Genomic DNA, 138999 nt, shown 5'->3' with positions numbered 1-138999 from the left:
TTAGAGTCTCATGTTTAATTATGTTACAATCGTTTCTATACATTAATAATCCCATTATTCTTAGTTATCCAGTAGTTATTAATTTGTAAATGAGTGCTTCCTGTCCAATTAAATCTGCAGCTGGGCGATATATATTTCCTTAATTTGTACTTACATATTAGTTTCTCTTTTGACTTGATCTATTAATTATTTAAATTGATATATTTTTGAAGAAAAATGTGGCTTGCTAGCTAGCTTGATGAATGTTCCTATGTATAACATCGTTGTGTACTCATCATGTAGCATGCCTTGTGATCAAAATGTGGCTATTGATCTAAAGTTATGGTAGAGCTTATATATTATTGGATTCGTTCATGCGCCAATCTTGCCTTGAAACGATTTCTATTAGGTAATCGGTACACACTGCATGCAGCTTGGTCCAATATTACATGAGCTGATCATGAACTTTACCTCGAGCCTAAGCTATAGCTAGCTCTAGCTTTACATTGAAACCTTATTTGCAAGCATTATTAGTCCCTAATTCAGGAGAATCAAAGATCTCATGTTTTAATCTTTTTACAGTACTGTGCATGAAGTGCCTCATGATGTACATCTCAAACAAGAGTGATATATATATAACCTGTAAGTTTGCTATTGCGGCAAAGCAAGAGTGATATATACATATATACAAGTACAGTGACTTTTAGGGAGATATCTTCATGATGTACAATACCTGAAGAGTGCATGAGGCTTTTCCTTTAATTATATATATATATATATATATATATATATATATATATATATTGTGGAGTAGTGCTATATAGCATCCACTGTAGTGGTGCACACAATGCACACACTACAATCTACTAATTTCTTCTCTCCAGATAGATGGCTGGGATGATGCCACATAGGGTGTGCAAAATGACTGCTCCCAAACAATGGTTTCTCCCAAGATTATTTCTATATTGTGATATCGTCCATGTTACCGCTAGCTTGTTAGATTTATGAATTATCCAAGTTATAAGTGGGTCCTAGGGTTTAAAAGCTGGAGAAACAGCTCTCTACCTCTTAGCCTAAAATATAAGGGAAAAAAAAAAGTGCACTGTTGATAAAAATACTTCCTAATATATTTCAATAGTGTAATGCTACTTATCATAATCATCATCATTTTATCATTTCATTATAGGAGGATAATTCATTGTTTCACATGTCTATATAGGAGGAGGATAAGCCATTGAATGATGAATAAATAGATGATATATAGCATTGTTTTAGAAATATCAAAATAAAATTGCTACATATTGCAACTAGATCTATTAATTCCACTGTGTTCATGTGGTACCGTATATTAACATTCAAATTTATTATTATTTTTAAAAACATCTACAAGTTGATAGTTAATATCAGAATAATATAGTGAGATATGAATAAGATGAATGTACAATTAAATCAAATTAGAGTTTGGTTATGCAAATAGTACTTGATTTTTTTTTTTTTATCAAGCAAATTATATATCATTCAGATAAAGAAAACGAGATACATGAAGAGGGGGTGTGGTTTCCCAACAAACACCCCATCACAACAACTACATCGAAAAGTGAAAAAAAGGGTTTTAGGACCAAATACTTGGTCTCTACCTATACCCTGCAAAGAGGGTGCCGTGTTAAATGATGGTTTTTGGCAGTTTGCATAACTGTGCGAACTGTGGAGCAACTACTAGAGGGGTGGAAGCTGAAAGTGTATTGCGGTTTGTTGTTTTGAGATGTTTCTTGAAGAGACATGTATTCCCTTCCTCAAGATCATCGGTTAGGAAAAACGAAAATATAGTAGGAAGAGTGGCATTGGATGGACTGGATTGCGGCAGGCAATGTTTCTTCACACGCACCTGTGGTACTGGTACGTGGAGACCATGTGTCAGTGATTGTGAGATGGGTGGGGTAGATTTGAAAGATCTTGAGATGGAAGATCTGCTGGTGTTGCAAGTGTAGTCGACATACGCTTTATGGTGCAATGGCGCGTGATAAACACGCACAAAACAAGCTGCGTGTGAGCATCAAGAGTCGAGATTTTTGCCGCAATTCTACTTCGTCTTAGTAAATCGGCAGTTGGAAAGTTGCATGGTGGGGGCGTGTCGATAATCGATCGTCGAAGTGTGGTAGATCCAAAGTTTTAAATATTGTGTAGGTATCGACCGATATTTACTGTGCTAGACTAGTAACTGGCATGGGGCATATAGATTCGTACCAGGTCAAATATTGGCCATTTCAGTGCGTTTCGGTCAATATTGGCCAGTTTTCAATGTATCGGCCAGTTTTCAGTGTATCAATCGAAATTTTATATTTTTAGTGTATTTTTATAATTTCCACTCTAATGTTCATATGTTAAGATTATTTTCTTAACTTTTTCTAATCTCATTTTCTCGAGAACTGAAAAATCAAATTCCTACTCTCATTTTCGTGATGAAGATGAGTGATTATTTTTTTTAATAGTTAGATTGAGAATTTAGAAGTATTATTGAGTTTTATAAATATGTTTTAATTTTTTAAGACTTGCATTGATATTATTTTGAAATGATACTCGAAACAGTATTAATATCAAAATATTTCATTCCAGTGCCTTAATCGAAACGGTATTCAAAACATTGGATAGATCTTATTAAAACTGAACCAATGGAAGAAGAGAAGGAACTCTAGCATGAAAACATATACACAGATAGGTATTGTAAAAGGAATGGAGAGGAGGTCCTCTCCGATGGAAATACTGAGAAAGGATGAGCATCTTTTCTAGAGAGAATGTGGAGCTTCTATTTCTGAAACGAATACGCGCAATGCAAATAGTACTCTAATAGTGCAGTCAGGTACTGTGCCCAATCAGATGGCCAGTCAGCTTACTATCAAATGAAAGAAACTTAAAGCCAAAACTAAATGCTTGAATTGGTCAACGAGGAAAGCAATTATTTGTGATTGCTGCTGTATATCAATGGCATCTATCTTTTCCTCTTAATTTGTAATGATTAAAGCTTGGGCAATGCATGGCTGCTGTTAGTGCGATATGGGTAGAAAGTACTGCATTGAGCGGTTCAAGTACTAATGGCTCGAGGCAAGAGTTCCCATGGAAGAACTTTTTGAGGGGGATCCTATGGATGAATGCTATGTTTTCATAGATTTTTTGTAAAAGAAATTGAGTCCCAGTTTCCAGCGGTACCAGCTAGCTAACTGGCCGTGCATGCAGCTGATCATCCATATCAACATGGTGATGGACCAAAACAAAGCAACCTCCAACCTATCAAGAAATCAGAAATGGCTTCCTTAATCAAAGGTTTGAACCAAACCAGCATGACCAATATCGTCTCGAGGAAACCCAAAATGAAGAGTGCGGCCAGCTTACAGAAGCCCAAATTAAAATAGCATGAAAACTTTGTAACTGCTCTTAGAAACTCTCTCGTTTAAAAACTCGGCGATATTGCACTGTGTGCACTCAAGATAATACCAGGTGCTCCAAATGATTCAAGCCAACCCGGAACCCTCCTCCTCCTCCTCCATTCCTCCCAATCAACAACTTCGTTGAAGAGATTTCTCAGTCCCCTGTAGCACACGATTTTTTCATTTTCAACTCACAAACCCTTCGGTGGAATCCTTCAAGATATGCATATCCGCTGTTCTTTCTTGGATTCCTATACAGTAGTATGTTCCACCGACATTGTACATCTGTTTCCAAAGCAAAGCCGCCAAATTTATGCAATTCAATAATATCATCGCCAAGGGCTACTGCGGCAAAGAAATGGGTATTCGGTGAGAGTGTGGCGATTAAAGTCATAAACAAGGACCAGGTGATGAAGAAAGAAGGCATGATCGATGGAAAAAACTGTTTGATCATGCACAAGATGTATAAGCTTAAATGCACAAGTCGCAATATTTTTATCAAAGAGTGAAAAAAATCATAGAAAAGCGTGAAAGATTCAAATATATATATATATATATATTTTATAGAGTCTACATTTTTATAAAAGACTTTATAAAATTTGTATATTTGACTTTTGAGACTGGTAACATTTCTGTGTAAAATAAAAACAAAAAAGGCTGGGCTTGTACAATTTCCGTTGAAATTCATTTGGGCTATTTCATTAGAGAAACATGGGCCACGAGCGGGGATGTTTGGTGGGGCCGCTGAAAAGCATCCAATCATTGTCCAGAAAAGGTTTGGGCTTGGGATCTCGTCATTCAGGCTGAGAAGGGGCTAGACCCAATGGGAAAAGTAGTCAAGAGAAATTAGGCTACACCTTTTGAAGGTCCAAGCTCATAAAATAGAGTCCATGACTCCATGTGCATGAAATAAAAAAGAACGTGTACTTTTATGCACGTCAAACAAACATTTTTTTTTTCAACCTAATAATTTTGCAAATACTTACAAATATATGCTTATATCAGTAGGGAGTGGCGGAACCAGCAATTTTTCTTAGGGGGCCAACTTTTTTTTTGCACGAGATGTTTATGTAAAATGAAAAAATATTACAAAATCATAATTTGCCAAATAACGTAAAATATTTAAAAATTGTTTTCTTTGTAGAAACTATCAAGTGATTTTTTAGAATTTCATCTTTCATTCTAATATCTAAACTAGTTTATCAAATTTAATATAAAATCTATCTATTTTGGTGTCACATTAAGTATAGAATACTACAATTGAGACCTTAAATAAACTTTTCCTTGCTCAATGAAGTTTAGAGGATAAATCATCTCCGCTATTTTTCATAAAAACCATCAATCTTAAATGAATTTTCTTGTATTTTCACTTTGGATTATATATTAAAAAACTTAATATTGTATGATAAAAAACTTTGAGGTCAATGTTAACAGTTTATTATTTCTCCTAATCTTAGTTTTAATTTAATTTTAGTGTGGCCACATTCAGCTTGAAAATAGATAATATATAGAAATTATACAAAATCTAGGGTTATAGGGGAAAAAAAAGATTAGAGAGAGACATTTCTATGTATAGTGAAATTTTACAAAATTTTTGAAAGCATATGGCCGGGAATAAGGAAATTATAAACCTTTTTTTTTTTTTGGAGGAGGGGCCGGGGCTAATTTCTATATACATGGAATTATGAATAAAGTTTAGGTGCTATTTTAAATTTTGAAAAACATTTTGGGGTGGCCATGGCCCCCTTAAGCTCTATGTAGATCCGGCACTGTCAATATAAGGTAACCTATAAAAAGCAAGAGAGTTGATTTTATCTACGTCAATTGAATAACGAAAATAGTATGAAATGAAGGGTAGTTTTGTAAAATGGAGAGTTTTTCTTTTTTAATGAAGTGGCGTGATTGCATTGATTGATTATAAAATGAGTTGTAAAAAAGTTATAGATGTACCATTACTCAAATACTATTATAAATTTCTTAAATTCTTTTTAAGAAGATAAACGGTACACCCAATTTTACCAATAACCCTTACTTTTGGTGGATAATTTCTTTCCTAGAATTTAATCTGATAAAAAAGAGTTCCAAACAAAACAATGTAAATGAAGCACTATAGTTTTACTATTTCTATATATATATATATATAAAATATAATTTATCTTTTAAAATTACAAAATGTAATGAAACCTCATGTCGGCCTACCGAGTTGAAGCTTCCATTTTTACCGTATAATTATATGATAAGATATTGTTGTTAGTGTTTGAGGCATCATTTTCATGTAAATTTTAGGGTATTGTATATTTATTATACCCATCATGTACTACGTATCCTTATGATCACAAAAAACATTAATTATATCTATCAATTATAATATTCATCGGTACCGTAATATTCAATGGTAAAAAAGAAATTAATTAAGAAAATGAAGATCAAGATCGGAGAGAGAAACGCATGATGACCAAAGCCAAAGTGAAAGAAGCAAAGATTCAAAATCTCTTGACTTGTATAGTTTTTGTGAAGTCATGATCGGTTTCACTACAACAAAAATTAGTTTTTGTGACGGTTTAAAAATTGTGACAGTGCCCAAATTGTTACAAAAAGCATTACTAAAGTCAGCTAAGAAACCATTACTGAAGTTAGCTGAGAAATTGCATTACGTTCGAACGTATATATATTCACGTTAGAACGTGCCCGGACATTCAAACGTGGAGGCTATTTATGTGCGAACGTGGAAATTTTTGGCGCCAACGTTCGAACGCGAGTTAGTGATTCATGTTCAAACGTTAATTGATTTAATATTAAAGTTGGATCAAATTAAAAAAAATTGAGAATTGGAGTGCAATGATTTAATATTAAAGTTGGATAAGCTAACATTAAAAAAGATTAAGAATTGAAATTAAAAAATAGTAGATATATCAAATAATATTGTTCATTACATATAATAACAATAAAGTATAAAATATAATAAAATTTTGTAAACAACACGATAAAAGTGAAAAATACTTAGTATGAGTTGTTTACATATTTTTTTAAAATTGTCAGTTAATGTGTTGACCTTTGCGTTTAGGATATCTATCCGATGGACAATATCGGTGACAAAATTGGTGATATTCTGTTCTACTAACACGATCTTTCGATCAATGTGTATAATAATATTTGAGACTATCGCATCAACTCAAGCAGGCTGAGAATCTCCCATAGATGTATTCGTCAGCAGTGAACTAGTATTCCAAATATGAAGAGCAACACGGGGCCCAGTCTGGGTCAGAAGAACAAACACGGCATTTGTTGTAGTTTGTAAAGTCATGATTAGTTAATTGTCAGCTAGCTTATAGCGCTATAGAATAAAAAAAAAAAGGAACAAATAATTAAAGAGGCCGTCCCGATGGACCATTTAGAAGAAGGAACGGCTAATAATTGTCCTGAATTCATGCAAATGATGTCATTTTCAATGTGAAACGAAGAGATTCTTACAAACTCAAAAGAAACGGCCTCTCAGAGAAGTAATTGGTCGAAGAAAGAAAATCACGTCCGTCCATGCCAACAAAAAGTACAAGATCAGGCGCTTATCCAAAGAGAGCCAAAGCTAGCTAGCTGCAGTACGCACGTACGTAAGAAGAAACGATCGAAATTCTCCAGCTATACTAGTACTGCATGCATGCCCTTACGACCGTTTCAACGTCTAATTATTTGGAAATCTTACTGCATCCATCTTTCTAATTTCATGTGGTCCGCGCGCGCGCAACCACGAAGTCGTTTATATATTTAATCATCGTGTAGTGTTATTTTCTCAACGTCCTGGCCGCGAGTGGCACCTAACTTCCATGGAATATTAATATTGAAAAGTCTTCGCGCTCGCGCAGCTAGCTTATGATCTAAAGTAGGTCTGATGATCTTGACCTAGCTAGCTATATATATATATATATATATATGATGATCATGACGCGAATATGATCTGCATGCAACGTCGATGCCACGCAACTAGCTAGTTCGACATATAATATATATATATATATATATATATATATATTAATATAATGATGATGATGATGGATGCAGGATGGATCGATGATGACGAAGGGTTCAAATATCTGCATGCGTGAGAGTAGAGTGCTCATCATGATATCATCGCTGGTGTATTATGAAGTTAAGGCTTGTAGTATTTTAAGTGGTAGGTATGATGACTTTTTAGAATATCATCCATTCATCATTTACTTGACCAAAAAGTTTTAGGCCGTCCATGTACGTAATTGAAGCCCGTGTGGTTCACAGCGAGCGAGCGCACTAGATAGATTCGTAGAAAACGTACCATTAATGGACCCCAATCATATAAGTTGGGTCTGCAGTTAGCTTTATTTTTTTCCTCAAGTACTATAGGACAGAAATAATTAGTGGGTAGTACTCATCGTGTTGCCATCTGCTTGCTCATATATATTATATAGTGGTAGCTAGCAAAAAGGTCTTGTCAACTAGTTGATCGTGATGATACAGGAAATTGATCTTTGTCAATCTCTTTTGGATTCTGTGGCAATAACTCTTCCTATATATATATATATTTGTTTTTTCTTTTGTCTATGGTGAGAGAGCCAAAATTAATGGTGGATCCCGACAAATTATGCATGTTCCGAATATATCATGCATCATGTTCGTGGTGGAAAAGCTAGCTAGGGGGCAAAAACTAGCTTCTGATTCTTTTTGTTTGCACGTTACTTGCGTACGTAATTATCATGTGTTCAATATATATATATATATATATATATATATATATCTTAGACTATTAATTATAATTAAGTTTCTCAAATAACTTATCAATTTGAAACAATTAAAATTAATGTTTATATTCAAAATTAAGTTATTAATGCACGAAGTGAATCATGAATAGGGACAGAATATGATTAATAAATAAATAAATTTGATAAAAATATCTCACCTAATCTATATTTGGACAATAGCTAGGGGATCATGATGATCGGTAGTCAAGATTTGATTCAAAGAAATAATCTTTTGAATCAGATCATAGCTAGTACTCTTCTTCTTGGATATTGGTCTAATTCGTTTAAGGCAGATTCATGGAAACGCATGCTCGCAGAATTGAATCATACCGGCCGTACTAGTACTCATGTTAAGTAACATGATTGAACATAGTTTTCCAGGTTATAATTTCCTCTATTATCATTTTATTTATATATTTTTATATATTTAGCTACTAGAGCAACGATCGATCGAGGACAACGACCTAGCTAGGTCAACTTGGAAGACGCGACAAGAATGTATGCATCCATCATCCATATATGCAAACGTATGCCTCTGACATCATCACAAACACATCATATACTTGACACGTGGATTTCTCATGGGATTGAGGTGTAACCTAATCATTTTTTTAGCACGATGGTATATTGACTTAAACGGGAATTGACTTAAAGTACGGGAATCTTTGTGTACGTACCTAATTTTAAAATTATTAAATTATATATAGCAAAATAGCCCATTGACTCGGGGGTGACTGCAAAGGTTCTTATATGAGAGAAAAAAAAGTGGATATATATCGACAAGCGGAGTCCTTTACAGTACTGAATAAAAATGGAGGATAAATTATTTATATTCTGTTCGACCGGATCAAGGTGAAATTAGTTACTATTTATGCACTAATTGGCAGTATATAAACAATATTATTAATTGATTTTGTTCTCTGTTTTTCTGTTCTTGTAAAGACCGGTTAAGGTTGTATTTTGTATACCTTTAGGTCCGGTTCCAACAACTTCAATTTAGACCTCTATACTTGCACACTCAGAAAAACAAGGGGGGGCTCGGTGGTGGCATGGAGCCTCTAATTCTTAAGTCAATAAATCTTCTTAGTAATTTATTCTAGAGTGCAAGAGCTTAGAGAGACCGTGGGTGATCATTGTCAGATTTCTCCATACTCTATGTTAGGAAATCGAGCGTTCTCCACATTTCTCGCCCGTTTGTCTTTACAAATTTTTGAGTGCTAGATGTCACTGAAAGTGTTAGGGAGGCGAATTTCATCTATCATTGTCATTCATCTTTTCCGCACGGGGTTTGCTTCATGAGTTTCTTTAGCTTGCGGGCCAGTATTTCGAAGGGGTGCAAGAACTCCCTTAGGGAAGGATCATTGGGCCGGGTTAGGCTCTCGTGGTTCCTCGTGGGCTTGGCACATGGGCCTAGAGGAGGGAAAATCACCTTACGGAGTCCATGTTCTTGTAAAGGAGTCCATGCATGGTTAATGTATCACGATTCTTATATATATGAGATCATGGCTTGATTCCATAACAAAGTAAACCGTAACAAGTTAATTAAAAGTATGATCTCAGCCAGCTGCTAATGGAATTAACAAGCTAGAAACAATGATTTACATTCAGCCATTTATAAAAGTGACTGTAAAATATTAATTAGTACGTGATTATCACTATTCTTACTTTTTTTTTGTTAAAATAAATAGACATCTTTCTCAATTAATTGCTAATTAATAATAGGTATCAGCTTGTTGATCTTAAGAGTTAGCTAGCTAGTATCCTTGAAGTTAACTTCTCGGTTTCAGATTGCTTATAATACCAGCTTTTATAATAATATTTCAGCAAAGTTTCAAAATTATAACTAGGAATATTGAACCATATATATATTATGGAAAATGTTCTATCTACCTAGGATTCCCACCGATAAAAGCTACCGATTTGTTATTTTCTTTTTTAAAAAAAAAAAATAGTTAAGGAAATATTTTTTTAATAACTTTAAAAAAAAATTACACATTCGGTAGCTAGCTACTACTCTCCGTGATATTATATATAACAAATAGATCAGGCATATACGTACGTACGAATGAAGCTTGAACAAAATTCAAAAGGCGCCCAATGTTGAACGAAATCAACTCACGTACACATTCATATTAATTGCTTCATAATAATATATATAATTAGCGAGATTTGTTAGGTACAAGCGGTTTAGCTCACTAAATCGTGTATCAATACTCATGTAACTTTTTTTATTACAAAAATAAATAAAAGAATACCTTACATTTAATATTGGTGCACAGTTTAGTACACAAAATCGTTTGCACAAAGATTTTTTCATAATTAGCGAGGTGGCGTGCGGGACTGTGATCAACGATCGAAAAAGAAATCACGTCTTGGGTACTGTATTAATATCTAATTAAAAGAATACGAATAGAAACCCAATTTCTTTATTATTTTTTTCATAATTCTGATTTAATAAGAAGAACAAATTTTATAAAATAAGTATTAAAAGTATCATATATATGAGTATAATCATTATTTTATAAAATTATAATCAATTAAAATAACATTGTAAATACAATATTTATGCAGTGATCTTCCATATGATCATTAATTTTTCTTATGTATAGAAGATCAGCCTTTTGTTTTTGTAAGGACAAATCAATTATCAATGCAGGCTTTAAATAAAGTCGATCACATTGTGCCCTAGCTATAGTACTGTCCGCTCGTGACCCACTGAAAATTACTACTACGTCTACTACAGTACGAAGACAGGCGTCGACATGATTTATATATACAGAAGTAGGGCTTAAACTGAAATGGAAGGACGTTGTTTCAAGATGAATCTTCTTCTTCCTAGCCTATTCTTCTCTGCAACTCTCTCTCTTTCTCTCTCTCAGTCTCTCTCATTATTCTCTCAATAGATAATTACGAGAACCGAAGCCGATCGAGAACCGCCTCGATCGGTTTCCTCCTCCCCATTGATCGGTTACAGTCGGTGCCTCCCCTATTTTTTCAGACGTCGGTCGGTGTTGATTTTGTCAAAAAACATCACATATTTTTAAAAAAAATTAAATAAATATGAGATTTAAATAAAAAAAAAATTTAATGATATTTCTCATTTAAAAATAAAAATAAAAATAAACGCTTACCTAAATCATAAGATATATATAGTATTATTTTTAAAATTAACTTGATGTTGATGAGCGGCCTCTCACGTCGTCTTCCACTATTATATATATATATCACCAATTTTATAAAAGTAGGTACATGTTGACTGGAATCGAAATGTTGCCCCCGTTTCACATTGTAATAATTTGTACGTACACGCGTCGGCCAAAGCTTCTAGATGGACGTCCGAGAGGCTAGCCAGTTGATCATCATCCGGATCACGTTTTTCCTGCCTGTTCGATCTTCAATTTATTGAGTTCACTTTCAGCTAGTAATTTATAAGTCCTACTGATCATGAATATCTCTAGCTATTTGCTTTGTAAAAAATAAATTTATTTTATCAAACGATTATTGAGTAATATTAGAGAGAAGCTATTATAGTAGTGTATATTTTATACTCACTGCATGACTACTTTTAGTTGATTGTTCTCAACACTCATTTGGAGAGATATGTGGTCTAGATGATGTCACATCATGTGTACAAAATGGATGCTCATAATAGTAGTTTTTATCTATATTTATTCTTTCTTGAAATGTAGTTAGTGCCCACCTATCCATGTGGTCAACTGGTCACAGGTCTTGGTCAAGCTGGGGACCGATTGATTAAAAATCAAATCAATGTGTATAGTTCCTATCTAAATATACTAACAGTAATTTATATATATATATGAATAATTTTTCTCATTAGTCACTATTCACTATGTACCTCACACCCCATACTGATCTATAAAAAAAAAATTATCAGGTGTGAGGTGTGAGAGTAAATAATGATTGATGTATACCAAAATCATATATGTCGACATCTGTTTTGAAGAAATATTTTTTGTGTCCAATACATATTCCAAAAGAAGCTGGTAAAAATAATTTATAAGCATGATTAATATCTAATTATAATATATGGCCGGCCTCTACCAACTTTGAAGAGACACATCTTATCTTTGGATTTTGAGATTAATTATCTCTATATCAAACTAATTATTGATGAGTCTTAATAATTTTTTATTTAAAAAAAAAATTAAAACATATTTTAATTTACTTCATACATTCAAACATATTTAAATAGACCCACAAAACCTGCTCAAACATCGATCATAATTAACTCACTAATATTGATCATAAATCAACTTAAATCAACAAAGATCACCTCAACACCTAATTAAACACGTACATGCAGTCTTAATTAAGAATTAGCTAGCTAGGATCGATGAAATATTACTGATCATGTCGAAGAAGCTTAGGATTAAGGATCAGTAGTAGGTTAATTTGAAGCTTGCATTTGATTAATTAGTTAATCTACCTACTTAAATATTCCCGAGAAATTAAGCCGCCAAAATTACTGCCCGGCCGGAACAAGCTGTAGCTAGCAGCTTGGGGCGCAGAGAAGGAAGAAATTGAGTGTCTAAAACGTACGTCATGGGTTAGTTGAAAAATGGGGGTATACACGAAGCTTCAAAACCGTGTTGCCAACCATATATTAAAGCCTGTGGCTAATTTTGAGTCAACAAGAAAGAGGACCAGGAAATTAGATATTTTCTGGAAATTACAGTACATATATTAATAGGCCACGCTTCCTTTTTATTTTATTCCTATAAATTTTTTCTCATATATGATCCAATCATTGTAATATATATATATATATATATATATATATATATAATGAAAAGGCATTGCATATGGAAGGCAATGGAAGCGCCGAAGCTAGAGAAGTCTACTTAGATATTATAAAGTCTTCAGTCAATTAAAAACTCGTTTCGATTCAAAAGCGACAAGCTAGGTGTGTCCCATATATTACTGTGTGAATTAGTTAATTGATTGATTGCAGTAGTCTTGACCTTGACAACTCGGAGAATTTCAATAATATTCTGGAAAAACCAACACATTTCCTTGAAACTTCCCCTGCAAACTAATCCCTCTCTCCCTTAATTTCCTTTCAATCTCTTCCTATATATTTCCCACTTCTTGTGGTTTCTTTCTCATTCACTTGACCACTTTCGAGACACGATTACTTGTCTACCGGCCATCATTATATATAATTTAATAACCTCTTTCTTGCCAGATTCCTCCAAACTACCTCTACAATGGAATCCAAATCCATGGTCGACAGTACTAGTACTTCTCTGGACCTCAATCTGAATCCTTTCCGGCCTATGGATCATGAAGAAGTTCCGGTTAGTACAACTTTGTTTGATCTATTTTGTGTGTGTATATATATATATAGCTTGTTGATCTATCATGTAATAATTGTAATTAAACTTAGAAATCTTCATCTTCAGGCTTGTGATCAGAAAGCAGCATCCATTCAAGAAGAGGTGAGTTCCCTATCGAATTAATTAAAGAAAACAGCTCATTCGTTCATCACTACTGCCATTAATCGGTGGCATAACTGGGGCTTATAATATTTCAATATATGACATTATATATATATATATATATATATATATATATATATATATATTCTCCTGTCCTTCACTACTGTATTTGCTATAGCTTTGTTCAATAAAAGATGGATAAATCATTCCCAAGTTTCAGTAACTTCACACAGTTCTTGCTTGGGGTTTCCTGGCCTATATATCTTCTCTTCTTCTTCTTGGCAGCTTTGACCAAAGATTCGTACGTATGATATTTCAACTTCTTATAACTTGATCTTAATTGTATCAATATATATAGTAGTAATATTACTGCCTTAAAATGTTAGACCCTTGATAATTTCACTACCCTTTATTACTATTGCTAATTTTAGTATTAAGAAAACTTTTTCGTATCCCCATGAATCGGATAGTACTGTGCTATTTCCTATGCTTGTATTAGGTATATTTACTTTGTTCGTTGGAGCCATAGGAATTCCTTTAAATCAACAAGGAATGGAGTTTGATATATTATCAAAATTGTTAACTCCAGCTAGCCAATTTCTAGCTACTAATTGACCTTGGAGTACCATCCTCTTAATTCTAATAAAAAGAAATTAAAGAAGTACATGTGCTCAGCATGAAGTACTAATTAATCGGAAAGCTGTTGATCTTATATATCCCAACCCTAATGTAATCAGGCTGGCCATTTGGCTGAGGAGTTGGATCGTATAAGCTCTGAGAACAAGAAGCTGAATGAAATGTTAGCTCGCATGCGTGAGAACTTCAATACTTTGCAAAGCCATTTGATAGATATCGAGAGCAAAAACTCCCCAAAGGAAATATTCATTAAATCGAGGAAGAGAAAGGCCGAGGAAGTGTATTTTGGAAATATGTTTAGCCACTCTAGCGATGAAGAGTCATATTGCAAAAAGCCAAAGACCGAGAACTTCAACACCAAGGTTTCAAGGGTTTGTGTACGGACGGATGCATCCAACACGAACCTAGTAAGTTCTTAGCTAGGGCTTCCATTTAAGATTGTTGAGAAACTAGAATATGCATCATATTGGGTTATATTTATCCCTGACATTGAGAAATATATGCAATATGGTATTAATTAAATAGAAAATCGGCTTTAAAATGTTGGAGATTTGTAGTATTACTTTGTGTGCTATATATATGGAAGTTAGCCTAGATTCCAAGTGTTAATTATGAAGCCTATACAATGCATTGCAGGCTGTGAAGGATGGATATCAGTGGAGAAAATATGGCCAAAAGGTCACTAGAGATAACCCATCTCCAAGAGCTTATTTTAGGTGCTCCTTTGCACCAAACTGCCCAGTCAAGAAGAAGGTAACCGAGAGCTTCTCTGCAGTCTCTCTTTCTTACAAACCTATGTACTCTCTTTTGTAAGTAATGGTTTTTTTTCATCTTTAATTAGGTGCAAAGAAGTGCTGAAGATCCATCTATTTTGGTAGCCACATATGAAGGAGAGCACAATCACGTGCACCCTTTTCGAGCTGATCAATTATCATCATCATCAGGAGGCTCGAGCCAATGTGCAAACCTTGGTTCTGTTCACTCATTCTCATCCATGAGATCTTCATCACGTCCTACGGTGACACTTGATTTGATCCAGTCTGGATTGTGCCAAAGTGCCAAAAACTCAATCCAACATGTTGATTCACCCGCTTTCCAGCAGTTTTTGGTCCAACAAATGGCTTCTTCCTTGACAAGAGATCCCAATTTCACAGAAACACTTACCGCGGCCATTTCCGGAAGAATTTTAGACTATACTCAGAATTGAAAAATCGGACATTAGCAGTACACTTATATAGACAGTTTATATATATTGTTGTTTTTTGGCTCCATGCACTCGGAAATAGCTAGCGTACGTAGGGCTAGCTGTAAATAGAATTCGAAAGTAATGGATCTTTTTCTTTTCTTTTCTTTTCTTTTTTTATTCTAAGTACCTCTTTGTATTGAGCTTCAAGGGCTCGTGAATATGGGTAGTTTTCTTTGTATATTTTTCAGCAATTTAGGCTATGACCTTAATAACTTTGTCGAGATTTTTGCTTTAAAACTTGGAATTTAATATTGTTGCCATGTTACCAACTACAAATTTTTTATTTTGTGGTTGAAACTTGGACTCATGGAAACCCATGAAAAAAAGACACATTCTCAACAACAATCCAAAAAAAATACACAACCTGCAACAAGACCATGCACACAAAAAAAAAAAAAAAAAAGACAAAAAATACAAAAAAATATACAAACTCAGATCTTACAAAAAATGCGAACCAACAATAAGAGGAAAACAATAACCACATAACAACCCAGAACATGTAAACAAAAAAAAAAAAAAAAATCTCAACCTTGCAGATAACAAACTCGAAGAGACTCCAACAGGCCACGAGAAAGATACAAAATCCACAACATGCAAACCCATAAAACACAAAAGACTCATGGGAACCCATGAAAAAAAGACATATTCTCAAAAATAATCCAAAAAAAAAAAATACACAACCAACAAGACCGTGTCAAAAAAAAAAAAAAGACCAAAAATCCAAAAAAAAAATATACAAACTCAGATCATACAAACCCATAAAAAAATATATATTTTCACAAAAAATGTGAACCAACGGCAGGAGGAAAAAAACCCATAGAACAACCCAGACAAAAACACAGAACAACCTGGAAAAAAAATTTGACAAAAAATGCAAAAAAAAATATACAAACTCAAATCATACAAAACCATAAAAAAATATATTTCCACAAAAAATGTGAACCAACAGCAGGAGGAAAAAAAACCCACAGAACAACCTAGACGAAAATACAGAACAACCCAGAACATGTAAACAAAGAAAAAAATCCCAATCTCACGGAGAACAAACCTGAAGAGACAGTACCACAGAATTTAAAACACAGAGAAAAGAGAAGACGAAGAGAAACGGCCAACAGAGAAACTGAGAGAAAGTGGAAGAAAAAATAAGAAAGAGAGATACGAAGAAAAGGTGAAGAAGAAAAGATAAAAGAAAGAGAGAGAAGATGGAAGGCAAATAAAAAGTCGGAAGGAAAAAAAAAAGACTGCAGTCCTTCTGACACCGCCACAGTAAAAAGACCAAATTATCCATATGTAAACAGACACAAAAGAAAAATATAAAAGGATAGAAAAGTCAAAACACCCAAAAAACGGAGGCAAATAAAAAGGCGAAAGAAAAAAAAAAAAAGAAAAATGGAAAACATGCAGTTCCTGACTCCCTCTGACACCGCCACATTAAAAAGACCAAAACAATCTCTATGTAAAAGGACACAAAAGAAAAATATAAAAAGATAGAAAAGTCAAAACACCCAAAAAATGGATGGGATCTACGGAGGACGATAATTTTACTGTTTTCCTATATCTCCACTTATTTATTCACTATGGATATAGACTTGATTTTTGACAAAGTGGCTAGCTACATGTTGCATGCGCATAACGATTCTTAATTTGTTTTAACCAGGAAACTGGGCCTCCGCTAATTAATACGTACACAACTAAAATTAATACACGTATTGAATATATAGCCGTATTAATTGACTATAAACAGTACACTACTTTCAATTCTAGATATATATAACAACCACAGGATCGTGTCTTTTGAAATCAAATATATATATATATATATATTTGATCCAGCTAGCTAGCTAGCTCGAGGTCCATTTGTTTTGGTCTTCTTTCTTTAATTATGAGAAACCAAGTCTTCAGTCTCCGCACGTGAATTAAAGCAGCCTCCTCCATGCATATATATACTTGTGCAGCTCTAAATAGGTTGCATGGATAAAATCATGCTTGATTAAGTTTAACCCAAATATTCGAGACATCATCATATTACTATTCTGTTAATTATAAATTTGTGTGTGTGTGTATTATAACTTGAATAGTACTTCATATCAAATTTGGTAGTTTTTCAGTATCGATCTTTTATGCATGCATGAGTCGGTGTGTATGTAAACAAATATATCACTTATTTTAAGATTTATTATAATTATTAAAAAAAAATCAAATACTAATATTTTTATCCTAATTGATCATGTACGTGGTGAGTGTATCAATTATTAGCAAATTTTGTAAATATATATATATATATATATATATATATTTTATGACAATACTTAAACCGTGTTGATCTATATTAATTGTCCTACCCACATGTATCATGAGAGCAAGGCAATTGATACAGGTGGGTAGGACATTAATATTCAACAAGTAAGGCAATTATATAATATATATATATATATATATAAGAAATGTTATTCTAAATTCTTTATAATATATACTATTGGCATGATATAATTTAATTTATAAAATTTAAAATTTAAAATTTATCTTTTAAATTAAATTATATCATGTATGTGATAAATTTCTTATAATAAAATTGTTCTTTATATAATTAGAAGTTTAGGTGATCGATTGTGTCTTTTTTTATTAATTCTCGTGTCAAGTGGGAGATTTCGTGCATGGATTGATGAGTGAGTTAAATCATAAACATTGTCTTTGTCCACTTGTTTACGTCATTGACTTACGATGACTATTGACCCGCTACTTTATACAAAGACTTGACTTTTGGCTGCCGTACGCCTTTTAACGAACTTTTTATATAATCAGTACTATAACTTAATATTATTTTTGTAACTTATTTTCTCAAAATTTCCTTTATCTAAAATAGAATCATGTAAAGAATTGTGAAAATGGTAATTATATGTGTATCATTTTCTTTTTTATTTACATTATTATTTATATATATATATATATATATTAACTAAAGAATAATGGTAGTTACGTATCCAGCTTACAACTCTCTTACAACCTATTTCACTATTTTAATCAATACAAGCTGCATGCCGCACTTTATTAATAAAAATAAACTTATATGTTATAAAATTAGAATGAATTCATTTAATATAGAATTGTAAAAGAGTTGTAAAAGTGGTAACTTAATCATTTTCCTTAAAATAAAGATATATAGCAATTAATACTATATATATTCATGAATATTACAAACATTTAGATAAGATAGATACTAAGATTCTAATCATAAATATAATTTAAATACTAGTCTAGCTCTCAAAAGGGAGATTGATGAAGCCCCCTGCATCAATTTATTGTGACGTGCTGTGGACTAGCAAATTAGTATATATATATATATATATATAGTTTCTGTCAAATTTGGGACGTTATCATGCTCAGAGGATATATAATTACCTCAAATTACTGACATATTAATTAATTTTCCTTTTTTTCTTTTCTTGAATTTGTAGTTTAAAATATAAAAGTTATATATATATATATATATATATATTGTTTCAGGGCTAGCTAGCAGCTTAATTGGTCATCAGCATGATGACTATGATGATCATAACATGATGATGATAAAAAAACGTTAATTGTATAAACATAAAGCATGACTAGTATCCCAAATCATAAACTGATCAGAGGAAAAACAAATTAATCCTAATTGTTTTATCATGCTAAGCGATCACCTAACATGACCTGATCCACCTGATCACTTGGTTCTTAGCGGAAGATAGTGGAAAAGTTTATATATGGCTTATTAGATATACCAATTTAATTAAGAATATGCATCGAATTGGGTACGTACGTACGTGCCGCTTGCTGCATATATATATATATATATATATATGGTGCATCCATGAACTTGAAACTTATTTCATCAACAGCTAAAAATCTTTGACATTAAATTCAGGAACATATATATATATATATATATATCAAGTATTGTTCATGTGGTTCGATCGTTTTTTATGATCTTTTTGGTTGAAATTAAAGTTGCGTGCGTGCACATGATCATTCATTCGGCCGCTGAGATCAGTATTACTAGGATTATTAATATTGGCGGCTAGCTAGGCTAATTAATATATATATATATATATATATATTATTGTTTTTACATTTTTGCATTTCTTAATTTCCTCATGGAATTAGATGGAAACGCTTAATTTACCAGCTTGTCCCTGCAGACATGACTCTTGATCTTCAATTGATGATCAGTGTGTGTATATATATATATATATATATATATATACTAGCTTTTGAAAATTACTAAATATTTCTCCGTGATATATATGTTAATTTACTTGTAATTAGGCCAATAATAATCACAGATAAAACAACTTGATCATCCCATTCAAACCATGACTTTGACCGCCTACATATATAATTAGATTCTCAACATTTTAACTGCATATTCGTCCAATTACATGTCAATAATTCTATTCTCAAATTAGTGTGTAGAGCACACAGTATGTTTAGTAAAACGCTTACATGTCATAATTTGATTTAGAAAATAAATTTTAAAATTTTAATCTTATAAATTAAATGATCTTACTATTTTAATGATGTGAATAATATGATGATACCGACTTGAGAATAGAATAACTCATCACATCTGATCTTTAGATCATATATGTATATATATATATATATAATTTTTGGATCATAAATCATAATTAATTATGGTCAAAAGATGAAGACAAATATTTCCTACTACTGTATTTTCCTTAATTACTGGTAAAAAGAAAGAATTGATTTGGCCACCAAATTAAGGGGTCCACCAAAATAAAAAGACTTGAAGTCTTTGGATTTACCTTTTTTATTTCTGCACGCTTCCAGTACGACCAAAGATCGAATTGTGAACTAGTACGTAGTACTTGTTGGAATGGAAAGCCATATAGCTTACGCCATTGATGGTGATGTAATGCAAGCAATGTGTGGATGTCGTCGTCATGATCATTCAAAGGTTCTTAAATACCATGAATTCTTTACTTTCTTTTTTCTAACACATGGATTTGATTTCCACCCCCCCGGCCTTCATTGCGAAGAACTAATTAGACCAAAACCAAGCTGGCTTACTAACCCTGGGATCAGAGAGCAGCCATCAAATTGGCCGTCTTCTTCGATCTTCTCCGCTTTATAAATTAATCCTTGAACGAAAGTACTGCCTTAAAAATACTACCAGAGCGACAGGACGGACGAGAATATATATTATTTTACATACGGATCGATCATGATCTTAATTTTTCTACCAACTGTCTAGCTAGCTAGCTAGCTATATCGTCGAAGTCCATCCAGTTTGTGATCGATCATGAACAACATGGAAGCTCACACCTCTTCATGTAATGAAAAGGTAGTCATTCTTATTTCAATTAATTGATCTCTTCTTGCTTCTTTTCTGTGGGCATGGAAGAAAAAATCGACAAGTTCGTGATCTTGATTTTCTTTCCAATATTAATTGATGCGCTTGTTCGTTCCATATATATAGATCCTGCTCGTCAAATAAAGAAAAGTAGTACCGACATGGCTGGGTTCTTCGTTTTACTTATTTTGTAACTTCATTAATTTTTGGCAGTTTTCAAACTCTAGACTGCAAATTCTAAAAATAAAATTAGGTGATCAATATTAGACATCGTATGTGTATGTATACATAGATTCTGAGAAAAAAGAGCTGTTCCGCGGCCAGGTGGAAACCCTCCGAGCAGACTTGGTGAGTTTGCGAAAAGAGAACGAGACTCTAAGATTGAAGCTTGAAGTTATGAACAGAAAATGCAACATTCTTCAAGCCCATCTTCAAGAAACAAAGGCACAACAATTGGGCATGATCGATTTAACTGAAAGCCGCTCGAACAGTGAAATTACAAGCTGCAAGAGAGCACGGATAATCGAGCATCAGGTTCCCACACCTAATAAGACATCACGAATTTTAGTGAGAACCGACTCTACGGACAATAGCCAAGTAAGTAGTCTTGTTGCTACATACAGACATACATACATATCTTAATTCAATGTAAAATATCTGTGGGCGCTAGCTTGGATCATGTAATGGATCCATGATTTCTTCTCATCATAATTTATATTTTCGTCGTGAATTTAGGTAGTGAAAGATGGCTATCAATGGAGGAAATATGGGCAGAAGGTTACTAAAGACAACCCATCACCTAGAGCTTATTTCAGGTGTTCCATGGCTCCGGCGGGATGCCCCGTCAAAAAGAAGGTATTATATATAATTAATCAGATTATTGCATAATCTCATGATCATTTGTTATTATGATCTCTTCGATCCATCTGGGAATGATTCGATTATAAAATTAACAAGTTAAACAAGTTGTATGTGGGGTAATTAATTCAAGCTCGTTCTAATTCCTCATGATGCTGGCGCTATTAATTGATCAGGTACAAAGATGCGTGGAAGATAAGTCTTTTCTTATGGCAACTTATGATGGAGAGCACAACCATGATGTTAATTCTCATGTTCCAGCTCTCAGGGACTCTTTATCTTCATCAGATGATGAAGTAGTACTACCCAAAGGCTCAGTGGCTAATATTATTTATCCTGATCCCTACCCGCTTGAGAATCACTCATTTCGAGTACCATCTATCGCCCTTGATCTTAGTCTTTCTGGGCCAAATGAAAAAAGTCCAAGAAATGATGATATTCATGTGGAGAATAAACTCCATAACAACAACTGCAACGACATTGAAGAATATGTGGCCTCTTTAACCAAGGATCCCAGCTTCACCGCAGCTTTAGCTGCAGCAGTCGCACGCTCCATGACCCACCTGCATGCAGCCTAAACTATCGAAGATTTGAAGATCGACATGATCATTGTACTTGATCTCTGCATCTTATCATGTAAAGAGAGGAAAATAGCCTAGAATCCAAGTCTAATTAGAATGATAAGTTTCTAATTTTAGGTGTTAGTTTTTAAGAAAATATGGTTCAAGTGCTTGAAGTTTCTTTCTTTAACTTTTCTATTTGTATGAATATTCAGTTTGGTTTATCTTTACAAAAATGGGATCAAAGGGAAAAGGCATTGTTATATGATCTCATGCATGCGTTTACTGTTCAACTGATTTTGTAGTATCAACATCAGAACAGATAAATAGTACATGAGGTTCTGCACGTATCCTCCCAAATTCCCAATGGTTATGCCTGACATATTAATATAATATGCTTAAAAAAATGGCTTTAATTATATATATATATATATATATATATTGCTCATACCCCAAATATATACATCCCTCAGTACTGATTGCTTTTCAGAAAGATGAAATATTGCCCTTAATTTCTAGTCATATATTCGTAACATTAATGATCTATCTATATATGTGTATATATATCGACATTTACATCCTAACATCCAAAAAATATACATGCAGATAAAATATTAATGATGGAATTAGAAACGAGCTAGCTAGGAAGGGGGATAAGATCAGGTGGGGTTGTCACAACTCTTAACGGAAAATTTCACTGCAAAATTTCCGAAGATCAGCATATGATCAGAAGGCCGGGCTCATTGAATAGGACTCCATATATGCATGCAGCTCCAGCATCACTGCTCCAAAGAAAATAAATCATTCAAAATATATACTATTGAAACCAACATAAATTTCAGAACGGGAAATAAAGGGTGGGCGAAGTATAGATAAGGCTTACCACTTAAAAATAAAAATAAAATCTCTCAGCTAGCTACACCATCTGCGTTGATCCATTAGCCGTTGAGTTATTGTCATCATGCAGTGCTAGCTAGCTGCTGATTATGCGTACGTCGTTTTGTACGTACACTCAGTCCTAATTGCATGTAAGGGATTTCTTTTTCATGCAGCAGTACTACTTATGTTAGGTTATGTTGTGTTGCTAACAAATAATTAGCTTGATCAATTCATGTTACCACTCTTGATGGTAGTCCGCATCAGGTTTACGGACTCCTTTTTGGAAGCACCCAACGCTACCTGCTTCTCATTTTCTTCCTCCTTCTGTGCTTTCTTCTTTTCGAGCTCAATGTATTTGCAGTTTTCTTCGTGTGCTCGTACAAACATCCTCACAAAGTTGAGCAGGGTAGATACGACTACGAGTACATATATACAACAAATCAAGGAAAAAAAAAAGTTTTAAAAGCCACTATATTTAGATCATAGCATGCATGCACCACACACAAGATTCAGAGATTAGTATAGCTTGGAGTACATAGTAAATGCAAAATATATCAAGCTAATAATAAGTATTCATGCTCACCGAATGATCGATGACCCATGTTAGAAAACATTGCTCGAACTGTTGCTATTTGAGTAATTGATCAATCACTGATGTATATAAATAACTGGTTCTCATTTTTTTTTTTTTTTTTTCATTTCTTTTTTCCTACTGCAGTTTAAACAGGAACACAGATTATTCGAAACCTTAAAAGACCAAATATACCTTGCTCAAATGGGCAACGGGCTGGATCTTCCCCAAAATAAAGAGCCAATGCATCTGCATTTCTACCCTGAAAATCCAAATTCAGAAATATGTCTAGTAATATCATCTTGCAAGCACCAAACTAATGTACTCTAAAACTAATTCCATCAAAATGAGCTAGATACATACCACACCAGAATAAAGTGAAGCCAAAGACCTCACTTCAGCTTCAGCATAGCTAAGAAACTCCTTTAAAATCTGAATGTTTCCCAATGAAAGAAGTAATATTAATAACTTGAATTAAATTTAATCAGAAAACCAATCCAAGTAAACTAATTTAAGTTTAAAAGCAGGTATTCGACAAAGGGGAAGTGTTTAAACGGGAAAAAGACCACGCCCTCTTCAAATGGTGTTAAATCAAGCAGAATTTTCCACCGTGTTAAAAAGCTCGGATATCACCTCTTCTTTCTACAAGAACAGGGTAAAGTGTGAGTTCAAGACCCACCAGGAGAGTAAGATCTGTTATCATGGCAGGACTTCGATGACTTCAAGCTTTATTTTATTACCATGTACGTATATACTGTAATATATATGATCACTGTTTGAGCTTTCTGTTATAATCAACACAGGTGACTGATTTTGAGTTAGGGAATTCAACTGGTACAAGTGAACACTTTTTGATTCCTCACTTTAAAATCAAAGGTGTGAAAATATAAAAATTATGTCCTACCCACTTCCCCTCCTTTTGGCCATATTAATGCTTTTAACTATCCAAGCCTAGGCAAAATATATCACTCTGAATGTGGAATAACTTTGATCGGGAGTCTGTATTGAAAGGGCACTTTAAAAGGCAAAGCTAGGCTAGTTGGAAGCAGTATATCGTGCTAACGTACTTCCTCTCATTTCACTCACTGGCCCTTCTTTCATTACAAGACCTCGTTAAGAAGTTGTTGGCAGTGACTCTTTCGACTAACTATTCACGTACCACGAGATAGATTGAAATGAAATTGGGCGCAAATCAGCTCAGGTACTTGTCATGATCTAGGAACAAGTCTCCTCCATAGGAAAATAGAGAGGCAGTTTAGGAGATAGCAGAAAAAGTTTATGGAGAATAATCGTTGCCACAAATTACACAGAATCAGACCCCTAGAGAAGTAAGGGATGCTATTGGCGGCATGGTCTATCGCAAGGGGTCCAGCGAATATAGGTTAAGTTAATGAAAGTATATCACATGCTTCAAATCAATGCATCCATCAGCTGTAGGAAAATAATGCAGTATCATTATGTAAAGAAACTTCATTCACACAATTGAACACATTTGGAGTCGAGGCACAGATTACCTTGCAAAATTCATTCGAAACACGACCGTCATTTTCTGAGGCAGACAATTCCTGTACAACTTTCTCCAGCCCCTTACTAACGGCCTGCATTTCCTCCGCCAAATATTTCAATTGTATCTGCATGGTAATGTGACTTTTAGCTACAAAGACAGAAATACAGGAAATTAACAGCTTCCACAAAGTGTATACCCAGAAAGAAAACAAAACCAAAAATCATACCTTTGTTGAAGCCTCCAAACTCTCAAGCTCTTTTGGAAAATCAAGAAGTTCTGGCAACTTTTCAGCAAGCACCTACAGCTTGCCAAGCAGAAATTTATTACTGAAAATTATAAATGATTGTTCCAAAGAGAAGTGTACAGAAATACAAATTTTAATGTTGACCGAGATGGAGAAGCAACACGATTAAAACGAAACCAAAATTAACCATTAACCAAGAGGGAAAAGAAATTCAAAAAAAACTCTTTTGTCTTAACATTAACCAAAAGAGTCATCTTGTTATATTAAATATTCTACCTTACAAAGATAATGCATGAGAGTCATCTTGTTATTCCGGGCTCGCGTATCAGTGAGTTTGAGGAGACTATCCAATCGAAATCCAATTGCAGAGCCTGCAGCAATAGTGTTACAAACTTATTGCAAGAAGAAAGCAAGATTGCTCCAAAATAAAATTGTACAGCACAGTTAAAGGCAAATGTTGACAGCTGATGCTTCAAGGGAAAAGGTACTCCACGATAGATAGATGAACATCAACAAACACGCTTGTACATAGACATTAACTTAGAGACGTCAGAAATTCCATTAAAAAAAATGTAAGCTATTCCAGAGTTGAGCTCATAGTTCTGGCACAAAGCAGTATCACTTGAAATGACCCATATATGGTCCAACTCCACCCTGCAACTGGAACAACTTGAAGATATCGGCACCTCGTTCAAGTAATAGATCCGATATGAAAATAAATATAGATGGGTCTCCCACTCAAAAGGCCAACAACTTGAAGATACTCTAATTCCCGAGGGTTTTTTCTTTCTTACTTGCATTCTCATCAGACCCAGAATATGATCAGATCAAGTTTAAGCTAGCACGGAACTTACAAGTGAGGGCAATCTGCAGGGAAAGATGATTCTTTCTTCTTCTTCTTCTTCTTCTTCTTTTTTTTTTTTTTTTTTTTTTTTTTTTTTTTTTTTTTTTTTTTTGGCTTGAAGTTCTACTTTTTCTCCTTGTCTTTACAAATGCCAAACCTATTATACTATTCTCATTTAAAAATCAGTTGGCTTTGTCACCACTGCAGTACATAAAGCGCGTATACGAGAAAAATACTTGATTTTTTACAATAATCTTTTTTGATATCTCATGTCTTGTATACAGGGTATCGTTGTATACCCAAAATTCATATACAATTCATATACCTTGGGATGATTCGCAAAAGTAAAAAAAATAAAAAATAAAAACACTTCCAAGGAAATTGGCTCACCTCTTGCAGTTCCATGGTTCAAAGCATTACCCAGGGAAAGAATGGTTTGCATGATTCTTTTCAACTTGGCCGAATTTCTGGTCTGATAAGCACAGTGGTGAAAATGGTGTTATAATTTTTTATTTTTTATTTTGGAAAATGGTGTTAGAGATTAAATTATTCAGAAAAACATTTTGAAGACGCAAGATAATGGTATATGACAATGTAACTTGCCTCTTCAGATGCAGAATTGACAATATTCAAATTATTTCTAAGGTCGGAAACCTGAAAGAAATATTACAGGACAAGGGCTAAAGCAACAAAAAGGACAACAACAGAAAGCATGTGGAAAAATGGTGAAATAGAAATCATATGACCTGAGAATGGAATTGTATCTTAAAGGAGAAAACTCTCAGCTTTGACTCCACCCGCGGCACTTTCATCAATTCTAAGAAAAACTATCAGAGGGGGCAAAAAAAAAATGATTCAGAACATCATGGAAAAAGACAGGATTGAGATCTTTATGAAATTCATGATGAAAAGTCAAATATTGATACAATAAATAGGACTCCAACTTGGATGATGAGCTAAAACATAATGAAATTGACAGCCCATAGATGATCATCTGTATATCTTCTTTCCTCGTCTGATACAATGGACTGAAAAATTGATTAATGTACATGTCTAGGCCAACGGCCGGCTTGTCTTTTCGATTGTAATGGTGGCATCAGCCATACTACTCAAAGTTACAAATCAAAAAGAGAAGAAAAATCCGGCCCATACCTGTTCACATTTCCCCAAGTTTTCCTTATCTCCACCATAACCCTGAACAATAAAGCTTGATTATAACACGAGAAAGAATAAAATAAAAATCTGGAGAATTGTACTCATGAATGGGATATAGAATACTCAGTGCCCAGTGGGTACGATATGCAGACACGGGGGGACTAGATCAAGATTTCAGTTGGAAGAAGATAGGATACCTTTAGCAAATCTATCTCTTCTTTCGTTGGACAGAACTTTATGAGATTCTCAACCTGATCAACATCTAGTGCTGATTCATCCAACGCAAGGACTGAACTCTAAAAGAAATGGGCAGGCAGGGAAGCAATTATGATGCCATAACTAACATTTATGTGCAAACAAATGCCACAAGGAGTACGCTCAGGAGAAAAAAAAAATGTCATGAGTACCATACCACCAATTCAGGCAAAGGGACTTTAACTTTAGTAAGCATAATTTCACAATTATATGCCCGCCTTAGCTCAATCTGCAGAAACCCATTAATTCCATACATATTGTAGATTAGAAGTGCTATCAATGTCTTTGGGAAGAACAAACATATTGAAATTGAATGTTACTTCGCTCAATAAAAAATCCTGGCTAAAGATATTTGTTCCATTTGTAAAGTCAGGAGAACAACTTGCAGACTTGTTTATAAAGTCTTTTGATCGTAACTACTTGAAGTTTATTTGAATATACATATTTTCCATTCTGAAGGGAAAGAATATCCTTGCAATGCATGTTTGAGGGAACCCATGAAATATATTTTGCCACAGAAGGATATACTAGTCAAGTTGTTTATTTGACCCTCTTTATACGTAATGGAATACTGAGAGGGAGAATCTATAATTTATCATTTATAACGCATATACCTAATATATATCTTTCTGAGAAATAAAAACTCGAGTGTTAACCCACAGGAATCACACGTAAGGGCCAGGAGACTGACCCAAACCCAATTCAATTTTTTTTTTTTTTTTTTTCGGAGAAAATTACCAGCCAGAATCAGGAAAGTATGAAAACAGAGTTTTGAGCGAATGAGAACTTAAAACACTAACCAGCTGAACTTTTTCAGACTTTGATCCAGAGCCGAGGCGATTCGATTTTCCACCTGTTCTTCCTTGTTGTGAATTTGGCGCAGCTGCTGAGAAAAGACTCTCAAGTTCTAACATGTCGAAATCTGGAGCCCTGGCACCAATAAGAGAGTATATGAAATAAAAGTTCACAAGAATCATATGAACTCATATGAACAAAATTAGTCGGACAAAGAAGAAGATGCTACTTGGAAGCTTCATCAGTTTTCTGCGCTTCAGCCCATAAACTTCCTTGCATCGCTCTTGTCAACTTTAACCAATGATACGGCTTAAGATTGGACTTTTTAGGAGGAGCCTGATTTCTGGGACTTGAACGTGATACGCCCATCCCTTTGAACTTAATGTAGCACCGGAAGGTGGTCCAGGAATTGGAGGCACATTTCCAGCACTAGCTCTAGAGTGAGACTGTGGAGAGGCACTGCCAGCTTTGGCAAAGGGAGCTGGAGGAGGAGGTACAGGAGGAGCATGGGCAGAATTCTTTGAGGAAGAATCCTTCATGGCAGAATTAGGAGGAAGGGAAGGTGGTGGCGGTGGTGGTGGGGATGGTGCTGAAGATATTTTAGTAGGACCTGAGGCAGGCCCAGAATGTGGAAGAGGTGGAGGCGGTGGGGAAGCAGATGTAACTGCTGCGTTCTTCACACACGGCGCAGAATCAACAGCACAAGCATTTGAAGATGGAATAGCAGGGGGTGGAGGAGGAGGAGGAGGGGAACCTGAAAGTGAGGTCTTGAGAAATGATGGTGGTGTTTCTGAAAGAGGAGGTGGAGGAGGGGGTGGGGGAGTTGAAAATGAGTTTTTTATTGTGGAAGTCAAGGGTGTTTCCGGCAAAGAAGAGGGTGGAGGCGGAGGAGGGGGAGCTGAAAATGAGTTCTTGATAGACGAAGATGGAGATACCTCAGAAAAAGGAGGAGAAGGGGGGATTGAACAAGAACTCTTGAGAGCATCGGATGGAGATGCCCCATAAAAAGGAGGGGGTGGAGGAGAGTAGGGAGGAGGTATTGATGACTGTATTGTGGTCCCAGGATGTTGAGTAGGTGAAGAATCTTTGGCACTTGAAATTGATAGAGGCTTCAACTGAGATGGAGAAGCTGCAGAAGTTTTTCCGTAATTTATAGGAACATTTGTTGAAGACTGTAATGAGAAAGAGGCATGTGAAGGTGTTAGCTTTGAAGGAGTGGGTTCTTTTGTAACATCAATTGAAGACTGTAATGAGAAAGGGGCATGTGAAGGTGTTAGCTTTGAAGGAGTGGGTTCTTTTGTAGCATCAATTGAAGACTGTAATGAGAAAGAGGCATGTGAAGTTGTTAGCTTTGAAGGAGTGGGTTCTTTTGTTGGCCGTACAGGTTTAGCTATATTTGAAATAGAATGAGCGGGAGAAGGTAAAGCCATTGTCACTGCATGCTTGACTACTTCACTATTAGACGCAGCATGATCTTGCAACAAAGCTGTAATGCCAAGGGCCGATGGCGCACTGTGGTATCTTGATATATTGACAGGTGAGCCTTGTGAAGAAGCCGGAGCTGATAGGGAAGTGGGACGTCCTCTTTGGGATATGATCTTAGATTGTGCAGGCCGTTGGAGTGCAACCTGTAACTCTTGAGGTTCAATCTTCTTCCTAACTGAATCAGAATCTAGACATGATTCAAAAGATTGCATAGGTTGTTTCCCCTGAGCCTTTGATGCCTTTGATTCTGATTTTTGATTTTCTGGAGTGGAATCCGGCAACGAAATACCTTCTGCAGTAGGCACAGAAATGTTTTTTGATGTTTCCTGAAGAAAATCTGATTCTTTGATTTGTTGCAGCACATTCAATGCTACATCTACCTTGGGATCAAGCCAATCTACATTATTGAAAATCTCTTGTACTTTAGCAAATGCTTCCACTGGAAGGCCTTCTTTCTCCTCGATTCCAGGGCAATCAATTGAAATAAGAGAATTTGCAGCATCCATCTCCGAAAAAAGAACCTTCACAAGTGGTCAGATCAGATAAAAGATTTAACAGAGTCCATACATGACGCAATTTGTCCCTCAACAATATAGTTGTTGTTGTAGTAAACATAATAAAGAACTACTGGGAGAGAGATCAATACCTCTGCTCTAAAATCCTTAGAAAACTTATCCTTGGCATTCCATAAGATGTCAATTTCGTCCCCGTTAAGAATCAAAATATTTGAGCGTATAAAGGCAGTATTAAACATAACTCGAAACATCATCTCTTCACGTTCCAGATCATTATCCAGGCTAATGCACTCAAGAACAACATCACCTTGGACATGGCAATGGATGTCGAATTTAACAAGTTCACAATCTGCCTGCATTATAAGGTAGTAAGGAGAAATATTACTAGGATGATATAAAATTAAATTGGGAAAATATGCATTAATAAGCTCCCTTTCATTAGCAATGCATAAAGATGGAGAGAAACAAAACATGCAGTAGGCAATAAACATTGAAAGTGAGAAGGCACCAACTTAGTCATTGCTGCCACTTTGAATTTGATTAAAATGGGCAGGTATGCCAGCTTAGCTATATTATATTAACTAGCCAGTTCAAAATCTTTTCTTTATTAATTAGAAAAATCCCAGAAGTATGAAGAATTAAGGCACTTAGGTGAAACATTTCTCAGTTGCCATGGAGTTCTTACGCCCTAACCTCCTCTGCTTAAACCAGAACTGACCTATCTATAAATTCTAACAAAGATATATTGTAATAATGACCAAAACAACAGTAACAACAATATAGCAAAATCATATGGTGAACCATCAGGGGCAAATTTTCTATTCAGTCACTGGTTGATTAAACTAATTAGCTGCCCATGATCAGAATGATCTCCACACACAGATCATTTTACACGACAGCCTTATGACACTTAAATGTACTCTGTCATGACACTTGAATGTATCATGATATTCACTTCGTTCCGAGAACCATGGCGGATTAAAAACTTATTAAGCATACATCATATGCATTACCCAAGCTACCATCCCAGGATCCTTCTTTGGGTGGATCGGCAATAGGTATGACATTTTCACATCATAAGCATCACCAGCATGAGACTGAAGATTTGTAAGCTCTAGTACTTTTGGTAGCAGGTATAAGCAGAGGAAGAGACAAGCATGAATAATTGTGAAGCACAATACAGACAAACAAAAATACGGCACATAAAGTAACTAGTTCTTCCAAGAGTGAGATAAATCATGGGAAGCACAGCCGATCCAAGTCAATAAGAAAGAAATTAAATGAAGAACGGTTCTTTTCCTAATCCGGAAAGAACCACAATTGAATTCGCAGATTAAAGAAAAAAGGAAATTTATATCCAATAGTTAAAGACCTAGCTAGGTTGACCTGCTGGTAGTGTCGAACAATTTTGCTCTTCTTTGGAGTTGAGAACAGAACTTTGGTTGTCCGATCAGCAGCCATAAAAGGATCCTGTCCGTATATCCTAAATATTGGACAACAACCACCTTCTCCATCCATATTAGGAAGGAATCTCATAATAATGCAGTCCAATGTAAGAGCCCTATCCAATGGAGGCCATTCTGAGCCGACATTTCGTCTGGAGACGTACTGAAGGTACCTCAGTTGTGAAGGCATTGGATTCAGTGGTGACATCAACTGCAGAAGTTCCCGAGGTGCTTGTTTGTAAATCATGTCCAGAGTTTTTTGTTCCCCGGTGTACTGCTTCCTGTAAATCAATAGAGAAGCCAACATGAAAGCCAAAACCGGCCATCCACCTCGTTCACAGTGCATTAAGAGCAAATTTTGTTGCCCAAGTGACAACCAGCTTTCACTTGATCTTAAAAAGTGGTGGATCATCTCCATTGTGAGCAACGGGCAGCCTTCATAGTGTCGTGGATAATCCATCACCGTCATATCATACTCGGACAATATGTTACTAATCTGGCTTTGGTTCTCTCCTTCTCGGAAGTTGAAGACCATGAATGAAGCATCAGGGAAGTGTTCACGGAGTTTACCAACTATTCCTCCTATGTAGACTTTATACTCATCTTCTTCCCAAACATCCGTAGTGAAACAGCTGTCAAAGACTACACGTACAACAGCATGATCACAGCATAACTATAATATTAGTCAAATCTTTTACAGCATGAAAACGAACAGTGTAATAATCTTCAGATCCAGGCCTAATACATGTGTTTACTCCAAAACATACAAAATAAGGAAACAAGCAAAGGTGTATGTGAGTTTTCTGAAAACCAATGATTTCCCTTTTTATATTTTCTGAAAACCAAAAATTGATATATTAGAGTTTTCGAGACTAAATGGTGATGGAAACAAGGATACATAGACCATTATATATATGTATTGTATTTGTAAAAGTACATACACGCATATGTGTATACATTTACACAAGCACACACCCACTTACATGCATACATATTGTACATAAACGCGCACACACTCCCATAATTCATCAATACAAACACACACACTTACATGCGTACATACATACTGTACAAACACGCGCACACACTCCACTAATTCATCAATGCATTTGTAATATATGAGCGTGTATGTGAGTGGCATTCATTGAAGTACAGTCCTTGGACAAATATAACAGGGTCCAAAACTTGTCAGCAGTCATAAGCAACTAATTAAGGACTTTGCCACAAATTGGCACAGAGGTTGCAATTCTAAATCGCTGACATTTTGGTGCTTCCAATACCTGACGTATGATTTACACACAAAATCTCCATCTCTAAGCATATGCAAAATGCTAATCACACATTGAGCAACTCCCAATTAGACTGATAATAATGTGTGTAAAATCATGAAAAAAGACCATTATGTATGTATAAAGAATGTCCAGAGGCACTACTATTGACACCAATGATGGAAATTCACAACACTGAAATGAAATAATAAAAATTCAACAGAACTCATTAATCTCCAATTAATCCCACTATTTTTTTTTTACCGACGCATTAATATGCAACCTCAAATGACCAAAATTTAAAAGAACTCAACCGAAAGAAACATACCGTAAACCCTTTCAGAGATCTCCAAGAGTCCATCCGGCGGCTTCCGGTAAAAGAACTTGCGGAACAATGCCATGGTCTTTCGAGATCCGACAGAATACCCAACCGGGGAAACCTAGAAATTAAACGGTCCAATGCAACACTCGTATATAGCACGAAAGCTCAACCCCGTCTCAGCTGAAATACCCAGATCAAAGGAACCGCAAAATACAAAATTTTGAGAATGGCTACGATGGTATTGAAGAGAATGAATATTCAGGAATTAACCAGAGGTATGGATTTTGCTGGCTCTTGAAGGAACACTTTCTGGGTATTATTGTTGTCGTTGTCTTCACATTCACACTTTGGTGTATGAGAGAGAGACTTGGCTTTCCATTCAATCAAGACATGAAGAACTGTAGAGAGAGGGGGGAGAAAAAGAGAGAGATCGAGAGGAGAGATTAGGCATATTCTTACGTTGTAGATTGGGGAACAAAAAGAGTGAGATATGGTGGTTGTTTTAAGGAGGAATTATTTATGTGATCCTATTCCCAGGATCTGAGGTTTGTCTCTGTCTTTCTCTGCCTGTGCGAGTGCGTGTCGTCCGTATCTGTTTATTTCGAAGCAAAGGAACGCCGATAAATTAATTGATAATGATGTGGCACGTGTGTGTGGCTCTCCCTGACGACTGTAAAAGGTCCTTTAACGGACCTATATATCCGACTAGAGTTGTTTTTTTTTTTTTTTTTTTGGGTTGGAAAATGATTTATATAAAATATTTTTTAAAACATATTTTATAATAATATATTAAATGAGGAGTAGTTTTATAAAATATTTTATTAAAAATAGTATTACTTTATCAAAATATCTTTATCTTACAATATTATTGTAAAATGTATTGTGTGTATTAATACTCTTTTATGTTTCGTATATTCATTTTTCAATTAAGTTTTGAATTAATAATATTTTTCTTAACAACATTCCAAGGACTGAGCAAGTTGTAGTAGTGATATGTTTATTTCCGATTAATTTAATAAAAGAACAAAGAAATGTGCCAATGTGGTAGCCATGTTACGTAGTTGGTTTAATTTAATAAAAAAAACATATGTATATATGTGTAGAAAAATATTAAATGGGGAGCTTGGCAAAGAACGTGGCCTCCGCTCTGATTGGTCCACGGGGACTCTTTATGCAATTCTCGCTTAGGAGTAAACGATTTGACGTGTTTGTTAAAAGTATATAATTAAGTCTTAATCAACGTCTCATCAATCATCACTTTCTTCAACCATTGCTTCATCATTACCTTATTTCTTCTTGTTATCATTGTCGTTTCGGTACGCAAATGGTTACTCGCAACCGTGCATGCCACTTCGCCACCACAATTAGTTAATTAATTAATCGACAACCTTGAAATTTTCAATTCATAAATTAATTCGTTTTCAATTCATACGTTAATTCGGGTAATAAATCATAATTCGAGTGTGATATGTATGATTGGATCTTTTGTCTCATTTCTCGACTTTCCCTTTTTCTTAGACAAAACCTGTTACTTTCTTAAAAAATTTAATTTTTGTGAAAGCTGCTGTAGGGAGGAGGGTGGAGCACACATTTCTGTATACACTTTTAAAATAATATTTTTTCCCTCCACAAGTTTGATTTTGGTTAGATTTGATGCTCTCCGGCCGCCTCCGCCTACACACGCCCCATCATCCCATCCTACAGCCACCGATCTATTGGGACAGAGCGAAGTCGCACCAAAAAGCTCGTCACGTGGCCCTCAGGCACGACTTGTTTTCGTTGTTCCTCACGTGCTGCCGTGCAACGACACTTCCGATGACTACACGAGTCGTACTAGCAGCTTCGTCTCACCGAGATCTTTCAAATCTAGACCACCCTGTCTCCATCCCACCGGCGCGTGGTTGCCATACGCCATCACAAGAGTGCGGGAATGCAGATGATCAGCAGATCAGTCCACCTAATGCTAGATTTTTTACTATTTACCGTTTTCCTTAACCCGTGATCTTGAAGAAGGGATTGCAGATCTCTCAAAAAATAATCTCAAAACAACAAATAACAGTACACCCACCACTCTCATCGCTTTTAACGGAGGTTACACTGCTACCAACAGTGGATACATTGTTCTCAATTTTTTACGAACATCTTATTTCCGTCTTTTAAGATAACGTCCTCTTTGTAGGATATGGGTAAATACCAATAAATTGATCGCAAAAACCTGCTTTTTTTCTTTTCTATCTATCACTTTGCACTGTCGTTATAGGTCTTGGGTATTTGTTGGGAACCCCACTCCCCCTCTTGTGTCATCTTTTCTAATAAAATATACTTGTTAAAAAAAAAAAAAAAAAAAAAGAGAGAAAGAAGAAGAAGATATGTATGTCTCTGACTCGAACAACTATTAAAACAAAGATGGATGGAGAAAAAGGCCAAGTCTTTTAATAAGAAGTGATCAGAAATCGTTATAATATTATTTATATCTCGGCAAAGATGGGCCAGGCCCAAGATAGAAAGAACATTGTCGTGTGGGCCGATACACACATGGTGTTCAATTAATGGTCTGAACGGTGGTGATTCTCGAAGTGAAAAGCTGTTTGTTTTTTAACTTTTACATGGCCCATGGGCTTGGTTTTGAGATTTCGTTATTGATTAGGGCTTAAGTTATATTTTATCTTATATTATAATCATATTTATCAATTATGTTAAAATATAACTAGATATGATTAAAAAAAAAAAAAAAGAATATAACCGAAAGCATTACGTGTACCGACCAAACAAACGGTCGGAACGGCCGCGTGGGCCCCTCCAAGTCCCACATCCCACGCAACTTCCGCATGTTAGGCCAACCATCACATACATACGCAAAAACATCCCATAAAAATAAAAAATGCTATTTTGGCCACTTATTTGTCCCTATTTTCACATATTTTTATTTTTTTTACTTGATAATTAAGAAAATTACTATTAGTATATTGTTATTTTTTTTAATATTTTTTAAAATTATTTTAAAATGATAAAAAAATATGAATAAAAATTAAGATCGTTGCGTGCGAATTACATCCCCCCACTTCGCTCCCATTAGCAAGCAAGCAGCTTTTTCTTGCTTGTTCTTTTCCTGTTTTCATCCAGGCAGCTCTGGGAATACCACCATAGTATCACCTCCTCCTTCCCTGCCTCTTCCCTCTCCACTACAGCCACAGCCACAGCCACAGGACCACCATTTTTCAGGTACTTTTTGCTTTCTTGACTTTTTCTTTATATCATCCACCGACAAACAACATGAACAGCATGATTCTTGATTGACTTTGTGGAATTGTCCTCTTGATGAAGATAACCATATTATGTGGTTGAGATTTTTTCTTTATTTTCTGCCTCTGACAAACGGAAAAAAAAAAAAAAAAACCCGCGTTAACATGTTGGTGTTAGTACTGATTCTTTTTGTGGTATCTCGTGGAGCTGTTAAACAGTATCATATTGCAATGGCACTCTGCGATTCTGATTCGGCGAATGCTCTGACGCTTGAATCGGTAAGAGACTCTTTGGTGAGACAAGAAGACACCATCATCTACGCTCTGATAGAGCGGGCCCGTTTCCCCATCAATTCTCCGGCGTACGATCATTCTTACGCTAAAATCCCGGGGTTTTCGGGCTCCTTGCTTCAGTTTCTTGTCAGGGAAACCGAGGCCCTCCAAGCTAAGGTATGTATGTATGTGCTATTCGTCCAACTACCAAAGGGAAAAAAATGCTTCATGTTGAACGTCATCATTGTAGCAGACTATACAGCATACTGGGAACTTTGAGGTTCTGTATTCTTTGATTTTGGCTAGAATCATTTGATCAGAAAAAAAAAAAAAAAAAAAAAAAATGTCGTCAAGTTTTACGTGCCTGGTTAAAACCTCTGAATTATGGCTTTTTTTCTGTTTCAATTTACATAAAAAATTACCAAAATTGGCAATAGGACCTGTCCCGACTCCTTTATGATGCTTAAGGCAACTGATACAGGTGCCCAAGCCCATACCATCCTTTCAGCATGGGATTTCAAGATCTTAGAACTGATTATTTTCTGTCTACTAAGTTGTGTCATGGATTTGTATATTTTCTGATTCATTGTGGGTGCCTAACATGAACATGGTAAAACCAGTACAATGAGTCGCAAATGACTTGTCTGGTTTAGGTCGCGCTGTCCTGAGTCTGATTTGCAATATGACCTGGAATGTTACAGGCTGGCAGATTTACAAACCCTGAAGAACATCCTTTTTTTCCAGATGATTTACTGCCCTCGCTGGTGCCTCCTTACAACTATACCCAGGTAATGATATGCTGCCCCCCCAACCCCCAAACAAAAAAAAAAAAACTCTCGCTTTTCTGTTCAAATTTGGAAAAAGTTCGATTTTTGTTGGATCTAATTCCAGCTATAGGTTTTGCATCCACCAGCCGCTTTCATTAACATGAACAAGTCCATATGGGAAATGTATTTTGATAAACTTGTCGCGTTGTTTGCTGCCCCGGGTGATGATGGCAATTATGCATCAACTGCTGCTAGTGATCTTGTCTGTTTACAGGTAAAGATGGTTGTAAACCTCTTCTTTTTGTAAATTTTAGTTGACATGCATGGTGAGTTCAGGATTTGAAGAACTCTGGATAAAAAATGAGTGTCTTGATCATTTGATTGACCTAGCTCTCATTTTGATAAGGAATGATATGACTCTTATTACCCGCAGGCCCTCTCCAGAAGGATTCATTATGGAAAGTTAGTAGCTGAGGTAAAATTCAGAGAATCCCCTCAAGATTATGAGCCAGCAATTCGCGCCCAGGTATAATGAGTGCATCATTACACTAAAGTAGACAAAGTTTTCGTAGTTATATCTGCTTTGTTGTGATCAACGAACTGAGGAAGCAGTGAATCCTGATCCATTAGACTGCAATTACTTACGATAACGAGTTCATCGAAAGGCATTTGAGAGAAACGAGAACATATATTGAAGGACCTTTATAGTACTTAGAATGGGACTTCCTTTATTGGATTTGAAAATAAAAATTACTAAGGTCCTGCGATGGTCCAGTCCACCATTGGGTTTTGTCAAGTTGAACATTGATGGGTGTAGTTTGGGGAATCCTGGGGAATGTGGTGGTGCAGGGGTAGTTCGGGATTATAGAGGGAACCTTGGGTGGTTTTATGGCTTACTATGGAAATGGTACAAACACAATGGCTGAGACTAAGGCTTTGCTTGATGGTCTGCGAATATTAATTATGCTGATGCAGTCTAATGTCGAGGTTGAAACTGATTCCCAAGTGTTGGTTAACTGGTGGAATGGATAGGGTGATGTTCATTGGGCTGTGCAAGAAGACTGGGAGAGAATTGCTTACTCTGCCAAGGAGTTGAACATAGTAGTTAGACACATATATAGGGAAATAAATCAAGTAGCTGATTTTCTTGCTAAAGAAGGTGCCAAAGGAAATACGACGGATTTTGAGCAGGCCCCAAAGGAGATAACAGGCCTGTTGAGATTGGATAGAATAGGATTGATGTTGCAAGTAATAGGGTTTTTTTTTTTTTGTGCAATGGAGGTTGTTTGCACGGTTTTTCTCCGCAATAAATGAGGGTTTTCAATAAAAATACTTATTTATTTTATTTTATTTTAAAAAAAAAAGGACCTTTATATAAGAATGCTTTAGCACCTAATTTTTATAGGCGCCAACTCTTGAAGAGGTATATAAAGGTCATGCATTTGACAACAATTGCGTTGTTTCAGGATAGGGATGCTCTGATGAAATTGCTGACATTTGAGAGTGTGGAGGAGAAAGTGAAGAAGAGAGTTGCGAAGAAGGCCATGGTGTTTGGGGAAGATGTGACCCTGGACAATAAGGAAGCAAAAAAAGGAAAGTACAAGGTTGATCCCTCTGCAGTTTCTCGACTCTATGCGGAGTGGGTGATGCCTCTTACCAAGCTTGTCGAAGTTGAGTACCTCCTACACCGCCTTGATTGAAGCCTACTTCTCCTTCATATTCAAATCATCAATGCGATGGAGTTTCAAAATCGACCCGGTTTCAGCAATGTAAGTTATAATAGAGGACAATCATATTCCAACTGAGATTTGAGGACTTGATGCTTAACAACGCATCAATGATTTCCTCTTAACAGTATCATGACTGAAACATTTATCAATGGTGTCAATCCTGAGTCAACATCAAAACAGGAGAGCGTTTAAATTAACTCTGGAAACATTTGGATCAGTGCTGCTGCATATATTTCTCAAACAGGCCATCATCAAAAGTTAAATCCTGTATTTCGGGAATGCAGAATTACAAGAACAGAGAAATGTATAATATACAGAAAAGGCCATCACCATCAATTAATGATAGTTTTGACCTTCAATTTTCATCTATCAAATTTAAAACAATTTTATCCTTTGAAAAATCTAAATAATAGGTAATTGTTGTCCTTCCATCCATCATTGTGAATGCCACATTAGATTATAAACTTGCCACTTCAGCCTTCCGTTAGTAACGTATGCAATTCAACTCTCATTTGATGGATGTGGGATTTTACGGAAGAAGCTTAGGACTACTAAAATTTGAAAAACAAATTTTAATTTTCTACATAAGTATATGATGGGCATGACAAAAATTCTGCAGAACTAAGATATGCTTGACAGAACATTACTTGTGAAGAACACTGCTCCTTTCTGGATAAACAAGGTCACCACCATATTGTGCAAGGCAAGTTTCTATAACAGAAGGATCATCTGTGATCAATTTACCCAGGCGTTCTTCAATAAAAGCAAGTCTCTGTCAAAGAGAATGGTTAGTAAAAGCTACCGATAATGAAGAACTAAACACACACAACAACGACATAAATGAAGTGAAAACAAAGCGCATTTAGTGAATAGTGTGTAGCAAGGCAATATTAAGCTTGTCTCCTGTAAGAGCTAAGAATTCCCCGCGAGAAAAAAGGAAAACAAAGAAACCAAACATTTGCAATCAGGATAGGGTTTTACATGAGAAATTGTTACCAATTCAAAACAGTTAAATACTTGATCTTAGTGTTTTACAATCTCTTATGGCCTCTCGTCCTCACTGTACAATGGAGATCTGAGTTCTATTCTATGGTTTTTCATCCTCTCGCTCGAGTTTCTATGGTGAGATTGAAGAAGGTGAAGTCTCTAAGAAGCTTAGCCAAAAGTCCCTGAAGTTGTATGTGTCCGTGCCTTTTATCTCATGCACCTCTTTGCTTTATATCACTTCCATTTGCTTTATGTTACATGACTCATTTTCCCTCCTGACACTCTTTCCTCCCTCATCTCTTTGTCCCCTCTTTTCCTCTATCTTTCATCCCTCTTGATGAGTCTCCCTCCATTGGGCTGGACCTAGAAAACACCATAGGCCGATTATATTTTATCCCTTACACATAGCTTAGAAAATTTTAATGTAAGCATCTACCTCGGCAAAAGCTTGCGGTTATTCAATTGTAAATAAAGCACAAAGAAAGTTTTATTCCGGAAAAAATGCCGGCAGAGATGGCCTTTGCTTCTAGAGGACATATCAATGACTGAATAGAGATCAATGTTTCCATAACTTGTATTCTACAGGCAAAGGGAAATCAAAAAATGATCCTCATCACCCTCATAAAACCAAAGCTGCAACGGAACAGAGAAAAAATTCTCTTACACTCAAGAATATGCCTTTTCGTCTCATCAATTGGTTAAGGCTATAGGCTTACCTTATTGGTCGAGATTATAGGGTAAAATCCAAACGAAGTACTTCACTTCGAGGAACTCTTAACACTTCATATAAATGGACGATACAAATGATTCCAAAAACAAGTTAGCAGTAATAATTCATGTCAGCAGGGCATTTTTATTTTTTATAAGTAAAAGAAACAATTCAAATCAACAGTGCATTGCAGCTGTTGCGTACAGTTTTATCGGCTACCAAACGGAACAGCTGGAAGGCACCTCCTCCCATAGTGATACAAGATAGCCAACAGTAAGGATGTGAATTAAGAGAGAAAAGTCTTCTTGCAAACGATTTGGAATACCAAATTGCACACCAATATTAAATGTAAAGTATTCGTTTAATAAAATAATATAAATTAAAGATAAAAATAATTTTTATGAGACAGAAGTCCTTATTTTTCTCTCAATTTTCTTTTTCTTTTATTTTTTTATAATAAAAAAGATTATATGAATATTAATATACAATTTAATACGTTAAACCGTTTATACTTAACAAGTCCTATTAAAAAATCATCAATGGTCCACTCCCAAATGTTAAAAACTAGGATAAGGCCATTTTTTATTTGCTTTTTTAAGCCCAAGGAAAACTTTGTTCGACTTGTTTGTGTGAAGCCTGCATTCTATTTTTGTGCGATCCGATAAAAATTTATTGCGGTTTTTTTGGTGGATCTTCGATGAGGAAAAACTTTACCTGTTTTAAGCTCTTGATCTGACTTGACACGATCCCTAATTAGGTTTCTTTCGTTAGCTAAGGTTTTGCTACAGGGATTTATTATGCATCAATCACTATTTATTCTCACACTTTACACTTATATCTTTTTCATAAGGTATGAAAGTGTTTTTCAAAGAATATGAGTATTTTTTATAAAATGTGAAGTAGTGAATAGTGACTGATGAGAAGAATTTTTCTTTGTTTTATATATATATATATATATATAGTACTATTTCATGCGATTGCCATACCGGCGCACTGTCTATTCAACTTTTATATGAATAAAATTATTTGCAGTTTCGTAGACATAGATACGTTATCAAACCACATAAATCTTATATTATGTGTGATTGATTTTTTTTACTTTACTTTTTCTCTTCTTGTTACACAAGCATGCTATCCTCTTAATATTTCCACAAGGAAGGTGCTAGCGGGCCGTCCACCATTTACCACTGGACATACTGCTAGTTGAATTTTGGTGTTCTTTTTTCATTCATTTTTTTCAATATTTTTTTAACAGTGTTAGGTATTAAGAAATTTTTTTTTTAAAAATATACAATTTCACTAATAATCATTTTCTTAATCGTTAAATAAAAAAATAAAAAAAAAAACAAATAAAATACTCGAACAATAACTTTAAACGATAAGATTGAGGGACTAAGTAGCAGCATTTCCTATTCCACAAACAGTAAAAGATTGATTAAACATGGCCCTATTCCCAAGTAAAAAACAGATATCTTAGATGGGATGGGTCATTCACCAAAATTTTTTAAACTTCAAAAGGGCTTCTCACATGTGGCTTCCAATATATTGCTCGAAGATATATAAACATATATAATGACTGAAAAAACTGTTTACACTCCTCAATTTTTTAGGCGCATTTACACTAACCGTTGTAAATGCAGACCATCTTCAGAAACATATTAAAGCAGCTTAATAAGCATTTATATCTACATTCTATTAAGTTAGAAAATAAAGACGGCAATATGTTCTCAAAATTCCAGACCATCTACATTCCCAAGTCATCCCAACGTAAAGATTGCGTTTTTGTTGCTATTGCTATTTCCCTTCTCGTGTTTAGTCAGAGTTCGAAGAACCAGCTGGACCTCTTGGGTAACGGATAACAACGCAATACCTTCACCAAGAAATAGCCGATATCTGATTTTTCTTCCCATGATTTATACAATCTGTTAAGCCGAGCAGCCTACGAAAGAAACGAACACCAATTCACGGTTTTACCAAATGGGTATGACCTGAAAAGACAAAATGAACAAACAGCGACGAGGAAAGAACTCTGGAAACTTTGACGGTAAGAGCATTGGGAGAGCAGAAGGTCTGTTGAGAATGGTAGTTCTTGGCTTAGCTCTTCCTTCAACTAAAACCTGAAACCACGGGCAAATTTGGAAGCTTTGACAGTAATAAAACAGACCCGCAAATGGGGTCGCATCTTAGAATGAACTACAAACATGAACAAAGATTATAGAGAAAGAGAGAGCGTAGGCACAGAACTTTCTAAAAACTGACAAAGTTTTGAGTACTAAGAATCCCTTATTCTCAAAATATCTCACTACTAATTATTATTTTATCATTACTATTCAATATTTTATCATTACTATTCACTGCTATTCAATTTTCTATCATTATTATTCACAAATACCTGAAAATATCTCAATATCCAAACACAAGTTTTCTAATAGAGAGAGAAATCCGACACTCCGAAATGAAGACCTCCTTCTCAATGCCTCCGAAGCTTTCAACTCTCTCTCTCTCGCTGCAGTGCTCTTTGGTGTCTCTTCGCTACAGTCTCATCAGCTAACTCAGACTTTTGGGTGACCGGCGACCGCGGCCAAACCACGTTTACTGGTGTGTTTATTTGGAGGGGAACATCTTCCCTCGGAAAACACTTGCATGCGTATTCTGATTTCTCTCTGGGCCGGACGGGCCTACAGTGGGTGGGGGCCGCCCCTTCGTTGAGGGCCCATGATTTGTCTCCTGCTCCGTTACATACTTACAATTTGGATTTTTATATGATAGGGTTACAGCCCGAGCTCGGCAAGCCAATGGCCTACATCGATGGACTTTTATATGATAAAACAAAGTAACAATTTGGAACCAACAGATGTTAGAAATAAAAAGGCACTCAAAAGGCTCACATTACATTTCTTTTCTTTTGGGTGAAGTAACCCTTTTCAAACTAACAATTTGCACTCTGCAGCTAAACAGTTAAAACCCTTCAGCAGCTATAACAAAACCTACCATTTTTTACACTTGAAAAGCGGTTCGAGTCTCCCTCTCCTTCTGAAGTCTGAATGAACCCTCCTCAAAACTCAAAGTCCTCTACGAGATTGAATGCCTCCTGTGTCTTGAAGATGAACCTGAGGATTTGGTGTCTACAGGAACCATTGAAGTTGGGCTCTGCGAACTCACAGACGTCTCAGGGCTCCTGTTATCTCCATGCACTTTACCCACAGCCCACAGTTTATCGAATATTCTCCTTGACCGGGATGGCAGCAACTGCATGCTGCTTCTGCTGTTTTTGCTGCTCTTCTTAGCAAGTTTCCCGTCCATTTGACTCATCTGCTTCTCGAGGGTTCTGCAGCTTTCAGCTGTATTCTCACATTCTTCGTCTGTATTTTGCGTGGAAAGTGAAGCATCCCGGGAATTGTTGTTAACGGATCTAAAAACAGCAGATGCTCTAACCTGCTCAAAATAGAGAACTTGGACAACAACCCGAAGTGGGAGGCGCTCATTCTGAGCAGCATGCATGGATGCATCCATAGTCAGTTTCTTGACAACCATAAGTCCACATATCCTCTTCCTTTCAACTTTTGTCAAACTCGGATGTTCCTGAAACATAATAATACATCAGATCTTCATAAAAGAAATGTGTTCATGCTTCAAACCACAAAAGGCCGCATCTTCTAAATCACAATCACATTCACAAGAGTATAAGATAAAATACGTAAAATATCATTAATATAAAGCAACAGTGCCGCTCAGTAAGCAAGGGCATTGGAACACTACAGGATTGATTTGAGTGGCTCTTCCACTTGAAATCAGGGCACCTCAGTCAGCATTGGACCAAGTTTAAACTTGAATGCAACCCGTTGCGGTGGCCGCTTAGGTATTAACCTCACAAGATTTCCTAATGTTAGTCTCTAAGATTGTTTATGTTGTAAACATGATGGGCAAAGCAGTGAAACTGGTCCCTAGGATGCCAGAAGCTATGAGAAAAAATTAATCAGCATTTCAGACGACAGCGGATATAAATCAACATAGCACAGCTCCACACTTTCTGGCTCATCTGCCAGAGCCCAAAGAATTGGAAAAACTTGTGAAATAGTGGCTTCAGTCACCTGCTTTGTCTCATACAAAATCAACAGATGTCCATTCACTAATTTTTTTCTATTTTTTTATTGGTAAATAACTTTATTGATGAGCATAAAAATGGCACTTCAATATTAAGAAAGCATCCTGAAAAAATTGGAAAGATGCACAATATTGGAATACATGGCATAATAAGATCCTACCTTCAGGTAGATGTCAATGGCCTTGTACAATCTGTCATGAGTAGGTCTAGCTAATTCAGGTACCGTCCGTGCCAAGTCAATGAAACTAGAGAGAGCGAGATTTCGATCACGTGCAATTTCCGCTAGATATCCATCAATCAATTTACCAACATTCAACAAGGACCCAAGTTTCAAGACAAAGTTCTCGGTCTCCTTCTCATTCTTCTCAACATCCATATCCCAGTTGGACTTCTCATGCATCAAGAATCGATTTAAAATGCACTGCACCAACTCAGCATTGTATATAGTAATTTGGGGAGACCGAGCTGGGATCAATAGATCTTTAACAGAAGCTTCATGCAACTTCAGACTGATCCTATTCACCAAATCTTCCCTTGATGACTCATCTGCTCCAACCAAAATTGCAACTTTCAACAGTTTCAGCAAGAAACTACAAGAACAACCCACACCTTTGTCAGATGGCAATAAGCAAATGATTGTTTCTACCAAAGATTTGTTCCTCTGGGCATGAGCATCAGAAACCAAACCATCAACAGAATCTGGCAACCATCTAACTGCGTACATTTTTAGTGCCTCTCCAATCACAGTAGCATCCATTCTTCCCTTGGATTTTACGGCAATCATTACTCGCTTGTAAAGATCAATGTCCAGCTCACATATATCTTCAACCCACCAATCCTTTGGAACAGATTCCACTATCACTGGGAGCTTTACTCTATCCTCAACAATTCTATCAGGCCCCGCTAATTTCCGATTATATGTGTAGGACCAAGTAACATTTGCAGGGTCTACAGAAGTTTTAGAAGCAATGGAATCTATGCATCTTCCAACAATTTTCAGATCCTCAGACCATGGCAGAAGAGATTTGGCCGTTTGGAGAACAATAATGGAATCTTTCCAGCTGCGGAAGATACTAGAGTTGAGAAATACCTCAATCTTAAATATTAGGTTTCCTCGATCAATATCCTCGGTCATCTCTAGGTACTCAGCTGCACAACGAGCAGCCACAACATTGTATGGATTGAGCGTAACAGTCATTCCATAGCAGAATTTTGCACAAATTTCAAAGGCTTTTGGCCCACCAGGAAAATCAACCATACAAATTTCGTTATCATTCTCCTCAGTAGCCTTCAACACTAGTTTCTGCAGCCAATTGCTCTTGGACAAGAGAGGGAACTGAAAAGACGGTCACAGTATTAAAAAAAACCAGCAAAAATCCCAATCTGGGGAAAAAAGCAATCATTTATGCTTTTCTTAATGGATTTTTTTGGGAGGTTTTTCTTCAGCAAAACATGACCAATTTCAATTCACTAGAGGCCAAAGTATAACAATTCAATCACCCAAGAATGCAGGCATTCAACTCACTAGAGGAAAAAGTAGAAAAAGGAGATCATACCTTGTGAAGGAAAAACTTCACCTCACCCACATTTATGATGACATCCGTTGCCAATTCAGACGATACATACCTGCATGAACGGAACATTGATATGCTACTCCAATAATGAGAAAACTATGAAGCTGAACATGCAATGGAAGATATGCATGCAGATGACTATCTCATGGCTTATAAACTGGAATTTTGTTTTTATAAGAAAAAGTTTACAGAACTGGTTATCTTGGTGCTGTTGATAGTTCTATACACAATGTCTATGCTATTTTTGAAAATCAAGCATATTTCTCCATATAAATGCTTTGTATCTCCAAAGACCATAGAACCCGGCTTCAATCCCTAAAGCATAGCCATATGGAATATTATAAGGTACCAGTACCAGAAGGGTTGGATGCAAGAACTTAATCTTGATCTCACACAATGTCAATATTTTTTATCAAAACAGTTACAGTCATAGTGCACTATAATTTTCCTCCACTCTTAAATCAAAAGAGCATGACAACTTAAATGCAGAACGAAGGCCCTAGTCTTAGAAGGATACAGACTCGAGTATTGAGTACCAAGACACCCTAATCCAATTAACAAGTCCAATGTGCGCTATACGATTTTTCTGCTAAGCTCTATACAACAAACTGAGCTCAATGCTTAAGTAGATGAACAGAACAGATTTATCTTGTGTTTGGATACAAACGTCAAGAAAACCCCTCCAGAGTCTGAAAGCCAAAATCACAATCAAAATCAATGTCCAAGGCAGACAAAATTGGGCCAGATGACTTTCATGAAAGGTGAAATCATTTCTATCAGGATTTGTATGTGATAGGAACATACAGATATGAAACCACATTTTACAGGCACCAGAACTATCTAAATCTCAACTAATCTATGACAGCATCATGATCTGCAAACCTGGGTGTACGTTGAACATAACCATAATTATCACAATAATACCGCCAAAGAAACATGCAAATTGCACTATGATCACATGATCACGTAATTAAATAAGGTAATAACTACCAATCCAGTTTTGTAGTTGCCTGATTTTTCAGTATGCAACCAGACATTGCACATGCAAGAAGTTCTAAAATCGTACTATCAAACATTATCTTACAGCAAGAGAGCTAGATTGGTCGTAGCCAAACCATCCATCTACGGGTTAAACCTTTCCCCTGACCTGTTTGAGGCATAATTAGACAAATCCAAATTTACAAGCAGTGTCCACATGTAGACGTTCTGCGGAAGGTAGAAATCATAAAGGTGGGTAGAATAACGTCCCTCTCACTCCGTACAGTAAGAACTTACTCGAATTGGTGATTAGAAAACTCGGGTACCGCATATGGATTTTCCACGTGGACCACAACTTCTTCAAAAGGACAGTTCAATGGCTGGACCACATCCTGGATGGACACATACATAACGGCGACACCTCCTTCCTATTCTCTCTTCTTAAAGTAGTTGTATTCGTAATTTCAATACCCGCATTCTTTTTGTTTTTGCCTGTATCTTTTTGTATAGCTAAAGGATATTATCAAAAGTTTGTGACTTTATTTTTTCCCAAAATCTGAAAAGGCATAGTTAATTTAGGTTTTTCACTTCACATATTAATCTGAACGTTAAACAAAGCCTACACTTGTCCTAAAATTGCCAGAGCATGCCATGACAAAGAAACAGAACCAAATACACAATCCCCAGAAACAGAAATATAACCCAGGAACAAAACCATGCTTAAATATTATGTATAACTTTAACCTTAAAATCAGAACAGAATAAATAAAAACGATCAGAAAAATTCACAAGAAAAGAGGACCTGGCCTGCATGGATTCGAAAATTTGCCAATGGCAAGACAAAAAAAACCCTCACCTGACAGCTTTCCCTTCCGCTTGAAATGCATCAGGCTTTGAACCCAACTTCATAAACTTCATTTTTGTTGACCCTAAATACTCCGCGACAAGTACCACAAATCACAAACAAATCTTTGGGCAAGAACACTCAAAACCACGCCCCTGTTATGCAGTGGAGCTGTCCACACGCCACCTCCAACTTGTCTCTCTGAAATGACCGATTCAGAGACAAACCCAGGAACAAAAAACAAAAACCCAGTCCAGAAATGGCGGTTCTTCAGTGACTTCCTCCTCTGTCTACAAACTTACACGCTGCCACTGGACCATGCTGAAGCAGCTGAACACCGGACCGAGACAGTCTCCGACCTTATACTACCGCCTCGATCTTGGAGCTGTTGCCATCGATTCGGAGGCTCTATGATGACGATGATGACGCTCGAGGAGAGAGAATACGATAGAATGAAATGAATATCCTAGACCTCGAAAAATCCTACAGAGATGGTTCTTCAGAGAAACGCAAAAAGGAAACCAAGCGTCAGAGAAAAATATGAGTGCTTGTAAGCTGAGACCGAGAGAGAAATTGTTGTCGTTAGAGAGGGATCTCTCCGCTTCTCTCTCTCTCGCTCATAAATTATCGCCGCCTTTGCTTTAAATCATCGTGATCCGCTCAAGATCTTCCCATCTCTCTTTTTGGCGCAAATCTCAATGGCTCTCCCTCTGACGCAGTTGTCTCTCGTAGCCCCCGAGTTCTGCAGTATGCAAAGAAAGGAGAAAACAGAAGAAACACAAACGGGGTTTGTGCGTGCGTGCGTGCGTGCGTGGTATATATGCGTGGGCGTAGTTCTGTAGTTTGGAGGGGAAGACTGGGTTTTACAGAGTGGCCGAGACTGAATAGAGTCAGTCTGTCAGAGAAGCACACCCTCTTAAAAAAAGGAAGCTTTTTTCTGTGCCGTTAAAGCACGCCACCCTCACTTTTCTCACCCCTCTGCCCCTCCTTTCCTTCTCTATTTTCATGTCTACCATTTCCTTCCCAACGAAAGTAGGTAATTCGGTTCTCATTACTCCCATAAATTGGATTGGACCACAACCAAAAATAAAGCCGAGAATTGTTTCATTTTAATCCCCTCTTCATAGTTCATAATGGGGCATTGAATAGATTTAGGTTTGTGTAGATTTGAGAACCCAAAGACCAATCCTGCTGACAAATCATCTTAGAAGCATGTGGTCGAAATGATACCTACAGATATGGATGTATTCCCACGATTTCTCCTTATGATATATTAAAGGACGTAGCTTGGGTCCTTTTCTTTCTGCCTTGTACAAAAGAAGAAATAAATATACTCTTACCAAGAACTTTACGACAAAGAATCATCTGGGTCCAGTATACAGATTGGTTCCATTCTATGTATATTGCACCTAACAAGCCAAACTGACCAGCCTTGTGCAGTCATAACAGGTTGAAGTGTGTCTACGAAAGAATTAGACACTATCAATCGCATATTGAAAATTCTTTGACTGGTCTCCTATACCGCTCAAGTGCAAGATTGAGCCATAAATATTAAATACTTAAAGAGTCTGGTCATTGTTTCAGGATTAATTCACTCAAATTTGGATCAACAATGTGAAACGCATTCTCAGTGACAGCTAATGACTTTCTTTAAAAAAAAAACAGAGATCGAGAATGATAATATGAATCCAGAGACAAATCATTAAAACAAACAGTGGCAAATCAGAACAAACTGGGGAATTGACGAGTCCTCTAAAAGTAAAGATTTTTGTCTCGGATATTGTTTCCTTATGTTGAGAGTTGTCAGGGGAGAAGGAGAAGCTGGTTTAGTTTAGAAGGGGGCGCATCCATGGGCCATAATTCAGAGAGAGAGAGAGAGAGAGATGTCTTCCATGGTCACAGAGAGGTTGGCCGTCGATTGGATTGGTAGAGCCGCGACGCTTCCACGTAGAGAATAGACTGCTATCTCATTGATTATTATTACTGCCACAATGTAATTATAACTCTGTCCAACATTATATTCATTCATATATGCAATGCAAATCGATTACTCTGCTCCTCTCTTCCCTCTGCCTATCTTTTCACTAGCTCGGGCCTACTTACAAATTTTATTTCTTTTGTACTTGCGCACATGCATATATGCAATCACTCCTTATATTTTAAAATTTGTACATTATATCCATTATAAAAATAAAAATAAATAAATTACTCTTACAAACTTTAAGATTATACGTGTCCCGTAATTAATAAAAAAAAAGACAGATTATTACACTAAGAACAGGGAAAAAAATATGTCTGATTCATTTTCCGATCATTATTTTTTATAGTTTTTAATCCAAATAACTATTATAATTAGAAGAGGAATATATACAATAAGTAGACTTTATTATATATTTAATATTGAAGTCCACGTTACTTACAACAACATTTAATATTGTGAAATCGTTTAACCGTTGATTACAGCCGTTATTGTCTTAAATCAGATGAATTTTTCAAAAACAAAAAAGTTAATTTGCAGTGATTAATCAAATTGACTAACCTTGACTTTGAGGGATTACATGTGTTTATCTTTCCTGGGAGGAGCCCGCTTGCCTTTTACATGATAAATCTGTCGGTAGCCTGTAGTAATGTCCTTAAAAAGACTTGGAAGAGACTGTAATTGTGGTCAGATTGGTCAACGGGATTTATTTTCCTCGTAGTTTCCTTTTCCTTCTAACTATTATTGAATTTTAAGATTTCTTTGGATAGATATTACACGTATGTGTTTCTGTTTTCCAACTTTAAAATTCAGTATACGTACGAAGGGCTGGCCTCTTTGTGTAATTAAAATATGTGTGGATATGGTATCATGCATGTTCATGATTTTATAGGCAGTTATCATGTTGATAATTAATGGTTCAACTATATGGTTTAATAAGTTAGGACCACGAGCTAAAAAGGTCATGGTCTGGTTTTGCAAAAGATCGTATTCAACAGCTAGCTAGCAGCAATGCGAAATTAGCTGTACATATGATAGACATCGTAATTTATAATATTTGTAAATTTTATTTGCATGCATGCATGAATGAATGGATGGATGGTCCCAAAAGCTAGACATGAGAGTAGATTAGAGTAAAGTAGGGGACCTTAGGCAGTATATGCAATAGTCTATAATTTAATGGGCTGCCTAATTTATTGGACCAATTTCCTTTTCACATTCAGAGGCCACAGCTGCCTAATAATAATAATAATAATAATAATCCTCTCCGATCTATCTTTTTTTTTTTTTTCTTTAGATATTGAAACTATGATGACAAAAAGGCAATTGCTCGTCAAATGATCACCACGCGTGGCTTTATAATTGCTGGTGAAATTAGGCGTGAGGATAAAAGCATCATAAATGAATGATAATGGAAAAGAAGTGGAGGGGTAGGGGTCCCCCAATGTAATAATGGTTGGGGTGTTGGATTGGCCTTTCATTGGGTAAAGGCCGATGATGTAAATATAGGACTGCCCTTAAATGCCGCCTGCCCTACCTCTTTTGTTGTTGCTGACTCGTAGTAGCTAGGCGTAGTAGATTCTTTCTCTCCAGGTTTTATCTTCTCTATAGTCTGTATAGCCTTGCATCATTGTACTACTTACTCACCCGTATGTATCTAACTCTGCATCCCCCTTTTGTTTTTTTTTTTTTTTGGCATATTTATTTTCTGGATGGTAACGGACAAAACCCAGAAAATAAACAAGGAAGATAGATTGGGTTCATTACTTCAATTCGGTCCATACTGGCAGGATTCGGTGCACCCTTGTCCAATAAGCTCCATCCACAAAACCAGTCTTCTAGCTTTCTTTTGGGCTTGGGCTTTTTTTACTTTCTGTTCATCCGCTACCTTTGCAGTAATAAAAATATTTTAAAGATAGAGACAAATTATAAATCTTAAATTGTATTTAGATGTTGAGTTGAGATGATAAAATATTATTAGAATATTATTTTTTAATATTATTATTATTTTAGAATTTGAAAAAATTGAATTATTTATTATATTTTATGTTAGAATTTGAAAAAGTTATAATGATGAGTAAATATGAATTGAGATGATTTTAATTACCAAACGAAACCAACTTAGAAAAAAGGCTATGCAGGAATTAATTAATTAAAATAAGTATTTGTCATGAGTAATATTATATATAGAGCACATAGGCATTACGCAATTACTTTTAAAAAAATAATATTTACTATTAAAAAGTTAATTTTTTTATATAAATCTTATATTTATTCACATTCTTTAAAATAATTATACGGTTGTTACGCATTATTTATCATTTGTCATATATTGTAATAAGAGTTATAGTAATTAGGCCTGATAGGTACACGTGTCACGTACCAAGCATTTTTTTGATATATTATGATCTTCATTGCGACTGTCTACTCTGTGCTCTCTATTCTATGTGAATGGTCGTCTTTGCCAGACTCGTTCTCCTTTCTGACCGTTGCTTTTCTCTGTATTCATTTTTCTTTTTCATGCTATTTTGACCGTTCAAACATATATCGCTTTATTTTTTAACCTTTACAGTCTTTTGATCTGTAGATTTATTTGGTTTAAGTTAACGCAAGGATGAATGGTAACGGACAAAACCCAGAAAGCTCTAAAGGTCCAACGGCTACTTTTCTCTCCCTTTCTCCTCTATAAATATACATGGAGCACCTGAATTACCCCCATCAATAATCTCTCTCTCTTCATCTGAAAGAAAACACACACACACCCATACAAACTTACTCCTCCGGTGCTCTCACAGCTCCTTCCTTTTTTGCTGGTCGTGCCCCTCGATCTCTCTCAATGGCAGTTATTCCAAGAGCAATTCCAGCTTTTATGCTTCTGTTACTCTTCAGCTTCTCTGAAGCCAGAGAGATCGTGGTTGGAGGCAGTGCGGATGCATGGAAGACCCCGTCCTCTCAATCTGAATCCCTCAATAAATGGGCCGAAAGTTTTCGTTTCCGCGTCGGTGACTCTCTCGGTAAATTCCCATCCGAATTGGGATATTATCAGATTAGTCTTTTTGTTTTTTGTTCAATCATTTTATTGAGTTTTTCGAACATTACCTACCTCGTTTCATGCTTGTCTCTCGTAGTGTGGAAATACGACGGCGGGAAAGACTCGGTATTGCAAGTTAACAAGGAAGATTATCTTAGTTGCAATACTTCTAAACCCATTGAAGAGTACAAAGATGGGAACACTAAGGTAATGCTCGATCGATCTGGGCCATTCTACTTCATCAGCGGGGCCGACGGACACTGCGAGAAGGGTCAGAAGTTGGTTGTGGTGGTCCTTTCTCCAAGACACAGGTACACTGGCATTTCTCCAGCGCCCTCTCCGGTGGAGTTAGAGGGTCCGGCTGTTGCTCCGACTAGCAGTGCTACAAGGTTGCAGGGTGGTTTGATGGTTGCACTGTGGGTTTTTGCTTTCGGTTTGTTTTGATGCGACTCCAAAAGAAGAAAGGGGCATTCATTTGATTACTGGCTTTTGAGATTATTTTTTGTGGGGGATTCTTTATATTTTTTAATCTATAAGGCGGGTTGGATATTGATGATATATGTATTCAAAATTCAGATTATAAAACAATAAATTTGCATTTGTTATACGATCAATGACCCTTCTCAAGAGAACTACTGACAATTCCTTTTTGGGAGAGCAACCCAGAGATTTGGCCTGAGAGAGATATGACAAGTAGTTTCACAATTCAATCGAAATATCCAAGAATGATATTAATTACAGCAAGGCTCACATGGAAACTCATCTGAGTCGCTCTCAAACTTGCACTTTTCGGATGTGCAGAACCAATAGCGTTTCTGGAGATGGGAAATACAAACAATAAAATATTGTTAAGAGTAACTTTACATCCAGAAAGCAGATATGCAGGCTGGCTATATGAAACGAACGACTCCCGAGTTAAAAGACTATATATCCATTGAGACAAAACACCAAAGGGAGAGGATCTTTTTCCTTCCATGCAGATTTCTCTCTGTCATTTTTTTCTACAGATGGATTCTGTGTCATTTTCCTAGAACTAGGCAGCTTCACTTATAACTTCAAGAATCCATTCCTTGAGAAAGCCATTCGTCATATCCATTATGGTTGCTTAGAAGTAAAATCCCTCAAGCATTTTGAACCAGAGGTGTGTGTCATCTTGACAAAATTACATGTGGGATCAAAGTAAGGACCCACTAGAAAATTGATATTAATGATGAAAGAATGACATAGTTAAAAAAATGAGTTTTGCTACTCATCATCTTCATACACTTCACACCACACTTATTTTTATTTTTTCTTGGTTTTATTCTTCTTAAACTAATTGAATTCTTCTACTCATCATCCATACACTATACATTTGGCAAGAGAAAAAAAATAAAAAATATAAAAATAAGTGTGATGTGTGGTGATGAATATAATCTTTCTAAGATAATACGACGAATACCTTTTCTTTCTACTGGATCTAATTTAAAATTCGGTATTATTGACAACGTCAAACAGCACAACCAAAACTCAAATATTGTGAACTTCCAAGTTTGTGTCTCCAAATGAACTATCGGCACAGGGGGTAGGTAGACGGAGAGATCGGGAAATTGAACATTTAGAAAGAAGAATAATAATTAAAGAAGATGACAGGCATGATAAAAACAGAAAACTAATAAAATGTTTTGCACTATAACAGTAGGAAGCAGAGGATATAGAGAGAAAGCAGAGGATAACCTTCACACACTTTCATTGATAAACAAACAGCCTATAAATAGGCTAATACATAACAGAAAGTAACATGAAAATAGGCACTATCCCACGTTAAAAACAAACACCTATGACTAGGTAAACAAGCTCACTAAAAACTAGGACAACACAAACAAACTTACTAACAATCCTAAAGACTAGGACAACCCACGATCAAATTATTAAATTTCATCAACAATCCCTCCCTTAAACTGATGTTTCAAACATAACATCCAGTTTAATAAGAGTTAAACTTTGAAGCTCCATCCCTCAAATTGAAACATTTGAAGTACAAACACCAAGTAGCTTCCTGAGCTTATGAAATGAAGGAAACTTGAGAGGCTTGGTTAGAATATCAGCTATCTGGTCTTCACTTCTGCAGTAAATAAGATTAATGACTCCATTATTCGTGAGATCCCTCAAGAAATGATACTTCACATCTATATGTTTGCTTCGACCATGTAAAACTGGATTTTTTGAAAGCTTTATTGTTGAACTGCTGTCACAATAAATCTGAGTAGGTCCATCCTCCTTGAAATGCAGCTCTTTAAGGATTTTCTTTAGCCAAATAGCTTGACAAGCACAAGCTGTTGCAGCAACAAATTCAGCTTCAATGGATGATAATGTCACAATAGGTTGCTTCTTTGATGACCATGAAACAACTCATGTCCCCATCATGAAAACATACCCAGATGTGCTTTTTGATCATCTGAATCTCCTACATAATCACTATCTGTAAACCCAAACAGATCTGATTTTTCTCCATTCTTGTAGAACAGCCCAAACTCCTTAGTACCTTGCAAGTACATGAAAATTCTTTTTCAAGAGATGAATCTCTGTAGGACATTCCATGTACTTGCTAATCATACTTACAGCATGCATTACATCAGGTCTTGTTGCCGTCAAATATATTAAACTCCCCACAATTTGTTTGTAAAGAGTGTCATCAACCTTCTTTCCTCCATTATCCTTTTTTAGCTTCATACCAAACTTAGATGGAGTATTTACAGGATTACAATCCTTCATCTGAAACCTGTCCAAGATTTCTCGCAGATACTTCTTTTAAGAAATAAAAATTCTGATAGAAGACTGTACCACTTCAATGCCAAGAAAATAATGCATCATGCCAAGATCAGACATCTAAAATTCAGCCATCATGGATTTCTTAAAACTTCCAAACATTGTTGTATTATTTCCAGTGTAGATTAAATCATCTACATATAAGCAAACAATGAGTATTTTTCCTCCATCTTCAATCTTTATAAAAAGTGTATGTTCATAAGGACATTCTTGAAATCCTTCCTTCAAAAAATAAGTTTCTATACGATTATACCAAGCCCGTAGAGCTTGTTTTAATCCATATAGAGCTTTCTTTAACTTATACACTTTATGCTCATCGCCAAGTTTTACATAACCAGGAGGTTGATCGATAAATACCTCTTCTTTCAAATCTCCATGGAGGAATGTTGATTTACGTCCAACTTGAAGATAGGTCATGAATTTTGAGCTGCAATCGCAATCACCAATCTGATTGTATCATGCCTTGCAACTGGAGCAAAGACTTCTTTATAATCAACACCAAATTCTTGCTTGTAGCCCTTAGCTACCAAGCGTGCCTTGTGTTTGTCAACCTCACCATTCTCCTTCAGCTTTGTCTTGTAAACCCACTTTACACCAATTGTTTTCTGCCCTTTTGGAAGATCACATAGCTCCCATGTATCATTTCTTTCAATGGCTATAATTTCAGCATCCATAGTCTTTCTCCATTTTGGTTCTTTGACATCCACTTCAAAAATAGTAGGATCACAATCCGAAAACAGAGCAAAATGTGTAAGTGGGTCATCACCTTGGTCAACTCCAGTTACCTCATAATTAGTCATCCATGCTGGTCTTCTTCGAACACGTTGAGGCCTTTGTGATTCAGCTGCAAGTGGGCTTTGATCAGCTATTGGAACATTTTGAGTGACTTCCTCTTCTTGCTCATTCTCCATAGGCTGTTGCCCTTTCTCATCATCATCAAAATCTGCTGGAATATTTTCTTTAACACCATTTTGATTCCATGACCAGGTGCTTTTTTCATCAAATACCACATCACGGCTAATGACAATTTTCATGGTGCTAGGATTGCATAGTTTATAAGCTTTTGACTTATTACTAACACTAAGAAAAATGCATTTTTCTCCCTTGTTATCTAGCTTCCTCCTCTTCTTATATGGAATATGGGCATAGGCAATACACCCAAAAATCCGAAAATGATCTACAGTAGGTTTCCTTCCGCTGCATGCTTCCTCCGGTGTCATATTTTGAACAGCAAGTGTGGGACTTCTGTTCAATATATGAATGCTCCAATTAACTGCTTCAGGCCAGAAACTTTTTAGAATGCCACTTGTTGTCAAAAGGCTTTGCACCATATTCATAATAGTGTAGTTCTTCCTCTCACATACACCATTCTGCTGGGGTGTATAAGCTACTGTAAGTTGTCTCTTGATTCCATGATTCTCACAAAAAATTGCAAATTCATGTGAGTTATATTCTCTACCGCGATCCGTGCGAAGAACTTTTATTGGGTTGCCAACTTCTTTTTCAACAAGCACTTCATAGCTTTTAAAAGCTACAAAGGCTTCAGATTTTTCTTGCAAAAAATATACCCATATCTTACGACTATAATCATCAATAAAGGTAATTATATATCTTTTATCTCCATTAGAATGTGGTGTTATTGGCCCACAAATGTCGGAATGAACAAGCTCCAATGCCTTCTTCGCTCTCCAAGATTTTCCTTGTGGGAATTGATTACGGTGTTGTTTGCTAACAGCACATTCTTCACAAACTTGAGAAGAAGCTGTAATTTGAGGAAGCCTTGTCACCATGTTCTTCTGCTGTAGTGTTTTCAATCTGCCAAAATTCAAATGACCATAGTGAAAGTGCCATAGCCATGCCTCATCTTTTAATTTTGCTGAGAAGCACGAATGAGCAGTGTTGTGGAGATGAAGTGGGAACATACGATTCGCCGTCATGTTAACTTGAGCAATTAAGCCCAACTTTGCGTCTTGAATCTGACATACTCCATCTTTGATAAAAATCTTGTATCCTTTTTCTTGTAACTGACCCACACTAAGCAAGTTGGTCTTTAAATCTAGCACAAAAAAAACATTAGCGATAGTGTGGGTGGAATTTCCTTTGGTTTGGATTGCTACCTTTCCTTTTCCCATAACAGAAATTTTAGAGTTGTCACCAAACTTAACAGAGCTGCGAAAGGATTCATCCAAGTCAGAGAATGCCTCCTCCTCTCCACACGTGGTTGCTGCAGCCAGTGTCTAAATACCACATGTTTTGTTGAGTTTCTTCCTTCACGTGACACACCATCAAAAGAGATACCTCTTCTTCCTTTTCTGCAAAGTTATTTGATCTCCACTTTGTTTATTCAAATCAATTTGACATTCTGATTTATAATGGCCATACGTATGACATCTGTAACATTCAACATTGGGCTTGTCTACTAACTTTGATCTATAAGTTGTTGAGTGGTGGCCTCCACGTCCTCTACCTCGTCCTTGAAATTGACTCTCTTGACGATGATGATTTTGTTGTTGGTTCCCACGATCATTGTTGTTTCTGCCTCCTCTACCTCGACCTCTGCCTCTGCCTCTTCCTCATCCTCTATCAGCTCTACTGGGTGTAGAATGATTTTCTGTTAAGACCTTCAATGCTTGTTCCTCTTTTTCCTGCTGGTTAATTTTTTGCTCATGAACCAACAAAGAACTTTGTAATTCATCCAATTGAAAGTTCATCAACATCATTAGCTTCTTCTATAGAACAGACAACAAATTAAAGTTTGGTGTCAAGGATCGAAGAATCTTCTCGACAATGGTAACATCCTCTGCCTTGTCGCCATGGATCCACATCTTGTTAACGATTGCCATCGTTCTTGAAAAATAGTCTGTAACTGACTCTCTTGATTTCATTTGAAGCATTTCGAACTCCGAACGAAGTGCTTGAAGCTGCTGCCTCTTAGCCCTTGCTGTACCTTGGTACTTCTTCATGGAATCCCAAATATGCTTGGCTGTGTTCTTGCAAAGAATGGTTTCCAAGATTGAGCAATCAATAGCTTGGAAGAGATAATTCTTTGCTTTAAGATCCTTCAACTTCATCCTTCAAGCTCCGTCTTTTGCGCATCTGTCTGCACAGCACCTGTTGCTGGTTCTGCTACTCCAGAAACAACAACCGTCCAATATTCTTTGGACCTCAAGAAGTTCTCCATGAGCATGAGCATGAGCATGAGCATGCTCCAATGGTCATAGTGACCATCAAAGCGTGGAATAGCTGGCTGTACAAAACTTTCAAAAGCCATCAAATTGCACTTTTTTTTTTTTTTCAAACAACCCCGCTCTGGTACCACTGATAAAAACAGAAAACTAATAAAATGTTTTGCACTATAACAGTAGGAAGCAGCGGATATAGAGAAAGCAGAGGATAAACTTCACACACTTTCATTGATAAACAAACAGCCTATAAATAGGCTAATACATAACAGAAAGCAACATGAAAATAGGCACTATCCCACGTTAAAAACAAACACCTATGACTAGGTAAACAAACTCACAAAAAACTAGGACAAAACAAACAAACTTACTGACAATCCTAAAGACTAGGACAACCCACGATCAAATTATTAAATTTCATCAACAAGGCAACTAAAAATTGAAATATGCACTCGCTTGAAGACAATTACAGATATGAGCAATCTGGTCCCGCAATCCTGTGGAGATACAAGAAAAAAGAAAGACTGAGACGGTCAATCCAATAAGCATAAACCCAATTCCCATAAACAACACCACATCAAGTCTGCACTTTGAAAGGAATAAGCTCAGGAGACACAAATCATACACCTAGTGCGTCCTACAAATTTATCCCTACACATTGGGATTGCGACAAGTAAACGACGTACATGTGTGTAATAAAATAATGATAAAATATCAAACTAGAGTGACATTACATGAAGCTATTTGAAAAAGGCAGACTACTTTCTCATCAATAATCAGTGAAAAAATATCACACTTGTACTAATCATTAAATAAAATAGTTATTCATATAAAGTTACTACAATTATAACAATCAATTAGCAACTATATTGTCAACAAAAGCATGAGTGTTGGAACTTCCTTTTTAGTTTCTTGGATAGGCAAGGAAAATAAAAGCTCCAAATGAAGCTCGCATAAGATCCCCATAAAACTGATATGAGGGCCTACAACAAAATTTTTCAAAGTAATTTTGAAATTAGGATTGTTCTTTTTGTTGGGGGGGGGGGGGGGGGGTGGGGTTGAGATTACAAGTAGATTATAAGTTAAATGTTATAAAGAACAAATAAACAAATTGTAAATATCAAGGGAAATTAAAAGATGACATAAATTTGAGCATCATGCTAAAACTCTACCTGGATAAATCAGGAAACTCAGCCCATAGGGGCATCTTCTTCTTCCGAAGCTTCAGCTTGTAGAGGTCCCCTAAAACCACCTTTATTATCACCAAGAAGTTCACGGGCTGCCTTCTCAAGAAATTCCTTGGCAGCTGTTTGAACCGATTGTTTTTCAGATGATTGATACTTCCGCTTCTTTTGGACGCTCCTCTCTAGATACTTCATCTTTGGCCCCTCTCCTCTACTAATATTTCTCATACTTTGCTTCTGGTCTACAAAAAATGAGCAATCTCTCAATGCAAAGAGCTAAAAATGGTTAAAGATTCATGAACATAACAATTAGAAAATAACGATTTACCTGGGGTCAGGTCAGGCAAAGAATGCTCAATAAAACGTGTTGCGGCCTGATAATTCAAGGTAGTAGAAGGTCGAAGTGGTGCTTCAAGAACAAATTCAAAATCATGCAATCAGTTAAGAGGAAAATGAACTACAGCCAACACAAGAATATTGTCATTAGAAAATGAGATTCTAAAAAAATATTCAAATTTGAGCATATGATAGTATGCTCTGCATATTAAATGACCCAGTCCAGTCACTTTCATCTTAAAATAAAGTAAAATCATCATAGTAAGATTAGGAGTGCCCTTGAAGCACCATTCACGATGACATTTTAAGATGAGAAATTTACAACAGATGTCAAAATTTCAAAGAAACAAATGTACCTTTACTCAAGTCTATGAACCTCTCTAGTTTGTCCTGATACAAGCTTAATCTTTCCTACATCACATGGGCAGGGGAAAAAACAGTTTAGCAAGACCTAACGTCAAAACTTCAAAATAGTTAGAATCAAACAATCAAATCCAAAAGGCAAATTATACTAGTGCAAATAATGAGCCCTTTTATCTCCCAAATGTATAGACCAACAGAGAAAAGACCGATATGATAACCATACTCAAACATCAAATACAAATATAAAAATTATCATATACTGAAGCAAAGAATCAAACACAAATCCACGGTATGAGAATACTTACAAGCTCTGATTTGACTGGATGGTCATCTGGGTGAACCCCAGAGCACCTCAACCTCACTGTAAAAGAACAAAACCCAGCAATTAAACCATGCAGAACCAACATTCAGAATCATCGATATTACATTAATTGACAACATTACATGTGAAGAGGGTTGAGGTGGTCCTAGCGAGTAAGAGCAGAGACTGAGCACGTTGTAGAGGCTGCATCTGGGAGAGGACATCCGGGTCGGAGAGAGACAAGAACTGGAGCAAGTGGGCCTCGACTTCTCCTACGTTGGCCAAGGTACGGTTCACAGAGTCCAAGACCGAGTCTGGTACCACCGAGCTTTCTCTTGCCCCTCCTTCCATGGATACCCCGAATCACGAATCACCGTATTAATTACGATGCTATTAGAGAGGAAGGAAGAGTTTCGTCTGCTGGGTTAGGGCTCTGGCCTATGGGTTTAGAGATGAGAGTGAGAGCTTGCGCGCGCTTTAATAAGGTATTGGTGCTCCAAGTCGTACTCCTAATAGTCGTCGGGGCCAAGAGGGTATTCGGTTTGAATAAATATAAATAGAAGTTATTATTATGGGTAATTATTTTGTATATATGATGTAGTATTATTTAAACTATATATTTTCTAAATTTAAAATAAAAAAGTAGAGAATTAAAAGTAATTATGTAGTGAGTGTAAAATGTGTATTACTACAGTAACTTCTCTCTAATATTACTCTTTATAATATTTTCAAGAAATATGTAAATTTAAAATAATACAGTAGAAAAGAGCAGGAGTGAAATGCATTGCAACTTTCAAATCAAAAGTATTGTTATGATAATATTTCTTTAATTATTTTATAAAAATATCCTCCGCTTAAAATAGAATTGTAGAAAAGTTGTAAAACACTCTATTTCTGTCAATAGATAAAATATGTTCTCTTTCAAGACCTATTAGAACCTTCTTTTTTGTTTTCTCGACAAGTTGATATTGATATATATTGGAATGTAGTCAATAAAATATAGAGTTTATAAGTTCAGGAAGCTTAGGGAATTATACAGATTTATGAGGTGGATATTTTCTACTATGAAATTGCAGCAATGATGGTGGAATTTGGATTAATGAGATGTTACTAAAGGATTGCATCTCTGCTGCTTATTGCGCCAAGTTGTGCACGCATAGATTTTATAGTTGATGAATTTTTCTCATTGTCCATTCTTTTTTTTTTTTTTTATAGAAAATAGATATAATTTCATTCATGAAATTGAAGTTACATCTGTAACTGGTCAATATAAAAAAAAAACTCAGATTACAAGCCAAACTACTTATCTATGGAAAGCTTCCTCGCACACAAATTTCTTTGCGACAAACATTATCTTGACTTCTAAGAACTCCCTATTGACAAAACTGATTTGTCTGAGAGTACTAAAAAAAAAAAAAAGAATCATTTCCCTCCAAAGGAGAAGGACACAACCACTCTCATCCTATAGAGGAGAAGAAGGACTAGACGACCCTCATCCTAAAAAAGAGATGGGGATTTTCCTGCTATGAACCAAAGCCCAATAGTCTATTTCTTTTATTTATTAACACAAATAAAGACCAAAACTACATACACTTAAAAACATTATAAAAAAGTAAAAAAACACTAGCCAAGGCGGCTAAAGTGGCGCGTGAAGGACACACGCCACTCTAGGAGGATGTTGGACAGTCGATCTTGAGAATACCGGAGTTGCTAGCCCATAAACGTCGCGTGTGGCGATAGCGCAAGCCTTTCCGAAGTGGTGAGTGGAAGCCATACGTCCATGATGACCTGCGTGTGTGTGTTAAGTGCCACTCCTTTTGGCGCTATATTCGGTGGTCTGAAAGATTGACGACTGAGGAAATCCATGGTGGGGCGCGTGTGGTACATTGGCCACTGGAAAACCAAGGGTCAGCGTTTCTCCTTTATTTGACCTGAAAGAAAAAAAAGATAGAGGTAACAAACATGAAAAGAGGAAGGGGGAAGAAACACTGGGCTGGAAGAGAACCGGTTCTCTCTCTAGAAGAATGCTAGGGCCGGCTCATATTCACTGTCCATTTCTATTAGAATTTACTATGGCGATAATAGGAATGATATGTGGCTGTAATTATATCAATACTAGTGGTGAAGTTACGTGCGAGGCACGTTTGTCTTGTATTAAATTGTTTTAAAAGATAAACATCTAGTGTAGAAGAAGAGAATTTAATGATAAGGTCCATGAGAATAATATAGATCATTCTAATTAGAAACTACTAATTCAAATAGTAATAAGTTTAAACAAACTATAAGTTCAAGCAAGTTTGGAAAGTAAAGGATTATGTTTCGAATTCATATTACAGTTTGTTTTTGAAACGACTAAATATTACATAATTGTTTTTTTCGTTACTGAAAGTAAAGTTTGGGGGTTATGTATTCAGAGGTGGCGTGTTCTCCTCATTCACAGTATTTATGGAGAGAACATTGAAGTTTTTGTGGCGCTGTTTTTGAAGTTAATCTAAATCTGCACCCAATTGTATAAGTATATTTGTGTCTTTTTGGTTTACAAATATAGTTATACTAAATCACTATAACTAATACTAATAGTCTAATATAGACGAGAGTTATAGTTATACTAAATCCCTATAACTAATATTTATAGTCTAATATTAATACTATTATATGGTTATACTAATCCTTATAACTAAATTACTATAGTCTATAACTGTATATATTTAGTATCAATATATTATTATAGTGATACTAATCACTACAACTAAATCACTATAGTCTATAACTATGTATTACAAATATATACAAATATAATTATCAACCAATGGGATGATGATAACAGACTTTACAAATATAAATGCTGATAAAGTAGTAAACTTTTTCCTGCTTTTGTTGCTTTAATGTATTGTTTATTCTGATCAGTTTATACATTATTATTTAACATTCCAATATATAGAGTATGAATATCATATACTTTATTATATATACGAGTCATGAACTGGCCAAGAACATTAGATGCTTGATTAGGAGTGGTCCCCTAGTACTACTTGGTAATTAGGCACGACAAAAGTTCCGTTTTATAAGTGCATGCGCGACCATAGCAATTTGGTTTCAAATTAATACATTGAGCGAAATAATTGAAAAATACTTACTGTACAGTGAATTAATTATATATCAAGAGACTTTTCGTTGCCCCAAGACATCCTATCAAGTGGATCTTCATAATATGGGTCAATAATTTCAACAATCCCATAATTAAATAAAGCAGAATTTCACAGGCAATAAAAATCTCTACTTACTTAAATGCATATAAACACCAAGTTTTAGTATCGATGTTTATAATATTTAGAACAACAGAGAATAGAATTTGGCAATGTTAAGGCTGTAATTAATCTTAATGGACTCATCAAATGGATTCCATAATTTACATTCCCAAAGCTTGAGAACCATTTCCCAAAAATCATATGTTTGGTATTCCAAAACATATAATATTTTTTTACTTGTTATTCTATTCAGTTTTACCCCGCAAAAAAAGGAATTTACTATTATTTAATCTTTTCCAGATGAGAAATTGGAAAATATAGGAACATATATTTTGTTTTTTAGTGATTTTATAGTAATTTTTAAAATTTTTTTTCCTTAATTTTTCTCTCTCCTCTGCCCGATTCTTCCCCACGGCCCGTTCTCCTTCAGTCCAACCCGGCGCCGTCGTGCGCCGGCCACCCTCACCGCCACCACCGGCGAGTCTCCCTCACGCCGACGACCAACACAGCCACCACCAATGTCCCCCACGCGCAGCCCTCCCTCTCCTCCACGGAAACCCAATCAAAATGGGATTCTCCCATTTCTGTCAACCTACGCCGCCGTACTCGGCCACCCAACCTCACGACCGCCACCGGCGAGTCCCCTCACGCCGGCGACCAACCCAGCCACCACCGATATCCCCCGCGCGCAGCCCTCCCTCTCCCCCGTGGAAACCCAACCGAAATGGGTTTCACCCATTTGTGTCCAGTTCCGCAGCCGTACACAGCCACCCAGGCCACCGCACCTCCACCACTTCACACCGACGAGAACCTCTAGCAGATCCAACCACCACGAACCTCCGTTTCCTTCTCTGTCGCACACTGCCATCCTCACGGCAACTCTCTCTCTCTCTCTCTCTCTCTCTTCAAATCAAAAAGAAACGAAGAAGAAAGAAAACAAAGATGCGAAAATAAATTGAAGAATGAACCGATTTCTGTTGTTGAGCCGCAAAAAGAAAAAAAAATGTGAGAAAGAGAAAAAGAAAACAAGACATAAGTGAAATTAGAAGAATAACGCGTACCAACGGTCAGAAGAAGAATTCTCAAACAGCACGGGAGAATTTTTTTCTTCCTCCAGTTGAGTCTGAAAGTTCTGCAGATACTAGAAAACCACGGAATGCCTCTGCATTCCATCCCTTCTATCAATAGGCCAGATATTTTGACTGTCACACCATAATACATTAATGCTAACTAGATATTTGAGACTCAACAAAGGAGTAAAATTGTGACTGAATGGAAAAAAATTTCGTACAAAGTAACGAGATATCAAAAGAAAGACGCTGGACGCTGGTGAATATTTAGAATTATTCATTACTGTTCATCTTATAGACGCATTTAAGATATAGGAAGATATTTTTGAAACGAATATCTTATTTTTCTTTTTCCTGTTATGAAAACGTTAATTAACAGCTGCAGTTGTAATAAGATATTATCGTAATTATAATCCAATGAATCGATTAATTTTTTTAATGATGGACTATATTTCTTTTAAAAAATTATACGACACTTGTACCATTCATAGACATTACCCTCAACTTGTAGAAATGAGATAGAAATACTCTTTATTTCATTTAAATTAGAATATTTTATCGTAATTTAATTAGTCTGCGTACTGTGCGTATCATATCTGACGACCGGCAAAAACGAAGTTGCAAACTTACAAAGCCAACTTTTACCGTGCGTACGATTACGGATTTCCTGCATGACGATTTGACGAGCTTGGAAAAAATATCCATAGGTACCCAGCAACCCAGCCACAGAAACTCAAAGTCCGTGGCCACGGAGTTCCTAGCTAATCCCCACTCTTACCATAGCCAATCTCATCTTCTACCTAGCATCTCTCTCTCTCTCTCTCTCTCTCTCTCGCCTTAAGTGATACAGGTCAGTACAAGCCACCTCGTATATCTCCATGTAATTTCGCTCTCACAAGCAATTCAGCAGTCATAAAAAATGCACAGACCAGTTCATTTCTAATTTCTAGGATCTACTTGCTTATGTTCTTTCATTTTTTTTATATGTTAATAATCTCTTCATGGCTGTGGTAATCCTCTGCTCTTCAAGTATTTTCTGTACGGGTATCGCTTATGCTTGTGCTTTTACTGATAGTAAGATATATGGTTTAAGCCACAATGGGTCAGTAGGAGGTAGAAGTAGTAGACATTTGAAGGCTTTGCCTAGTGGCTCTACGGTGAACTGGAAGAAGCATAGGAGAAAGCTTGTGGGTTTTTGTGGGTTTGTGATGAAGAGTCCAGATGGGGTGGTGGTGGCTAAGGGGAAGCCCAACAAAGCAGTGTCTTCTGAGGAATTTATTGGGGTTTTAAAATCGATTTCGGACCCAAAATGTGCTTTTTCCTACTTTAACTATGTTGCCCAGCTGCCTAGTGTTGTGCACACCACTGAAACGTGCAATTTCATGCTTGAGGTTTTGAGGATTCATAGGAGGGTAGGGGATATGGCTCTTGTGTTTGATTTGATGCAAAAGCAAATCATTAACAGGAACATGAAGACCTATTTGACTATTTTTAAAGGCCTTTACATAAGAGGGGGAATTCGGCAAGCACCAAGTGCACTTGTAAAGATGCGAAAAGCTGGGTTTGTTTTGAATGCATATTCATATAATGGGTTGATCCATTTGCTCCTTCAATCTGGGTTTTGTAGGGAGGCTTTGGAGGTTTATAGAGGTATGGTTTCCGAAGGGATTAAGCCCAGCCTAAAGACTTACTCGGCGCTTATGGTGGCATTGGGGAAGAGAAGGGATACTGAAACTGTAATGGATTTATTGAAAGAGATGGAAACTTTGGGGTTGAGGCCTAATATATACACGTTCACTATATGCATTAGGGCACTTGGGAGAGCTGGGAAAATTGATGAAGCAAATGCAATTCTGAAGAGAATGGAGGATGAGGGATGTGGGCCTGATGTTATTACTTATACGGTTATCATAGATGCTCTTTGTAATGCAGGGAAACTTGATAATGCGAAAGAATTATTTGCAAAGATGAAAGCTTCCAGTCATAAACCTGATCGTGTAACCTACATTACTTTGCTGGACAAGCTTAGTGACTGTGGAGACTTGGATACATTGAAAGAAATTTGGAGTGAAATGGAAGTTGATGGTTATGCTCCTGATGTGGTTACTTTTACCATTCTTGTTAATGCCTTATGCAAAGCTGGGAATTTCGACGAGGCATTTGGCATGTTGGATGTTATGGATAAGCAAGGGATCTCACCAAATCTTCACACATACAATGTATTGATTTGTGGACTTTTGAGGGTAAGTAGGTTGGATGAAGCGTTGAAACTTTTCAATGATATGGGAGCTCTGGGTGTTGAACCTACTGCTTTTACATATATCCTATTCATTGACTACTACGGAAAGTCTGGCAATCCCAGCGAAGCTCTTCAGATGTTTAAGCAAATGAAAATTAGAGGAATTGTTCCTAATCTTGTTGCCTGTAACACATCTTTGTATAGCCTTGCTGAAATGGGTAGGCTTGAAGAGGCGAAAGATATTTTTAATGGGCTTAAAATTAGTGGGCTTGTTCCAGATTCAATAACTTACAACATGATGATGAAGTGCTACAGTAAGGTGGGTCAAGTAGATGAAGCCATTAAATTACTATTTGATATGATGGAAAATGGGTGTGAACCTGATGTTATTATAATTAATTCTTTGATCGACACACTTTACAAGGCTAATCGAGTAGATGAAGCGTGGCAAATGTTTTGCAGAATGAAGGACATGAAGCTTGCTCCTACAGTCGTGACCTACAACACAATACTATCTGGACTAGGGAAGAACGGTCAAGTCGAGAAAGCTATTGAGTTGTTTGAGAGCATGACTGTGCTGGGGTGTCCTCCAAATACGGTAACTTTCAACACACTCATGGACTGTCTTTGCAAGAACGAAGAGGTTCATTTGGCCTTGAAAACACTTTCTAAAATGACGACAACTAATTGTCGTCCTGACGTTTTGACTTACAACACTATAATTGATGGATTAGTTAAAGAAAACAGAGTTGGTGATGCGTTCTGGTTCTTCCATCAGATGAAGAAATTGTTGTATCCAGATCGTGTGACCTTGTGCACCCTCCTTCCTGGTGTTGTAAAGGATGGTCGGATCGAAGATGCTTTAAAGATTGCCGAGGACTTTGTATGTCGAGTTGGGGTTAAAATAGATGGGCCTTTTTGGGGAGATTTAGTGGGAGGGATTTTGACTGAAGCCAAAATAGATGCAGCCACATTATTTGCTGAAAGACTGGTGTGCAATGGGATTTGTCAAGATGGGTCAGTATTGATACCTTTGATTGTCTTTTTGTGTGAGCGTAAGAAAGCTCTTGATGCACATAATTTATTTGTGAAGTTCATGAAAAATCTGGGAATTAATCCAACACTAGAAGTATATAATTGCTTGATTGATGGGCTTCTTGAAATCCAGAGTACTGGAAAAGCCTGGGATCTTTTTAAGGAGATGAAGACAATTGGTTGTGCCCCAGATGTTTTCACATACAATTTGTTTCTTGATGCCCATGGGAAAGCTGGGAAGACCAATGAACTTCTTGGCCTTTACAAAGAGATGCATTGCTTGGGTTGCGAGCCTAACACCATAACTCATAATATAGTGATTTCTGGTCTTGTAAAAACAGGTTGTTTAGAAAAGGCTATGGATTTATACTATGATCTCATAAGTGGTGATTTTTCTCCCACACCTTGTACATATGGCCCTCTCCTAGACGGACTTTTGAAGTCAGGAAGACTGGAGGAAGCAATGCAGTTCTTTGAAGAGATGCTCAGCTATGGATGCAAGCCCAACTGTGCTATTTACAATATTCTCATTAATGGTTTTGGGAAAGCTGGTGACCTGGAAACTGCTTGCGAGTTGTTTAAGAGGATGGTCAAAGAAGGAATAAGACCGGACTTGAAGTCTTACACCATTCTCGTGGATAGCTTGTGCCTGGCAGGGAGAGTTGACGAAGCTTTGCATTACTTTGAGGAACTTAAGGTGACCGGCATTGATCCTGACCTGGTCTCTTACAATCTTATCATTAGTGGACTTGGAAGATCACGGAGAGTAGAAGAAGCTCTCTCTCTTTTCAATGAAATGCGGCATAAAGGCATTACTCCTGATCTTTACACTTACAATTCATTAATCCTCAATCTTGGGATTGTTGGAATGGTGGAGCAAGCTGGGAAGATGTATGAAGAACTACAGCTTTTAGGTCTTGAGCCCGATGTGTTCACCTATAATGCCCTCATTAGAGGATATAGTACGTCAGGAACTCCAGACCATGCTTACACAGTCTACAAAAAGATGATGGCAGGTGGTTGCAGCCCCAACATGGGAACAATTGCGCAGCTTCCTAATCAGTCCTGACTTCATTGTGCTCGGAATTATACATGCCTGCAGTTCACAGTTCTTGAGGTATGCAAGGTACTACTTTTTTTAACTCTCCTCGTAAAACTGAAATGCACTGTTGAAAATCATCTTTAGAAGATACTTGTACATTTTATCCATCATTTTCTGATTAAATTAAGGTGTTGGGGTTCATTTTATATTTATGTATGCTTAAATTGGCTTTTCACCGATGTTTTTTTTTATCCTAACTGCAGTAGATGGATGTGGGGTGTGATCATCCATGTTCAAATTGAATGGTATGGGAATCACATCATTCGTATCGACGCTAATGTATATAAAGGTTGGTAGTAAGATATCCGCCCCTGTTCGGAACTTTTAATCATTGAATATGTCAATTTGAAAAATAAGAATTGATCTTGTGGTTGACAGGTACCGCCGTGTATCAGCATAGTAGGACGGAAGTGGGATGAGAACATAGTATAGTATATAGCATAACTCACTTCATTTTATGTAATACAATTATTTAAAGTGTAAATGCTATTGCAATTCCCCGGCTAGTAAAGACTGGGCTAGTTAATACTGTGGGTTCGAAGACGCTAAGAATTATATAAGAAACCCAAAACATGGTTAAAATATTATAATAAATTTCATTAATTTTGTATTGGAGGTGTAAAATGTTAATTCAAAGATCCCAGTTGATAAACATGTTCTTCCTATTGACTATGTACTACAATACCGCTTTCTAAGAAAATTATTAATTAAAACTTAGAAACTTTTATCTTAAATCTTCTCCTTCAAGCTCTTCGCATTACAGCTCCCAACTCATTTGCATCAAAATTTGTGGAGAGGAAAACGAAATCAGATGGGCCGAAAATTCAGTAAAAAAAATATATGCAAGGATTGCTATTACAGACGGTGTTTAGAGATGTGGTTGGTTGTTGATAAACTGTACATGTTGTTTACGCTGTGGCATTTTCAAACTCTCAAATCTAAACACGCACATCAACAAGAAAGATTTTTCTTAGTACTCGATCCGAATATTTTCTTACAAGACCATCTACAGTTAAAGATCCAAGAAGATAGAAAGTAGTACGGTACAGGATCTGATTTGTGGATGCATTGCAGCAACTACTTTGATCCGCTGTCCTCCAGATTTGATTCAGGATCAGCTGGTTTGGATGGTGAGGATTGTTTGTTAGGAGATGCTATGGACATAATGGGTTTCTTGAACTGCACCAAGAGCATGGTCATGTTGTCGCATCCCTCACCACCAGCTGTTGGTGCCAAACACCTATCAAGCACTCTCTCACAAACCAGTGAAAGCTTGTTTTCCTGCATCTTCACAACGTTTACTGTCAAACAGGTTGCAGTATTTAGACCTTCAAGGCTTGGAATATGTATATATGTAAGTAAAAACCAAACACGGTTCATTACTTCTTCACAACCAACGTACAAACACAATAAATCTTAACTAGATGTTCATGTTATTAAACAGGTATCAAGAGACCTATGCACTCACCGAGGTTAGTTGTTCGTGAATAAAATCTACCAGTTGCTGGCTTGACATGCAATCCCTGAAAGAAATTTACAGAGACAGTAATCCACATATAAAGATCACACATCAAATGCCCTGGAGTTATAAAGTTATATCGACAGCTAATTATATTAAGAAACTCACTAGCAGGACAAATCTATCAATAAATAGTTTATATGAATTAATAAGCCATACAATTCCTTAAATTGATGTAGGCCCTTCTACAAGGTACCCTTGTGCAACAAATAAATAAATAAAGGCTCTACAGGTATCTCTGTCACCCATTAGTCTCATCAACCTTTCCCTGCGCAAAATGATATATTCAGTTCACCATCTCCACAGTTCCATTTCATACACCTCATTACAAGATGCTCCATTTTTAATACCATTACCAATTGAAAACAAGAGGAGCATAAATATATTTTCAGTAGCTTTCATGTTTCAAGGATTTGGAAGCAGTACGTCTGACTCCTCCCCATTAGACATTAACAAATTTAAATGGCTATACTCAGAAGAAAAAAGCATAAGATGTGTACCAGATGCCATCGCATGCCAACACAATAAAATCGTCATCGTCACAAAGCTCAACCTTGAGAGAAAACAATTGATTTCATATCAATGTTTAATAAATTCAATCTTGACAAAAAAATATTAAAGCATTTATACAGAATGTGAGGTACATATTACTACGAGAATATACATACTGCATTTATATCTGGATTAGAAGTTACGATTTGCTTTTCAACAGGCAAATATTTATTCTGCTTGAATTCCATGTCACCTGCAGCAAATGGAACTGAATCAAATTATGGAAACTACACCAACAAACTCTCTCTCTCTCCCCATCAAACATGTGAAATTTAGACAGATGCATTTGTGCATATATATTCAATCCACAAAAAGAGTAGCACGGGGCTTCTACTAATGGTATCTAACTGCCTCCACGGAGGAAGCCCCAGAGGCCATGTCCAAAAGTTTCATATTTTCAATTGAGCCTAAGTTATGCAATTGGAGCACAGGGAACTTGGATATAAAAAAATTGATTAAATTTTCAGGGCCAGGGTTTCAGAGGTGCAGACAAGATACCTATAGCCCGAGCAAGATTTAAACTGCCATTGACACGCCCTGCATGTATAAAACCACCAGCCTTTAAAATCCTTTCCTTCTCAACCTCAAGATCGGGTTTGTGATCCCTAGACAAATTATATGCCTGAAAGAGAGAAGCCCAATGAGAGAGAGAGAGAGAGAGAGAGAGAGAGAGAGAGAGAGAGAGGCCACTATACATCCAGTAACGAAGTTTAAATCTAGAATTTTTTTCTGGGATATGCTCCAGCATAAACACAGGGAATATGTCCACGATTTTGAATACAAAAGTTTTTGGGCAAACTACAAATTACCTCCCCGTGATTATGAGTGATCACAAATTAACTATACCTTCGGAAACTGTCAATAGATTTCCCGTGGTTTTTACTAGTAAAAAAATATATTTCCTGTGGTTTTTGAGAAAAATGAAATTGTAATATTTTTTGTCGACAGATTCTTTTACATGATGTGTATGAAACACAAAATTTGGTAAGAACTCTAGCAGATTAAAAAGTTACCTGACCCTTCCTAGATATCACACAACGAGAATCACCAGCATTTGCAACAAGAAGTTCGTTGTTTCTAATGATTGCAACACAGGCTGTGCTCCCAGAAGTTGGTCCAGCAAAATCAGAATGAGGTCCCTGGTAACAATGGATGCATTTAAACCCAAGGAATATGGTTAAATCAGATTCTTTTAATCTCAAATCCCATACACTGAGAAACCAAGTTACAGATTGATCCAATAATTTTTCTGATTTTAAAACCCGTTTCCTAAAAAATCAGTAAACAGATTTCTGCAATTGTTTGATTAAGATGATTGCCCCAGAGAATTTCCACTTTTCTTCCAAAAAAAAAAAATGATTTTCAAGTTGAGATGAAAGGAAAGATGAAATATTCTGCACCAATTAGTCTCAAATGAAATTAATAAATTTCATAAGCCTGTTTAAGTTCTACATACTAAATGCACGCACACATGCAAACTTTTGAGGCTCAAAGGTGTACGTGGAACTCATACGGTGCTCAATTTTAAATTCTATTGTGATTTATATTTATGTTTCGAAAACTGTTGCCACTATTATGAACCAGTATCCTTATATGTAACTCCTTATTCATAGCTAAGTGTGATGAATTCTGTATGCATGCTATATGCACTCGTGAATTTATGAGATGGCATCTATACTTTTAGCCTCAAATGATTTTCAAGTGAAAAAGAACGTGTTTCAACCTTCAAAGCTTCCGTTGAGTAATTTCACTTTTATGTTGGCCAGCTTTATGCAGTGATCTAAGTAGGAAACTCGTATACAATGCCCAACAGATGTTTCCCTCAACCTTACATGATCTAGTTCCACTCACTTATTGAATGACCCTTTGACTTAACATGGAAACAAAAATGGAACAAAAAGATCACTGTTGACAGTATATAAGGACAAGAACTTCAACAAACTAACTGGTTTTCATCTTACCTCCTCAAAAGCCCAATCATCAACCAGTTCATTGCTATCACTGCTCCTTGGAGACCAAATCAACCCTTCTATCATGCCAGTAAACTTGTTTATCTTATCGCCTAAAACAGCTAATTCTCTCCAACCCCTTTGTCCACGCATCATTTCATCCATTCTGCATAACCAAAACATCACCGGTTCAAACCACAAAAGGACAGGTGTAAACTCAGCACCATTAACAATGGAGACAAAAACCCACAAAAGGGTTGAAAGCGACTGGTAAGCCGGTAAATAATGAGGTATAATATCCTATCACTTAATCCAAGAAGCTAAAACTCCCCGTCACAAAAGAGACAATAATATACCCTTCTTAAAGCACATGTGCATGCATAACACAAATATATGCAGACAATGCATATATATAAGTTTCTTTTTTGCAAGAAAAAACAATTCCACCAACAGTCTTACCAATTTATTTTCCCAATCAATTATATATATATAAATATCTGGAGCAGATTTTTGGGTATGATTACTATGAAGCAGAACAGTGGCCTTTTGAAACAGCATCCTGATTATTAGAAAGTGATGAAAAAGAACTGAATTCTCAAGAATATAATATGAAACCTGAAAAAAGCTTTCTTAACAGAAGTTCCTATGTCTCCAGCAGCATATGCGTCATTTTTTAGCACCTGTTGGTGAAGATACTTGGCACAGAACTTTGCAACAACCTTGCCTGAAAAGCAATTGGATTTACATGAGTACAATTTTCTCAGTTACTACACCAAGATGAGATGTAGATTGGATCAAGAAGCAGAAGGGGTTCAGACTTTGAATCAGATAGTTTTCCAACAAGGAATACAATTAGAAATAGAACTGAATTCTTTCCAAACATCAAATACATAAGAGCTTTATGGGGTCTTGTCCTCTATATAAAAAAAAAGTACATAAGAGCCATTTCCTTAAGCCTGAATTAAAAATCTGTTCTCTGCAGGCCCCCATAACAAAATGTCAATAAAAAGAAACCCCACCCATATCTACACACAGAATAGGAACACTAATTTAAGTTTTCCAATATTGGATTTTGCATGATCTTCCCCCCCCCCCCCCCCCCCCCCCCCCCCCCCCCCCCTCCCCCTCCTTTCGGCAAGAGATTTGATGTTTTAGGACAATGGAATGGACACTTGCAAACACAGAATTTGATTACTACATAGACCGGAACATGCAGATTAACCATTGGAGATTAACAAAAAAACCAAATAGAATCTATAGAACCTCAAAGGTTTTGGGTTTTGAAATATTAAAATATTTTGAGATATTAAATATATCTGTGAAAATATCAAGTTGCACCATAACAACCAATCTGCCTAATGCATACAACAAAGTTAGTCCTTTTATAAGCATGTAAATAGTTGATCGTATACAATAACCCAAATAGAGGCAGATCAGATCTGGCAGAATACCCTTCACATAATATTGGAACATGCAATCACCCCAAAGATTGATCTATGAAGTCATTATAAGTCCAGAGGACAGTATGAGCAATGACTGGAAATCTACACAAATATTAAGCAACAATGATTCCGAACAAAACAATCCCCATTTCATGAGTTGAAATAGCCATCTGACATAGATATCATACAAGCATCTGAAGATTCTGAACCTGACAGTTCTTACCTCCATGGCCATCATAAACACCAAAGAATGAAGTGGATGAATCAAGATCAGGATATGCAGCATGCTGACAAAAGCAACAATCATATCAGCAAACAACATATTAATATTTTATAAAAAGTAAATAGAAAATCAAATAAGTCCAGAAAAGGCTAAATCACCAGAACGAACACTAGATTTATTTGTGAAGTTCCACATTCCTAAAGAATTAAGGTTTTACTTCCCAAACAGAAAGCAGAAAGCAGTTTACAAGACTCCAGGAAAATCATGCAACATGCGTACTAAGTAAATCAAAATATAAATTCAAATAGAGGAAAGAAAAAATAATTTATGCTAAATGCTTGAATCAGTCTCATAACCAGCTGTTGCAATTCTCTAAATCCCATCCGATAAAGGATTCAAGTGAGGAGGAAAATTAAAAAGAAAATGAAAAAGAAAAAACCCTTGGGGGTTTACTAGATGCACCATTTTGCATGAAGTAAAACAAACGTGGAACTACTACAGAATCAATACAGAGAATCAGACAGGTTACGATTATATTATCAAAGTCAAACGAGTTGTCAAAGTCCTAACTGAATTCTTCACGTCTGCAAGAGAGTGAAATCTAACAAACCATCAGTAGAATTTGTAACCAAACTAACTGTGGAAGCTAGTAGAAATGAGGAGACAAACCCAATGCTAAAGTGTACCACCATATGTCGTATAATTACTTAATTGCTATTGATCCCTGGAGACTGCATTACAATTGATAGCAGTTGACATAATGCAGTCAGTTCACACACCCGAGTCACTTGATTGTGGACCCAATCCCACTTACATCAGTGAAGCAAAATGGGGGAAAATAAAAGAATTTGCAAAGGTTTCCTTTTATTTACTCACAGCATCTTCCATGGTTGCCCGCCAACCTTGCATGGATGATAAACCATATCTAAGCCGATCGTTCTCCCCATCTTCAGAGAACTTTTCGGTTTTGGGAGTGCTGAGGTATGTACCCATATCTATCTGAAACCACATACAACCCAATAAAAAACCTTTGTTCTGCTTGTGGTTAGCAACGATTAACTAAACAAAAATTTTATGTATAGTCACTTTTGCATACTCCTTACGCACTTTATTAATATGATTGGCTATATCACTTTTTTTACTATAAAATAACAGCTTTAACCAATCACATCAGTAGAGTGCTCAAGGAATACGCAAAAATGACTGTACGTAGCAGAACTCTTAACTAAAACATGGATCAAACAACATCTTGATAAAATGGGCCATTTTAATTCCGTGCCACAAATCCACAACATGTATTCCTCTAAATTACGTGCAGTTGCCGAGAAAATGCAGGGGAAACAATGAAAACAAAAAGTAAAAATTCATAACGTATTTCCATTCTTATTAGTTGGTACCGAGTATAGGAAGAATCTCCCCTGGACTTGGCTTAACACAACCACTTGTCACTTTTTAGAAATGGTAAATCGATGAAACAGAGATCAACTTCCTTTGCAGTTCTTTACTTTGTTTTCTCGGTTTCCTTATCAACCAAACCGAGAAATTTAGTCATCCATACATCGAATTCAAACTGCAAGATCAATGGAATAAGATCACACCCACATCTTTAATCTCAATCCAGCACGGACCTGCGTATTCAAACTAAGAATCACAAAATCAACTCTGAATCGGAGTTTGAAAGAACCTCGTATACCAATCAGAAACAAATGATTACAGGAAAAAAAAAAAAAGACAATTTCGAAGTACAGACAACTATAACCAAGATTAAAATATATATAGATATATATGTATGTATGTATGTGCAAGGCCGGAAGCTAATTTCACTCAGAGATAACGATAGATCATCACTGGAGATAACGTGATTAAAATGGAGCAAAGGATGGCTAAAAAAAATGCTCAGGTGCCTAGGATTTGAAGTTACACTATATGATGCATGAAAGGGGCGTCTGTTCAGAGTTGGAGAAGAGGGCCTATCAAGGAGGCTTCTTTTGAAGAATTCAAAACATCCCACGAGAACTATTAGGGAATCTAAGGAGAAAAGCACAGAATTTGGACGATAGAAACAATGAATTATGAGATCTAAGGAGAAAAGCACAGAATTTGGACGATAGAAACAATGAATTATGAGAGAGAGAGATATATATATATTACTTTGTGAAGCTTAGGGAATTCTGGTGACTAATGGTGGACTGCGCCAATGTTCTCGAGCGCCTCTCTCTGTCTCTCTCACTCTCTTCCTACCTGTCGTGTATCATCCTTTATCTTCATTCATTTGTTTCCTCTCTCTCCCTCGAACTTCCATTATTTTTAAGTCGAAGAGACACATCTCTATTGTCCTTCTACCTAATAAAATTTTTCATTATTGCTGTCTTTAATTAGTTAATAACAACTAAATAGTTAACTGGGTTAAAACTAGGAAGATTTTTGTTGAGGATTTTGGTAATCCTTTATATGTAAATAATGTTAAGGATGTCATTATATATATAATATATCTATTTGAAAGACTGTCGGTGCTCCTCTCTTCCCAACTTCCAAATTGATATGATATGTTGGCCTCCATTTTTGGTTTACGTCTGATGATGATTGCGTCGACAGTAACGATGAAGACATCGACATATCGGAGAAACCTGCAGTAGATCACTCAACTCTTACATTCTAAACTTTATGACAATATTATTTTAAGGCCTGGTTATTCATGTTGTGTTCTATTATCAAGAGGCCATTGTTTTTTTTTTTTTCATCTTTTAACACAAAATTAATCCCTTTGATTTTCTTAAAAGTTCAATTGGTGTTTGTGGTTTTATTTTATTGTTTTTTTTTTTTTTTTTTTAATGAAACTGATTCATCCATAATAATTTCGTCAATAAACTGTAAAAAAACATAAATGTTGGTGCTAATATCACTCATGGCAAACCACTGCCATGGCAGACGTTCATCGTTTATGCTATTTATACCAATAAGGTAGCCAGCGGGCTTGAGGATACCCTCCCAAATATCTGGGAAAAAAAAAAAAACGAAAAGAAAAGAAAGAATTCTGCACGAGTTTTTTTTTATTACTTTTTCAGTAAATTTTGGTCCCCTCATATATTTTCTATTTCCGGCTAGCCTTGCAGTTTTATTTCCAATAAGAGTTACAACTTTTATTTATATTTTTATTTACAAAATTATTTTATCAGTTTTGCTTTAAAATTTAAAATTTATAATTTTTAATATATCAATAACTGACACGTAAATAAGTAAATTTTTTTTATAAATTTTTCTTAAATACGTATATCATTTTTCTTTCCTATAAACAAGTCAGAGGGGGGGCAGTTTTATCATTTTATTGTCATCTAGAATTACTATTTATTGTGCAGTAAATACGAGGCTTATCATCATCAGCCATGTCTTACGCCAACGATACTAAAAATTCAGAATTATGAAATGAACAGTCTTAATAGCTTCTGAAAATGACTTTGTAACGTCAACAACATAAATAATTTCCATTCGGATGGCATCAAAATGCCTCTTTCTTTCACCACCTAGAAAAGAAAAACAAAGTCAGAAGAAAAAAAATAAAAAAATAAAAGATTAATTTATGAATACAATTGGGATTGGGCTCTGCAACGTGCCCAACCAGTTTTTCTTCCCTTTCTTCGACGCGCAGACGCACGTATTATAAGGAAAAGAAAATTTCTTACATCATATTTTTATTTAAATACATACATATTAAAGTATAAATAAATATCTTTAAATATAATAATAATAATAATAATAATGAATAGCATTTTTCAATTCATAATATTGTTTTATTTTGTTAGAAATCTTTCTTTGGGTGGCTTGTATAGCTAGAAAAATAGAAACTCACAGATGTCGCGGTGGAGGTGATGATAACGCGCGACAACATTAGAATAGTTTGGAAAATTGGTAATTCTACGGGACGTGGAAGCTTGTCAGCCTTTAAAATAAGCTTAACAAATTTTAAAAAATTATTAATTAATTTATATTTTCTCCTATAAATTATAATGGGTGTTTGAAATTAATTTGTTAAGATCTACTTTAAAGGCTGCATATCCAGAGCAGAGCACTTTCTCCTTTTCTCTTTCTTGTTTAGTATTAGAGTGCAAGTGCTTATATGATGATAAAATGTGACCTAACTCGGCTGCAGTTGCAAGGAATCTGTGTGTATACGAGTGCGTGGGCATGTGGGTTTAAAAAATTTTAGTCAAAGTAGCAAATCTTCCTGTACATTGAATCCAAATCTTGAGAATGAATATTTAAAAGGAAGGTGCATAAAAAATATATATTCCATATCGGATTAACTCTTTCAAAATGTTTATTGCAGAATCAGGAGATCTTTATTCTAATTGGTTAACTAAATTTAGCTGTCTGCTAACAAAATTGAAAATGCAGACCTTAGATACAGCTGGTTCGCAATATTTTTTAAAGGTAGGCATTGAAGTAAAAAGACATTTCTCACCTTCTATCCTTCGGCTTTTATTTGTTGTATTTTTATTTTTTTAATAAGGAAGCGGTGGATTTTTTTTTTTTTTTTTTTTTTTTTATGAAGATTTCGAACTCCAAACTTCTATTTTGAAGATTAGAAATTATGCCAATCAGATCTAAAATTAAGGACTTTTGAGATATATATACCTTAGGAGTAGAGAGTTCAACCCAACATACCATGTAAATCAATCCAATCACAAAAATAATATATGCTCAAGACCAGCTACTCTAGAGGATGTGAAACACTGGTTAAGGCCACTTTCCCCGGCCAAAAACTTATGAAACTTCCCATTAACCTCGATTATACTGCACCCAGCAGTCTTAGCAATGCCTGAGTCATTCATCTTGCCTCTCCATCTCTCTGCTTCCTCCCATTTACCAAATGCTGCATACAAGTTAGCAAACATCATGAACTCCCCGTCACTCAAGAGGCTCGTCCTTTCAGAATACAGCTTCATTAGTTTCTCTCCGGTATCAAAGTCACGATGAATGACACAGGCACTAAGCAAAGCACCCAAGATGGACTCCCCCGGTTCAAATGGCATGGCTTCTATGAGTTGAAATGCACGGTTAAGAAGCTTGGCTCTACTCAGAAGATCAACCATGCAGCTGTAGTGCTCTCTCTTGGGAGTGATTCCAAAGTCCCTTTCCATCCTTTCGAACAATTGGCATCCATCTTCCACCAAACCTGAATGGCTACAAGCACTGAGTATGCCAATGAAGGTGATGTCATCAGGCATTATGCAGTTCTCTCTCATTTTATGAAAAAATTTGAGAGCAGCATCGCCAAGGCCATGGAGAGCGAGTCCAGAGATGATGGCATTCCAACAATAAATATCCTTAACCTGGGACTTATAGAACACCTCCAAGGCATTCCTTAGGCTTCCACACTTGGCATACATGACTATTAGGGCTGTTGTGACATGAGGACTCGAGTCTAGCCCGTGATCTTTAGCATGCGTGTGTGTTTTAGTGCCTCTTTCAAGCGATCCCAGATGAGCACAGGCAGTTAAAACACCAGTTACCGTTAGAAAATCAGGCTCCACATGATTTCCGGCCTGCATTTTATCAAAATAATCAACCGCCTCGGAGTAGAGTTGATTGCGTATATAGCCTCTTACCATTATATTCCATGATATGATATTCTTTGCTGGCATCTCCTTGAATAACGTTTGTGCTTCAACCATGTCTCCAGCATTGGTACATGCCAATATCATAGAGTTCCACGATACAGTATCTTTTGCAGGGATGTCACTGAAGATACGCCTAGCAGATATTATTCTTCCCGTGCTGGCATATCCGGAGACCATGATATTGAAAGATGAAAGATCCTTCAAAGGCATCGAATCAAAAAGTTCAGTTGCGTTATCCATCTGCCCACTGGATACGTATGCATCTAGCATCGAATTCCAAGCAACCACATCTTTGACAGGCATATTCTCAAACACTTTACAAGCATCACCAATGAATCCCAGAGAAGAATACATGTTCAGTAAGGCAGTTTGGACAAAAACATGGACACAGAAAACAGTTTTTATAGTCTGGCCGTGGAGTGCAAACCCAACACGAGAACTAGGAAGGTCTCCTGCTGCTTTAAGTAAAATGGGAAATGTATAATTATCGGCATGAAATCCAAGTTCCTGCATACGTAAATATGTTAGAATTGCTTTCTTTGGATGACCTTTGAGCACTTGCTCCTTAATATTCTCATTCCAACTTCGTGGGTTGTCAGGCAGTTTCGACAGGCATAGGATGTTGCAGGCCAAGATTGTCATACTTCCTAATATGGCCAGCCTGAAACAAAATACTACTTCACTTGAGAATTGAAATATATTCAGATGTTTTGGATTTCCTAGTTCTTAGAATTTAGAATGATAATACGATGTACATCCACACACAAACACACACACACATGGAAAATGATATTTGGCCTCATGATTTTGTCCCACTCAAAATTATTGTTCGGGTATTTTAACTTTTTTTGATTCATTTGGGAAGGGGGTTTTGAACCCAAGACTTTTATTTTGGAGACTAGGGATTTATGCCAATCAGTCACAAGCTTTTGACAATTTTTTTTTTTTTAATAGTTAAGAAAGTAACTATTAATAAAATGGTTAATTTTTTTAGAATTAGTCTACATACAGTTCCCAAATGGGAATTACTAATGCAAGTCCATACAGTTATATTTAAAAAAAAATTAAAATTACAATAATATCATTTTTAAAATGATTAATTTTTTTCTTTTACCATCATTCATTAATGAGACTGCACGCGCAATTCCCTACTCAAGAATACAAATAGAATTTTTTAAAATTTTTTAAAAATATTTGAAAGAAGGAGCAAAATCAAAACAGAGTAATAGAACCATTGAAAAGAGAAATGATATTTACAGTCATAGGTATTACAAACATCAGCACTCTATTTGAAAAAAGTGGGTAAATATAAGACTCGCATGAAAAAATTATATTTTTAATAGTAGACCCCACTATTTTTTAAAGAAAGTGTGCAAAGCTTGTACATCCTAAAACTTTATCCAATATTATTTATTAAAAATAAGTTGTTTACATGAGTTTTAAATTTATCTACTTTTTCCAAAATGAATACGCGGCACATCTTAGAACTATACAAATTATTTCTCTAATATTTAAAATAAAAATTAAGTAGTATTACTCATCTATAAAATCAATCTCAGCACCACATGATTTATAAAAATTGTGTGATATGTGAGACTAATTTTATGACTTAAAATGTGTATATCCATCTCATGATTTTAGGTGTGATAAATAAATAAAATTATATATAATCTTCATCTTCATTAAATATTATAAAAAGCGACATCACTTTACTATTATAATCGTTATCAATATATGCAAAGTGCATCGAAGACATAGGGTGGACATCCGTCGGGATTAAACGACAAAATGATAACGTTTATCCATAGCGAAAATTTGTCAGCCGAAAAAAACGAAGTACTTTGTACATAATTTATAAATAAAACAATTAAATTCTTAAGGCGACAACTGTCACACAAGATAAGAAGTAAGAATCTCTTCAAACAACATTCGGATAACATCAGCAACGTCATTGGCTAACTTCTCGCAAGTCTACTCTCTTTTTGAATTTTCGTCGGAAAGTTATAGTCCTTTTGGAAAAGATGTAACAGAATGGAAAAATACTTGGAAAATCTACTTGGTGAGCACTGAAAACGAAATCGAGCGAAACACATAACGAAGTAGCAGACAAAAATACCACGTGTAAACATGAGTTCCACTAAAGTAGCTGTTTAGAGAAACAAGGATGGAGAGAGACAGAGCGTCCACGATTAAACTTCAACTAGTTTCAACTGGTTCAACAAAGCTTGAACTTGCTGTGCAACTCTCAAGCCACCAAAGTTCCTAAAGCAACCAAAAATGGCTACCATGCCGTTCTCTGCTTCTTTAAATGGCCTTTCTCGAACAAAAATGTATCCAACTTCTTATCCTCTATGGCCTTCAATGTATTTATCGATCCCATCCTTCAAAACCTCGATGGGGTCCTCCAAATCAGACATTTTCCAGAACGGGCTCTCTCTGCAACAACCAACTTTTGCTGGGTTCCTTGTGAAATGTCGTTCTTTGGCAGTTAACGCCAGATCGGCTACGGATAAGACAATCTATGATTTCACTGTCAAAGTTAAGTGTTTCAGGGAAGAACTCCTTAATTTTTGTCTTGTTTAAATGTAACTTTTTTTGGGAATTGTGACTCTTCTATGAGGTCTTCTGAGTTCTGGTTAGTGGCTCTGGTCTTAGTTGAATAATGAATTATTGTCACATATACGTGCATCATGTGTGTGTGTGGAGAATTTTACAGCCTTTAAATTTTAATTTGTACGTGACAGTGGAAAAGAACCGAACATTATGAACTGGTATGTGCCAGCTCTGTCCTCTGTCAGTATTAGAGGGAGTTCAGGACGGCTGAATTTGGGAAAGAGCGTGTAAATATGCATGCGTGTGTGTGTATATATATATATTGTGCTTATGCGTGGAGGTTGTTGATGCAGGATATTGACGAGAAGGATGTTTCTCTTAGCAAGTTTAAGAAGAAGGTTCTCTTAATTGTTAATGTTGCCTCAAAATGGTATTCACACCTGAATGATGATTTGCAGCAATGATTACTTGTGTTTAAGCTGAAGTTTATCTTCTTTTTTACTATTTAAAATGCCGGTTGCTGCATCAATACTCGTTTCAATTTGTCACAACGTTTTTTTTTTTTTTTCAAATCACAGTGGTTTGACGACTGCAAATTACTCAGAACTGTCTCACATATATGAAAAGTACAAAACTCAAGGTATGCTATGGTTAGTGGAGGATAGTGTCTACATTTTATTTATTTCATTTTTCAGATCTTTGACACTTGCACCCAAGTGAACCGTGATTAATGTGTCTGGCTATGTACTTTTCAGAAATGTGTAACGTTCATGGATGTAGGGATTAGTCAAACTTGGTAGTTCGTTTCTGTATCTCTTAGTCCTAGAAATATGGTAACAGCCCATCAACACTCACTGTTCATTTTGTAGAAGTCCTGGAAAAAAGAATGAGACTTACTATTGGTTTTATATCCCATTGATGTTTCTTTCACACACTTGGAGATTTATAAACTTGTGGAAGAAATTGCTTTCTCATTAATAATGATTAGTCCTAAATTGTTTCTGAATGCAGGATTTGAGATTCTGGCTTTCCCTTGCAATCAGTTTGGCGGGCAAGAGCCAGGATCAAACCCAGACATCAAGCAGTTTGCATGTACGAGGTTTAAAGCAGAATTTCCGATTTTCGATAAGGTGTGTTTAATATATTTTTTTTCTTCTTCTGTACAAAACATGAATGGACGAGAGTTTTACTGAAGCAGTAAGATCGTGCACAACAGGTTGATGTCAATGGGCCAAATACAGCTCCAGTCTACCAGTTCCTGAAATCAAGTGCTGGAGGATTTTTGGGTGATCTTGTCAAGTGGAATTTTGAGAAGTTCTTGGTTGACAAAAAGGGTAAAGTTGTCGAAAGATACCCACCTACAATATCACCTTTTCAAATTGAGGTAATTTTTCCTTTTCCTTTTTTCACATTCAGTTCTAGAGTTAGTTCCATGATATTAGATACTGGTTGAAATCAATTATTTCAACAACTACAAACTACTAGCAATGTCAATAAAACTGTTTACCCTACTCGAAATATTTCAGGACTCAATTATTATGAAGTGCAAGATTTTCGAACTAGGTCATATTCAGAAGCTAACATGAGTGCACTAGACCATCTGTTTTGCATCTTAATTTTTGACACTTGGAGCTCTAACATGGACAGAACTAATTTAGATAAATAGATATGAAGTCAGTTTAATCTGATGGTTTCCCAGATTTATTGGTGGAGAGAAACATATTAGTATCCCTTGCTTATATAAAGGTGTCACGGGTTTGAATGTGTTGTCGATTGCAATCTTCTTGAAATATATGGATGTCATTTTCCTAAGCTAAACTACTAATAGGTACAAACTTAAGAAGAATCATATCTAAATTTGAGCACATACTACCAACATTTGTGGGAGATCTCTGGCTATCTACCATTGTATTGCTCACACCAATAGACATCCTGTGGATATTAAAAAAACAGGAACTGGAATGCAAAGATGAATAAATCATCGGTATCATTTGGTGATGCATTTTCTGTGTGTCTGAGACAAAGTGGCATGGAAACTTGAACTTCAATTGTTTTACATGTAAAGAGCGTTGGAAGAAATTGTGCTCTGCTTCTCTGATCTATTGCACAAATGATTTCAGAAGGATATCCAACGGCTCCTTGCTGCATGAACATAGAGCTGCAGAGGCACGCATTGAACATCAGCTATGCTAGGGGGAAGAGGAATGTATGGAGTATACATGATACACAGTTTTAGCTTCCATGTAAAGTTATTCGTGATTAATAATTATAATATTGCGTTCTTCCTTTACCCTCCCCACCTTTTGATCTGCTTTTTGTTCTTAATAAATAGCTCTAATACATATCTACAACGACCCCCCCCCCCCCCCCCCCCCCTCCCTCCCTCTCTCTTCTCTCTCTCTCTCTCAATGTATCAGTTGATTATGACTATCGAAAAAGACAAAAATGAAATAATAAAAAGAATATATAATACAAATATTAAAAAAAAAAAAGACCACCCACGATGGATAACCCAAATAGGAGACCTTTTGAACTTTTCTAAGTCGGGTTAGGATGATACCACGTTAAGAAGAGTTTCTCAACGAAGACTCTTCTAGATGTTAAGCGTATCCTTGTACAGAGTTTATTAGAAGAGTCACTATTCTAGATGGATTACACTTTTGAGATGTAGTGTTGGGTTTGAGATGCACCACAAGTTTTACTTGTGTTTCTATAAATGGGAGTGATCTTGAGCCAAATGACATTTGAGTCCATATATTCAGGCAAGATTCAAAATCAAGGATCAAGATGTTTTTGAAGTATGTATACAAACATTAAGACCTAAAATGAGATAATCGTAAACAAATGAAGTTAATTATACAATATTTATAGATGAGACGAGATGAGACGAGACACAAGAAAGATTGGGGGGCTTCATTCAATAATTTGGGGCATGTCTAATTCTCCACAAAAGAGCATAGACCACACATCAGGTTGTATTAACACGTAACCTGAAGCAATTTAGAACTTACTCATGGATCACTGTTAAAAAAGTTCGAAATACATCTCATCTAAAATATAATTTAACAAAAAACCACTCTTGGGTTTATTACAGGAAATGGAAGGAAGCTTCTTTTCATAGCAATGGGACACCTTCTTTTTATGCAGTCTCTCTGGCCCAATTACATGGGCATCTGAGCATCTCTTCATTCCAAAACATTCCATCTTAATTCTTCCCCCAGGAATAACTCACTTTGGCCGTCTCCTCCTATCTCTGTCTCTTTCTCTGCCTCTATCCCTTTCATGGTCATCCCTCTCTCTGCTTCCACTCTTCTCACGGTCCCACTCCCTCCCTCTCTCATTTTCAAAGTCATGAGTTCTATCTCTATCCCTGTGCCTTTCCCTGTCCCTCTCTAATGCATTTTCCCTTTCCTTGTCTCGGTTTAAGGATTTCCATGGTGGGCTCTCACTTTGGCTTTGGCTGCGGTGCCGCTTTCTTGAAGTGTCTCGGGCATCATTCCGTCTGTCCCTCCTTTCAGAAGATGTTCTTGCTGCAGCTTCAAAGTAAAACGAAAAATATTTTATTAAAATAGCCCTGAGCATGAAACATTAGGAGTTTTAGCCTGAATATGTGCTGTTCAATTTTTAAGAAAACAGATTACAATGCTTACAACTAAGCCCAGATCAAATCAAATGACATTAAGTTAAAAAACATATTTAACAGTCATTTAATTTATAACAGAAACTGCATAATCAGCAGGAGCATCACAAAGAATAGGCTGCTTTCACTGGAACATGTTAAACACCAAATCCAATCCAGTCTTGCAATTTGCAAAGAACCATTCACACAGAAGCTAAACAAGGACTAAAATAAAAACTCATCAAAATCCAATTTGTTTTTCTTAGCAACTTGTCGAAATGGTTCTCATCCCAATTCTTACATCATGATAGAATTAAAAGGCATGGAAAGCAGTAGATAAACCTATATATAGCACAGAATAGTAAACAAAACAATGCGAGTGGACAGATATTCACAAATTCAACCATGTTAAATCTTTGCCTGCTTACAAAATGAGAGCACTTACTGTTCCCTGAAGAATTGCCATTAGAATCTAATAACCCATATTCAGATTGTAACTGTTGCCGACGGATAGCAACCTTCTTCTCAATTTCATCCAAACTTTTGATTCCCCGCTCTTCAAGGGATTCACGATATTCTATCAAGGCTACCTCTAGACGTCTCAGCTTTTGTCTGTAGCAACATAAGAACAGTCGAGAACTCTAAAAATAAATAGACCACCAAAAAAAAAAGAAGCAATCTACATAATTCACGGCAAGCGGGGAGCATTAGACGGTTGATGTAAATGAACTCATTTACACCTTTTCTGCACAGCATTCAAAAATTGGAATATTTAAACTCCATCACACCTTGAAGGAAAAGAAGACCAAAGGGAAATTCAAAATAATTTTGGACAGGTGCAAGATCTTATCAGAATTTTTTGATAAATCATCTTTTCTTGAAAGAATGAAACTATGACTGCACGTTACAGTGGAAGTATGAACTTGCCTTAGCTCTTCATTCATTCCAGTGTCAGGTTGTGTTGGGATGCTCGTACCAACTGCAAACTCCATCTCATCAGCCTTACCAGGATCATCACCAGCATTCTCACTTCCAGAAGATGAGTAGCTCAACCCCAGACCCTTAGCACTACCTTTTTCTTCATCATCACTTTCATCATCCTCTCGAGCCCATTTAGATGCTGGCAGGATGGGTTCAATTTTCTCTTTCTTCGAGAAAGCCTTTAGTTCAGGCTGCGGAATGGGAAGGGTTGGAGCCAAAGGAACAGACTCTTCGCCTTGTGATTGCAAATCATCCTCCCATGACGACTCCATCCAGACAGACCCACTTGCTCTGCTTCGACAGTCATGTCTCTACGGCTATGGGAATATCCGCCAGAACTTGAATGGCTCTGTGCATATTTCAACTCATCATCAATTTCATAGACCCTTTGTTTTTCAGCCTCTTCCAGACTTAGCAACCGTGCAACCACCATTTCTCTACCACCAACAAGACACAATCCATTATGTCTGCAACGTCTCTCCAGCTCAGCGAGGGGAAGATTCATTAGCTCCTTCATTGCTGCTCCTTTGTCCATTGCCAATGCAGTGTCTTGGTTGACCTTAGCCCCGTCACCTGTATCTTCAGATTTGTTCTTTTTTTCTAGTTCAGGTGCATCACCACATATGGAATGATATGGAATGACACCAGAGCTCCCAGGTCGGAGAAATGTAGCTCGTAAGCCATTAACATATGCATCCGAAAACAAAAACCAGTCTGACCATACTTGCAACACTTTGAGCACCCGTTCCTTTGGAATTTCAGACAGGTTTTTTGTAAGTTATAAATCCTCATTAAAAAGCACGAAAGGCACAATCCAAGTACACATGATGTATACAATAAAGATGCCTATCTCGAAGGAGAAAGGACAAGAATTTTCAAACAGACTTTTCAACAAAATCAGAAACAAACAAAATAAATTAGGAAAGACTGTAAGCCCAAAAACCAACAAATATATACAGCCCACCTTAAGAGCCTCAGCAGTAATCCTTCCAGTAATGCTACGAAACAAATCATTAAAACTCTCCATAATGTCAGGTAAAGTTGCTTCAAATCTGGTGCGGTATGCAGATGCATTCTTTACAGGAGCACTACTATTGTGAAGAACATCAGAAACAAGCATAAGCCTAGCAACTTTGGTTGGAATGGGAGTTTCCTTAAGTGTCAAAGATTCCGTCAGAACTTCAACTATCTGCAGTACAGAATATATCAATAAGAAATTGAATCACTGCACATTTTTTAACAGTTCAGAAGTTTCATAAGCTGATCACAGCTGGGTCTTCCTCTCTCTTTTTCTATTATTTTGTGTTAACGAAAAAGCTAAATTAAAAGCTAACTAATCTCTGCTTGCATAAGCTTGTCACTAGCCAAACTGTGGTAGTGTGTGGAAACTATCGATAGTAGAGTAAATGAAATCAACACACCATGTGATTAACATCCATGAAAAAAACCATCGATAACAGGTGCATAATTAAGCACCATTTGATACGGTTTGAAATTGGGGGTACAATTCCTTTGTGCCATCCACAAAGTAACTGTGGTATGGGTAGCTTTTTTTTTTTTTTTTTTAATGTCGGAGAACCTCTCCAAGGCAGGGCCCTTCGGAACCACCCCTGCAGAGTAAACCCCGATCCCGTGCACCGCACTCTCGAAAGTTTCCCTACACGGAACTGGTTAAATCGCTGGCTTTTCACCACGGGGTGTGGCCCCAAAGGATTGTTTGCACTCATGAGGTATTGAACCTTAGACCTTGAAGGGAGTGATACCCCAAAACCAAGACCTTCACCACTTGGGCCAACCCCTTGGGGTTTGGGTAGCTAAATTAAGTGACCCAAATTAAAAAAATAGTATTACCTCTCCAGCTGCATCAGCATTATCCAGGGCAAACCCCATAGCTTCCTTTATCTGACTCCTCTCTAATGTTAAAGCACGCAGCATATCCTCGAACTCATCCCTCTGTGCATCAGTAAGTGTTCTTTCCAGTTCCACCCGCTTTAAGCATTAATGAAATAAAGGGAGAGTCAAAGCATGAAGCAATGTTGAGAAAACAAACTAATTCTGCTCATGGATTTAACACTGAAAAATACCCTGCTTCTTCCTGCAGCAAATGTGGAGCCAGACTCCTTTTCGTGCTCTGGGCTTTTTACTGTTGGCAAAGGTGGTGGAATCCATCTAGCAAATATAATAAATCAATGTATCACATCATTCTTGTAGTCACTGAAATAGGAAACAATGGGTGACAGTACCTTCCGCTTCCAGTTATCATGATAAAAGGCTCTGTTCGCCATCTTTGAAGGGTATCACCCTGCATTCATGCCAATATATCAAAAGATCAATACCTCCAAACCAATATGCGTACGGAAAAGAATACACCTTTACTTTTCAATATAAAGACCAATATATTTTAAGAACAAGGAAATCACTCTTAAGATCAAAAGTTAATTTTATTCATATAAAAAATGTTTGAAAGCATTATAAAATCTACAAGGAGAGTGACACATTTCGATCCAGGCAAAAAAAGAGGATATGCCTCTTATTTTGGTGGCTGAAATGAAAGATGATAGGATGTACCTGAACAAAGGAATAGAGCCGCCAGACATAGTAAGTATGTTCCTTTGAGCCAAGATCAAACAAGAAGTTGAAGAGATGACTCCCACGACCTCTCTCCATAATAGCTTGTTCAAAGGCACATCCTCCATCCAGAACATAGAGAGCCATTGTGTCAATTACATGGCGGAGATGATCATCATTGGGTTTAATAACCATTATATCGGGAACATTTGGGGTAAGAACCTGATTACCATAAGAAACAATTAGCAGGACATAGGAAAAAAATTAACCCAAACCACTGGCTTAAAATTAAGTATAAATTATAAGAATAAAGCACCCCCAAATTCCATCTGGAATGCCAAACTAAAGTGAAGACAACGTTAATCCAGAATGAAGCAAAGACATGATAATAAACTCGCAAAAAGTCTCTTAGAACCCTTTAAGATAACCTCAAGTCCGCAGCAAATGACAGAATCTTCAGGACTTCAACCAGTGCGCTAAAAGATTCAGATAGTACACAAACCCCGCAAAAAAGTCACCAAGCCATAAAACCCAATTCTCCAATATCAATGAACAGAATTTTCCTTCATTAGAAGAAAGCCAGGTCATGTTCTGGAAAATATCCTTTTGTAAAACTTTCCATTGATTTCCTGCAAATGGCCTTTTGAGAATGCTGATCACCCAATAGTTCAAAAGCTCATGGAACTGGTCATGGAAATATACTTTACTTTTTCAACAAATAATTGATGGAAATTTTTCCAACGGATGTTATGGTTTTTGTTTTTCCCAATAGTAATATAAATGTGAGGATCTAACATAAGTGGAGGGCATGAAGACTGAGGATAGAGATCATATTCAGGGTCATACAGCCCTGTTACACAAGCTGAAATTGACTCACAAACTGGGACAAATAAATGTGTTTAACTTCAACAACCACAGCTGTGGAGTTTTAGTATATCATTATCACGTCCATAAGTAATACTTAGCCAATCGAAAATGAAAAGAGAAAACCTCACAAGAGAGTGAAAAAATGCACAAACAATAAAACTCTCTCTAGCTCCCGTGGTGGCCCAAAACAAAGATCAGATTTTTAGTAAAAAGGGAAATGAGCAATAATTCAAAAAGGAAAATCCTATCGTCAATATTGTAGCATAACTATGGAATTATAATATAAAAACGAAACAATATAGACTTAACCAACCTACCAGTTCAGAATTCTGACTTGGAACAGAAGTTACTGGTGGACCTGATGGACCAGACAAAATTACAGTGCTACCCTGTCAACCAAAAATGTAAATTAGGTATCAGTCATTTCATTTATATTTAACAAGTAGAAAATCATAGTATCAGCCCTTTTGAATTCTTCATTTGATGAAGAGAATGGTGAATGAAGAAGCAGTGTTGGCATTCTTGCAGGTGTGGAATTGGGCCCAAATCAAATACAAAAAAGAAAAAAGAAAAAAACCTTTTACCCAATAAGCCAACGTCATTACACCATAGGGATACTTTGAATAAACTAGAGTACATATAGGTTACACCAGTGCTAAAAACCTTTTCTCTAGAAAAGAAGTAAATATATGCATGCACACACTCATTTCATCAGAGCATTGTTTAACAGACCTCCTTACTCCTGATCGCCATATGTCCTGGTGGAGGAGCAGGTAGCGCTTGCGAAGGTAGAGCGACCGACTTACCCCATCCAATCTTCAACTCATATTCATAAACAACAACTCCTGCACATAAAATATTTTTCTTCAATCCCTTAACATCATTCCCTCAGACATAGTTTATATATTATAAAAGGAGATATTATTTCAAGTAAACAACAAAAATCAATCATAGATTCATGAGTAATGACTCAGAAAATAATTTTTTTTTATAGGTGTAATGACTCAGAAAATAATGACTAACACAAGTATAAAAAAAACTTTGGTATCCCAAGTATGATGGAAGATGTTATTTGTTAGAAGGGTAAAGTTGTGCTTTTTAGCCGCAAACAACACTATAAACATAGGAGGCAACTCAACTATAGATATCACAAGCAATATAATTTGAGAGCAATCATCCAAATTATGGCAAAGATGAACACATTTGAAAAAACCAGACCTTGCATTTCATCCTTTGCAGCCTGTCCATCAGCTCTATTCATGAAAGCTACAAAGCCACAATTTCTTTGCCGCCTACGCTCCTCTTCAGTCCTAGGCCACATTATCTTCACACTCGCAATGGGTCCAAATCTTCCAAAAGTCCGCAGAAGAAAATTTTCATCAACCTTGAATTATTAAGAAAATAGGAAAAAGTGAACTTGACCTGTCAATATTCTCAGAGGCAACAGGTCATAAGAAAGTAAAGAGACAAACATATTTAAAAACAATGATCTTACCTGGGGTGAGAGATTTCCAACATAGAGATTAGTAGTTTGCGGATCGCCGTCATCAAATGATCCAGGAAGCTTTCCACTTGGGTCAAAATCATCAGGCAGTTCGTCAAAACGACTAGATGGCTGAAAACATTAACCTTATAAGCTTCAACTATGTTTGAATAAAAATGAAAGATGAGAAATTGATGCAAACAGTTCAGCACATGAAATAAAGTACTGACGAATTGGTGTAGTGCAAAAGAATCCTAAAGGGAAACTTCTGTGCTGAGATCACAATGTATAATCAATGTGTAAATTAAAGGGAGTGTGACGCATGACACCTATTTGCATAAGTTTCCAGAATATACCTGAGAGTCTTGCTTGACAGCTATATAAATACAGGAAGAGAAAAATATATAGATTGATGAAACAGTGATGAAAGTATATATAAATCGTCAAATCAACACTTACGGCAGAATTTTCGTTGTGGCGCCCATCACGCCAATGATCACGCTCTTGATTTCGCCTCTCCCTCATCTCCTGCTCATGCTTCAGTTCCTCCATGAAATGATCTATATTCCGAGACTTCCCTTTTTCTTTTTCCTTTGGCTTGTCATCCTCCTTCTACATGTTTGAACGCATTTAGGATTAGAGATACTAGAAAATTACTTATAAAGGCTAAAACATAAAAATCATAACTTCCCATCTATTACTAACTTTCTTTTCAGATTCTTTCCCTTTAGTTGCCAAGGGAGGTGGTATGAAGGATGGAACATACCTGCAAAAAGAAAATTAGAGGAAAAGTTTCATACTACAAAGATGTTTTCACAATAATAATAAAAAAAAGGACAAAAGAAAAGACAGATCTGAAAAGCTTTTAACTTCCTAGTGTTACGACCAGGCAAACAACCATGCCTTCTACACGGCTAGTCCAAATCCTAGAGAGGGGAGATTAAACACAAAAGGGTCATCCTCCAAGCGACTACCACTGAGTGATCTCCCAATTGACCTCTCCAACAATCTAATGACACTCTATCACCTTCTAAGCATAACCCACTCTACTTTGAAAAGGCTTGAAATCACAGTCTACAATGCCCTTGACACTTCACAATGGAAAATAAGGTTCTTTTAGCCATTGCTATAACTTACATTGTTTACACTGTAAACAAATCATGCACAATTATATCAGTGAATTGCATTAAAAATGTACCTAAAAGTTTCTATAGCTATATTAACTAAGCAAAACTGAGTTCAGAAGATATAAATGATAACAAATGCATAGGGAGAAGAAACATTAACTTAGAACATCACCCAATGGACACCAACCAAAATTGACAAAGATATGGCAATAAAGGAAGCAGTTAAAATAGGGAGAAAATATACTTACAGCTGCTTTCATTATTCATAAACAATCCATAGAAGCAAGCAGGTAAAGTCCCAGTGACTTTTACACTCTTCTTAACTATATGATTGTAATTCCCAAGAATCGCATAACCAAAATTGGAGTTGCTCTTCATATTTATCACAAGTAAAATTCCATAACAGAGGGTACATGAATGAATTTTGAAAGGAAAAATCTTTTTTTTAATAAGTAACAAATTTTATTAAAAGCGCAGAGGGCGCAACCCAAGTATACAGGAAATATACAAAAGGATTCCACCAACTAGCAATAAGGAGAAAAAGAGAAAAATTCCTTAGTCTAGAAGGCTGTAGAATAGGAAGTTGTAATGAGCAGCAACATAGAGATTGCTGAAAATAATGGCTTTTAATTCTGTCATCATCCTCTCACAGTCTTCAAAGGTTCAAGCATTGCATTTTTGACAAATGCACCACATTAAGCACAAAGGGACCATCCTCCAAAATTCTGAATTTATGCGATCATCACAAGGATTACGCCAACATGTCAACAAATGCGCCGTTTTCTGAGGCATAAATGCTCCGTTGTCTGGGGCATAACCACCTCAAAACCAAAAATGCTAAATACCATTGCCATAAGCACCATTGGGAAACACTTATCTACATTTAGGAGGCAGCAATAACATGGTAGATAACAAATTATCAATTGCACGTTTCACCTCGAATACATTCTTCACTAACAAAAAAACTGCTCATATTTTTCCATAATCTAGCACTAATGGATGAAAACCAAAATAGAATAGTACACAACACGGAGTACAAAGTTTCCCTGCCATTCATTAAAAAAATAACTTTTTCTTGAGTCATTATTTTTGATTGGTAACTTTTTCTGTGAATCGTTATGGTCAAAGTTCATAACATTCTTTGACCTAAAAGGATAGAAATCTCAGAATCTCACAATATAAGGGTAGATGATTACCATATAACTTACATGCTGCCTCAATCAGATGTTACATACATAAACTGAATGAAAGTAAGAATAAGTGAAGAAAACTGCGACTTTGCAAATACTGAAATTTCAGCTTGTTTTCTCAATCATATTTATTGGTTTTTCTCTATAAAAACTAGAATCAGAACATCTCAAATAATTCTTGAGGCAGTATAAGGTTGAAGCTGTGGCTATTATGACCAAATATTTATCCTATTTATGATGCCTAATAAAAATAGTATTGCAACATGGTTAATCAAAAGCATTATTTACCTACTTCCCTTCTTTGGAACAGATACCCCATCTTTGGACTTTTCACCTGCCATCCGCGAATGAATAAAAAGGCCCATGCTTTTATTAATTTGTCCCCATAACAATAGAAAAACTATTTATTTATCCGTTTTTGAAACAAAACAAGAATAAACATATAATTGAAGACTGAAACTATCGGAAATTAATACAAGGCAAGATATAGTTTTAATGTGACACTAACCTTCAGAAACTGCCTTCAGTTTCTCATTTGGGTTTATTGTTCCTCCTCGAACAAAAGTCTTTGACCCAGGCGTAATATCCCCTTGAAATGATTCCACAAACTCTTGGTATAGTCGAGCCGTTTCATCTTCTGCTCTCTGCAAAACAAATTGCAAATAACATATCAGTAAGCCGCTTATAAGTGAAAATCTAGCGGCTCAGCAAGTTTAGTAATAATAATGTAAAAGAATCCATACCTTTTTCCTTGCCTCTTCTTCCTCTCTGTGCTTCTGGAAAGGCGTCTTCTTTCGCGTAATGGAGAAAGAACTCATCTTTGCATCCACTTCTGAAAACCAATTTTAAAAAAGAATGCGCCAAAAATCATGCACTCGACTCCAAACTATTGCAAAATTATGCATTCAAGCTAAAACGCCAAAGTCATAAATATCCAAATTTGAGAACCATGCCGCAATCATTAATGTTTAAAAAACTCGTCCAAATTTCATAAATCCATACTACGTAAATGCATCAAAAAAAGATATACGATTCTTATAGAATGAAAAAGGATATACGACCAACATCAGGCAGCTAAAAATCCCCCATAGTTTCCATTTAGAAAAGGAAAGAAAAAACAAGCTGATATACTTATTTTCGAGCAAGAAATCAGTTAATTCAACTAGAATTTTGGACAAAGAAAAACTTGAATAAAAACCCAGAAACTCGTCGAACTCAACCCACAAAAAGTGTAATTTGGAAATCGAAAGCAAAGTAAGGTAATGATAAAATAACGAACCGAGTCGTACGGAGCGGAACGATTCGAATCAGTGTTCGTTTCTAGGGTTACAGAAGAAGACGGCTTGCGCGAGTTCGGAGAGAGCTACCAAGCCGAGGAGGACGTGGCGGATCGGAACGGAAGACCGGAAATGGCAGGAACAACCAAATTAAGACAGGTCTTAACAGGGGACCGCCCCGCCAGTCCTGGATTAGGCTTTAGTGGAGATAAGTAAAGCACTCAAAAGACTATTAAGTGGCCCACTTCTGGCCCATATTATAGGGTCTTTGGGCCACTTCACCACATTTGTTAAGCCCATCTCTGCCTGTAACTTCCTTTTTCTTTTTCCTGAATCGAACCTGCGTTGTGAGGTAGACAACAGCGTATATTTTTTGAGGCACACGTTGGCTTGCAATGACACGACTCAGAAATTGTTCCTACGTTTTCCGGCAATGAATAGACTATTTACTGATTTAGTACGATCGCCATCGAAAATGTGGCCTATCAATGATTAGAGAATGGTTTCCGCAATACAATTATTTAAATTTTAAAATTTATTTTTCATATCAAATTATATCATATCATCAGAACTATAGCTATGAAGCTTCATAGAATCACATGAACGATTACCCGCGAGAAAGATACCTCCGAGGATAACTGTTTTGTTACAAAAGAAGCGAAATTGCACGGCTGGATGCGAGCTGCCCGTGGCTCCCCACGCATTTTAAGTAACTTAAAATTATTTATTATATTAAAAATTTAATATTTTTTTAACTATTTATCAAACATATTAAGACCTAATCTCAAACTCATCTTACAACTATCCACAAATACATTTTTCTCAGCAAGTAAGAAAAACAACTTTATTAAATCGAATGAAATAGGCAATGCCCATGTAGACAAAAAGAAGTGTATAAAAGAAAACACATAAATACATTCTAAGAAGTGGAAAACGACGACAAAAAATATGAGCAGCAGCTCAGTTAATCACTATAGCGGAAAACCAAAGCAATAGAGAGTGCAAAAATAAAAATCGAAGTTCCTCCAAAGTATGCTCCTTATCACACTATCCACAAACATTTCTGACATACTTTCATCTCATCTTACATTTAAACAAATATAGAAAAGCTTATAATTGAAATTCCATAACATTACAAATGCGATGCTCTATCCTCTGATCTAAGTGGCCTCATCTAACAAAGATTACATTTATAGGAATTTAGTAAACGCAACAGAAAGGAGAAAAATCGAAAATTAGAGAGAAAATAAGTAAAATAACAAGCACATCTAGATAGAGCATAATCTAGAAAGGATGCTCCCTCCACATACCAGGGGGTAGCGACAGTTTATTAAAGACAGGGCTCACTTGGTTTAACATGGTGAATTGCAATTTTGTAAATAACATTCAGCAGCCTCCAAATACTCAATAGAACGTAATCGACATGGGTAGGCACCACATAATACTCAATATCATTGTATGTGCTGATTCCCAAAACAGATGAAAATTACTCTTCAGATTTAAGCAAGACCACTGCTTCTCTCGAAGTTATTGAGTAGAAACACGGATTACTCGTACCCAGGATACCCCCTCCCTCTAAGAAAGTATCAAAGAAACAAAAATAAGATGTTAAAAATTGCAATGAAGAGTTTCATGAGGTACTTGCACCGTCTTCACTATTTTTATCTTGGTCTTTTGGCTGGTCAGCATTAGCTGGCTTCTCCAGAGTCAAGATGCGACCAGTCATAGGATCGACATGACGTGTATCACGTGGTCCACCTTTCCGTCCCATTGCCATCATTGGTGGTGGAGGCAGTAACCCTGATCTGAAAAGAACCCGTTGCACAGGTTCTGAGGGTTGAGCACCAACAGAGAGCCAATATCTGCAGACCATGAGGACAAAATTAGCAGAACAGAATTACAATGGAGGGTCAATTTTCAAATCAGAGTGAAAAGCACATAAAGTGGCAAAGACTTGTAGGCGGCTAGGAAGTGATGGTCTTCTTGAAAGCAGCTCAGCAACCAGATAAAACCCATCTTAGCATCTAGAACGGAGAGAAATGGCCCCTACCTACAATTTCTGAAAAACCAATCCACAAGACCTGAAAAATGGCTATAAAATCAAGACAGCCTATGGACTGTATGGAGCATCTTTAACATCTGAAGCATGATTTCCAAGAGCATGGTTCAGGTTGAAGAATATCCTCAGCTCAAGCTTACTCCAGATTGCTCTTGAAACTTAAAAAACATACCATCTTAGAACCCTCAGCCATACTGCATTGCCTTCTTGGTCCTTCATACTCTAAATTTAAGTGTCTTCCTCTACTCCTTCCCTTTACGGCAATGACTATGGAATTTCCCATGAAAGTTCATCTCCTCAATCCTTCGGTGGTCTGACTGTGCAGACCAGGTTCACCTCCCAACCATGCTGTTACCTTGACCTATTTCTGCCTTTTTTCTCTGCCTCCCATCCACTCTTTTCTTCTATGTGCACTATTTGGTCTTTTGTTTATCCAACAACAAACCTATAACAAATAAGTCGACAGACAACCATACAGATATTTCTAAGGGCGTATATTATTTAGTGTACATGTTTCTTCCTCTATTTGAGGTCCAAACTCTAGACACTTGGATCACCAGGTAGCCGCACCAACTGCTTCATTATTTTCAAAACCTGACCTTTGCAGTATGAGGAAAATGATAGCAAACGAATGACGTGTGTGTAGAGAGAGAGAGAGAGAGAGAGAGAGAGAGAGATAGATTATACGGTTATAATGTACAGCTACCTCACAACTAATTTTCAATAATGAAAAACAAAGAGGAATGACATGTACGTTTACAGCTCTGAAAAATTAAGTTATGCTTATTTTAGCCGAGTATTCAAATCATATTTCTTGAAATTAAGAAAGCAGAATAAATTCAAGAATATTATTACTTACTTCACCCTTTCGAAATTAAGACCCATTCGTTTGCCTCCATCTTGGCCTACACAAATTAATACATATATCAAACGCTAAGAAAATCACAAATCATTAATATTTTCATTGAAAGTGAACCTCTGTTGGTTAGCATGCAAAATGACTGGGAAGACAGACAAATGGCAACGATATTGCCAGACCCACTTTGTGCTTCCACAGTCTTTTGCAAGCATTTAATTAGAGATCTGCAAGGAAGTGGAAGCAACAATGGCAATAACCTTACCCATGGAAAATAGAAATCCAAATATTAAAAAGTTTTAAATTTTCTCCCTAAACACGGAAATCCAACTTCCCCTAAGTCCGAAATCGACACGAACGGAAATAAGATTTTTTTCAAAACTCAACTCTTCATCTAAACCGAAAGGAAAAAAATAAATGATTGGGGAATTCAGATAAATTCAGAGAGCCGTTTTTATTTCGGGGTCTGTAGAGAGAGAACCTGGCAATGGATTGTAGTAGCCTAAAACTTCAAGATGCTTGCCATCGCGAGGAGATCTGCTATCAGCAGCCATGACCCGGTAAAATGGCTTGTTTTTGCATCCGAACCTCGATAAGCGGATCCTCACCACCATTTTCTTTTTCTTTGACCTCGATTTCCTTCTATCCTTCCAAACTAACAATTAAAAAGAAGCGTAGCTTATAGAAGTAGAACCCCCATTTGCTTGCTAGGGTTCTGGGTTTTATGATCTCTCTCTCTCTTTCTCTCTCTCTTGTAAAAAAAATACAAAAAAAAAAAACAAAAGAATACACAAAACTTATTCTTTCCAGCCCAACATTACGGGCTTCAGAGCTTGAGCCCACACCGTGACACTCTTTAACAAGCCCATAACTAGTAGTACCTCATTTCTTTCGTTTTAGTTAATTAAGGACTCATTTATTTTTAAAAAATAACTCATTTTATCTCATCATATTATTACAAATTTTTTAACTTTCAATACAAAATAAAATAAAAATTCAACTTGTCTCATCTCATCTGATCTGCGAAAACAAATAAAGCCTAAATGCACAACGCCAACAATTGCTTTATAGCACTCCATGAAACACCATTCACTCGAGACCGAGTCAATAAGCTTTATATTTTTTTACATTTTCAATTCACAAAGATCCCACTTTCTTTTGATCCAGTGATCCACAAGCCCATAATTTGGTTCCTTCGAGTTCAAAGGATATTCCACATATTTGACATGCAACATCTGACCATCCATTACAGAGTCCCAAGGAATAATGACCGTGTATTGTATCATACATTAAATGCAGTGATTTGAAAGTGAGCACGATGGGTAGAAGGATAGAGGAAGAACAATATAGGCAACCGGATTTCGAAAAAACATCCAATTTCACACATAAGTACTGTAGATTCCGATGTCAAGGTCAACCTCCCTAGAGAAGGGAGTATAATATAGGTGCACAAAGAGGGTAACAATTGCTGCTTAAACACCTTGTGTCAAAGACAAGCAACTCCCACACGGATAGCTCCAATTCAATAATCCGGTAGTAACTACAGACTTGAGCTGCAGCATCATGCTAAATTCAGTGTGCCAATTTCTTTAGATGTTGAAACGTCCGCTGTTTAATCCATTCTCGATCATACGGCAAATAAGCATGGATTGAGTGATCATAACTGTAAACCACAATCAAATAGCAAATATATCAGTTCTCACACCATGGTGTTGTTGGGCAGATATACACATTCCTGAATTTTTCTGCAGAAAAGGGAATACCCTCTATCGCCAAAACAGGGCAATCACAGTTTAAGACCACACACACTGTCAGTAAGTCCTCTAATAGTAATCAACTGGCTAACTGGCTAGCCTCTACGTATAAAAAATCTCTCTCCCTCAAGTTTTAGGGGTCATGGACTTGGATCTCTGGAGCTGTTTAGTTAAGTTTCAAGAGCTTTGAGTGACACTTTTGCGAGGGAGAGAGAGAGAGAGAGACGTACACTAAGGCACTCATATCTGCAAGGCCATCAATGAAATTGTAGAGATCTGCAATGTCATACGTGATGTTTCTGATGGCTGGATTTAACTCCTTAAGCTTCCTTTCGTATAAACCACATATGCCTGCACACAGCACAATGTCACCTCTACTAAGTGCAAGAACATTGATAGATCAACCTGATTATAGTAGTTTTGGAGCCATTAGATTTTTCATAGAAGATTAGATGTAGAGTTTATAGAATCAATAGCATGAGAGAGAAACAGAGAGACAGAGATTGAAGAGCAACCCACAGATGTCTAAACTCATTCCAGCAACTCTTTAGTAAAGCCACAAATCCAACAGCTTTAAACATTAGGATCACATAAAAGAAACCATGACTGAAGAATAACATTTAAAAAAAAAAATCCGGATCATCATGAACAATGTGTACTAGTAACTATTACTTATAAAAAAAATGTGTACTAATAACTAAGAACCGTATGTTATATATACATAGCTCATTTCATACCGTCCATAGCTTGACTTATTGAATCATAATCCATAAATGTTCTAGTAGCTCTGTTTGGAGAAGTTTGCATCAAGATAATGGTGTGCTTATTAGCCTACATAAGAAGACAGAAGAAAATTAGTAGGCATCATTGCCATTAACAAGCATGTAATCAATCCGAAGAGGAAAAGTGAACTATTTCACACTAAACTTTTTCTTTTTTTTATAAGTAAAATAAGTATTATTAACAAGAATGAGCAACAACTGCCAGTTACAAAAAAGAATGCCCTATCTACGAAGGCACATTAGAAACTAAGAAATCATGAAGGTTCATGCCATTAAAGTCCACAGCAATGGCCCAAGTACAAAGAGTCCTAAAAAAGAAAACTTTTAGCTCCGCCATAGATCTCTCCTTGTCTTCAAACGTCCTCTCATTTCGCTCCTGCCACAAGCACCACATGATACAAATAGGAATCATCTTCCAAATCACTTTGATCTGGTGCACACCTCGGATAGAGGTCCAACACGCCAATATATCCACCACGGATTCCGGCATAACCCATGCTAGATCCATCCTTTCACACTAAACTTACATGCTCAAGAAAGATCAATCATCACACTTAACATGAAGAACTTATAGATGTGACTACAATATTATAAATCCAAACTCAAATGAGTCAAAGACAATAGATAAGTGTAACAATCCAAGGAAAGTCAAAGTCACATCTAGACTTACTGAAAAAGGATGAATTAAGGTTACAATTTGAGCTCCTTGGAATTGCTATAGAATTCGATTCCACCTAGTAAGGACCTCATGTTGGACTTGGCACTCAATGCACCTTAATCAAACCTATTCACCTCTATCACACTTCACCCAACCAATATGAGATTTGGCGAGGCATTATTACAGCCCACTCAAATCTCTCACGTCCATGTGAGGCCCACGTGGCATCAAGTGTCCTAGAGTCGCCCACACTATATCTGACCTTACACTCCAAAAAGATTAGTCAAGGTTACAATTGAAGCTTCTTGGAATCATTAGAAAACTTGATTTCACCTGGTAAGGAATTAATATAAGACTTGGCACTCAATGCACAGTTATCCTATACGTTTACCTCTATCATAATTTAATAAAAAAATGTGGGGCTTCTTACTCTCTTTCATTATAAAAGCGAAACATTAAATGCTTGACCGTTCTCGTTACACTCTGAAGAGTTTTCTAAAAAAAGATACTTCATACTTCAGACATCGTACTTATTATTAGCGAAACAAACCTAACAAATAGCATTAAAAACGCTATCAAATTATTAATACAATACGTTACATCCAAACAAAAATTTATATTTATCATCAGAATCCTAAGCATGAAATACATCAAGCGGGAATTTAAATCCAAGCCTGGAGTTTGGTCACCAAGCCAAATCAAAAAGAAAAACAAGACTAGGCCAACGCTGAAGACGTTTCGGATACTGTTTTTTCTTTCTTATAATAAGTACGTAACGAAAAATCTAAGACATACCTATAAACTTTGGTCCAGTACCAGGGCCTTAGATGGAAAGATAGAAGAAAGAAGGTCAAGGAACGTCTTTGAAAATTTAAAAATAAGGTAAAAATCCATAAGAAGTTACAGCACTGTGCTGAAACCCTAATTTTCGGGAAAGATAAATGTCTACTCCAATTAGCTTAGGATTCATAGGATTAAGCGAGTTAAAAGCTATAACAAATAAATGAATAAGCATAGATTTTTTTTTTTAAAAAAAATAAAGAATACCATGTGGAATAGTAATCGGCAGGAGCTCGAAGCAAGCCAATGGTCTCCGTTCAGGGCGACGCGAAGCACCAGAAAGACAGGGAGAAAACTCAGAGAAGGGGTTGGGAACGACTCGACTGGCGCGTATTGGCAGCCTGGCAAGTCACCGAGGAGGGTAAAAACGGAAATTCATATGATGGACCGACTTATGTACTCTCTGAATTGTCGACGAAAGTGAACAACAGAATAACTTGGGTTAGATTTTGGGCTTTCAAGATATGGGGCTATGTCGGATTACATTCAACCTGACTCAGCCCACTCTATTTGAAACGGTCCAAATAATTTGCCCTTCACAAAATTGAAAATGAAGATTTAGGAGAGGTTTGTATTCGCAACCGATCTCAACTCATTTCAACTCATCTCACTATTATTCATTACTATTCATCAACTTTAACTCACAAATCTCACTACTATTCACAACCCATCTTAACTCATCTCAACTCATCCCAACTCATCTTCGAATCCAAACGACACCTTAACGTATATTGACATCAATTTATTTTTGACATTTCTCAATTAAAAAGGTGAAGGAGAAAAAAATTGAGTGCCCCAGTTATCCCTCATCATCAATCTTTCTTTACTACTCTCTCTATTCTCTCTATTCACCATCAAGCGTGTACATTGAGACCTTCTCCTGTAATTCCTACATCAAAGAGCTTGGCAATCAAAATTTCTTAGTTTGTAAGAGACATGGCACCATAGTAGGGCATTGTATCTTACCCTGGAGGCCAAAACCAGTTCCTAATCCAATTAGATATTTGAATAGAAACATTAAAACAGAATGACTTCAGTCGTGAGGATTTATTTAGCAGTCCAAGAATCTTGAGAGCAAGACCTTGTACAAGTTCAGGAGCACCCCAAGCTATTTGGATAGTAAGTTGAGATGACATAGTTGAGATAAAAATTAAATAAAATATTGTTAAAATATTATTTTTATTGTTTTGTAATTTGAAAAAGTCAAATTATTTATTATATTTTGTGTAGAAATTTAAAAAAATTGTAATTATGAGAAGAGATGAAACACTTTCTCTATCCAAACGGAGAAGTCACCCTATATACAGCCAATCAATCACCTGTGCAGCTAAATCATATTTAGAGGAATTTGAAAATGAGCATCTCTTTTCAAATTATTGATCATCCTATTCTGCATTTGTTGATGCCTTTCATGGCTAAACCTTGATAAACAGTTAATTATGATGTCTTTCATGGCTGAACCCTGAAAGCAACCCATCAACAAAGAAGTATTTTCTTTCTCCCCCACTTCTCACTGGCCAAACATGTTTCTCCTTGGGGAAATCGGCAGGTGGCTCCAATCCTCATTGGCTTTCTGGTAAAGCGATTTTTGCACGTAGAACATCATATAGCACTGCGAAGCTCTCACCATCCCCTCGTCAACCTCATTAATCCATGCATCATCACATTTGTACCATTGGTTTCTTAAGCGCAGAAAATTAACATAATGGCCAGATTCAAGCGTTCCTGCGTGAGTAACCGCAGCAAAAATCTCAAATTCTGCAGAAATATCTGATTCGCCACTCTCGAAAGCAAAGATTCTATTCCCAAATCTGTTTCTGACAACTGAGGAGGACAAATATGGTGTCATATCCAAGGAGAGAGGAAACTGCAAATAGCGGTCAATTTTTCTCGACATTTTTGTAACAGGTGAATGCTCAAATCGTTTAATATGCAAACACAACACCAAAGGGAGCCTCTTTATGGACATTTGTTTCGCCGAGTCTTGCCTTTCTTGACAGTTTTGGCAGTAAAGTTTTGAGTCTGATCCCAACTTTTCCTGCCTTGTGAACAAATCCAAACAACCCAGAAGAGTAGACATACTGCTGTTTGCATCTGGTTTGATTGACTTGTTAGCTGTATTTTTTGGAGGGAAATTGCTTGTGTCCAGGTCAAGTGAGATATCCACACAAGGGTCAAAAGTTGTTGAAGTGAATCCACAGGTCATGCACGTGACATCTGATCTCAATAGTCCAGAGAATACCCCATGAGCAATACACTGGCAATCTCCATTCTCTGTAGAATAGATCACTAATTTATATAAGACACAAAACCACTAAGAAATGCAATAAACAATCCATATGCTTAGTGAATTACTCCTTTCAAAACACAGTCCCTATTTTGCAAATCATGTGTATGGTCTCTCCGCATATACGATAGAGAACCATGGATCATAATATTTACAGCTACATGACTAAGAAGAAGAAAAGCCACTTTTTTTTTTCTTCGGAATTAAATAGACCTAGCAGAAGTCAACTTCTAATTACCTCTATTTTGGTTGCTTGATTTTACCTCCTTCTCGTGGATCCCATCTAAGACAGAAATGAAGAACTCGTGAGCATCCTTCTGCTCATAACTTGCCAGGTTTGCTGAATGCTGCCACCAACTTGAATGTAAAACAAAGTTTCATCAGTTCAGAGTAAGTCTATCTCCGGACATTTTTTATTTTGAGAGAGAGGAGGGGGGGGGGGGGGGGGGGGGGGGGGGGGGGGGGGGGGGGGGGGAGATAAAGCTATAAGAACTAAGACGATAAACCGAGCCAGGATACAATGACATCATTGCAAGTGATTCCGTTCAGCTTTCAATTAAATTCTGTGCAGAGTCCAACTTCAAACATATAACAAGCAATGGGAAAATGATGTGCACGACAATATTGATAACTGTGTTCAACATCTATAAGAATAATCCTCATTACATAACTTTGAATCAGATGAAACATTTTTGGTAAAATAGTAAATTCATTCAAACTGGTTGATCCACACGAGCAGGCTCAAGCTTAATCAAGCAACAAATCTAAGTGAGTGTTCCATTCAGTATAATTAATCATCAAAATCATGCGATCAAAATTCATAACCAGCAAGATTTGAGGGAATCAAAGAGGAACATGCAGAGCAATGGCAGACCTGTAAAGAAACTGAGCAGGGCTATATGGTGCCCGATCACCTGAAAACGCAGCCGAGAAAACGACATCAATGTCACAAGATAAGCACAGCCGATCCACCGATCTTTTCCGACAATTTTCGTGATTATGCCCTCCACTCAAGAAGTAATTCCTGAAAGGAGGTGCATGTAGCAATGCTTGCAACACAGAGTTCATGAAACAAGTATTCCCAAGATTATTCAATCCTCTCAAACCCAATGGATAACAAGATTTCGCCCTCCGATCTCTCATGGAAATTAACTGTTTAGATATCTTCGAATCCACCAATTCTTCAACTACACCCGAGCCCAATCTCCTCCTCTTAACCAATCTCTTTCCAATACTTTCATCACCATTCTTGTCTCCTGTGATGCCCATGATGTGCTTGGACATTACAGCCTTATCAAAATCAGGGTCATAGACCTGATCACAGCACACACAGCAATAAAGCTCCGCCCTTTCAATGTCTACAGCCACATCATGACCAATCTCAGACTGGGTATGCAAAAGGTTATGGTCCAAACATGAGACTGAGGAGCAAATCAGGCAAAAATAGAGTCTACCTTGAAACCCATCACAAGATATGCATCTGGGTGTCGTGCTGCTGGGTTTCCCAACACTTGTTTTCCCATGCGGGGCGGACTTGAGGTGCTTTTGGAGGGATTTATAGCCACTCAAGCCATGGTTAAGCTTGTAATCTGCAAGGTGCTTGCAGGGTTTTGGGTTTGTGTACGAAGGGTTTCCTGTGGTCATGTTGATGAAGATTGAAAGAGACTTTGATTTGTTGCAGATCACGAAAAAGAAAAATTGTTAAGAAAAGCTGTCGATATTATAAATAATAACAATAATTCAGTAATCTCAAAAGAAGATTCAATTTTTCAATGGAATTATTGAAAAAAAAAAAAAAGGATTAAGAATAGGATTTGATATTGGATTTGAAGAGAATGGCCTTTGATTTTGTAGTTGTTTTGGTTGTACCGATCTAGAGGAAGAGACAGAGACAGAGAAAGAGAGAGAAGTAAAGGTCTGTTTGGGAATGACTTGATGAAGAAGGGAAGAAGAAGGTTCTTTAACAATCTCTCAACTTCTGATTAGTGAAGCCCCAAGCGAAGCGCCTGCTGAATGCCAAGGTAATGGACCCAGTGCGGCGCTGCGGAGAGTACATTAATTTTTTGGACAAATCTGAACCGTCGCTGTTTTGAGGAATTTCGATTTTCATCCGGTGGAGGTAAACATTTTTGGGAAATCATTGCCCTCAATGTCGGAACTTTGTCCCAGTGGCGGGTTCTGGTTGGGTGGTCAAAGTTAAGAGTGTTGGCAAGAAACAGAAGACCAACATTGGCATAGAGGGGGCTCAATCTCCAAAGGATCTGAAGGCCATTGGGCCGCACAGACACAGTAAAGTCGAAATTGAGCCATCTCCAGTGGATTATTTTAACCTCTCCCCCCCCCCCCCCCCCCCCCCCCCCCCCCCCCCCCCCCCCCCCCAACCGGCGACGAAATTCCAACCTCACGAGGCTTGTGGAGTCAGTCGGGCTTACCCTTTTCATTAGCGCAACTCAGGAGCTCAATGATTCAAGACTGTAGAAGGCAGGCCATTGATCTAAAAGGTCTAAAAGGCGCTCGAATTGAGATGCCTATTTTACAAACATGAAATCAGTTGACATCGCAAGCAAAAGAACTAAATTAAAAAAAAAGAAATGGAAGAATTAAAAATTTGAGGGGAAAGAAAATCATCTTTTGAGTAAAAAAAGAAAATCATCTTTTAACAATGTTAATTTTCCCACATTTTACCATTGGGTATCTTCTACTAGAGGAAAAATCATCTTTAATAATAGTAATAAAACGAAAATACTGCCATTCTGACACAGTCAGTATCGGACTGCTAGTAACCGTTGGTTGAATCAATATTCCAACATCATGCGTACAAATGAGTCGCATTAGGTGCCAAAAAATTCAGCTACAGCGTTTTGAGAAAATTTAAACATTTCATGCGACAGGGTTAGACAGTCCTAGGTGGCCAGGCGTCAAAACCCGTCAGCCAATAAACAACATCAAACATCCTCCAATAAGTTTCCTTCATTCTATCTTGAGAACCACGGCCAATTGAACCAAAAATGCACATCAACGTATAGGAATACCCCCCCCAGAATATTCAACCTCCTGAAAATCAGACAAAAAAATGTCAGGAGGAACTCCATAGATGGTATATATAGCAAGGTGTGTAAAGCATTCTAGTCAATAAACAAGGAAAAAAAAAATCATGCTGCTGCAAGCCAATAATCAGGATTTGGCACCAAGAATGACAATTACCATGAAGAAATGCTTCAAAAGGAAACATATCAACCTGATTTCGAGTAAGCTTATAAAATAATCGAAAAGAAAGTGAAGAACATTTTTTTTTATAGGTAAAAGTAAATTTTATTGAAATAATGATAGTAACAAAGTACACCAGAAGTATACAAACAGCTCATGAAACCTAATTACATCTAGGTACTAGTGAAAGATACAAGCAGGTCATTAAACTTGTCCGTATTTCAAATAATAGCTGAAGCCTAAGAAAATAATGTATTTTAGAATAATCGCTTTTGTAGAAGAACATGAACCTTAAAGACATGCTTTTGTAATTTGTATTCATGATTGCAATGAAATTAGATACATCAAAACAAAGGGCTGCTTCTGTTGGTGAATATAGTATAGCCATGAAAACCATGGCAATGGGAGATATGAAACTCTAATTTTACATGTCTACATTAGTAGTCTGCCCAAACTCTGAGCTACTAGAAGCACCCAGCCCAGCTAGAGAAACATTGCCAATTCTGATGCAATCATTTCCAAAAAACAACTACGGTAAACAAAAATGATCTAGTAATTCAATTATCATAGGAGGAAGAATTTAACCTGCGCTGGAGGTAAGGAAGAAACCCAGTCTGATGCATGGGTAGGAAGAAGTCCCAAAGTGTTTAGCTGCCATTTTTTTTTTTCGAAGGATAACAATTACAACCAAAAAGTCTAATATGGAGAAATATAGAAAGCATGTTCAACGAGACATGATTAAAAATTGAAAATACATCTCACCTTCCAAACACCCAGGGCTAAACCGCCCAAATTAAGGGCAATAAAGAGTAACTTAGGCCCAAGAAGATCTACTTTAACATCTTTATAAGGCTCAAAAACTGCAAAATCAAATTAGAAGTGCTTCAATGAACTTGGATCAAATAAATATTTAGCTACAGGAAGCAATAAGACATGTCAAACTAGGGTGTTTATACAAAAGAGACATTCACACTAACTCATTCAATATATTTAACAGCATAAACGTCAAGCCAAATGAGAAAAGCAAATTTGATGCAACAGATTCTCAAACCCCCAACCCCCACCAAAAGGAAAAAAAATAACAGAATAAGAAACAACTGTTATGCAGGCAACACAGCAGATGGAGATGCGTAATCAAACTAGCTTTCTTAGGCCACATTTTTTTTTTTATTGGCACTGGGTGTCCAGGTACAGCATCCTGACTAATCCCGGGGGTGCACAAGCCCTCGACAAGGAGTTTTCTGCAAGTGCACCTCGGGTAATTCGAAGGAAAAATCTCCTAGTCCGATGGTGTAACACCCCCTTCCCGTAGGCTAGGTGTGTCACGTGTTTTTCATAAAATAAACCCGGCAATAGATCCCATAATTTCATAATTTAAAAACTGAAATTTATTAAGCGGAAAAACGTCTAATAAAACTGTCTTCCAAAACATTAATGAAATAAACTGAATAAATTCATGTCATAAAAATATGTTTTATTTTAGAAAGTCTGAACTTAAAATAAATGCTCATTCTACTCCTGGCCTGCCTGCTCGTAATCATCATCTTCACCTGGGTGGTTAAAAAAAATATGAAAACAAACTAAAATGAGTCGAAGACTCAGCAAGAAATCCACCACAACGTAAACGTAATAAACATAAAACTTTCATGCTGAGCTTAAAATTCATGACTGTTCATACTGATGCTTATGCTATGTATGACTGTTTTAACTTACTGATCTGACTGATTTATCTGATTTAACTGATTTATCTGACTGGCCAACACACTTAACCCTGTGTGCAAGGTTGTGCACCGACCCCACATCCCGCGGCCGCAAGGGGAGCCGCTGATAGTATTCTGGCATACTATGGTGGACCACGACTGAGTTCGTGGCTTGCACATCCACCCTGAACTGAACTGCATTGGTACCATGCATCTGAATGACCATCTTATTAACTGATCTAAACTTATCTTACACTTAAAATTAAGATGGCTTACGCGTCTTATACACATGAGATGCATGACATACTACATACATAATCATAAATTCTGAATTTAAACATGATGCGGAATGACATGGTCGTATGCTATGCTAGATGACATGCTTGCACATGACATGAGCGGTTCATAAATAGTGGCTGTCAATGAACTGGCTTGGATAATACATACATATAAGCTAACTGTGATTATCCTAATTTATGATCAAATTTACTTACCTCGCTGTACTTCTTCCTGAATATCACTTCGTAACTCGACACCTATACAAAATAATAACTATCACTAAATTGGTTTGGAAACACATACTAATATCTTACTTAATTAAATCTACAATCTAAAAGATAGTGTTAAACAATTCAATAAATCCTGGTATCTAAATTACTTAAAATACTTATTTATAATTTAGATGAATACTCAAACTATTTCAAAATAATTCATAAACTTAAATTCTTAAACTAAGTTTTATTTAATTAAAAAATTCACATCGTAGAACATAATCAAATAAATATTCTGTTTATCACTAAAACAATGAATACTGATATCTTAAATTATTTACAATACTAATAGCATATTCTTACTTTCAAAATATAACTTAGTATAATACTTGAGATATAATCAATTCTATTAAAGATAAGTCATAAAAACTTAAATTCTTAAAATAGGTTTCCTTTCTTATAATTAACATAATTAAACAAGGAATCGAATAAATAATAATATCATTTAAATATTCTTAACATATTAATTTTATTAAAATCTTACTAAATTGATAAAGGAAATATTAACTAAAATATTAGACTTAAAAGTATACTTTAAAAATATATTTCCAATTCTTTAAACACTTTCTTGTAAAATGAGCTCATGACTAATATATTTATTTAATAAAATAAACTCAACTTCAATACAATGACATATTAATATTCATAAATTAACATACATTTAAACAATAAGTTATAAATGTAATCGTACTTAAAAACACTGAAGATACTATGGGAAAGGGTTACAAAGGGTATAAAAGTAATCTCCTTTAAACACTTGCACTGAGTGAAAATAAACCTAAAAAGCAACTAATACGTTATGTAGAGAAACAGAGGCAACGGGAGACGCGTGCGAGGCAGAGGACTCACCGAGAGAGAGGCTGACGTGCGGCGGTTCTGGGTTGCTGGCGAGGGTCACGGCGGCGCGACTGGGGGCTCGTCTGAGGTGGTGCGACGCCGAAGGAAGTGAACCATGAGGCAGTGCAACCGAGAGAGAGAGAGAGAGAGAGAGAGAGAGAGAGTGATGTTTACCGAGAGGAAAAGAGTGAGGCAAGGGTGGCGGACGGCGGTAGGCTACCAGGAAGGGAGTGGGTGCGACGGGGCTAGGACGGTCGGCAGTTTCTGTCACCGTGGGTGGTGCTCCGATGTCCCTTGAAGTGGTTGGTGACGGCAGTAGAAGTATACGGCCAAAGAGCCACTGCCGATGTCTTCTGTGGTGGTTGGCGGCGTGCCCTGGTGGTTCTCGCGGTCATGCATGGTCTGCGTAGTGGAGTCGCTGTGGTGGCTCCGTCGTCGAGTCGTGGCCTTTCATGGTTGTTGCTGACGATGCTCTGTTCGATGGGTGCAAAACAGGGCTGCTTTCGTGCATGAGGGGCATGTGCATGGCAGCGTGATGCATGGCAGTTTTCTGTGGGGTCTTGACGTGGAGGAACTGTCGGTGAGGGTGCTGTGTAGTGGCTGAGTGCGTGGATCTGGTTTGTGGTGCATTTAATAAGAGGCTTCGTGAGCTTTTATAGAGGAAAAACTATGGTAGGGTTTTCTCATACGAGTTCGTCTCCTAATAGGATTCGAATTTATCAATTTAAGGGATAAGGATGAGTGTGAGGTTGTTGCTAACGGGTTGGGATAGGAAGAAATGATATTTAAAATTCAAACAAAACTCTATAATATTATAAAATAATAATAATAATAATAATATGAAAACATCCTAATTTTTGGGTCGGGTTGTTACAGATGGCCCCTAGAGATTGTTTGCAATGGGATTTGAACCTCCGACCTGGGGGTAGCATACCCCAAGCCCAAGGCCTTTACCACTTGAGCCAACCCCTAGGGGTTTCTTAGGCCATATTAATGCATCTTTGTTACATATGTCACCTCGATTGTAATGGTAGGGAAATATTTAGTTAGTAAGAAACATGAGAGGAATACAATCTCCAAAAACATAAAAAACAAGACACAAAACAGTCATTAGGAGCACACTGGTATAAAGTCACACATTCAGCTAGGAATATTACGGATTGAGTTCCAGTTGACTTAGGCTTCCACCGAACTTGGTCACAATGGCTGGGCCCAATTCAGTTGAGCTAAGTTTTTTTAACCTACCCGAAGAGATGCATTTTCATACTTTCTTAGGAGCTAATTACCTTCTAGAAACCTGAAAAGAAAACAAAAACTCATGAACATTCCCTCCCTTAAGTTCTAGCAGAAAACCACTGAAGCAGAGAAGACACAAAAAATTTCCAGATATCCTTAACAGCTTGCTCCTTGTTGTTGAAGCACCTCTCGTTCCTTTCCATGCATATACACCACATTCATTATGCAAAAAGGAATCATCCTCCACGCTGCTGCCATTTGAGAGCTACTATGATTCCTATTCCAACATGCTAGTAAATCCACCACTCTCTTTGGCATAACCCAACTCAACCCAGCTCTACTAAGAACATCAACCCATAACACCCTAGCCACCTCACAATGTAAGAGTATATGAGCAATCGATTCACCATTTTTCTTACACATGAAGCACCACTCCATAACAATCATACCGTTTCCTTAAATTGTCAACCGTCAAAATCTTCCCAAGTGCAGCTGTCCAAGTAAAAAAGGCAACTTTAGACAGCACAAAAACCCTCCAAATACTCTTCCACAGAAAAAGAGATATGCTGCTGAACAGTCAACACCTTAAAATATGATTTAACTGAAAACTTTTTGCTCCCCGTATGTTTACACAGCATTCGATCCATCTCATTTCCTCCTATATTCAAAGAATACAAGAAGCTGAAAAAATCAGCAATCTCATCAAGTTCCCAATCCTGTACATTTCTAGTGAAAATAACATTCCAATGCACAGTCCCATTAGCACGATACAACACCTCTGAAACAGCAGCCTGCTGATTTCCAACCAAGCTGAAAACAACCAAAAAAATAGAATAAAGAAATCTCTCACCACACCATTCATCAAACCAAAAATGAATTCTTGCACCCTCTCCAACCTCAAACTTAATATGTTTTTCAAAACCGTCCCACCCCTTTCTAATAAATTTCCATAGGCACACACCATAGAACCCCCTACCCTCCTTAGAACACCATCCCCCCCAAGCACATCCATACTTCCGATCAATAACCTCTCTCCACAACGAATCCCCTTTCAATCACTCCCCTTCATGTATACTTGGGCTATGCCTCTTGCATTTTTCTAATGAATTCTTTAATTACTTGTTAAAAAATATTATAGCGGTTTCTATAAGCACAAAGTAGACAGCATTCAAATGGACATTGAAAAAGAGATCCAAGACTTGTTAGAAAAATAAAAATAAAAATAAAAAATTAAAAGACATGACAGCTGGAGATACATAAATTAGCTGTCATCTTACCCTTCCCAACCCCTTGTAAGGCACTAATTGGCTGCAAAAGAGCAGAAAACGTGATACCAATGCTAAACAAATGCACTGTACTTCCAGCCATCCACATCATGAATCCCATCATTAGCAAATTCTTGAAAGGGGCCTGTGCCACTTCCCAAGCTTTCTGTCCAAACAGAAACAGATCATAACATTACTTACTGCATTTATTATCCAGCATATTTGAATTCATTTTATTATCCAGTATATTTGCATCACCAATAAAATCAATACTGTCTGGTTAGCACGTGACAATACGAGGAAAACAGCTGAATATACCAAGTATTCAACAATTCTAATGCCCATGCGTATCATAAAGACAGCACAAGATCAACTCCTACAACTCAGACAGAATAGTGACAATCAATGGCACAGTCAAAGCTTTTGAATAAACAACCACAAGAAATTAAAAACACAACCAAAGTCCCATATCCAGCTCGTTGCCCTTCTTTAGATTTATGATGTCCATATATTTCCAGTAAACCTCGTGACCTTCAAGTAAAAAAAATTGAAAATATTTCTCATATATCTGTTGCAACAACAAGCTCAATTATGCTTACTCCCAACATATATCACCAAAAACGCTATATATCACCAAAAACGCTTACTAGCGCGAATTTTATTCCCACATCTACTTACTTGAGTCATTGATTCCATGCTTTCTGCCCAGCATTTCACAATTTTACCGACCTGAGGATCAAAACTACCGAAACCTCGATATTTTTATTTTATAAGTAAAAAAAAAAACCATCAAACCAAAATTGTATTCAACGTTAAAAACCATTAATCTCAATGCCCCCAAAATTTCTTGCTTCCTTTCCCAATTGGACTCTTCATACAAAAACATTGCTCCAAACCATGCAATCTTAGCACAAGATATAAAGCGGAGAAACGTGAAAAGACACCGAAAAAAAACGTGTGGAAAACAATAGTTGGAACATCCCCTTATTACAGAAATCCAAAATCGACCACAACCCTAATCGGGATCCAATATATACCAAGATGGAAAGCAATAGGAAATACCTGAGATTTCCAGTTCGATTCTGCGTCCTTCTTTTGCCGACTCAGAGTTGAATCATCCTACAGAAAATAATCACCAAAATAATTTAAAAATAAAAAAGAAGCTTAAAAAATAAAAAGCAGAAGAAAGAGAAGGAAACTCAAAACAAAGAGAAAACCTGATCTTGAGAGGCTCGAGAGAAACCAGGGGGATCGGGAATGTCGCGGGAAGAAGGAGAGGTGGAGTAGTCAGTAAAGTCAACGGCCCATCTTCTACCCCCTACCATCACTCCCTTTCCTTTCTCCATTTTCAAGAATGGAACTGTCCCGCAAGCGCTCCCTCTCTCTCTCTGCCTCCCTTTTGTACGATCTCTTGTCCAGCGCAATTGGAGAATGAGACCGCGTTTGGATAGAGTTTAGAAATGATCTAATTTTAGATAAAAATTAAATAAAATATTATTTGTTAATATTATTATTATTTTAAAATTTAAAAACATTAAATTTTTATTATATTTTGTATGAAAATTTAATAATAATTATAATAATGAGATAAGATGAAATCATTTCTATATCCAAAATCTAAATTTTCACATTTCTTTGGAACAAATAAAGTGTAGGTAGGCTACTTACAATAATATAGGCTGGTTTTGTTACACAAAATCAAACTATCTCATCTCATCTTATATAATCATTACAACTTTATCAAACTTTCACACAAAATATAATAAAAAATTCAATTTTTTTAAATTTCAAAACAAAAACAGTATTAAAAAATTATATTATAATAATATTTTATTCAACTTTTAACAAAACATTTCATTTCATCTCATCTGAGTTGCCTAACTAAACGAGACCTTAATAAGGCCAATCAATTTGAATAGAAATTAGGCGGGCCCTCTGCTCCTTTCTCAACCCGACTTTTAAAATAGTGAACCAGCTCATTTGGGGATGAGTGATTGTTTCACCTTATCCGCATAATATAAATTTAAAAAAAGTATAATAATAAAATGAGATAAATTCTATATCCAAGCGGCCTGAATTTTCCCCTTACTCTGAGCCGAATAAAGTGTAGGTAGATTGCTTACATCAATTTTAATAAGCCCAATCAGTTTGAATAGAAATTAGGTGGACCATCTGCTCCTTTTTCAACCCGACTTTTTAAATAGTGGACCAGCTCATTTGGAGATGATCGATTGTTTCTCCTTATCCGCGTAATATAAATTTTAAAAAGTTATAATAATGAGATGAGATAAAATCGTTTCTATATCTAAACAAGACTTGCATTTTCCCCTTTCTTTGAGCGGAAGAAAGTGTAGGTAGGCTACTTACAACAATCTTAATAAGCCCAATCAGTTCAAATATAAATTAGGTGGGCCCTTGCTCCTTTCTTGACCCGACTTTTTAAATAGTAAATCCAGCTCATTTGGGGATGAGCGATTGTTTCTCCATATCCGCATAATATATTTTTAAAAAAATTTATTTTCAAGTTGAAGTATAGAATACACTTAATAAAATACTTATATGACATAATTTAATTTAAAAGATAAATTGTAAAATTTGAATCGTATTAATCAAATCTTATTATTTAAGTAATGTGTATGGTGTGCTATACACATGAATAGAATAACTCTTTCTTGTTTTCTTACTTTTTTTTTAAAATAAAAATAGGATAATATAATCTGTGTTGATAACGGACTTGATGCTCGAGATTTTGGAAAGTTTATTCTCCATACATAATCTAATTTTGCATTTAACAACAGTAAAAAGTCCCTACTTATTACAATTGTCAAATGCTGGTATTTGATCATTATGTTAGGAAAAAGAAAAAGAAATTACTAAATTATGGTCAATTTGTTCTGTCCAATGGTGAAGTTCAGGAGAACACATGATGTACCAAAATTGAAGAGGACTGAGGAGGGTTAAGTTGTGGAGGAATAGTATTAGTGGGGTACGAAACTTCTTACTTTAACAAGATCGTGAAGATCATGAACGATCTTGAAAACAGCATCAGGCCGAGCCAGCTTCATTGCATTTAGGGACATGGCCTTAAGCTCTTCAGCTTTCGGACCAAACCACTCGGCAACAAAATTTGCTATCTCTTTTGGCGATTTAGAGAATTTCCCACATCCATTTTCAACTACATATGGCACGTTTCCAACCTCCTGAAGAAATAAATAACTAAATAAATAAAACAGCAAAATTGGTAGAGTTTCTTTAGTTTTTTTTTTTTTTTTGTTCCACTTACTATTTTATACATTAAAATGACTATCATGGAGGTGTTCAGATCCTTTGATAATTTTGACAGCAATGTTTCATATCATCTAATCTCAGTACTATTCTCTCAGATTTCTGACTTAACCATTCAGTACCAACATCAAATTCATAAACATTTAAACATGCAAAATCACTACAAATTCACATGCTATTTCTGTCACTGCAATATTTCTTAAAAGCACCATACTTTTGCCCATAAACCCGTGTAGCTCATTAATTATTAGACAAACAAAGGGTCTAGTATATAAATTTAATTCGTTCATTATCAAACAAAGGGTCTACAAATCTTTGTGAGTATAGAAGTTGCAATTAAATATGAAGATTTTTTAAATCGAGTTAACAGAACATACTGAGAAAATATAAACAGCTTACAACAGCAATACCTGGCCAGCAATATAACCATTCAGAATAATAGGGAGGCCTCGGATCATGGCCTCTGCAATAGTCCCTGGGCCAGCCTACAAAAGCAAATTGTTAGTAGATGGCTGTTATAAATAGAATAGACAATCATATTTGCGGTGAGAAACTCACCTTTGTGATGATGCAATCACAAGCTCCCATGCATTCCTCCATTTTGGTGACAAATCCCTTCACCTATATTTAGGAAGTAATTAACTTCAGCCACTTCTGCCTATTTCCCCACTAGGTAAGCATAATACGATAAATGAGTTTGCATTTCCATATTACCATACACATATGCCAGCTCACATATTAGTGTTCTTCCATAAGTTTACATATGGTCTGCTCCTAGAGAAACGCCACCCTCCATGGCCATTGCAGCAAGTTAATATTTTTTTTTATAAGTAAGAAGTAAGTTTCATTGATATGGATGAAAAATAGGCATAGCACATGTACACAGGGAATATACAGAAGAAAACGCCTAAATACATTCTAAAAGCACTACATTAAAGATAAGAAATCATGCACATTGTTTCCTTCAAGGACAATGGCTGAAAACCATAGGAGTAAAGTGTGTAGAAAAAAATTCTGAAGCTCTGCCATTGTTCTCTCTCTATCTTCAAAGCACCTCGCGTTCCTCTCCATCCAAATACACCACATAATGCATAAAGGTATCATCATCTTCCAAACTGCTGCCACCTGGGGACAGCCTTGAATACCCTTCCAGCAGGCAAGAAAATCAGCCACCTTTGACGGCATAACCCAAGCAACATTCACTCTACTAAATATCCCATCCCATAACTCTCTTGTCACCTCACAATGCAATAAAAGATGATCTACTGATTCCCCATGTTTTTTACACATATAACACCAATCCATCACAATGAGGCCCCTCTTTTGTAAGTTGTCCGTGGTTAGAATATTCCTCAGGGTGGCAATCCACACAAAGAGGGCCACTTTGGAAGGTACGCGAGACCTCCAAATGCTCTTCCACGGGAAAGGCACATTACCTTGTGAAGCCAGCATTTTATAATATGCCTTCACTGTGAACTTCTTGCTGCTACTGGTTCTCCATTGTATTCTATCGACCTGTGCCATTATCTCTCCTGAGGAGTGTAGCAAGCTGAAAAATTCTGAAACAGTAGACAGCTCCCAGTCATGGTTATCCCAAGTGAATAGAATGTTCCACTGATAGGAACTATGAGCAAACACTAGCACATCTGCCACCGCAGCCTCCCTATTAGCTGCAATACCATAGAGAGCTGGGAAGGCCCTCTCCAAAGAGCACCAAATGCTAATAACACATTTATCTTAATAACACACACATAACGAAAAGGCAAGGCAGTGGCTGGGTTTTGGAGAGAATATTAATACCTGGACAGGAACCTTCCAATCTATAGAAAGCAATTTGCTGGCAAGCTTTTTATTATGGCCACATATCACAAGCACCTGACCTATAGGATCCCCAAGATTCTCATCATATAATGCATCTCCAAGAGCTCGAGCAGTAGCCTCAATAGGGCCCATCCCTTCTCCTCCTCCCATCAGCAACACAGCAGGAAGATTCTCGTCCATTCCTAGTTCTCTCCTTAGCTCAAACTATAGGTGTTGAACATGAAGTGGGCTCACGGTAGTCAATATCATATTTTTGTACACATCTAACGACGAACAGGCATTGGGATACAAAAAATAACCAGTTTACAAATGAATGTTTGATTTCTCAAAAAAAATAAAAAATCCAACGTGGAGAAGTCCCACTTAGTACTTATCGGGGAAAGATGCTTTAAAGCACATTCAGCAAGTAGTTTCAAAGAAGCTTCAAAAAGTTAACTAAATAGACAATGCCCAGAAAAGTAGAGGCAAACCAACAGGTATTTGCCATGTATGAGCATACAAGGACCAAAAGTTCTTCATCAAACAAAAATTGCGACAGGAAAAAGACAAAGCAGGTCAACAGGTATTTGCCATGTACAAACGTACAAGGATCAAAAGTTCCATCACCAAACATACATTGCAACAGAGTACAAGTTGCATTAGACCCGATGCAAACTTAAAAAGAGTATCAGTTAGGAAGTAACCAACCTTCTGACGAACAGGCTTGATGAAGGAGGGTCGCACAGGAAGTCCATAAACCTTAATTTGGGATGCATGGAGTCCAGCTTTTAAGGCCCTCTTCGCTACCTCTGCTGATGGGCAATAGCATCTGGTTACAAGCTTGTGAAACCTGAAGATAAAAGACATAAAAGACCTAAACCATACAACCAGAGTATCATTCAAATAGACTGTGTTGAACAGACCATGTAGGATGGCAAGTGCTTAGATCTGTGACTACGGTCGTGAAGACAATCTTCTTCAAAAGACCCTTGGACCTCAAGATTCGAAGAGGAACATGCTGCATCAGTGGATGCACACTGATTATAATATCCGGTTGGTATTTCATCAGTCCTTTAGCAACCTCTCTATACACAGGAAAAGACAACGACAATAATCAAAGAGGATCAACAAATCTTATAGCAAAATAATACTAATAATGTTAAAACTAAAAAACCAGCAGAAAAACGTAACTTCCAATGACATGAATTAATTATACAGGACAAAAGAAAGCAGTGACTCAGGTACTGGACATGTTTGTTTGATTGGGATGCCAATTGGATTAAACACTTTTTCCCCATGCTGGGTAATTAATGAAAGGGGAACAACTTCATAGCATGGATTTCAAGAAGTAAGTTTAATAGGGCTTTCATCTTTCAACATTCGGTGGTTCTCCTCCTACAATCATAAATCAGTAACATGAATTCCATTAGCATGTTCCTTCAAGTAATACTTTGAATGCCTATATTGTATGCTGCGTGAAAAAAGTTGAAAGAAATTTTAAAATGTTTATATCATTGTATCCGTAAGTGTTATAACATCGAGTAATGCTACTCATCATTCCATGATGTGGCATTAGATAATTGGAGACTATTTATTATGTTTTACTTGTGAACTTATCATTTAAGAGACTAATGCCATATCATGGGACGATGAGAGGATAATGAAAAAAAGGATCATGAATAGATTTTTCTATAACATCACATAATTAATATACAGAAAAATGAAAAACAAGTATTCGACTCAGAGAAAAACAGTCTCACCGAGCTATAAATGCTGAAGTTGCAGCAAAGTTAGACTGATGCACCACGCGTGGAGCACTTGCATAGTATGTCATTTTCCACAAGGTCCCGTGTTTCACCAGGAAATTATAGCTCCTGGGAAGTTGATTAAATGGCCAAGGAGTATGATCCGTCCATAAATCGGTAACAAACACCTGCGACACGCACTCATAACATGCAGAAAATAATCAACAAACACAAATAACGCGCCAACTGACATCATTTACCAATTCCTCCTATTCGTTTCGGAGAAATGGTGGGGAAAATAAAGAAAATTTTAAGTATCTCCGGCTTCCTAAAGTTGAAATTCCATCTCAGTTAAACCAAATACATGCGTTATTCGGTGAACTAAATGTTCTAGTCCTACCATGTTCGTGTTCATAATAACGCAAACTTCGAGAATCGAAAGTCAAATTTTGAGAATTTCTATTCTCTTCCCACATTTTTCTAAGCAAAGAAACAGAAAATATTGATTGAAACCACGTCATACAGACTAGAATCCATTAAAACTGACCTGATACTCTTGCCCAAATTCTTCATGAAACGCGGTCTTTATAGCTTCGGCCGAAGCCCGGTGACCCCCACCGGTGTCACTCATCAAAATCAAAACCTTTTTGGGGGCCTCAGCCACCACAGCGTCTAATGCCAAGCCATCGTCCGCCAATACACCACACCCATCTTCTCTAAGCCCATTATTGTTCCCCAAGCCAACCCGAGCCGAGGCGAACCCAATTGGAAGTCTCTCGCAACGGAACTTTATAAATCTGTTGAAGTCGTTCAAAATACTCCTAATACCAGAAGCGCTTCTAACACCTAAACTCAGTGAGGCCCGAAAGAAGCGCTTCTCTGAACCATCAAGGGCTTCGTAGTAGAGGAAATTGGAGAGGAAGGAATTGCACCCATCCGAGCCAGAGGTGTGGAGCCTCGTGTCGAATGCAAAGCGACCCAATTGGGATACCAAATCGAGGACACAAATGGCTTCTTGGGATGCGGTGGAACCACCGAGATGCATGGCTGCCGTTTGTTCTTTTGTGCAGGAGAATATAATGTAAAATTAATCTACTAGTCCATGAAGATCTTTATCATCAAAACCACATGGGTTTTCTTTAACGAATAGAGAAGGCAATGGCAGTATGAAATAAGACAAGTGAGACGCACCGACCGAACAGAAATAATGAGGGAGAACAGCGGAGAGAAGAACTGTAGAAGGACAATTGTGAGAGAGAGAGATTGTACACACAACAGCGAATTACGAAATTCAAATGCCCATGGAAAAATAAAAATTATAAACATAACTCTTACATATTGTACATTCATCTAAAAATGAGAATAACTTATAACCGGTCTCCTATAAGAACATATTATCGGAGACCAATTAAGACATGCCATGTAAGGGGTTGATGAAGACACTGGCTCTCTGCGCTGTAGGGGATCTTTGTGCATACCCCCACCTGACCCCCTCCCTCTCCCTCTCTCTCTCTCTCTCTCTCTCCCGAACCTTTCATCTGTAGAAATCCCTTTCTCTCTCTCTCCTTCCCTCTCCTTCACGAAAATCCTAACTCGAAATCTAAATGTAAAATGGACTACTCTCACTGTCCAAGATCAAAATTGAAATCCTTAGCTCGACATCACGTTTACGTCCGTGATTGACTCAAAATCACACTCATCAGCCTGCACTTTTCCATTCTACGAGACACGGCCTTGCTCTTCAATCGTTGAATCCACATTTTGTATAGTTGGAGTTCCTCCATCACCTTGGTTAATTCCACTAAACAAATAAATTTGTTTAAAAGGTTGGATCCCATGGTCTTCTTTCGTCTGCTATGTAAAAGAAGAAGAATTAATGATGCTTTAATTTTTTTTTATCGGTAAAATTAAAAAGATAAAATGTCCATGTTGGGGTGTTTTTTTTTTTTTTTTTTTAATTTAACTCAAAAGTTAAGCACCTTACAAGCATTTTAGGTGGTTACAAACTACGAGAGTTTTTAATGTTGATCGATGTTGGAGTTGCGGAAGTCCATAGCTGTGGCTACTGTTTCAGTTGTGGAAGTTGCTTCTGCTGTTTGTGTTTGCATCGACTGATGTTGCTGCTGACTGGATATTTGTGACTTTATTTAAATTGGAAAAGTCTTCGAGTATGGATTTCTTCGACTGTTTCTTCAAATGCTCGATCCCACCCGGCCATCAAACTCTTCCTTGCCACTTCAGAGTAGCTTTGGAGCTGAAGAAAGTGAGGACTGTGAGGGATGCCTTTCAAAATTCGCGAAATGGGTATCAGTGGTAAACGTGGAGACGAAACAGATTCAGAAGTTATTCCATTTGATAAACTTGAATTTGTTGCAGAGGACTCGATGTTGGCCCCGAAAGAGTAGCAATTCCTACCATCTTTTGCCACGATTATACGACTCCGAGGGCGGAGTTTGGCTTTATAATCAACTGTTCCTGATCATGGGAAAATTTTAAAAATGGTGTTATAATTAGTTGGATCACTAGTGAGTGTGTGTTTGAGAGAGAGATGATTATCGCAAGAAAAAGAAGAAGAGGAAGTTGGTAATGTTCCAAAGACGAAGGAGTTCAAGTCGGCCATGGCCTGAAAGCTGTTGATTACAAAGAAAAAGAGAGGGAATGAGAGAGTGAGAGAGAGGGATTTCTGTAAATGGAAGGTTCGGGAGAGAGAGAGAGGGGGTGGGGGAATGCACAACTGCAGCGCTAAGAGGCCATAGTCTTTATCAACTCCTTACGTGGTATGTCCTCATTCGTTTCCGATAATGATCCTTTACAGGTGATACCGGTCTGAAGCGTTTATGTTTAAAAATATATTATTTTATTTTTTTATCTACGTAATGAAAATGATTTTAGAAATATTAGTAAATAAAATGAGATAAAAATATAAAATAATATATTTTTAAGTGAGTGTATGAAATATAAGACTTATAAATAGCACTGCTATTTAGATAATAACAATAGCGGAGGTGGAAGCGAGTGGATTGGTTTGGTTTCAATTTTGGTCTTTTGCTGGTCTTTCTGTTTATTTGTCTGGAGTCTGAATCGAGATTGAATGAGACGCCTCAAAGTTTGAGTAATTCTTGATTTTTGGGCAAAGAATTTAAGATCTTCTTCCCAGAGTCAGTCTTCAATGATGGCTTGTCGTGAAACAAGAACTTTAGATTAGGAAGCTACCAACGGACAGCAATCTCCAGATCAAGTGTTCACCTGCCTAGATTGACTTTCTTTCCGCATTGTACCCTCCCTACAATATGGGCTGGATCTAGTAAATTTACAGGGAAGGGCCTGTTGATGGCATATTGATACCTTTTACCTACTCATTGCAGACCCATTGACATCCTCGCCTGAGTTTGATACGTTACAGACCCATTTATTCTCGACATGTTACTCATTACATGGTTGAGTCGACGGACCGAACCGTGTACTGAAATGGTAGCCCATACGTCTCTCTCTCTCTCTTCATATGGACTGAAATCGCGATGCCTGTTAATTTATATTGATGGTAAATTGTTAGATATTAACATGAAGTTTTAATTTATTCTCTTGTGGTTTTACATACCTTCAAAAGCTCAAATTGTAATGATGTTACACTTGGGCATACTAATATATGTTGGTCTAGTTGGAAGCCACTGATTTGCCGATTAATTAACGTATAATAATAGATCACGTTTGAATGTAATTTCAAGCATATGTCGCGGGTTGTATTATAAACACATCTGTGATCACTCCCAAATGTAAGCAAGTAATTGATAATTAGTCATAATTATCTTTTCTTAAAGCAAAATGAGCATTCAAAGCAAAAACGTAAAAGAAAATTGGCATTCGTTTTAGAACGGGTCTCTAATGTCCCAATCGAAGGTTCAAAATATATGATCTATACTCTAAAATGACTAGTAAATAATACAATTAAAACATTATTAAAACTTTATAAAAAACAAGAAATTCGCATTCTCAAATAATGTATAATTCTATACATCACTTATATTTATCCTTATCACATAAGGTATCACATTTTATCAATCCTCCCTAATAATAGGGCCTAACCCAGCCAGTAGAGAGGTCATACAGGACAGCAACGTAGATCGTATCTAGTCCAGTAAAGATGAGAGATGTATCTAGGGAGATTCATGGCAAGGCATATCAATCTTATTCATTGATAGGCTACATTTATTTTTTATACCCATATGTCGTCCACGATTTTGTACGGAACATTAAAAAAAACTCAAATCAATTTTGGTTGTACATTCTTGCCTCAAATTTCTGAAGTCTTTTTTTTTTTTTTTTTTATTTTAATAGCATTTTCATATTTATTTGGATCCGGAATAATAGAGACTGATATGCTATTGGGACTATCACAACTCTAGTCGATGATAACATTATACTAAAAAAAATACATTATGAAGAAAAATAACAAAAGATGCTGCGAAGAAAGGCAGGTGGCAAAACTGCGAAAAAAAAGAACCAAAAAACATGTCCAAAACCACTTCAGCAGGAAGTGTGCTGCTTGGGTATGTTGTATTTAAACAGAGGAATCCAAGGCTCCAAATAATTATCACTAATCACTCCTCAAAAGAAAGTACCTCCTCTGAAACATCCAATATCTCCTCAACTTCGACTTCTTTTGCCTCGTACTCTTCCTCTTCGTCGCTCACTTCTCCGTCCCTCAGTGTCTGCCTCTCCAGTTTTTCTTCTTCATGCAACCGCTTCCACTCGTTGAGCCACTTGTCCCACTCCTCCTTTAACATCCTCCGCTTCTCCCGATCCTGCTCACTCAATAGCATCGAAACGTCCTGGTCCTCTGCCTCATACTTTTTACTGTACTTCTTTAAATTCTTTGCAATTTCCTCCTCCTTCTCAGGACTCAGGAATGATGGTGGCCTTGGGCGCCACAAGAACTGTCACAAACAACACAAAAACAATTATTCAGCAAATAAAAGATGGAGATTGATAGGACTCACCCATTTTGCATAATTAGCTGTGTTTGGTAAGTGAAATAGTCTCCGACTACTTCACTACTTTTACAAATCATCTGAAATCACCCTAACATCCAAACGTAGCCATGGGTTTGCTATAAGATCTAATACAGTTTCAATAAATCTAGAAACCACAAATTTGGAGTCTCCTTCCAAATTTTGCTTGAGCACTAGGAGCACTAGGAGCATTGCATCTTATAGAGTTCACTCCAATTCCACTTTGTTATGTCTCATATAAAACAATATAATCTATAGAATCTCTTATATTTCAGAAATGCTCTACACCATCCTGCAAAACAGGTGGTGTTGCCAAGCCCTATACTTTTTTTTATAGGTAAGTTGCCAAGTCATATACATAGAGGCATATATGTATATGGATGTGTGCATATTAGACAGTTTATTTTTTTATGGGCTGACAAAGAGAGTTTAAACCAAGGAATAGAAGTAAAATTACCTGAAAGAAATGATCCTTCAGGATCCTATAAAGTAGCTTTCCATTGAAGGACCATATGTTGAAACCATTTTCCATCTCATGAACTGAAGTCACTGCAGTTGCAACATACCTAAATATATATATATACATAAAAGGTCACATATATGATATAACAACCAAGGTAAGTAAGATACAGAGTTGCAATATTTCATTATACATACATTTTTTTGATAAGTTAAAAGTTTTATTAAGCACAATGTAATAGGCGAAGCCCAAGTACACAGGAAGCATACAAAAGACATAATACATACATATACACATGTATATGTATATTGACAGGTTATATTAGCCATTTTATAGAATAGCACGAAAGAAACACCTAATCAGAAAAAGATAAAAAGGAAAACAATGAAAACCCACCCAGCCCATTAAAATCTATAGCGGCTGCCCAAAGGAACATGGTATTGGACATGAAGGAATTTGAGCAGGTAATTTAATAAAAATGAAATAAATATAGCAGTAATAGCTTCAGAGCAATTCAAAACCACCCCTTATTTTTAATACTACCAAACGCATTCTCAAAACTACCTTCCTGTCGGATCCCATTCAATATCTGTAGCCATAAAATGCTCAGCTGTTGCCATAGTTTCAAGCTCATCAACATTATAAAATTCCAACTGTCCATTAAAACCCTTCAATCCTGCAAGTATTACGAAGCGACCAGTAGGTGACCAGAAAAGAGCATTTGCCTGCTTGCCTTTCAGGGTTGTGAGCTTCTTAACCTTGTCTGTGTTGTTTGCAGAACGCATAGAGTAAAAACTTATATCGGGTCTTGGGTTATCGCCATGGATAACAGCAAACCTGTGGCCTTTTGGCTCCCAAGCAAAGGCAATTATCTTGTCATTCTTATTCTCAAGCTCAAAAACCTCAATCGGAATATCCCGTTCTCTTACACGGAAAAGCTCAAAGCCTGTGTAAGTGCTTTTCTTTGTTTTTGTATATCGATCAACCTTAACAGCTAGATAATCCCCATTGCTTTGCCAGTACATTTTACAATCACTAACACTGAAAAGATTCTTCTGCCTTAACTCATCTTTACTTGGGATTTGCATAAGACTCACCTGAGAATCAAATGAATGCAGAATATCGACTTAACTGTTAATATATAAATATTAACAAAAGGAAAAAAAGAATAGAAACTGTGAATAAAAAGCATTACAAGCAATGCTCACCCTAGCAGGATGGTCCCCCAGTTCAGGAACAAAGAGTGCAAGAATTGGATCAGTTGGTGACCAACAGAAATCCACAACATTTTCAACTTTCAGTGATTTCTTGTCAATGAGAGAAAAGGTCTCTGTTTCATAGACAGAGATTATGTTTTTCCCAATTCTGGCAAAATATTTGTCCTCTTTTCCGCCAGCCCATCTGGAAAAACAGAACAATTAATCCATTAGGCAAATGATGATACTGAATACAATCAGAAGCAACCCAAAAACAGGGGAAAATATTTGTTAAAAGGGCCTGGTAAATTAAAAGCAAAGAAAAATCACCTGAAAACAGGCCATGACACCCCTGCAACACCACCAGTTCCTCCAATAGCAAAGTCATCGGCACTTCCTTTGAAATCTCTCATCACTTTTCCAGTTCTCACATCAAAAATATTTATCACGACCCTCTGAAATAAGAATTCACATTATTAATGGTCCTTGCGGACAATGAATTTACATTGAAAACGTGAATGGCAAAGTAAAAATACTCACATTTGCATCCCGAGGATTACTTGGTTCATGGCTACTGTAGGTCACTAAATATCGCTCGCCAGGGGAAAAATCAACAAGTTTAACCTGCAATTAACATCAACAAAGCTAAATATCAAGGTAAAAAATGGAACACAACATGGAATCAAAAACCAAATTCAACCTGAGGGTGCGCATAACGCATGAGGCGATTGAAGGTACTGGCACCTCCCCAAACTGCAGCACCTTGCCGATGAACTGTTGCCAAGTAAGTCCCCAGTGGGGACCACTGAACAAAACTCTCAGTCCAGAACTGTAAAGGGAAACAAGTGGGGATCATTCATCGAAGCAAAATTTAAAAATAAAGGTAACTAATTCTTTGGAAAATAAAAAACCGATTGACCAATTTATTAACTTCAATTAATGTGATGATGCAGCAGTGAGTAGAAGTTCATCATATTTCATAGAAACATGCCACACTAAACTTATGTATCAAACTACCCCCTGTCAGAGAGATCCTCCCAACAAATACATAATTAATGGTCCTAAGTGACAGTGAGAGGACAGAGCATATTTTATACTCACAGCACGCTTGTAAACAGGCTCAGGCTTCAGGTGCCTCGCATCATTCCATAAAACCTCAGTATCTGAACCAGCACGAATCACAAACTGATCACGAGCTTTTTCATCAGTCAACCAGTGTTGAAGATTTTCCTGCAATGATATAGCGGTTTAAAATACCATAAACAAGTTCAACTCAGAACCCATCTTGACAACATCTATGCCTCTATTGGGATTGGATTCTTTTTTTTTTTATTGGCATTGGGTGTCTGTGAATAGCGTCCCAACTAATCCCGGGGGTGCACAGGCCCTTAGCAAGGAGTTTTCTGCAAGTGCACATCGGGTAATTTAAGGGGAAAATCCTCTAGTCCGATGGCCCCTAGAGATTGTTGCACTCAAGGGGATTTCAACCTTAGACCTCGGAGGAGTATACCCCCAAGCCCAAGGCCCTTACCACTTGAGCCAACCCCTAGGGGTTTGGAGGTTCATAAATTGATAATGGCAGATGGGATTAAGATGGTTTCCAAAGGTTTGTGATGATTGCAGAAACAAAATATGGGTGACACGGTGAATATGAGTGATAGTAGCCAGTCAATAATTTGCATATGAACCAATTTCCCAAAGATATTTCAGAACATTTTTTTTAGTTCCCACCAAACGGTGGAAAACAAATTATTTCACCCAAAAATGTTTTCGTACTTTCCTCATTTTACCTTGAAACAGATGCAGCCTAAGTATGCAGTTCATTATACTGCATCATATGGATTTTAAGGCAAATGCCAGAAAAACACAAAAAAAAAAAAAAAAAAACAAAATATACTGATTGAAGAAATTACCCCTGAAGTATATGGCGTAAATTCAGGAGGGGCCCACTTATCTGGAACTTTCATGAATGTATCAAATTCATCAAACATGTTCACGGCAAAAATATGAGACCTGTCTAACTTGTAACCATTTGTCTTCTCCCTGGCAAGCTCAGCTTCCTATAAAAGCAACAAAAAAGACCAGATCTGACAATAAATACACTAAAGCAAACCTCACTAGTTACTAAAGAACCGTAATAGCACCCACATAAAGTGCTTGTACCTGTTTTCCCAATGAGTAACAGAAACTGACTAATAATCAAATTGCATTGTAGATAATTTTCCAAAGTTTATTGTTACATTTATAATTTTTCGAACAAGCCTTGCTGCTTCACTTGATATTTGATAAGAAAGTTTTAGAACTTGAGAAAAGACCTCCAAAGCCTTTTTTTTATAAGTAAGATTTTATTGATGGTAAAAGGCATAGCCCAAGTACACAGGAATGATACACAGAATAAACCTAATAAGCACCAAGCACTGCAGGATACAAGCACATTATAAAAACTATCCTCGTTACAAACAATGACAAATGAAAAGCCAAGTATAATGAATATAAGACATTGATAATGAAGTGTATAAGCAGTTGAACACCATCCTCAAGATTGAATTACAATCAAGTCAGGTATTATAAAATCCACTAAATCTAAAGATGACGTCTACATATGATTAAGCTTTTACAACCATTAATACCTTGCCCTAGGATATGGATTGTACAATGCTCCGTAACAAGGAAAACCTCTAATAACCATATAAACAAAGTACCATTACTTTTTGTATATATACAATCTATTTCTATCCAACTTATCTTAGCCAAAGGTTGGCCCAGCTGGCGACACCATATGGTCAAAACCAAGGTAGACTGTAAGTAATCTACATTTCTTCTGTACTCATTGCACTTATTATATTCAGTCTGTCAATCCTTCAGCAGGACATAACTATTATACTTATATTAAATATCATACATTAGAAGACGTTTCAAGTGAAAATATTAGAAGACGTTTCAACAGAAATGAAAAGAAAAAAAAAATCTTTGCTAAATCGTACCGTAGAGAGAGAGAATTACCAGAGGGCTGTTAAACTCAATAAAGCAATAACCCAACGTTTTTTGAGTCTCGGGATCAATAGGCATCCATAGCCCGTCCTCCTTAATCACGCCAATCTGACTGTAGATTTTTCGTATAACACCTTCAAGCTTATCAAACTTCTCCCGAGGAACAACAGGAAGGTTATCAACAATAATTATATTTCCAAACCCAATGTCTAACTCTGGATTGTCCCCGCCTTGAAGGACATCTTCGTCATCGCTACAAAATAGTGAACAAAGGCTCAGAGTCAAAACGTGGTACAGAGTAAAAATAGCTTTTGGGAGACAATCCTTTCTATGTTTAATAACCAAACAGAAGGCTCAAAGCTGGGTTTTTTTTTTTTTTTTTGTTCCGTTTCGACATAGTTACCTTACTATGCCAAAATCTTGGCCAGGAGGCAAGCTAATGGAGTCAAGGTCTACAGTAGCGAGATCGATTCCGAGCCGATCCGCTGTTGTCTCTATTTCTTTCATCAACATCACGTCTGCCATTCCGGCCTTTCTTCAGCTACCAAGTTCTCCAGAGAGAGAGAGAGGGGGAGAGAGATGGAGAGGGTTTTCTATTGAGCTGTGAGGAAGGTGGGGACTGTAGAACGAGAAAGAGGTAGAGCGCGAAGAGAGCTCCTAGGGTTTCTTGGTTTGGAGAAGATAATGAAATGCGGCTTTGTGAGGTGACGCCGGGTTGGGTTTAATTTTACATATGGGCCCGATCCATTTTTGAGTAGCCTAACAGTGCTAACACCATCAATTTGAAGTATTTCAAAGGCACCAACGAAACGGGCCGAATCCGGACACTGTACTATATTTTCGTGTACATATAAGTTCAAAATGTATAAATTTTGTGTAGTTTTTTATTTTTTATTTTTTTAAAAAAGTGGATTCTTCTATAAAAACCGTGAAATAAAAAGATAAAAAAAATTATAAATATATATTTACTCATCATCCTTACATCACACATGACATATGATTTTTTTATATTTTATTTTTTTATTTTTTTCTCTTACTAAATATATATTGTATAGATGATGAATAGAAAATTTTATTTAGTTTAAAAATAATAAAATAAAATAAAAAATTAAATGTAGTGTATGGTATAGGATGATGAGTAGAAAGACTCAAAAATAAAAACTTACATAAGCATATGTATGGTGTAGAGCCACTGAATATAAATTTTTTTATTCCCAGCATTACTCTATCTTTAAAGACGTCCTCAATTAATAATTCATCATCTAGTATTTTATTATAATTAGTCACATCAATTAATGAAATAATTTTTAAAAATTAAAATTAATATAAGAAATTATTTAAATTATATTATATTTATCAATGACAAAATCATCTTCAAGAGGAAGAAAGAAACCCATGGGTGTTTCGATTTGATCATGCGTATTGTGACACAGAGAATCTGGTGTCTCTCACTCACGGTCAATAAAAAATTAAAAAGGGCAGCGGCATTTGCATCGATTCACGTAAGAGTATTTGCGTTGAATTATATAAATACAAATATAAAATTTATATAATATGATATAATTTTATATTTGACTATTTCATTTAAAATTTATTCTTATATTAAATTATCTATCTATTAGTCAAAATAATAATAAGATATTATAAATTTAATAATTTTTTTTTCTAAATTAAGAGCTTTATAGAAATACATTAATACAAGTGTAGAGCAATATTTTTTGAGTATAGTAAATATATTCTAAATATTTGATATCACACCATTAAAAAAAACACATATCTATTACATTTTTACTGAAAAAATACCAATTAATTTTCTTTTTATTTCGGGCTAAAATCCCAGACCTGGGAGCACTAAAACAAAGCACAAATCCCCCCCTCCCCCCCCCCAAAAAAAAAAATCCTAAATCTAAAAAATTGAACTCGGCAATAACAGGCAAAAAAAAAAAAAAAATTAAAACGAAATAAATTGTACAGAAGAAAAGCAAAAGAATGAAATAAGAAATGGTACAGGAAAAAAGCAAAGGAAATAACAAGTATCTGAAAATATTATTTAATCAATTTGATTTAGCTACAGTGACAATCAAATATAACCACTAATCTCAAATTACTATAATTAAAAGTCATATCTTTTTTAAGTTGCATAATCCAATGTAGACCACCCTATAACCACCAATACCGTGATCTACAGAGTATGATTGATTACCTGTTTGAATCAAGGAAAAAATCATCCACCTACGTTTTTTTCATCTTTTGTTGGAGAGCCTGAGATTTGTGGTCAGGAGTGGTGCCACCCTCTTGCAAGCAGAACCTCACTCACTTTTTCCTCCCTTTCCTCACTTTCCCCTTCCGTCTTTCTGCAATTACACTCCACAAACAAAAAATGGCTTTGTTGCTCCCATTTCCCTCTCACAATGCTTCGCTCTCTTGCTCTGTATCCACCTCAAAGCTCAAACTAACAGCAACGCCATTACCGCCGCTACTTTCTCTGACACTACCCCTCAGACAAACACTTTTAAGAAAAAGCAACACCAAGTGCGGTGCGGTCGCTGATATCAAAGGTGTGCCTCCGCTTGAAGAGGATTACCAGGTTCTTGTGGGTCCTGCCACTGAAGAGGAGCGGCGTGGGGAGAGGGTTGTGGCGGACTACGATTGGACGGAAGAATGGTACCCGCTGTACCTCACCCAGAACGTGCCCGATGATGCACCTCTGGGTCTCACCGTCTTCGATAAGCATATCGTGCTGTATAGAGACGCGGAAGGTTATCTGCGCTGTTACGAGGATCGCTGCCCCCACAGGTGAAGATAAGAACCGTACAAAATATATATATAGGGAGGAATTGAAAAGAGACTGCAGATTAGACTTTCTTCATATTTCGCTATCGGGTTTCTACGAACCCAAACTTATTAGTGGAATTCTAAATTGAGTTTGACTGTTTGTATATGATCACAAAATGAGGTTATAGTTTTACAGTTAGTATTATATGGGAAATAAGCTTAAAAGGAAAGGAGGAATAAGAAATGATGAACGGGCAAACGCTCAGGACAAAATGATGGATCTGAATTCGAGAACTAAAAGAAATTGCTTTTTTAGACATTGTGTCATGCTGTTGATAAACGGGGTAATTTCCGCTGATCAGTTTGCATTTGGGTACGGGGTAGATGTAAGAACCAAATAATTGTAACATTATGTCAAAGTAGTTGATAACATGCATATGAAGATGATGAACAAAACCTTGACCTTGTCGCTGCTTGATTTAATAGACTTGCAAAACTATCCGAAGGCCAGTTGATTGATGGAAGACTAGAATGCCTGTACCATGGCTGGCAATTTGAAGGCAACGGTAAATGTGTGAAGATACCTCAGGTATGTCTTGCGTGGTTTACCTTGTCTCTAATTTTTGTATGCGGGTAAACACCAATTTACTCCCACATTAATCCAAGTTAATAATGACCATGAATTTCTACGATAAAGCTCCCGGGTGATGCCAGAATTCCTCGATCAGCTTGCCTCAGAACGTATGAGGTGAGGGACTCACAAGGAGTTGTGTGGGTGTGGATGTCTCAGAAGACACCACCCAACCTTAACAAAATACCTTGGTTTGAGAACTTTGCCAGGCCAGGTTTTCAGGATACTTCAACCACTCATGAGCTTCCCTACGATCACTCCATACTTCTTGAGAACCTCATGGATCCCGCACACGTCCCGATTTCACATGATAGAACAGATTGGAGTGCAAAAAGGGAGGACGCTCAACCGCTGGGTTTCGAGGTGACTGAACGTACTGACCGAGGATTCGCAGGCTGGTGGGGTAAGGCAAAAGATCAACCTCTGCCAAACTTCTTACGCTTTGAAGCGCCTTGTGTTCTTCAAAATAACAGGGAGCTTGTCGATGAGAATGGGGAGAAGCACTACTTCACAGGGCTATTCCTTTGTAGACCGACAGGACAAGGGAAATCCATGGTTATTGTAAGGTTTGGAGGAACAAAAAGATCCCCCTTGTCAAAATTGTTCCCGCAATGGTACTTTCATCAGAATGCCGGTAAGGTGTTTGAGCAAGATATGGGTTTCCTCTCTTCCCAAAACGAGTTCCTAATGAAGTCAAAAGTGCCAACCAAGGAGCTGTACCTTAATTTAAAATCCTCTGATACATTTGTGGCGGAATATCGGAAGTGGATGGACAAGGTAGGGCATGGGATGCCTTATCATTTTGGGCACAGCACTATTTCATTACCTAAAGAGCCTGCTGTGGTGGAACATGCACCTGCTGGACTGGTTGCTGGAGCATCTGCATCTTCCCCGGCCAAGGGGGGATTGGAACGATGCATGCTCCGAACTTGGCCAACCGGTATTTCCGGCATGTAATCCATTGCAAGGGATGCAGAACCATCATTAAAGCTTTCCAAGCCTGGAAAAATGCCCTTACCGCCGCGGCTCTTGCACTGACCGCTTTGGCGATCCTTGCATCTGGAAGGCAGTGGAAGGCCCTTCTTTTAGTGCTGGCAACCCTGTGCTCTGCTGGGGTTTATGGATGCTCAACTGCCATTGCACTGAACACAACCAACTTCATAAGGATACATAGGAGATTGTAAAAGACCATCAGAATTACTCGGCACAAATTCGCTGGTTGGTTGGGAATATATTTATGAATTCAAGATGGCCCACCGAAAGGAGTGGGAAATAATTTCTTTAGCAAACATCTTAACAAAAGTTAACACGTGTTAGTGAAATCGGGACCAAGAGTTCATGAAGCTTTTCCAAACCTTCTAACAGCTCTCAAGGATTCGAATGTTTAAACGAATTTAAAAATTAAAAGAGATAATCACACCAACAACAATGACATCCATTAAGCACCACAAATGCTTGTATTATTATGCCTGAACGAATATCTATATATATATCTTATCTTATCTTATCTTATATATAATAAGCGTCTATAAGCAGCTGTCGTCCACCTTTTTTTTTCCATTTTACCCCTGTCTTTAGTTTGTTTTGCCGCGTATGATTTGTTGAGTATCTGTTCTTTGTCTATTTTACCATTTTACCCCTAGCTTTAGTTTGTTTTGCCGGGTTTGATTTGTTGAGTATCCGTTGTTTTTCTATTTTTCCATTTTGCCCGTAACTTTAGTTTGTTTTGCCCGCGTTGTCCATTTTCAGATTCTAGATTTGCTTTACCGCCTCGATCGTTTGTTTTATTAAATTCTAATATTTTCATTTCAAATTTTGTCTTTGTCTTTCCAGTTTCTGGATTGTTTTCCAGTTTCTGGATTGTTTTGGATTACTTTCCTACCACCCCAACGTCGGACTTATCACATTCTATATATTTTTTTTTTTACATTTCTGCACCGCATCCACCTCTAGATTATTTTTATAAGAATTATCTTAGTATAAGAATAGCTTCCCTCTCTTTTTTCTACTCTTTCCTATCTCTGCTTTTAATTTCCTGAAATCTGCTTCTTTCAACTCTGAGTTATACATTTGTCTTCCACGTTTGGAATCTTACAGGTCAGTTTTTTTTATTTTTATCTCCGTTTGCTGACTATGAGTGTTTACTTGCGTTATTTACATGTATATGAAATGGTTGGAAAATAAATAATTTACATCACTATTTGAATTTACTTCAAAAAGAGGACTTGTTGTGCTGCTGTTGTTGCTACTACTATTTTCTGACTCTCGACTTCTTCATGCTCTCTTTAAGTTCCATTCTCTGTTGGTATATACACAAGAAATAAACTGAGAGAAATAAAGTTATAAAGTTCAAAACGTGTAGTTACATCTGTACATCTACAAAACATGTAGTTGCATAGTAAAATATGCAAAAACAACACAAAAACATATATGTGAATAAATCAGAAGATAACAAATAAAAACTTCAAAAGATGATGTACATATGTACATGTACAGTAGAGTATGGTAAAACAACATAAAATCATATATAATAAATCAGACAATGAGAAACAAAGAGGTAAAGATTTGTAAACATTAAAAAAAACTTTGAGCCAATATATTCATCACAACAGCCCAAGACATAAAATAAAATGACAAAACAAATAAACAAATCAAAATCTCATCAATGTAATGTTATATCTGTAGTTTTGCGAAGAATAATCTAGATATCAACATAGATAATGAGAAAATAGATCAAGAAGAGTAAATCTCAAAAGATATAACAAGGATATAATGACCTATGTTCAAATATGACATATATTCATCATAAAAGATATATGTTATAACATAATACAGGTTTGTTCATATAACATACACATTCTCGTGATGATGTAACATATATTCATCACGAAAAAGTGTTAGATATAACATAAATAAAAAATATCTAATACGTTTTCAAATCTATGCATGAAAAAAAAATTTCACAACTAAATCAACTTAAAAAATATATATATATATATATACATCCACTCAAACCTGTAGCAAAAAGAAAGACTCAGAAAACAACTTTAGTTCTTTGCAATGATCTGTAATAACTTTCATTTTTAGAAAGCAACTCAGAAAACAAATTTATAACCAAATAGATTCCCTAAATTTGTACATCAACTCTGATCTGTAATAAATGGACAAAGTTTGTTCATTTACATACAGATGAACAATGGAATGACGAAAAAAACGAGTAAAAGAAGTTAAAAAACCAGATTGAAAAAAAAATTAACATGGAAGAGAAAAAAAAATACATAAAGAAATCACTACTGCAACCCAAAATGCAAAAATAAAACAAAATAGAAAAAAAAATGAAATCAAAGAAATAAATTATTATCTCTTGAGAAAAAATTACCTGCCAAACAAAAATACCATGCCAGGGAGAGATCCAAAGAACAGATCTAGAGATCTACGTGCGTTTCAAAAAAAATAA

General features: G+C 36.6%; 19 protein-coding genes across 29 annotated transcripts; 7 read left to right on the top strand and 12 right to left on the bottom strand.

The window, feature by feature from the left end:
• The first annotated feature begins 13595 nt into the window (after positions 1-13595).
• Positions 13596-15732, top strand: LOC121263697 (WRKY transcription factor 18-like). Its single transcript, XM_041166737.1, has 4 exons — positions 13596-13629; positions 14367-14672; positions 14902-15018; positions 15107-15732. The coding sequence occupies exons 2-4, from the start codon at positions 14427-14429 to the stop codon at positions 15470-15472; spliced, it is 729 nt and encodes a 242-aa protein (XP_041022671.1). The 5' UTR covers positions 13596-13629; positions 14367-14426; the 3' UTR covers positions 15473-15732.
• A 4771-nt stretch (positions 15733-20503) lies between these two features.
• Positions 20504-22532, top strand: LOC121263696 (probable WRKY transcription factor 40). Its single transcript, XM_041166736.1, has 4 exons — positions 20504-20852; positions 21186-21458; positions 21597-21716; positions 21896-22532. Exons 1-4 carry the CDS (start codon positions 20811-20813, stop codon positions 22295-22297), a joined length of 837 nt encoding a protein of 278 aa, XP_041022670.1. The 5' UTR covers positions 20504-20810; the 3' UTR covers positions 22298-22532.
• A 230-nt stretch (positions 22533-22762) lies between these two features.
• On the bottom strand, positions 22763-34120 carry LOC121263695 (formin-like protein 18). Its single transcript, XM_041166734.1, is given in 20 exon segments — positions 22763-23061; positions 23163-23204; positions 23398-23574; positions 23925-23991; positions 24093-24161; positions 25244-25360; positions 25463-25534; positions 25757-25851; positions 26715-26796; positions 26928-26978; positions 27071-27151; positions 27477-27518; positions 27677-27775; positions 27892-27963; positions 28535-28664; positions 28759-28897; positions 28900-30535; positions 30661-30882; positions 31916-32616; positions 33571-34120. Coding segments are annotated over 19 exon segments (3942 nt in total). The 5' UTR covers positions 33644-34120; the 3' UTR covers positions 22763-23061; positions 23163-23187.
• Positions 34121-36610: 2490 nt separating this feature from the next.
• Positions 36611-39721, top strand: LOC121263694 (chorismate mutase 2-like). The gene is made up of 6 exons (XM_041166733.1): positions 36611-36786; positions 37026-37256; positions 37781-37867; positions 37977-38120; positions 38280-38372; positions 39313-39721. The coding sequence occupies exons 2-6, from the start codon at positions 37038-37040 to the stop codon at positions 39544-39546; spliced, it is 777 nt and encodes a 258-aa protein (XP_041022667.1). The 5' UTR covers positions 36611-36786; positions 37026-37037; the 3' UTR covers positions 39547-39721.
• Positions 39722-44069: 4348 nt separating this feature from the next.
• LOC121263692 (BTB/POZ domain-containing protein NPY1-like) lies at positions 44070-49874 on the bottom strand. Of its 2 annotated transcripts, none has more exons than XM_041166731.1 (4): positions 48786-49874; positions 46934-47003; positions 45538-46713; positions 44070-44854 (listed from the first exon to the last, which is right to left on the bottom strand). In XM_041166731.1, the coding sequence occupies exons 1-4, from the start codon at positions 48845-48847 to the stop codon at positions 44345-44347; spliced, it is 1818 nt and encodes a 605-aa protein (XP_041022665.1). In that variant the 5' UTR covers positions 48848-49874; the 3' UTR covers positions 44070-44344. The 2 variants fall into 2 exon arrangements, with proteins under 2 accessions (XP_041022665.1, XP_041022666.1); XM_041166732.1 differs by lacking the exon at positions 48786-49874 and adding an exon at positions 48036-48745.
• Positions 49875-53465: 3591 nt separating this feature from the next.
• On the top strand, positions 53466-54396 carry LOC121263691 (early nodulin-like protein 1). The gene is made up of 2 exons (XM_041166730.1): positions 53466-53765; positions 53880-54396. Exons 1-2 carry the CDS (start codon positions 53588-53590, stop codon positions 54224-54226), a joined length of 525 nt encoding a protein of 174 aa, XP_041022664.1. The 5' UTR covers positions 53466-53587; the 3' UTR covers positions 54227-54396.
• Positions 54397-55211: 815 nt separating this feature from the next.
• LOC121263688 (nuclear nucleic acid-binding protein C1D) lies at positions 55212-62498 on the bottom strand. Its single transcript, XM_041166726.1, has 7 exons — positions 62100-62498; positions 61961-62016; positions 61649-61703; positions 61285-61365; positions 60945-61198; positions 60204-60269; positions 55212-55417 (listed from the first exon to the last, which is right to left on the bottom strand). Exons 1-5 carry the CDS (start codon positions 62305-62307, stop codon positions 60963-60965), a joined length of 636 nt encoding a protein of 211 aa, XP_041022660.1. The 5' UTR covers positions 62308-62498; the 3' UTR covers positions 55212-55417; positions 60204-60269; positions 60945-60962.
• Positions 62499-66956: 4458 nt separating this feature from the next.
• LOC121263682 (pentatricopeptide repeat-containing protein At4g31850, chloroplastic) lies at positions 66957-71139 on the top strand. 2 transcript variants are annotated; one of them, XM_041166713.1, is made up of 3 exons: positions 66957-70674; positions 70854-70939; positions 71029-71139. In XM_041166713.1, the coding sequence occupies exon 1, from the start codon at positions 67276-67278 to the stop codon at positions 70615-70617; it is 3342 nt and encodes a 1113-aa protein (XP_041022647.1). In that variant the 5' UTR covers positions 66957-67275; the 3' UTR covers positions 70618-70674; positions 70854-70939; positions 71029-71139. The 2 variants fall into 2 exon arrangements, with proteins under 2 accessions (XP_041022647.1, XP_041022649.1); XM_041166715.1 differs by having other exon boundaries at positions 66957-70665; positions 71029-71133.
• A 464-nt stretch (positions 71140-71603) lies between these two features.
• On the bottom strand, positions 71604-94182 carry LOC121263685 (probable protein phosphatase 2C 60). 7 transcript variants are annotated; one of them, XM_041166721.1, is made up of 13 exons: positions 94171-94182; positions 78487-78495; positions 77723-77963; positions 77212-77334; positions 76336-76399; positions 75286-75394; positions 74683-74836; positions 73735-73860; positions 73220-73343; positions 72838-72914; positions 72670-72722; positions 72119-72173; positions 71604-71934 (listed from the first exon to the last, which is right to left on the bottom strand). In XM_041166721.1, the coding sequence occupies exons 4-13, from the start codon at positions 77326-77328 to the stop codon at positions 71728-71730; spliced, it is 1086 nt and encodes a 361-aa protein (XP_041022655.1). In that variant the 5' UTR covers positions 77329-77334; positions 77723-77963; positions 78487-78495; positions 94171-94182; the 3' UTR covers positions 71604-71727. The 7 variants fall into 7 exon arrangements, with proteins under 7 accessions (XP_041022655.1, XP_041022656.1, XP_041022657.1 ...); XM_041166722.1 differs by lacking the exon at positions 94171-94182 and having other exon boundaries at positions 77723-77857; positions 77938-77963; positions 78487-78639; XM_041166723.1 differs by lacking the exon at positions 94171-94182 and having other exon boundaries at positions 77733-77857; positions 77938-77963; positions 78487-78639.
• On the bottom strand, positions 80973-82647 carry LOC121263684 (pentatricopeptide repeat-containing protein At2g29760, chloroplastic-like). Its single transcript, XM_041166717.1, has one exon. It carries the CDS (start codon positions 82593-82595, stop codon positions 81015-81017), a length of 1581 nt encoding a protein of 526 aa, XP_041022651.1. The 5' UTR covers positions 82596-82647; the 3' UTR covers positions 80973-81014.
• Positions 83994-86796, top strand: LOC121263687 (phospholipid hydroperoxide glutathione peroxidase 1, chloroplastic-like). Its single transcript, XM_041166725.1, has 6 exons — positions 83994-84491; positions 84860-84936; positions 85085-85146; positions 85518-85636; positions 85723-85890; positions 86627-86796. The coding sequence occupies exons 1-6, from the start codon at positions 84231-84233 to the stop codon at positions 86654-86656; spliced, it is 717 nt and encodes a 238-aa protein (XP_041022659.1). The 5' UTR covers positions 83994-84230; the 3' UTR covers positions 86657-86796.
• Positions 87396-97816, bottom strand: LOC121263683 (protein RRC1-like). Its single transcript, XM_041166716.1, is given in 19 exon segments — positions 87396-88042; positions 88571-88737; positions 89053-89362; positions 89365-89854; positions 90071-90295; positions 90958-91095; positions 91191-91275; positions 91350-91408; positions 91675-91896; positions 92859-92930; positions 93274-93386; positions 93760-93925; positions 94037-94156; positions 94484-94636; positions 94730-94790; positions 96630-96675; positions 96850-96985; positions 97085-97173; positions 97621-97816. Coding segments are annotated over 18 exon segments (2946 nt in total). The 5' UTR covers positions 97160-97173; positions 97621-97816; the 3' UTR covers positions 87396-87734.
• A 1053-nt stretch (positions 97817-98869) lies between these two features.
• Positions 98870-101320, bottom strand: LOC121263689 (30S ribosomal protein S16-2, chloroplastic/mitochondrial). The gene is made up of 3 exons (XM_041166728.1): positions 101015-101320; positions 100537-100582; positions 98870-99480 (listed from the first exon to the last, which is right to left on the bottom strand). The coding sequence occupies exons 1-3, from the start codon at positions 101145-101147 to the stop codon at positions 99249-99251; spliced, it is 411 nt and encodes a 136-aa protein (XP_041022662.1). The 5' UTR covers positions 101148-101320; the 3' UTR covers positions 98870-99248.
• A 380-nt stretch (positions 101321-101700) lies between these two features.
• Positions 101701-104931, bottom strand: LOC121263690 (enhancer of rudimentary homolog). Its single transcript, XM_041166729.1, has 4 exons — positions 104775-104931; positions 103025-103118; positions 102518-102638; positions 101701-102196 (listed from the first exon to the last, which is right to left on the bottom strand). Exons 1-4 carry the CDS (start codon positions 104775-104777, stop codon positions 102106-102108), a joined length of 309 nt encoding a protein of 102 aa, XP_041022663.1. The 5' UTR covers positions 104778-104931; the 3' UTR covers positions 101701-102105.
• Positions 104932-105826: 895 nt separating this feature from the next.
• On the bottom strand, positions 105827-109051 carry LOC121263681 (ubiquitin C-terminal hydrolase 22-like). Of its 2 annotated transcripts, XM_041166712.1 has the most exons (4): positions 108309-109051; positions 107729-108212; positions 107093-107211; positions 105827-106841 (listed from the first exon to the last, which is right to left on the bottom strand). In XM_041166712.1, the coding sequence occupies exons 1-4, from the start codon at positions 108496-108498 to the stop codon at positions 106078-106080; spliced, it is 1557 nt and encodes a 518-aa protein (XP_041022646.1). In that variant the 5' UTR covers positions 108499-109051; the 3' UTR covers positions 105827-106077. The 2 variants fall into 2 exon arrangements, with proteins under 2 accessions (XP_041022646.1, XP_041022645.1); XM_041166711.1 differs by having other exon boundaries at positions 107729-109049.
• Positions 109052-109556: 505 nt separating this feature from the next.
• LOC121263680 (ER membrane protein complex subunit 4-like) lies at positions 109557-117095 on the bottom strand. The gene is made up of 6 exons (XM_041166710.1): positions 116868-117095; positions 116713-116769; positions 115663-115816; positions 110824-110921; positions 110647-110712; positions 109557-109908 (listed from the first exon to the last, which is right to left on the bottom strand). Exons 1-6 carry the CDS (start codon positions 116994-116996, stop codon positions 109870-109872), a joined length of 543 nt encoding a protein of 180 aa, XP_041022644.1. The 5' UTR covers positions 116997-117095; the 3' UTR covers positions 109557-109869.
• Positions 117096-118391: 1296 nt separating this feature from the next.
• On the bottom strand, positions 118392-123781 carry LOC121263678 (monogalactosyldiacylglycerol synthase, chloroplastic-like). Of its 2 annotated transcripts, XM_041166708.1 has the most exons (8): positions 123028-123781; positions 122496-122668; positions 121659-121820; positions 121444-121585; positions 120736-120960; positions 119494-119556; positions 119346-119420; positions 118392-118850 (listed from the first exon to the last, which is right to left on the bottom strand). In XM_041166708.1, exons 1-8 carry the CDS (start codon positions 123523-123525, stop codon positions 118629-118631), a joined length of 1560 nt encoding a protein of 519 aa, XP_041022642.1. In that variant the 5' UTR covers positions 123526-123781; the 3' UTR covers positions 118392-118628. The 2 variants fall into 2 exon arrangements, with proteins under 2 accessions (XP_041022642.1, XP_041022643.1); XM_041166709.1 differs by lacking the exons at positions 118392-118850; positions 119346-119420; positions 119494-119556 and adding an exon at positions 120365-120655.
• Positions 123782-126869: 3088 nt separating this feature from the next.
• On the bottom strand, positions 126870-132851 carry LOC121263676 (eukaryotic translation initiation factor 3 subunit B-like). Its single transcript, XM_041166706.1, has 11 exons — positions 132540-132851; positions 132149-132389; positions 131059-131205; positions 130247-130375; positions 129846-129974; positions 129686-129769; positions 129476-129600; positions 129158-129350; positions 128514-129046; positions 127947-128055; positions 126870-127414 (listed from the first exon to the last, which is right to left on the bottom strand). Exons 1-11 carry the CDS (start codon positions 132659-132661, stop codon positions 127079-127081), a joined length of 2148 nt encoding a protein of 715 aa, XP_041022640.1. The 5' UTR covers positions 132662-132851; the 3' UTR covers positions 126870-127078.
• Positions 132852-134370: 1519 nt separating this feature from the next.
• LOC121263677 (protein TIC 55, chloroplastic-like) lies at positions 134371-136818 on the top strand. The gene is given in 4 exon segments (XM_041166707.1): positions 134371-134932; positions 135398-135500; positions 135609-136446; positions 136449-136818. Coding segments are annotated over 4 exon segments (1635 nt in total). The 5' UTR covers positions 134371-134516; the 3' UTR covers positions 136727-136818.
• The last annotated feature ends 2181 nt before the right edge of the window (positions 136819-138999 follow it).

The sequence above is a fragment of the Juglans microcarpa x Juglans regia genome, chromosome 4S, assembly GCF_004785595.1.
Source record: "Juglans microcarpa x Juglans regia isolate MS1-56 chromosome 4S, Jm3101_v1.0, whole genome shotgun sequence".
Lineage (NCBI taxonomy): Eukaryota > Viridiplantae > Streptophyta > Magnoliopsida > Fagales > Juglandaceae > Juglans > Juglans microcarpa x Juglans regia.
Note: the sequence above shows the minus strand (reverse complement) of the source record. Positions and strands in the feature narration are given on the sequence as shown.

What these genes read in the sequence shown, in the direction of transcription:
- LOC121263685 (XM_041166718.1), bottom strand. Translation starts at nt 77,346, where the DNA reads ATGTGGTTTCAGATAGATATGGGTACATACCTCAGCACTCCCAAAACC. An exon ending in TTGGCATGCGATGGCATCTG is followed by an intron (nt 72,174 to 72,669) that starts GTACACATCTTA and finishes AATTTCTTTCAG; the next exon opens with GGATTGCATGTCAAGCCAGC. An exon ending in TTCACGAACAACTAACCTCG is followed by an intron (nt 71,932 to 72,118) that starts GTGAGTGCATAG and finishes GTGAAGATGCAG; the next exon opens with GAAAACAAGCTTTCACTGGT.
- LOC121263690 (XM_041166729.1), bottom strand. An exon ending in AATAAGTCAAGCTATGGACG is followed by an intron (nt 102,639 to 103,024) that starts GTATGAAATGAG and finishes TGCTGTGTGCAG; the next exon opens with GCATATGTGGTTTATACGAA. An exon ending in GCAGATATGAGTGCCTTAGT is followed by an intron (nt 102,197 to 102,517) that starts GTACGTCTCTCT and finishes TGTGGTTTACAG; the next exon opens with TTATGATCACTCAATCCATG.
- LOC121263687 (XM_041166725.1), top strand. Translation starts at nt 84,231, where the DNA reads ATGGCTACCATGCCGTTCTCTGCTTCTTTAAATGGCCTTTCTCGAACA. An exon ending in GTTAATGTTGCCTCAAAATG is followed by an intron (nt 84,937 to 85,084) that starts GTATTCACACCT and finishes TTCAAATCACAG; the next exon opens with TGGTTTGACGACTGCAAATT. An exon ending in TATCACCTTTTCAAATTGAG is followed by an intron (nt 85,891 to 86,626) that starts GTAATTTTTCCT and finishes AAATGATTTCAG; the next exon opens with AAGGATATCCAACGGCTCCT.
- LOC121263684 (XM_041166717.1), bottom strand. Translation starts at nt 82,595, where the DNA reads ATGACAATCTTGGCCTGCAACATCCTATGCCTGTCGAAACTGCCTGAC.
- LOC121263688 (XM_041166726.1), bottom strand. Translation starts at nt 62,307, where the DNA reads ATGGAAGGAGGGGCAAGAGAAAGCTCGGTGGTACCAGACTCGGTCTTG. An exon ending in GTTCATAGACTTGAGTAAAG is followed by an intron (nt 61,366 to 61,648) that starts GTACATTTGTTT and finishes TTGTTCTTGAAG; the next exon opens with CACCACTTCGACCTTCTACT. An exon ending in TTTGCCTGACCTGACCCCAG is followed by an intron (nt 61,199 to 61,284) that starts GTAAATCGTTAT and finishes CATTTTTTGTAG; the next exon opens with ACCAGAAGCAAAGTATGAGA.
- LOC121263691 (XM_041166730.1), top strand. Translation starts at nt 53,588, where the DNA reads ATGGCAGTTATTCCAAGAGCAATTCCAGCTTTTATGCTTCTGTTACTC. An exon ending in CCGCGTCGGTGACTCTCTCG is followed by an intron (nt 53,766 to 53,879) that starts GTAAATTCCCAT and finishes TGTCTCTCGTAG; the next exon opens with TGTGGAAATACGACGGCGGG.
- LOC121263682 (XM_041166713.1), top strand. Translation starts at nt 67,276, where the DNA reads ATGGCTGTGGTAATCCTCTGCTCTTCAAGTATTTTCTGTACGGGTATC.
- LOC121263696 (XM_041166736.1), top strand. Translation starts at nt 20,811, where the DNA reads ATGAACAACATGGAAGCTCACACCTCTTCATGTAATGAAAAG. An exon ending in CCTCTTCATGTAATGAAAAG is followed by an intron (nt 20,853 to 21,185) that starts GTAGTCATTCTT and finishes TTCCGCGGCCAG; the next exon opens with GTGGAAACCCTCCGAGCAGA. An exon ending in ACTCTACGGACAATAGCCAA is followed by an intron (nt 21,459 to 21,596) that starts GTAAGTAGTCTT and finishes TCGTGAATTTAG; the next exon opens with GTAGTGAAAGATGGCTATCA.
- LOC121263681 (XM_041166711.1), bottom strand. Translation starts at nt 108,498, where the DNA reads ATGACCACAGGAAACCCTTCGTACACAAACCCAAAACCCTGCAAGCAC. An exon ending in CCTGCTCAGTTTCTTTACAG is followed by an intron (nt 107,212 to 107,728) that starts GTCTGCCATTGC and finishes TTTACATTCAAG; the next exon opens with TTGGTGGCAGCATTCAGCAA. An exon ending in ATCAAGCAACCAAAATAGAG is followed by an intron (nt 106,842 to 107,092) that starts GTAATTAGAAGT and finishes TCTATTCTACAG; the next exon opens with AGAATGGAGATTGCCAGTGT.
- LOC121263694 (XM_041166733.1), top strand. Translation starts at nt 37,038, where the DNA reads ATGGCACTCTGCGATTCTGATTCGGCGAATGCTCTGACGCTTGAATCG. An exon ending in CCGAGGCCCTCCAAGCTAAG is followed by an intron (nt 37,257 to 37,780) that starts GTATGTATGTAT and finishes GGAATGTTACAG; the next exon opens with GCTGGCAGATTTACAAACCC. An exon ending in GTGATCTTGTCTGTTTACAG is followed by an intron (nt 38,121 to 38,279) that starts GTAAAGATGGTT and finishes TATTACCCGCAG; the next exon opens with GCCCTCTCCAGAAGGATTCA.
- LOC121263676 (XM_041166706.1), bottom strand. Translation starts at nt 132,661, where the DNA reads ATGGCAGACGTGATGTTGATGAAAGAAATAGAGACAACAGCGGATCGG. An exon ending in TTACGCCATATACTTCAGGG is followed by an intron (nt 130,376 to 131,058) that starts GTAATTTCTTCA and finishes ATATCATTGCAG; the next exon opens with GAAAATCTTCAACACTGGTT. An exon ending in TGGGGGACCATCCTGCTAGG is followed by an intron (nt 129,047 to 129,157) that starts GTGAGCATTGCT and finishes TTTGATTCTCAG; the next exon opens with GTGAGTCTTATGCAAATCCC.
- LOC121263692 (XM_041166731.1), bottom strand. Translation starts at nt 48,847, where the DNA reads ATGAAGTTTATGAAGTTGGGTTCAAAGCCTGATGCATTTCAAGCGGAA. An exon ending in GCGGAAGGGAAAGCTGTCAG is followed by an intron (nt 47,004 to 48,785) that starts GTGAGGGTTTTT and finishes CCGTTCATGCAG; the next exon opens with GTATGTATCGTCTGAATTGG. An exon ending in CCATTGACATCTACCTGAAG is followed by an intron (nt 44,855 to 45,537) that starts GTAGGATCTTAT and finishes ATTATGTTTCAG; the next exon opens with GAACATCCGAGTTTGACAAA.
- LOC121263680 (XM_041166710.1), bottom strand. Translation starts at nt 116,996, where the DNA reads ATGGAGAAAGGAAAGGGAGTGATGGTAGGGGGTAGAAGATGGGCCGTT. An exon ending in AATCGAACTGGAAATCTCAG is followed by an intron (nt 115,817 to 116,712) that starts GTATTTCCTATT and finishes CTGTTTGGACAG; the next exon opens with AAAGCTTGGGAAGTGGCACA. An exon ending in CTTACAAGGGGTTGGGAAGG is followed by an intron (nt 110,922 to 115,662) that starts GTAAGATGACAG and finishes TTGATTTTGCAG; the next exon opens with TTTTTGAGCCTTATAAAGAT.
- LOC121263678 (XM_041166708.1), bottom strand. Translation starts at nt 123,525, where the DNA reads ATGCATCTCGGTGGTTCCACCGCATCCCAAGAAGCCATTTGTGTCCTC. An exon ending in ATTGGAAGGTTCCTGTCCAG is followed by an intron (nt 119,557 to 120,735) that starts GTATTAATATTC and finishes TCCTAAATATAG; the next exon opens with GTGAAGGGATTTGTCACCAA. An exon ending in ATGGTTATATTGCTGGCCAG is followed by an intron (nt 118,851 to 119,345) that starts GTATTGCTGTTG and finishes TTATTTCTTCAG; the next exon opens with GAGGTTGGAAACGTGCCATA.
- LOC121263697 (XM_041166737.1), top strand. Translation starts at nt 14,427, where the DNA reads ATGTTAGCTCGCATGCGTGAGAACTTCAATACTTTGCAAAGCCATTTG. An exon ending in ATGCATCCAACACGAACCTA is followed by an intron (nt 14,673 to 14,901) that starts GTAAGTTCTTAG and finishes AATGCATTGCAG; the next exon opens with GCTGTGAAGGATGGATATCA. An exon ending in ACTGCCCAGTCAAGAAGAAG is followed by an intron (nt 15,019 to 15,106) that starts GTAACCGAGAGC and finishes ATCTTTAATTAG; the next exon opens with GTGCAAAGAAGTGCTGAAGA.
- LOC121263689 (XM_041166728.1), bottom strand. Translation starts at nt 101,147, where the DNA reads ATGGTGGTGAGGATCCGCTTATCGAGGTTCGGATGCAAAAACAAGCCA. An exon ending in CTACTACAATCCATTGCCAG is followed by an intron (nt 100,583 to 101,014) that starts GTTCTCTCTCTA and finishes TAATTTGTGTAG; the next exon opens with GCCAAGATGGAGGCAAACGA. An exon ending in CTTAATTTCGAAAGGGTGAA is followed by an intron (nt 99,481 to 100,536) that starts GTAAGTAATAAT and finishes CATGGTCTGCAG; the next exon opens with ATATTGGCTCTCTGTTGGTG.